General features: G+C 28.8%; 3 protein-coding genes across 3 annotated transcripts; 2 read left to right on the top strand and 1 right to left on the bottom strand.

Annotated features, from left to right (window-relative positions):
- The first annotated feature begins 9,556 nt into the window (after positions 1–9,556).
- On the top strand, positions 9,557–73,565 carry LOC129965740 (uncharacterized). The gene is made up of 12 exons (XM_056079877.1): positions 9,557–9,766; positions 37,643–37,734; positions 39,655–39,764; positions 44,776–44,901; positions 60,310–60,832; positions 62,380–62,517; positions 64,285–64,429; positions 66,013–66,203; positions 68,401–68,592; positions 70,097–70,172; positions 71,928–71,980; positions 73,394–73,565. Exons 1-12 carry the CDS (start codon positions 9,646–9,648, stop codon positions 73,505–73,507), a joined length of 1,881 nt encoding a protein of 626 aa, XP_055935852.1. The 5' UTR covers positions 9,557–9,645; the 3' UTR covers positions 73,508–73,565.
- Positions 73,566–85,304: 11,739 nt separating this feature from the next.
- Positions 85,305–87,249, top strand: LOC129965559 (uncharacterized). Its single transcript, XM_056079554.1, has 2 exons — positions 85,305–85,521; positions 86,504–87,249. Exon 2 carries the CDS (start codon positions 86,515–86,517, stop codon positions 87,127–87,129), a length of 615 nt encoding a protein of 204 aa, XP_055935529.1. The 5' UTR covers positions 85,305–85,521; positions 86,504–86,514; the 3' UTR covers positions 87,130–87,249.
- Positions 87,250–91,121: 3,872 nt separating this feature from the next.
- On the bottom strand, positions 91,122–118,373 carry LOC129965558 (catenin beta-like). The gene is made up of 17 exons (XM_056079553.1): positions 118,243–118,373; positions 116,737–116,833; positions 113,930–114,054; positions 112,089–112,194; positions 111,032–111,222; positions 110,102–110,406; positions 107,685–107,886; positions 106,407–106,551; positions 105,309–105,412; positions 103,048–103,254; positions 101,026–101,157; positions 100,723–100,845; positions 99,072–99,236; positions 98,379–98,529; positions 97,593–97,714; positions 95,511–95,610; positions 91,122–91,387 (listed from the first exon to the last, which is right to left on the bottom strand). Exons 2-17 carry the CDS (start codon positions 116,780–116,782, stop codon positions 91,194–91,196), a joined length of 2,418 nt encoding a protein of 805 aa, XP_055935528.1. The 5' UTR covers positions 116,783–116,833; positions 118,243–118,373; the 3' UTR covers positions 91,122–91,193.
- Between the last annotated feature and the right edge of the window lie 378 nt (positions 118,374–118,751).

Raw genomic sequence — 118,751 nt, 5'->3', positions numbered from 1 at the left:
TTGGAAACACTGGCTAATTATGCGCTTTTAACTAAAAGTATGGTGAAGCGGCTCTTGGACAGATTCAGCTACATGAGATGGGACTCTGTCTAGAATAAATATTGTTGAATTTAGGTATTATCTTTCTTGCACAGTATTTTCTAGAATTTTACTGTAACTTATGTCTGTTATTGGTAATATGAAATAATCATATTGGTATATGATTTTCGGAAAAAGAGGGAAAAAAATGGGGCAATAATAAAATTAGAAGTCGTACCACACGAAACTGTAATAAATAATTTCCAAAAACAGTATGCGTGTTAGATGGGATTCATATCCTACAATTAAGTGTTTTGACTTTGTCGCAATAAAGTGAATTGCGCTTCATCAGTCCATCCTTGAATCCTTGCTTCGTTATCATCAGTTTTGGAAAGAATGAAATTGACAAAATAAATTCTTTGTTGTGGATTTCTGGTTTACAAGTGATGCAACATTTTAATTTTATACAAATAATGTTGTAAAATGTAGCTCAAGAACGTTTCCCATATTATGTTGATAAGGTCTTTGCTACACTTCTAGCTCTTATATGTCGCTGATTCACTACCTTGAAGCAATTGGTTCCTTAATTTCTTTCACAGCTTCCTGATTCACAGTGCTTCATCCTTAAGTTTCAGGAAGTACCTTAAATCTCATATAGCATCAAATTTATTAATCATTTTCCTCAAGCAATTCACAGACACCTGTTCTTTTCTCAAACGGCAATATAATTTTGGAGTCACAGTACTTTTTTATTTATTTATTTATTTTGTAAAAATATTTTACTAAGAGAGCACAATCCTTATTTGGCAAAATCACAGCTATATTTTAAAGATATTCGTATTAATTTGGTAACCAATTTTTTTTAAAAATTGAAGTGATAGGAATTTTAGTATAGTTAATAAATTAAAAAGACTTTGGCAAGCTACAATGCCACCTATTGGGAGAAAAATGATCAATTTTTTTTTTTTTGGGGGGGGGGTTGTATGTGTACAATTCATTTCCTTATGCTGCAAATATCACAAATACCTATTTTCTACAACATTCTCCAAATAGTCTTACTTCTAAAGTCTTTCAAACATTTGCATTTTAACTATATCCAGCCTACATATTCTATCATTTAAAACTTAAAATATGAATGGAATTTGCGTGTTCAATTAGAAAACATTAGTTTTAACTTTTATCATTAAGTTTTTACTACTGTATTTCAACCAACAAATATACAAAAAAAAAAGATTTAATTTAATGATTAAATTATTAATAATTGCAAACTCATAATGGATTATTAAAAAAAATGATCATGGAATTAAATTTTTTTTTTTCAATTACTAGTTAATTGCCTTGACAATTCAGATTAAAATTTTTCTTTTCAGAAATTTTTCTCAGTGCTTTTTCCAGTTGGCAATTTTGTAGGGAAATTCCCAGGGGTGTTTGTGCTCCGGGGAAACCCCGGAATTCAGGGGATTTTGAACTTCGATACCCGGAAATTCCGGGGATCGTCGTTGAAATGGAAGTAGGAATAATAATGAATTATTTATTTTGATCTGGGTAATTTTGTTTGCTTTGAAAGCAGAAAACGCAAGGTCAGTGTGTGTGGTGAAAACGTTTCCTTTCTTTCTCCAAAGGCAGTGATAATGCGTGAAAAGGGGGAAAAAACTTCTTTTTTGTTCTTTTCTTATTGCGAGTTATGACTCATTCCCCCGGTTCTCGGACATTCTCTTCTGGATTCTTTTCGGCAAGTAGGCGCGGCAGAAAAAAAAAGGGAGAGACTTCGTTCGACCAGATGTGCGATCACGTGACCTGGGTTCAAAGGTCTTAATTTTGCAAAAAAAGTAATTCATTGAACTTTTATAATTAGGTCATTCAATACTTCATAATTGTAATTTTTCATTTCTCCCCCCCCCCTTCTCAAAACTCCAAAATGTCGGTAGTAAGTCCGTAAAAGTTTCAAGGGATTTTTTGGGGTCCCACAAACACCCCTGAATTCCCCAAAATGGAAATATTAAAATGAGAGTTCGGATAGTGTCAATATCTATAATATCACTATCAAATCACAAACATCATCAAAATGCGCAATCGATTCAAAATTTGCAGTAGCATTGCGCTTATCACATATGCTAGATTATGAATAATTAATTTCATTGACGTAACCTATATTTTAAAATCCATTTCATAGTGATTGTTTGGTTGGAAATTTCATGATGAAAGTATAGAAATTCTCATCTAGACTTTTATCAATTTATCTAAAAGAAAATGAATTGCATATTTCAAAGTCATGTAAGATGCAGAATATTTCACTGTCGCGTGCAATGTTAACACTGACAGAAATATGGTTGATTCTGCAAAAATTTCTCAAAGTGTAAAATACTTAAAATTATTTAAAACCCATCTTTTTTATTTACATTTTTTTTTAATTCTGAATATAAAATATATTTTATTTTTCTCAAATTAGACGAAACTCTTTATTTATTTTATATTATTCTAAAGATTATTCTCATATACATCATTTTCTGCTTTCCTTTCTTCAATTCACTCAAAGTCTCATGTTTAAACTTATTTAAGTTAATTTTTCTCTAAAAATAATGATTTAGTTTTATCAATAATAGAGTGCATTTTCTTGATATCACTGACAAACTTAACTGCTTCTGTCATCTAAATTTAATTGCATGCTCTGTTGTGACCTTTCCGTTCATTTTCTTTTAAGAATCACAGTGAATACCAAAATTAAATTTGCGAAACTCATTTTATGTGTATCTTGATCATGAATTGAAGCCGTTTATTCAAAATTAAAAACAAGACAATCATATTAAAGATAAATCTATTATAGTTATCTATCGAAGAGTTAAACAAGACAAATATTTTATTAGGATGGAGGAGGAAGAAACAGAAGGATAACAGATTGGCTGGTTGCCAATCTGTTATTATTTGCAACATGCGAGATTCGAAAAGAGTAACCTTAACTAAATAAATAACTTAGCTTTGCGCACTGATCGAGCGTTACATCGTAGAGGTAAATAGTATTAGCGTTATCGAATACTATTTAAATCTACAATGTATTGATGGTTGTGAGAAGGAGGGGAGGATTATAATTGTTTGGAGTAACAGTTTTAGGAGACTCTACGAAAAGAAACAATGGTGCATTTATTTAATTATTTTTTTTCAAAAAATTAATATGGTAGCAGGTTGAAAATGTGAAAATATTCTAGACACCACTTATCTTTGCAATATCACTGATAATAAAAGTGAAGGAGGAAAAATTAGGCACAAGGCACACCCCCCCTTCCCACGTTCAGATTTAGTTAGCCTAAGAGTTGGTGTCTAGAAAATTTCAGTAGATAAAAATTGCACCAACCAAGTATGAAGAAAAAAATGAAATAACAATAAATATACAGGGTGATCGGTCAAGTTCATTTCAGTCTTTTAATTTCAAAACCCCGTCTCATTTATGTCAGGAAAGTAATGTGTACCTACAGTAAATTGACTATGCTGAATTCAATGGAACATGTTACAGTACTCCTAGCGACAAAACAAGGAAGTTACAAGAAAAAAAAAATTAGCGGAGATGTTTAAAATTAAAATTATGCATTTTCCGTGACTTGAAAAAAAGTTATCCTAAATTCATACAGTTTTTCCGATTTAAACAATAACGAAACGAAATTTAAACGAAGAAAATAAACAAAAATAATAATAATAAAAAGGGATCAAATGTATATGAAAATTATATATATATATATATATAATATCCATGATTATATATATATATATATATATATAATCATGAATATAAAAATTGATTAATCGTTATACCCGTGATCCGTTCTTCGCTATTTAGATCAGTACAGTAGAGTGCTTAATCTAAGTAATGAAAAACGGATTTCTCGCATCGAAGTACGCAGAAAATTCGCTGGTTCTAGTGATCAACAGTTTGCTTGTAGTGAGCAATTTCACTGTCCAAGCGGTTTGGCATCAAGGCTTTGTAAGGATCAATCAAGAAGATGACGATTCATTAAAAAGTCAGCAAACCTTTGTGGTGGTAACATCATAAGCCAGGTAACAACTTCCGGACACGAGTGTACACTTTTGTCTAGTGGCTTTGTTACGCGGCTACGAACCCTAACGTTGCAAATTCGAATCTCAACTTTCACATTGGTGACCCTGGTTCTGAACAACCGCATCCTTCATTCAACTGTCGTGGCTCCATCTACCGGCAACAACCACTCACACGCGCTCGCCGTCGCCCGCGATAACACTTAGCGCGATAACAACGTTCGTCGCTCGCCATAACGCTTGGCGCGATAATCACGTTCGTCGCTCGTCATAACTGGCGCAATAAACTCTACCGACTCACTGGTGGGGGACTGTTGTGGTGGTAACATCATAAGCCAGATAACAACTTCCGGACACGAGTGTACACTTTTGTCTAGTGGCTTTGTTACGCGGCTACGAACCCTAACGTTGCAAGTTCGAATCTCAAACTTGCACACCTTTTCAGATTATCAGACTGTTTCATCGTTGATGTAAATTGAGAAGCAACTAAGAAAGAACAATTTGTCACGTACAGATGAATTGAAAAGATGACGGCATGTAACATGAGGACAATAACGACGAAGATGAAGCAGAAGAGAAGCCAACAAACATCAACTAGTAAAACTCTGCAAGCCATTTGACTCTTAAGAAGATCAGTTCGATACGGCGTTGAATCTTTTGCTGAACCTTATTCATTTAAAAGGCCTATCCAACGAATTCATGATAACTCCTTCACTTTCGATAAGTTGAAGAATGAAATACGTATGAATATTTTTTTTGCCCTGTATATTATATCGATTTTTCTGTTTATTATTAAAATGAATGGCGTTGTTTTTTTCTGACGTCCTATTTCTGCAGTGTTGTATTATTTTTTGGTTGTACTGATCATTCAGATGTAGTAATTGCTTTGGTCTGGATCTATATACAAGCGGCGTTCAGTTTAATAGTATAAAAGAAATTTAGGGAAATAAATATCTAATAATATGGTTTGGGTTTAAGAAACATTAAAATGACAGAATCTCAATAAAATGAATTGTATGTTAATTATTATATTATCATTTTTCAACTATATCTCATTGACAGATTATTTAAGAACTTCTACATGAATTTTTGACGGATAATGACTTCTTTTTGTAACTGAAAATTATTCTAAAAATAATAAGAAGAAGATATTAAAAATCTTCTAATTAAATCGTTGAAAATTGAGTTACCCATTAAAAAAAAAAACCTTATCCAAAGACTTAAATTTTTAAAAAATATATTTAGAGCAATTTATTTATTTTGTGTTGCTTCGAATCACCTAAAAATAAACTATTACCCGTACCCATCATCTGTGAAAGTATTTTATTTGCAAAGGAAGACTTTCCCCTGAAAAAGTAAACATCGCAGGACATTGTTTAAAGTTTCCAAAAATGTGTTCTCAGAATAGCGCTAAGCCAAAGAAATATTTTGAAAAGTTTCCATTTCATCCAAGATTCTAAATATTTGAACCAACTTTTTTTGTTAAGGTTTAATTATTTATAATGCTTCCTTTTATTTTTTTCAAGCTGTAAAGACATTTTCCTGAATTTCAACACATCCTTTAATCTAAAATTACATGAAAACCCTCCATCCATCAAATATTTATTTTTATTTTTACCATTTTTTGTAAAAAGGTTCAGTGCAAATATTTTTCTGTTTTAACTGTGTTTGAAACAAAATTGGAGTGAAAAAATAAATTATAGCCGGCAGATTCTTTCTGCCTTATGAATTACGTTATCCAGACATACACTGTTATGTTTTAATAGCATGATAATATTTATAGGTTTTCGTATTAATTTCCATAATTAAATCATTCAAAACATCTTGTAGAACACTTATAGTTAAGCATTTGATGCTTGAAAAAACTTTACATTTTTAATTAGAAATTAATCGAAGCTTTGCCATTTTAAAATTAAAAAAAAAAAATTAGCTTTTCAATTTCATCAAATTTATTTTGGAATGATTTTTTTCTCCATTTTTAATAATTATGTTATAACAAAACTTTTCATTGTTTTAGTTATAGGAATCATACACATGAGCGTTATATTGATAGTAATTATATTTTTTATGTGTTCTTGATCGCTTTTTTTATAATTAACAGTAAATTTTTAAAATAATATAAAGATAATGAGACCAAGATCTAAATATTATCATGCTTCCATATACATTAAAATTCTTTTAATTAAAAAATTTCCTAACTTCTCTTATTCCGTTTGAGAATATAAATCTGATTAAATTAAAATAATATTTAATTGAGTTTCTAATATTTGTAATAAAACAATAGCGAATGTTCGAGCACTTCTTGTGATTAACTTAAAAAGTAATTTTTAAATCTGAATTCATTAAATTTATTTAATAACTTGTTAACTCACCTGTATTCATCATTGTCGAAACGTATTTAACTCAATCAATCAAGCGAACACTAATAATCTTATAACTTTAGCTAAAAAATTTTGGTGAGATTATTTTAAGGGAAAATATAATACATCAATCTAATAATTCAAAACGATATATAATTGTTATTGAGAAATATTTTGTGCAAGATTATCTTATATTAATTCAATAAAATAATTCATTAACATCTAATTAACTATCATAAATTAAAATAATTATTTTTTATAAATAAACTTTTCTTCGCTGGTGTTCATAAGATTAAACAATGCATAACCACACCTGTGTGCAAAGGACGAAAAAATAACTCTACGTTTGGATGCTGTCTACACTTACTTGTTATTAATGAGGACTAGGAGAAAAATTATTTTACACTGAAGGGGTTTATGCTGATAGAAACATTCATTGATTTGTCAAAAAATGGTAGCGAATCTTGTTCGAAATAGAGTGTTTGTATCGAAAGACACGAAATATATTTGGTCATCTAAAGCTTAGCTGCAGTTTTTCTTTTCTTATGTTTGAGTTAATTTATTACTATATGATTCTACTGCAATTTATTTTGCAATTTTATTTGAATTTTTCTTTCAAAATAGTGGTGTCCGATATGTTATTTGAAAGTACTATTAACAACCTTCTTGGTATTTTTTAGAATTAATTCAATTAAAAAACATCAATTTAATTTCAATTTACTTTTATTGCTTTCTCGGTATATTTCTGTCTCTAATCTCTTGTCTAGTTTGTAATTTGAATTTGAATTAAAAAAGACAAAACTGTGTAATTTAATATAGTAACTCCAATTCAAATTCGATTTTAAAAAAGCTTTGTTTCAAATAAGTTTAAGTACATGTCTTAAATACATGCAAGTTTAAGTACATGTCTTAAATACATGCAAGTTTAAGTACATAATTTTAATGTCTTGAACCAGCGAGAACGTTCTCCCCCAAAATTTTCTTTTATACTTTCTACCGAAAGTCTTAACCTCCTCTCCATACATAAAATTATGGGCCTTGGGTAAGGTTGCGAATGCCTTGCGTGGCATTGGTGAACAATAGTGATGAAATACTGATCTTTGACGTAGATTGAACATTTTTATTGAATTTATCAAGTGATCCTTGGCGATTTTTTTGGCGATTAATCCCTGGCATTTAGCATTGGATGCTCAAAAATAGAATTTGGATTTTATAAAAGTTGTTTCCAAATGATTGAAACTAACATTTGACAAAAAGAACTACAATTAAAGTCTCAAAATCGCATGCTAAACTTCATATATTTAAGTCATTGTGCTTTTAAATTATCGCGTTTAAATGCGAAAGTACAAGCAGACAGAAAATTAGTCCTCGATGTATTTGACTCTAAATTTGACACATATCTAAATATTAGATGTTAAACTAAATTTTATCTATCTAGTTCTCTTTGCTTTTGTAGTTATCGTGTTAAATCAAATTTGGACAACGGGACAGACACACTTCCACTGAATCGATTTCGCTTAAAACGTGATAAAAATCTGCAAATTTGTTATCATTTACAAAATTGTATTAATTTTTTCAAAATTTTATTTATTTTTTTCATAGATAAATAGATAAATATAAGGCCAAAAATATATCTTTCGAGCTCAGGAAGGTCTAAAACGTGGAGATTCGTCAAAATCTCGAGTTCGAATTTTTTGACGATTACTATACTTCGTACACGAGAAAATAAAAATGTTTAAAAGAAAAAAAGAATGCTGATAAAAAAGGGAAAACCAGTGGGTGTAGTTTCCCGAAAACTTTCTCGAATACTTTATAATCTACTTGTCACGCCAGAGAATGCCTTACATTGCTCTGGCGTACAATAGTTACGAAATATTAAACTTTTACTCAACTCAGCGAATTTATATTTTAGGCATATTTTTCTCAACCGATTGAAACAAAAAAAGACACAAAACTGCACTTGTAGTCACAAAATCCACTACCAAATTCTTATATTTAAGTCACTGCGTTTTTAATTATTACGTTTGCATGTTTCTGAACGTACCGATCAACAAACAGTCACCTCGTAGTAGGATATGGCTCAAAATTTGACAGCTGTCTACACTATCGATGTTAAATCTGTATATCGAATTTTATTACCTAGCTCTCTTTGTTTTGCAGTTATCGTGTTAACTTACGTTCGAACGATCGGACAGATGGACTTTTTCTTAACCCTTTCTAGGGCCGTAGGAAGTATGCTTCCCACCAAATTTATCAATCTTCGTATGAATTTATGTAGGTTGGCATAAGTTCTGACAAATTTTTTTAGAAAGACAGAAACTTAGATGCTTTAGTTCTTTATCTCACACAAAATGATGTGTCTTGATTTGATACTTAATTATTGATTAACCAAATTAATTAATTAATGAAATTAAATTTATCTAATAAGCTAAATGAATCCCTTTTCTTATTCTAATTTCAAAATATTTTAACATAATAGGACTAGAAAAAAATGGCCCTTTAAAGGGTTAACTGATTTTACTCAAAATTTGATAGAAATCGGCAAATTTGATGTAAGAACCAAATTTTGACAGTATACCACATTTCAATCGTCTAGGTCAAAGCGTTTTTGAGTTATCTTTGTCACAAACTGACCGACATTTTCTAATAATGCGTTTTTCAAAATCAGGGAGATCTAAAATATGTAGATTCATCAAAATCTCGTGTTGGAATTATTATTATTATTATTATTTTTGAGATTACTATACTTTCTCTATACTACGTATACGAGAAAATAAAAAAAATGTTTGACTAATAAGAATCAATACAGATATTCTAATCCGAATTTATCAAAAAAATTTGCTTTCAATAAATTTACTATATTTATCTTTAAAAAATAGAAAACTTTTCGCATTACTGTTGCATTCAAAGTACTAAGTTGCCTTTGTCTTTCAAATGTAATCTTTATTCCACTTGCGTCTGTCTCTTTTGCGAATTGAAATGCAAAGAAAAAATCGGCATTTTTCGCCGAACGCTGTTTCGAAATGATAACATTTCTGTTGTTAATTTTAACGAAATTCCTCTTTTTGTGAGAAGCGCACTTGCAACCGCTTCTTTGGGCGAATTGTCAGAAAAAAGTTGGCCGTAACAGCTGTTGTTTTTTGGGGGTTGTGTTCCGCGAGAGGGCGTCGTCCGCGGACTGCGAGGGGGTTGACTCCTGGAAGTCGGCAGTGTCTTGAAGAGGATGGAGATGAACGGAGATGTCGACCGTCCGGAGCTTTTGGCCGAAACGAGCTTCGACGTTCTGCTCTACATTTATGACCTGTCCAAAGAACTTGCCAAATCCTTCAAGAAGATTCTAAAAGGTACTTGAAACTGATTTCCCGCCTATTCTGAAGTTTATCAATCGCACTTGACAAGTTTTGGACTTCATAAAAGAAATTTCTTCTAAAATAGAATATTTTTCATTAGTAGTTGGATATCTCATAAACTTTTTAAAAAGTTTATTATATTTTCTAAGATTTCATAGGTTTAGTTTTGGATGGAGTTACAGGGAAGTAAAACTGCCGATGACAATCATTTTTGTTTTTTACCATATTAATGTGTAATGGGATTTTCTAAATTAAAGATTTTGACACCACAGTGATAATATGATCTAGAATCTGTCAACATTGAAACAGTGACACTTTTTACTAATAGGTTAGAAATAAGGGATTTAGTAAAATCAACTTGTTATAAAAGATTTCCTACTATTATATTTCTTTTTTAGTCATATTTCTTTAATGTCTTTTGTTCTTTTGTACCAGCATATTTGGTATTTGTTCTTCCATAAATGATATCATGGAATTCTTTTCCAGCAGAATTGATATCTCGAGCGAAGAAAAAAAAATGAAAAGTTTTGATAAATAATATGCTTGATACATCCAATTGAATAAATATTTTACAAAAAAAATTTTTTAATGAAAATTCAATTGAAATATCAGGAATAAAAGCATTTATTTTTCATTATCATTAATTATAATGATTAATAAAAAAGACAATTCTTTAAAAATAAATATGGTTCCAGATTAAATATAAATAAAATAATATTACTAGAGACAAGAACTTTCGCGTAATTTTACAATTTTTAAAATGTTTTCCTAAAACTAATAATTATATCCAACACTTTTTTAAATATCAGCTTAAAAAGAGTTATCGGAAAACTAGCACAGCATATTAATAATTAACATTTGTTATTTTTATTTATTGCTCTAAAATTTTTAATTTTCTTGATAATAATTATCAAATTAGTTCATTTTTTATTTGAAATTTGTCCTTTATCTCAAAATTTGTTTCTGTATGATTGTATTCTATCTTAGATACTGTTTGAATCGCTCATCTTCACGTTAATTTTGTTCCTTTTTTTAAACTTTCTTTCATGTAAAATATTCTTTGTTGTCAAAACGTAAGTGTATTAAAATGTTTCTTTTGAGATCTAATTATTTTATGCATATTACAATTCATATAACTAATTAATCGAATACATCTTAAGAAAGTGTTTTGTGCTAATATGATGATTTTTGGTGTTTTTTAAAGGAAAAATACATCAAATGAGTGAATCAGTTTGAAAATCTATGACGGGATTCCTTTAGATAGAATATGCAATGTATTAGAACTTTTGTGAGACAGGAGCAAATCCTTACTAAAAGTCGCAAGAATATAAATGCGAGTGATTCGATTAAGATTTCTGATATTAAGAAACGCAAACAGTTAACGTTTATCTGAACTTATAACTTTCTAATTTCCCGAACTCGACAACAACTCGAACATAAAATATGGAATGAAAAGTAAATGAGCGAAAATTTTCACTATTAATAAGCAAAAATAATTTAATACAATTACCTTAATTCAAAATATTTTATGTTAATTTATCTCATTAAACAAAATTTCTAATTATAGATAATCTAATAAACGTAGTATTGAATTTGTTTAATACTAAGTAACAAATTGTCAAATATTAAGCAAATTTTTTATTTCTATTTAAATTTTGATATGTATATTTTAATTACATTCCTGTATATGCTCTTTGAGTTTAAAAACGGGTTTTAGAAACATTTTAAGAAGATTCGAAGTTTTCATCTGAAATATTATATCTTGATAATATTCTTGGCTTCAATCGTCTCTCTTTATTTTATTTTTGCTCTTAATTAAACAACGACAACAAATATATAAAATATATATTTGATATGCCCCGGACATGGGTCAATAAATGAACGTTTTAAAAATAATAAATGAACATTTTATAAATGAACGTTTATCCTTAAAAAAGTTATACGCCAAATTGGATAACTTTACATCCATAATATGCTCTACTAAGATTGAAAGATATACTTTGAAAGATTTTTTTTCCATAATGAATGCTTTAATTTATATGAATGCCAAATAATATGTAAGCTTATTAACTTTTACATAATATGCTACTTTTTTACTTTACATACTTTTAACATTGTATGTTAAAAGTGCGAAACGTTTTCCCTTAATTTGGGGCATATGGGAAATATTGACCAAACGTAATTTTTTTTTTTTAATTTCAGCGTTTAAATCAGGTATCGCTTTATTATTGTTACCATTGTTTACAATGTTATTGGAATGTTTAAATAAATGGTTAGCTAAAAATGGATTTGATAATTTATGCAAAAATGACTTATTGTAAATGGTTATAACTTTATTCTTCAGTGATTTGTTATTAAATAATACACAATTCATTTTATCCAAATCTCCATGAAATAATATTACAGTTACATATTTGTATTAGTGTTTCGAAAAAGTTTATTCTATACTTCACGATTATTTTTAAAATGCTGTGAAGAAATTTTAAAATCAATCAAATAATTTTGTAAAATTTTCTGAAAAAGAATTTAAAAGTTTATAATTTATATAAATAAGTTTTCGCCATATCTTTGCTTCAGCTCTACTAAAATATTCTGTTTAAAAAATGGCAGACATTCTTCATATAATTTTAAGGCTACAAAAGTTTAGAAATGTTATTCAAATGCCAATAAATAATAATTATCAGATAACAGTTATTATTTATTAACAGTATTTTTAGAGAAACGGAGATTCTCAAAAAAAATAAAATCTAGATCTATAATCAATTTCAGGTTTGAATGTATTGCAAATTTCACTAATAGTAAATATTTATAATCATAAACTTTAGATTCGATTTTATAACTTATTTATTTAAGGAATGCGGCGTTACCGACTTTAAAAATAATTAATCTCATTCAATGGTCTATGAATTTTTCATTTTCTTTAATCATCGTTTTCCAACGATTTATTTAAAATATAATTTGTTGTTACAAATTATAAATCGTTTGCAACATATGTTTTTCAGTTTTATTCCTCAACAGAGATTAATTAAATTGATCCAAATGAATACAAGAAATGATAGAAAAAAAGAGTTCATAATTTAATCCTTTAAGCTTTAATTAATTATGTTTATTTTTAATTAAAATTAATAAATTATAAAATTAATTAATCTGACTAAGGAAGCATTTTTCACCAACATAAAAAATAATAAGTTAATAATTTTATTAATTACTTATTCATATATTTAAAATTAATTGGAAGAAAAGCAAAACGATAGTTACGCAGATAGGACTCATTATGCAGCTTAAAGTTAAGATTACGATTAATTTTTAAGAAATTTTATTTTTTCAAATTCTTAGCCTAATGCTGCAGAATTTATGTAATTATTTTCATGAGTATTTTATTCATTTTTTTTTAAATTCATGAATAATTATAAAATTTATTAAAATGTTCCAAAGCATCAAAACATTTCATGCACGCGGAAGAAATTTAATTAAAATGACTACCATACATCATATTTTTTAACACGTTTTTGGAATCTGAGACTATTAGTACATTTTTTTTTTGCTTTCTGCACAATATAATGCGAAATTTTTTGCGAAAAATAAAATTTAAAAATATTGTTGCGTTCAATAAATATGACATTTTAAATTAAAAGAATTCTGCGAATATGTTTGTACAGGTGAAAACAACTCTAAAATATACATTTTGAAATATAGTTGTTCCGCAAAAAATTATTGAAAAAATTCTGATGTTCCAGTTTTCCAAAGTGAAAAATTGCATTGTAAGGAAGGAGTTCATTGAACAACAAAATACTGTTGACTTAATTTTTCATAAGAGATTCTGCACACTTAACACTGTTTGAAAAATTGAAATCGAAATACCTGAAATGGTAATTGATTCTCGGCTATAAAAACAAATAAATATTCTCTTTATACACAAATATAAAGTTATCAGAACATACAAAATTTTTAAAAACAATTTGCGAAAATAATTTGATGTGTCTGGAGTATTTTAAATCTTGATTAGTCAGTTTATTTTGCGGTTTTGTTGAGAACAGCCATTGCAGTAAAAATGGATAATTATAGCTCCATAATATCAGTTAAACATTATTTTTTGAGCAAAAAGTAAATAAATAAAAATTGAAATCAAGCAGGCAAATAAAAAAAAGCATGAGATTTTTTTCCACTCATCATCAACTTTTATTTTCACATACAGATGTGTGTGTGTGTGTGTGTGTGTGTGTGTGTGTGTGTGTGTGAGAGAGAGAGAGAGAGAGAGAGAGAGAGAGAGAGAGAGAGTTGATATGCAAACAAATATTTCGCATGGACTTCAATAAAAATTTTATATAAAATTTTCTAAATTTCCTCTGACAAATTATCATTGATCCTTTTTTTTTTTTTTTTTTTCAAAATTTGATAATTTGATATTTTCTAGCGATTTCTCCAAAACCTTTAAGCAAAAATATTATTTTATTTTTACATCATTCTAAAATGCTCTCTTATTTCCTGATATAATTCCCACTTAATTTAATTAACTCCATAAACACTCTGGAAAATTATTTCTTTTACATTTCCCACGCTCACAGCAATGAGATAAAAATCTCTAATGCTTACAGCATTCTTTTAAAGATACTTAAGATTCCCTTGCCTACATCGATACGTGGCAAAGAAATATGCATCAGAATCTTATAGTAAAATCACTGAAGGGACATATTTCTGTCTCTTTTGCTCGTGTATCGCAATGTAGATCGCTTTATCTTGGTACAAATTATGAACCCCGTGGTAAAATAAATTGATATTAAAATTTTAAAGTCTCTCCTTTTCGTCAGTTCTATAACAAAGTTTATTTTCCACCGATTTCCATTAAAATCTATGAGTTAATCACTTATTGCATGAATTTTAACCATAACTCAGTAACTCAGTTGAGTGAGTTAAGTGGTTAATTATAGTTATGATAATGCAATTATATTTACAAGAAGGATTCATTACGCATCATAAATAAACAGAGTGACTAAATATGCATACGAAGTTTTCCTCGGAAATGAGGAGAATCAGGAACTTCAATAATAAAAAAGTAATTTACTCATAGTTTAGAAACTCCAATAACTAAATTAATTAAAATGTATGAAATTAAACATGCATTTTAATTAATAAAGTTATTAAATATAAAGTAATCTTTGCATTAAATGTACATGTGCAATTTAATTAATAAAGTTATATTCCTCCTTACAAAGTAATCTTTGTATTCATAGGGCCGTTTTATTTATTTGCATAGAATAATTTATAAAATAACTGTATCTTCTTTGAAAATAATTGACAGTTTTAATATAAGAACAGAATGTCAAATTTTATCTATTCAGATTTTTAAATTTTAGAGTTAATCAAATTTATATGCACGCAGGCTTACAGACAGACATAGTTCAAGGAATTATTTTTTCAGGTAATGGAGAGCCTAACGTAAAGATTCATCGAAACCTGGAAGGCAAATTTTTTTTTTAATTTTTCTGTATTTCATACATGAGAAAGTAATAGATGTATAAAATAAATTCTTTTATGTAGGTTTACTTGCTCTCTGTAAATTAAAACAGAAAAATCACCACAGGATAATTTCAGTTTCTCCATTTTTACAAGGGAAATAAATTGAAATTTTCTCAAAAAGTAAGAAATATACAGAATCTTATTTCATTCTAATCGAAGCAAAACGAACTTCAGTGTAAGCCACTACGAAGCAGCCCCAACGGTTAACAACAGAACCCCACACATAATCGAAAAGCTCAACGAGAGACAATAAATGAATACCTTCATTTTAAAGATAAAGAAATAAAGATAGATCTTTTGGATTATCACATAGTAAAATAATCCCTTTGGGAAGATTTACTTTGGCTATGCAAGAGATCTTCAGTTCCATTGACAATATACTTTAAAAGTGAAGATTTCACCATATATAGTAGGTAAATAGTCCTTTTTTTAAATGCTGTTGACGAAACATGACTAATCCTGTTTAAAGGAGACAACTGCAGAGGTAATTTCTTTAACGGAAGATTTGGCAATCACATGATTTATATTGATTTTCCCTATTAATTATCCATTTACCGATCATTATTGAATACAATGCGTTTTTTACTTTCTCGTACATTTAGTTTAGAGAAGGTATAGTAATTGACAAAAAATTCGAACTCGAAATTTTGATGAATCTGCATGTTTTAGACGTCTCTGAATTCGAAAAAAACATTTGTAGAAAACAAAGATAACTCAAAACGATTTGAACAAGACGGTTGAAATTTGGTATTCGATCTTCACAACAAATTTGCAGATTTATATCAAACCTTGATTAAAATTCGTTTAGATGAAATCTATTTGCCGAGCTGTTCGAATATAAGTCAGCGTATCACTACAAAACGAAGACATATAGACAGATAAAATTCAATACATATATTTAATATAGACGCTTATCACAATTTTAGCGAAATGCAGTTAAAGGCTTGACTGTCTGTCTGTAAGGCTGTACTTTCAGAAACACGTAAACGCGATAATTAAAAATGCAATGATTTAAGTATATGAAATTTTTGTATGGGATTTTACGACTACAAGTACAGTTTTGCGTCAAATTATTTTTCAATCGGTTGGAAAAAACGTGTCTAAATCACAACTTCCATTTTTGGATACTATAAAGGAATGCCAGAGATTAATCGTCAAATAACTCGCCAAGAATGACACAATAGATTCAGTTAAAAATGCTAAATTCACGTCAAAAGTTAATGCTTCGTAACCATTGTACGCCAATGCTAGATAGGACGCTCTCTGACATGATCAGTTTATTAGAGAATATGCGAGTAAGTTTTGGGGTGGTCATTCTCGCTAGTTAATATATGGAATTCTACATGAAAGCGTATATTGTTTAAGATGTGAAAACAAATCTGTCATGCTGTAATCGGCACCAAAAAATTCAGTTATATCGTCTTTAAAATTTGGAAAATTGAGATAAATGGCGTTGGTTCTTGAACGATAAAATACAATCTTGTCAATGTTTCACATAGCAGCCATTTTGATCTTAACAGGGGATTATTAGTAATTTAATGAAGAAAATCAGTCTTAAAAGAAGTGTTGATTTCTTATCTTTACAAAGAGTACTTTCTTTAATTTTTTTTAAACTTTTCTAAAGGTACCTCAATGCTGACTTTCGCAGGCTATTTCAAGAGCTATTGTTTGTGTTGGCTTCTTGGATTTGTTTTGTTATTTATCCTGTTCCTTTTCTTCTACCTTAGAACTGTTCCTTTTTTCTATTCCCTCTACTTTTTTCCAACAAAAGAGAAAAATCTTTTTTTTTATTCCCTTAAGGTTTTACAACAGAAAGAAGACTTAATACTTAATTTCGGTTCTAATTGGATGATTTTAAAGGGCAACCATGGATTATATGTATATATATATATATATACCATGGATATATATATATATATATTATTATATATATATATAATAATATTATATATATATATATATATATATATATATATATATATATATATATATATATATATATATATATATATATATATATATATATCAAAACTATTGAAAACTTCCGGCGGGAAAATATCCAAACTCCGGATATCAGTAATGAATATTTCAAATAATTTTATCAACAAAATCTTTTTAATCGATAAAAGTTTCACAACAACATTCCACAAAATTATTATTTATTTTTGGGTTTTCAACACTCCAAAAAATATTGCTTAAATATGCTATCTATTTTTTTTGTTTGTTTCTTTTACAGACAAACTGGCTAAGAACTGGACCCAATAAGCGAAAATGAATTTTCAACATTTAAATTTCTTGACAGCATTTAATGCTGTTTCCATCTCTCGGTGCTATCTAAAATAGCTGTTATTCTGAAAAAGAACAGAAAAATTAAGACAATATTATTCATTGCTGTTATTATTACGCTACAAAAGAATTTTCTATTACAAACAAAAAATATTTTGAGGACGCTTATAGGATAAATTTTTTAATTGGGATACAATTAATTGCTTATAAAAATGTTTTTCTTTTTTGTAATAAAGACAGTAAGAAACTCATTATTTTTAAAAATTCACTACAAATAAATTGCAGAACTTTTACGTTGTTCCCTTTTTCGAAATTTGTTTTTGCTTTAGTTCTTAATACAATTGGAGGTAAGGTTTCGGTATCCGGGCCGGAGAGCTCCCGATTCGAAATTCGATTCCATTAAAGATTCACCGTGTGTGCGCTCACGCTAAACTTGGCATCGTGGGTAACACTCTCCTTTTGATGTAATGTGAAAGTTTGGAGACGGGGATACCAGCTGAGACAGTATCCTAATTATCTGGGTGAGATTCATCCCAAGCCAGACCTCGTACTGATTCCGAATGGGACATTAATATAACTAAAATTACTTAATTACTTTCAATCCCAATACCTCAACCTTTTTTATCAATTACAACAACTTTCAATTTTGTAAATTGCGATATATAAGAAATACTCAATATTAAAATAACTTTTAATGTTTTTTTCTTATTTCTCTATTTTTATAGATAGTCATTCATTTTTTTTCCATCAATGTAAATGTTTCCTTACTGCAAAGTTTTCTTGTTTTTGTTAAACTAATTAGCTTTTGCTAACAGTTTTATTATTTATTAGAACGAGAGAAGACGTCCCAAAAGAAGTAGGACAGCCTCGATTTTTAACATTTTTTTCACAATGAGAAAAAGTTTCTTTTCTTATCGTTTTTACTTTCTAATATTCGTAAGAAGTATACAAAATGAAAGCATTATAATCATCAAAAATCATGAAGATATTTTACTAAATCCCCACGTTTCAGAGCTCTCTGAATTTAAAAAACACATTTTTGGAGTGATCTCTGGGCCCGATAACACAAAGACCTTTTAAGCTAGAAAGATGAAATCTGGCACGTGGCCTTTAAACTATGTTTGTAAATTTCTATCAAATATTGAACTAGATCCATTCAAAGAAAGTCTGTAAATATGGCTTGTGAGTACAAGCAAACAAGATAATTGTAAAATGTAAAAAAAAGTTAGATGGATAAAAGTTGGAACACAGTTTTAGCATCCAAATTATACATCCATATCAAATTTCCAACTAATTCCCTCAAAAGATTGAATATCTGTTAGTCTGAGCGTTAATATGCGTTTAAATGCGACAACTCAACAATTTAATGACAAGAGGAAATGGAATTCGTTACGTGATCTTGTTTCTAAAATTTAGTTTGATGTTACGTTTGGTTTCTATCGAGTAAAAACGGGTGCCCGAAATACATACTCCTTTTTTTTCATTATAATGCGAATTATAAAACGCTCATGAGTGAGAGTGAAAACATGAACACTTGTATTATTCAAGGCTTTGTTCAAGATCTATAATTTTTATGACTGGAGAAGGGAAATAGCATCTTCATAACTGAGTTTCGGGGGGGGGGATCACTTCCGCAAGTTTATAGTAGTACAAACAGTTACAAATTCAAAAAAAAAAATCATGCATTGTTACAATGTTGCGTTATTTCTCAACACATCTGCCTGAATGAAAGCATGTAGAGTGTGTATCGCTGCAGATGATAAATCGTTTGAACACTCATTTTAAATACTTCGACAGTTTGTTGATGACACTACATCCCAACAGCAGAACTTTGTATATTCCATGCTGCGCACGACTTGTAATGTAACTGAAATACGAAGATACATTGTAACTGTATTGCTGTGCTATGCTATTAAGAATTCTATTAAACTTTTCAGTTATTTCCTTATTACTTTTATTCCATTAAAGCTGTGTTGTATATGCCTTTATCTTTTATTTAATTCATTCTGACAAAGTGGTCTCCCTTTATGGTGACTACTTGCAAAAATGGCTTCCTTCCGTATCCACGGTCCACCTTTAAAATTCGCCAAACGGCTTTGAATCGCGCATTCTGTGCATGAAAACATTAACTGGATTTATTATTTTATTTTTAAATTATTATACTGGAATTATTATTTTTTTTAAATGTTGAAGAACTCTGAATTTTTTTAAGACTCAAAATGTAGAAGTTCCCATAATTTGACAAAGAAAAAAGTTTTTTTTTTTTTTTTTTTTTTTTTTTTTTTTTTTTTTGCTCTTTTTTTCTGTTTATATTTATTTATTTTGTGATTTAGGGGGGGGGGCGATCGAAATTATTACAATAAACCTGAGCGATGTTTAGATGTGGAAAAGGAATAGAAAAAATTATAAACCAAAGTAAATATTGTCTTAAAAAATAATTTGTTTAAAAAAATGCTTATTTTCTATTTTTCTAGATTTTCTAAGAAATAAAAAAATTCTATGTCCTAAATAACTCAGCTTAGACCAGCTTTTTATATTTTGTTTTCGAACTGAAAAAAAAAATTATTATTAATTATATCACTCTCTACAGATCTCTACAAATTATTTAAGTGTGTGTGCGTGTGTGTGTGTGTGTGTGTGTGTGCGCGCTCGCGAGCGCTATATAGGGTAAATTTATCAAATTACTTTATGTCAAAAGACAAAGTGCAGAAATGGTGACGGGTGAATATTTCCTATCAATGAAGGGGCGTGCTTCCTTGTTCCATGGTCAGTGATGGTCATTAGAACTCAACTATAGTACCCATTTATGTTGTCGTGGCGTCAGGTCATCCCGATTACTTCAGAGGAATGAACCGGAGTAATCGACTATGATTATAAAATTCGGGACAGATAGATGTTAAAAAATGATAATGTAAAACTCAAAGTGATTTTTTTTTTAAATTCTAATAAAAATTTTATATGCAAAAATTTGTTTTTTAGACTTATTTTCCGAAAATATTATAGTACAAACTTGACATTTACACCATTAAAGTTTTTTTAAATGTCTCTTTAATAGTGTCAATGTCATTATCATGCAATTTTTCTTGAATTTTGAAAATTTCCTAAAAATACTTTTCGTATAGTTAACACCAATAGTTTGCAATGAAATTCAAACCACTCTCATTTAACCAAATATTTAACAGCGTATTTCATCTATTTTTGAAAATTAAGGAAGAAAGCTTTTGTTAATTACCTGCACAGTTTATATCAGAAGAAGAAATTACTTTGCGACGAAAGACAAAGTGCAATTTGAAATAGATTACTCATATACTTAAGTTTTTAATGGCAATTTAATGTCATCGCTCTTAGATAGAAATTAGATATATTCATGCACATAATAAGAAGAGCAGATGTAAAGGTACTAAATAACATGGTTTTAATGTCTGTCGCAGTTTGATGATTGTTGAGGAAAGCATAAATTTCTAGTTATGCATTAGAAATTTTATTGAAAGGGAACATAGGGAATATTCAAGATGTATCAGCTGATCGCCATTGACGACTAATAATTAAATAAATTATTGTTTAAAAAATATGGTATACTCTTTAAAATTTAGTTACCAACCAGTTCTTAATCCCAAACTTTATATCTATCACCACAATTATAAAAAACAAAGTATGTGTGTCAGAAGTTTTGCAAGCCGTTTGATACAGAGATACAAATTGTGTCATCCTTTTTTGAGGGGTAAGAATGTGCACTTTGAGGTATTTTTAAAATTTTAATTAGATGCTTCAAATGTTTAGTTAATTTAAAAAAAATGAGCAAAATTTTTCGGTGATAATTTATGAAAATATAATTACACAAAAATTATTTTCACAATTATCTTAAAATTTATAAATATTAGTATTTTAATCATATCAATTCAATTGATGCACAATTTTTTTGAGAATTTTTGAAGTTTTTTTTTTTTTTAAATATTGCAAAGCAATTTTTGCAACAATACTTTTAATTGTTGCAATGAAATTTAAACTATTGTTATTATTTTTACAAATATCTAACCGCTTATTTTTTCTTTGTTAAAGCTAAATAAATGAAGTTTTTTTATATTTTTATATTTTTTTCCATTGTCATAATGATTTTTCTAATGTTATTTCTTTCTATTTTTCTTTTAGTATACTAGGAAATAAATTCAGTATGATGAAGTGTTTAACTAATTAAATTATTTAAAGTTAGAATCTGTAATGCATAAGAAATAAGAATTGAAGTAACAGAACTGCGTAAGACAAAGTGCACCTAAATAAATCTTAGATTATTCAGACAGTTACGATTTTGAGATGTGAATTGACTCCATTGAGAAAATTCATGCATACATCGATTAGAACAAGTGAACGATAACTTAAGCAATTTAATGTTCAAATTTCTAAACTAAATTTGAAGTTTTGAAATATTTTGACAAAGAACTTACAAATATCATGACCTGCGTACAAGGATTAACTGAAATCAAACTTAACCCTTTCTAGGGCCGTGGGAAGTATGCTTCCCACCAAATTTATCAATATTGGTATGAAATTACATAGGTTGGCATATGTTCTGACAATTTTTTTTACAAAGACAGAAACTTAGATACTTCAGTTCTTTATCTTACACAAAATGATGTGTCTTGATTTGTTACTTAATTATTAATTAATCAAATTAAATTTATCTAATAAGTTAAATGAATCATTTTTCTTATTCTAATTTCAAGCCTAAAAATATTTTAACATAATATGACTAGTAAAAAATGTCCCTTTAAAGGGTTAATGAATATTCCAGGCGAGCCGATGATCTCCAAAGGCAGCTAGTTATGTATAAAATGCTATAGCCTTTTTAAAAGCGTAGTGACAATTCAATTATATAATTTTGATTATACATAATCTCGTACTATTTTAATGTCACTGCATAGTAACGAAATAACCAGGGTAATTGTAATTTCTAATTTTAGTCACCTCTTGAGTTGTTCCCCAAAATATTTAGAACGACTCAGTGAATATTAGAACATCTTTTGGAACGTTTAAGTTCCAAAAATTTACTTCACTTTTATTTTCAGATATACGAAGCATACAAACAGAAAGGACTTTACTTATCAAAAAATTCACATTCGAGATTGTGGCGAATCTCCAACCTGAGTCGAAAAAGAAAATAAAAAAAAAATAAAAAAAATTCCTGCTTCTTTCCTTTCTATCAGTGAATATGGTAATGCAAAGACGCCTTGAGCCAAATTTATAGATTTTTATTAAATTTTTAAAGAAATCCATTCACAGATTGTGTGCTTCTCTCTCCAAGTGCAAGTAAACATGATAGCTACAAAACATAAAGTACTAAATAAATAAATTTGATAAACGCTTTAAACACCTTAAGTTAGATCTGTATCCTTAACACCTTAAGTGCAACACCATAAACACCTTAAGTGTAGATCTGTATTCACCTTAAGTGTAGATTTAAGCCAAATCCATTAACAGTTGATTGTCTGTCGGTCTGTGCTACTGCGTGCATGTAAACGTGATCATTCAAAAAACGTAACGACTTAGATAAATGAAGTTTAGTACACAGTTGAATTAAATCCATCAAGAGGTTAACCGTGTTTCTATCTGTATATTCACATGCATACAAATAACAGATCGCTATAATTCAAATATGCAACTACTTTACATAAAAAAAATAAAGATGATTTTGTATTTGATGTAAAATTTGAGTTTTGCATCGAATTTTGACTTTGAACGGTGCACCAAAAAGCATAATCGATTTTATCGCGAGACTTACAAAAAAAAAAAAAAAAAAAAATACTGTAAACTCGATTTTATTCATTTTATTACGCTAAAGGCTAATGCTACGTTTACGCTATGAAATGCTCATATACGAAATAAAAATCTGAATGCACATTTACAGCCTTTCTCAAGGTCCAAATTTTTTTATGCAAAGTATAGGAGAGTAACACCTTTATTAAGAAATATGTGGAGATGTTTAGGAGAGACCATTTCCGTTGGTTATATAATATATTTTCCAAAGATATTAAACAAAAATGAAGTTTCCAATCTCCTTTTCCATGCCTTTGTTTACAAATGCAGAAACCTAGTTTAAAATTCAGAAACGTATCGTGGACTAATTCATATATCACGAGCAGCGACTTCACCCCTGCTTATTGAATTTAGTACAGTTTATAAAACCGGCCGCCAAAACAAAAATATTGGCACCCTTAACTGCTCCATTTCCAATGCAACCAGGTTTCAACGTCTGGACTTCGGCCAGTCATTTTGAAAAGTCAGACGAGTCCTTTTATTTACGTGAGTTTTGGGGTGCGAATTTGGCAATATCTCAAGAAACTACTCATGACAAGGGATTGTCACATGGAAAAAATGTTTTCACGTTATAAGATGAATTGCTTTCTCGCCTAGAAGTACAAAATTAATCTAAGAAATTTAAAAGGAATACGAAATATAATCGATATTGTTCGACAATTCATGATTACTTAATCATTTATTCTAGCGATACTTAGTCTTTTAATGTTTGCAGTCAGAATAAATTTTATCAGCGCCTCATTTTCCATGATTTTAATTGAAATTTTTCCAACCTGCCAAAAATGTTTTGGAATTTTGTGTAGTTAAATCAAAATACTTGTTGTGGTATTAGTATGTATTTGCCTATTATTTTTCAAGAGTGGCATTTCTTTTGTAATCCTTATATAACAAAATATTTTTTAAAAAAGCCAACATTCTTTTTCTTAACCATTCTTTGACCTCTTTGAAATTTTTTTTTATCATAGTATGATTTTCAAGCAGATGAAGTGAGATAATATTTAGATTAATCAAATTTTGTACTTCCTTTTCAAAAACCATATAGGATCAGTTAGAGTAAAAATAAACGAATTTTGCAGACTGCAAATTTTTTCGATTTCAAATGATCGCATTAAACGGGAAATAGACGTATAATTCATTTAAGTACATAATCATGTTCTGGAATGCATAATCTTTTTTACTAAACAATCACTTTTTAAAATTAATAAATAATCAGTTTCAGTTACAGCAACGCTTCTAATTACTCCAGTATACTTCTAATTAACTAAGAAACTATGGAGTAGTTGGAAGCGCATATTTTGGTTTCTGATTGCAGTGATGAACTGATTTGAGGAGAATATATTTGAAAAGATTGGAAATACTGCTTATTGTATCAGGGTTTATTTTGACGTCCATTTCCAGCTACCTCAAATACTATTTTTCAATTTAAAAAATATACTCTTTTTTATGGAATATCATATATAAACTATCAATTTGGAGTAATTTATAATCATTATATACCCAATTTTGTTTATAAAATTCGGTAAATAAATCTTCACAAGAACAAAAAACAAAATGACTTACGATTATGAGATGCAAAAAGAAATATTTAAGGCTGACTAGTAGAAGAAAAAATACTGCTACCAGTCTTTACAAGTACAGTACAGTTCCGAGTATCTGGCCTAATATGGCGGAAGTACAGGCCGATAACAAAAAAGCTGGATAAGTCAAAGTTCTATGAATTCATTTTTTTGCCCACTAATACCAGGAGACAAAGTTTTTATACCAAAACTTACTGTTATAATAAATATTTTCTCACTTCTTATTGAGTATTAAGCCCTTCATTTATCTTAAGCCACGTAGAATGTGAACGGAGCCGCGGCCCGGTGAATCATAGAAGCAGTTGCCGGTAATGTTTCGAGTTAAAATAGAAGGCACTGTATGGTAGTTTATATACTGCACTGCAAAAATTTATTTGAGAAAAAGTAAGTTAAAGGATATAAATTATTCACAATTTAACATTTCTGTACATTTCACCGTGGTATACTTAAAAAAACATTAATCATACCCCTAAAAAATTTACGAATACTATACGTACTGTATAGTTATAATCAGGAAAGCGGCAACAACTGAAGTTCGTTGCACACTGACGAAACAATGAGCATATATAAAAATGCTGCTCTTTTCTTATCACAACATGTATTATGCACACGACACGTAAGAGGTCGTAGCAGATGCCTGCTTCCAATGCCTTCCTCAATTAATTATGATAAAGAAAACTAGGTCGGATAGTACAGAAGCTGGATAGTCGCGAACCTGATACTCGGGAGTTGTACTGCAGTTCAATTTCATGGTAGAAAGGGGAGCCTCCACTCCAAGTAGAATGCACAATTGACTATTTAGCTCATCTCCCTTTGACATCTATGCTACCTAAAAAAATTCTTTCTTTCTACTTTTCTAGATTTAAAATAACTCTCTATTATGTAATAAATTATTTTAAATATATGAAAAAATACAGATTTTTTTATTACATTAAAAAACTTTCTCTAATTACTCCACGATATAAAATATCAGAGGTAACTGCAAACACTAATTTACCTCTGATGAGAAAATTTATAAATGACAGCTGAATTCTTTTCATAACCGTTAGATCCTAAAGATCCAGGAAATATATAACTTAGCAAATAACCAATGTAGGGAATAAATAATAACATTTAGGAAAGATTTAGTTTTACTTTTTTTAAAATAAGGTTTATAGTTAATTTGAAGAATATAATAGTTACAACTAACGTTAAAAAATAATACTAGGAAAAGTGAGAAGGGTTTTTTTTTGTTTTGTTTTCTTCTAAAGAGTTTTAAAGTAAGCATATGTAAGCATCCTAGTTCCCTAACACTTCACTGGTGTGAACAGTAGTCACCGTTCCCAACTGCACTGTGCTCCTAATTACTCTTCCTGCCGCTATTTGAAAGTATTCAAATTAAAATTAAAAAACATTTAATTTTCAGAACAATAATCTTCAAATTTTTTAAATATATATTTTCAAATTCGTTTGCTAATAATTATTGATTTTTTTAAAATCTTTAGCTGCCTGAACTCATTAGTCATTGGTTTTGTCGAATTCTGTATTTGTGTTTGCGGTAATTTTAAAAAAAGTTTTATGAGTTATTTTTGACGATTTTGTTTAAAATTAAAATAAAATTAAGATTATTTTTATTTATTAGAAACTGAAGAAAGCTCTCTCAAATGTGATCAGAAATTATATATTGTGCTATTTTTGTCACAATATCTTTTGACTTAAAATTGTTTATGTAAGTATTAAATCAAAATTTATGGTAGCTTGGGAGGAGAAAAAAGTGTGAAATTTGCATGTCTAGGGTCCCTACTTAGTTTAAATAAGCCCTGACTGAATGAACGATTCTGATATCACCAGATACTGACCAATGTCTTGTACAACAAAATATTAAATGGAAACAAATGGTAAATCACAATGTTTTCAGTTATCACCGGTCCAAACGAGATGAACTGATGAAAGAAAAGAGACAGGAAAATTGCAAAGGTTATATCCATTCAATAGACATAATCTTAGATAAGGAGTTTCCAAAAGCTAAAGCGTTAAAAAGAATCGCATATAAGAAATAAAGATGCCCCTTCTATGTATTAAATTGTTAAAAAATAGCTAGAATTGTCATAAAAAGAGAAGTGAAAAGAGATACAATTAATATGGCTATCATTCTAGAGAAAGGAATTTATGAATAATTGATGAAAAACCCTGCATTCGTCAAATGAGAAGAAAGATTTTAAAATTATCATTGGATGACTTGCAAAAAAAGGCAAATTTGGCTTCTAAAATTTGGTAATGCGGGAAGATGTCTACTAGTGCAAAAGTAGAAGAGATCTCAAATTTCTAAAAAAAAATTAAAAGAAAGGCTGTTCTCAGCTGATTTCTTTAAAAAAAATGCATGCCAAAGTATATTTAAATGTCAAAAAATAAGAAAGACATTTCTTGGCATAAACTCATGATAAGCTAATAAACATAATAATATGGGAGTCAATGCCAGTAAGAATAAGAAATGCATAATATTTCTTGCCAAACATTCTGAGAATACGAGAAGTTTTATTAAAGAAAATCATAATTAAAGAAGGACTGCTCTTCATATATATAGATCGAATAGAAGAGTTTGAGTTACATCGATTCTTTTCAATACTTATTGTTTGAAATGTGTACTCCAAGCATTGAAGAATAATTCTTAAATAAAAAAATATTCCCAATGAAAACATTCTTGCTTTCGAATAAAGCACTAGGACAAAAAAAATATGTTGTTAGAATTATTTGTTAGGAGATTTTTCCTGGTGTGCAGTTAATTTTCTACAACTAAAGCCTCTTAGTTGATTCAATAATAGATCCAAATGTTGCTGCTGATTTGATTTTAAGAAAATGTATTATTTACGCTGTTTCATAGTGTTTTGAAATATGCCGGTCTTCGAAGTATAATAATATACAAAACGCTTTAGGAAAATATACATCCTTGGAGATCATGCTGATTCAAAAGACATTGTCAGATATTACGCAAGAATGATATTCTATTTGATGGAAGTTGCATCCATCTCGTTTTCAGTACGATGAGGAGAAATCCCTGGAAATAATAGCAATATAAAAATATTGAATAGGACTGAATAAAGAAAACATTGAAAACCGCACTGGGGATCTCAAAATAAGTTAATAACGAATAATAATTTTAATAACATTTTAATTAAAGAAAGTCAAGAAATTCAGCGTTTTCTCCACAAAAAAAAACCGGTGACGGAAGAGCGCAAATGTCAACCTTCGTCATTAATAAATTTCTTAAGAAGTGAGAGAATTTTAAAACAATACTCTTAGAAGAACACTCAAACCAGATTTAAGTTACTGAACTCGGGAATCTGATAAATTAAAATGCTTTTAATCACTCTTGCGAGAAATTTTGGCGAAGAGAAGAAAAAAAGGCCCTTGATAAGTGTGATGATTCTTTCACACCCCACAAATAAAGAAAAACAAATTTGATATTAAAAATCCACGACTGTATAAACATGTATTGCCATGAAACATTGTGAGAAAATATAAAATATTCATATATTTGAGATTCCCCAGAGACATTTATTGAAATCAAATTAACTCATCTATAGAAAATCTTTTGATTCACATATTAATCTTTTGATTAACATCGTCTTTGAAAGTGGTTAAATACATTAATCGATTTTCCAATGTATTTTTGATAAAACTTTTTTTTTATAACCGCTATCATCATCGAGTGAAGTGAACTTTCTCATCATTATAAACCAAATTCGTCAAGCTAAGATGGATACAAAAATTCGAAGGTTATTCTAGCTCATTCTTTAAAAGTAAATCGTGATAACATAAATTTATTTTTGAGAGTGCAATATAAAAAAGAAAGCTTAATAACACTGATATGAATGTTTACACTTGGAGTTTCATTTTAATTGATATCAGATTTAATATAAACTATTCGTATCTCTTATTCGCAAATACACTGAAGACGCCACTGAAAAGCGATCATTTTGACAGGTTGCAATGCATTTACTGTTAAGGTGAATCTTTTTTTCGCAGAGGGTCTTTTTAAAACTGAATCAGAGTGAATATCAGTCATTCGCACTTATAAATAACTAAATGTCCCTAAATACTTAAAAACACGAAAGCAACGTCATCTGCAAATTTTTCAGAGTTTCCAAAACTGAAAAAAAAAATTATTTTCTAAATGTCATTTATTTATTTTGATGCCATTGGTAATATGACAAATTTAAATGCATTAAATGTTTCACAGCATGACGGCGTCGTGTTATCCAATACACTGCACTGTTCTCACGCAGCTTTGGCAAAGAGTTTGGTCTATTAACACAAAAGAATGGGGCTAAGTCGCAGGGATTAAATAAGGAGTCTATGTAAGAAAGCATTTACATCGCTATGAAGATGTTAATTCGACTTTGCAATAGATTTTTAACATTTCGCCTGCATGAAAATACGTAGCATCCGCATAAAAAGAAACTAGATGGATGCGTTATTGACAGTTGCGTCTACTTTTTCCGCATAACGTTTTCAGTCAGCTGTCATTTCAAAACTGCATCGAATTCTCTATCAATGACATATTTAGATGGCAAAAGATCAGTGCTCCTTTCACGCCGTGCCAAGAGAGAGGTCGACCTCATTTGAACCTCCCCATCGCGACAGCGAATTGTTTTGAAGTGTATTTTCTCGATCTGCTGAAAGTAAATCAGGATAATTTAAATATAGAACCAGAAACTAGACCGAAATTTCAAAGCTTCATTGTACAACAGCAATTTTAAGGATGCGGAACAGGAAATTCCTTTTTTTTTTTTTTTAATACTGTCTCATCCCACGCATTCTTCCAATATCAGATAAAATCTTGAAAATCGTCATTGGTAAATGACCTGCTGAATGCTGTCTTTAGAGAGAGTGGAATCTTAATTTATCTCGAATGTGTTCTCTAAACATTTGAAAAGTTATTTTTGATGATGCCAAAGATAATTACCCAAAACACGAAATGATGGGGATCAATGGAAATATTGAAGCCATTGAACCTTTTGAATAGTCAGTCGTTACTGTCTCTTAACTGTCGGGAATTTTTCATTATCTAATTTGATAAGGTCCTCTATTTTGGGAATGAGCTGATCAACTGATTCAATTAAGAATCCATGGAACACTTGAGATACCTTTAGATTATATTTAATTCTTATGTCGAATTAAAGCAATCGCTTTAATTCGATACAGTTCATTTCAGTCACATTACTTAACATGATTTCATTACAGTTTGTAAGTTTTAGCAGCGATTGTTTGAAGCCCGTAAAATGCTAGGGCACTTCGATTAGGTGTACAAGAACTTCCTTTGCTGCTTGAGTTAACTGTTTTTTTACTGCTTTATTTTCTTCCTGTATAATAAGTTATGATTGAGTATTTTCATTTTATATTGCATTGTAAACCTTAACTAATATATTTAGCATCTTTTCTTTTCCCATTCTTAAGTATTCTCAAAAGGAATCTTACCTTAATTATATAGACGTTTTTCTGGAATGTAAAGCATAACTAAATGATTTATCAGTTAATAAATAAGTTCAAAGATATGCTACTAAAACCTTGATCTCTAAGACAAGACAGCATTCAATATGAAATACGCTCTGATGTCTAACCACCTAGTAGAATTTTCAAACCATGCTTTCTATCATTTGAATTTATAAAATGGAACCATAAACTGACTACTCCTGATCCACTCTTGGCATTGAGAAAAAGTAAATGACCTCGAACGTTGCGATAGCATTGGCCGAAACTATAGTTGAGTCTCAAGTCATTATACGCCACCGTAAGAGGGACATCCCAACATTGGTATGGGGTAAACCCTACAATGTCATTATATCCACCAGGGTGGTAAGAACCAACCAGCGCCTTAGAAGCTGCTTATTCTCAAATTCAAGCTGCCTCCTCCCTGGTGAGACTAGAACGGAACATAAATAATACATATGCATACGACAATAATCTTTTCGATTTGTACTGCTACAACCAACAATATTACATTTTTTTATTCAAAAAGTTTGTACAAATTATAAAAAATGCACCCTAGCACAAAGAATATGTTAGAGACAGACGTACACATACAATGCATTATAATGCAAAAAATAAGTACATATTTAGATGGCATGCGCTGTTATTTTAGATAGATTCATAGTTGGAAGCTTATATATTGCAAGGATTTTCATGATACCACTGCCATAAACTTTTCTGCAAATCTTCTTTGAGCAATATTCTTAAAAATCATTATCTGTTCGAAATTTTGTAGATGTGTGTTTGTGCGTAACTTATCATAAGCAACTATTGTATTAAAAGTTTTTTGATAAACATCACTCCTTAAAATTATATATCAATAACCTTACATACAGATATAAACATTGCAATTTATATTTATATTCTGTTGCATTCAGGCGGTTCATCGAAGGTGAGATGGCCTATATGGTAATCTTAACAACGAGATTGTCAGATTGCAGGCGCGAGACGCGCAAGATCTGTCATATACCATACATATAGCATATTTATGTTATCCTAAGACAGAAAGGAATGAACCATTCGCTTTCCGCTTTGTTAACAAATGTTTTCTTTTTGTTATGTATGAGGTTAAATAAATTTATTCTTTTAAAACTTATTTAATTTAATATTAGTACTAAACAGTTAATATTAGGCACTCATGACCTTACCAAAGATCCACAATTTTTATGTAAGAGGGCGGAAAGTAACTGCTTTATAAGGAAATAAATGTGAATATTTTGAGAAGAACATTCCTACTGGTTTAATCAGTAATTAAACTTTTATTACCAAAAAATTTTTTATAAATATTCTACTAAGATTAGTATTAGAAATATTTGTACATTGTATTTCAATAAATATTTCGGCAATCACAGATATATTTGCTTGTGAATTATTTCCTTCTTAGCATAGATTTAGCCATATAATTAGAATTCCATCTATACTATTCTCCTTAATTATATATATACAAGATGAAAACTTCTTGTGATAGTAATAGAGAGATTTTAGAATGTTACGACAAATTAGAAGGTAGATTTATTATATCCAGATAAATTATTTAGAATAGGAGCATATAGAAAGAGACAATATAAATGTTTAATAGGAAGGAAGATAATATATACTATTAAAGATATCAATTACCAAATATTTTTTTAAAGAGAATGTACTTTAATCGTCAAAAAAATTCGAACTCAAAATTTTGATGAATCTACAATTTTAGATCTTCTTGAATACGAAAATAAGGTTTTTGGAATTAACGCCTGTCTGTCTGTGAATATGATAAATCAAAGACGCTTTGAGGTAGATGGATGTAATATGGTATCTGGTCTTTACAACAAATGTGTAGATTTCTATCAAATTTTGAAAGAAATACATTCGCTGGAAATCTATCAGTCCGATTGTCCATATATGTATCCCTGTTTATACGACTTAGATCTGTGGTAACGAGGTGACTGGCTGTAATTAAAAAAAAAAAGATTATTCAAGAATGAAACATATATTTTTAGCTTTAGAAATGCGTCACACAGTTAAATTTTATCCACTTGTCAGAATATGTGTTAACACGACAGCTCCAAAGCGAAGAAAGCTAAATAAATAAAAATTGATACACTAATTTAATATCTAAAATGTAAATAAATACCAATTTTGGAACCAAATCCGGCAAAAGGTTGACCATCTGTCTGTATGAACTTTCACAGGCATGCAAATACGAAAACTATAAAAAGCATTAACTTAAAGGCATGTGATTTTATTACGACAATTGTGACTCTGTATCAAATTTTATTTCCAATAGATCGGAAAAAAGAAATCTGATATGCATATTCAATGTTTGTGTGCTTGTGTACTTCCAGGAATTTATCGCCAAAGATTACAAACAAATAGGCCGTGTCGTATCTATTATTCGCCAGTAGCATACGGTTTATAATACAGAACTACATTTGTTAATGAGTAAATTAAAATGTTTTGAGAAGATCACTCGGCTGGGTTTCATTTAAAAAGCATGACAAAAAAAAGTCTTAGAAGGGTTCATTATAGAAGGAAAGAGATTAGTTTCAAAGCTAGGAAAACTAAATAAAATTGAAAACGAACGACCTAAATTCTTTGAGGTAAAACTTTCACTCACAGAATGAGGTCAAGTTCTCTCTCTCTCCCATCATTTTAGAGACGTAACGACAGGGAAAAATTACCTCTTTATCTACTGCTGGAAAGCTAGCATCCCAGATTTCACTGGGATTTTTTTTTTTTTTTTGTCACGTGTTTCATCGCTGATTGTCGTATCTAAAATGTTTCCTTTGTTCCTTTAACTTTCTTGTCTACAAAGTATACACAAAGACGACATTGTAATCGGAAAAATTTTCGGTCTCAGAATTTTGAAAATAATCTTTATATTTAAGAGCTGTTTATATATTTTTAAATGGAAATTTTGGGTGCAGCTATTTAAAAACTAAACAAATTTTTGTGTACGCAAAAGCTTTCGAAGATATTATCGCGTAAGGAGAATTTTTATGCCCCTCTAAAATCCAAAATATATATATATATATATATATATATATATATATATATCTTTTGGTAAAAATTATCACAATTCAATAAAAATTTCAAATTATCTTTTTTTTAATAAAAAAAAGAATTTTTTCTTTTAACCTAAGAATTTTTTAAAAAAAATCTTTTTTAAAAAGGAGAAAAGAATTTTTCTTTACTAGAATCTATTAATTTAATTATCATCCAAATTTTTACTCTAGTTTCCAAAAAAAAAAATTATTCCTAAATAGTTAAGGGTCAAATTTACAAATATTATTTTAAAGTTCACTTTAAATAAAAAAAAAGATATATAATTTTTAAATATTAGGTTTTTTTATTGGATTTAATGACTTTATTTACATGTGAGATGTAAATCCGTTTAATGGAAATGCTATAGGCATTTGTTTATTCTCATACGTTATCATGGCTATTATCTATTCATTTAAAATAAATATTAAACCAAAGAATCAGTGCTCCAGTCTGAAATCAGAGCATCGATTTCGTCTATTCTTATTTTTTATAAAAGTTCATGGCTCCTAGATATGCCATTTATGATCGCTTTACCAGCACTGAACTATATTTTTGAACAAAATAAAAGTTTGGCTGAGCCTCCATTTCAACACCTGGACCAATTTCATCAATTTTATCAGCTAATTAATTTTGACATTTTGCATTCTCTGATAAATATTTTTTAAATAATTTCAGTAGAGTTGTAGAATTATCAAACAAAAAAGGTTAGAAAAAACTAAATGGTCATTTTAATTGTTTTTAAGGGTTTATTGTGGCAAAAATACTGTCATAAATGTGATCACTGAATGGATATTTTCTAAGAAAAATTAAACATGGACTTTACCTTTTCGCAATTAAAATTTAATGCAAAAATTTATTATTAACCGATTTGCCGTTTATAATATTTCCTTTTGGTATATTTCATATAAGAGAAAGTAAAAACATGTTAAACGAGCATGAATAAAATTAAAATTGATGATAAAATTCGAAGTAGAATATAATTTAAAACAGTACTTCTTAAAATTCAAATCAAAATGATTAATTCTATTTTATCGATAGAAATCTATATATATCAAATTAAGCGTCCATTTGTTTGTTTGAACTTTATACAATTCCATATTTCTTGAGGGAATCGAACGAAATTTGACATATATATTCCTTAGCATTTGTTAGGATTTACTGTATGTATTATGAAAAAATTGTCATGCCTTCCCTCCACCCAAAAAAAGGGGATGAAATGGGGATCGAATAATTTTGTAATCTCACCACTACTTCAAAAGTATTGTACAAAAATCATCGTTTGAATCATCTTAAGTTTTTAAAAAGTAAGTTTTTTAGAGGCATAAATTTTATTTCTAAGCGATTTCTTCTCTAATTTTAATCAATTAATTTGAACACAATTTATAACAATTCCTTTTTTTTGTTGTTGAAATATTTAAATTACATATATGTGCCAACATGAAATGTCGATTATCTGAAATCCTTAATATTAATTCATTATTATTCTAATTAGGATTGAGGGGTTTAAAACACTTTAAGAAGTTGAATATAAGAATTCGAAAACTGTATGACTTAAAATTATAGATAATTGGCTTTTTCTTACAGACACAATAATTAAACGCAGGCTAAGTCTTGAATACGTACAGCTAATATACGTATAAATAAATAAAGTGCCATCCTTAAAAAAATAGATAACTACAATTTTAATTCTTGATTTTTCCTCCCTTTTACTTTTAAATTGTATATTGAAAAATTTTGAGACTGAAAGAATATTTATGTCAATTTTTAGTGTTTCAGTTTGCAAAGTGAAGAGTTTAGAGATATGGAAAGATGTATATTTATATATTATTTTTTCACCCTTACATTAAATAAACTGCGATTGCACATTTTCCAAAGATTTGATTTTTATAAATAGTAATCTTGGATTTAAGCCTGCTAATGAAATATCTACGGCAGGAATCAAATATCTACTTATATTACATTCTGCATCAGCACTACAAAAATGAAACCATAATTTTCATGAAAGACATTTGACATTCATTCGTTAAAATTGAATATGAATATGTTCCAAATTCTTCAAAAAATATTGTTAAATGGAGCAGTTTAAATTAATATAAAAAAGTTAGAACTCAAGACGAAGTAACGTTAGCTTATTGGGCAATAATATTAATTTCTTACAAAAAAACACATTCTTTGTTTGTTGTATTATACATCTTGGCACAGAGATAATATTTCCTTATATCTCTTAAACTGTCAACCGTCGTTACCAATGTTCGGCTTGAACGAGGATCCCCCTCCCCTTCTGAATGAGCCTCTTCCTCTCTTCCACCCCTCGCCGCATCCCGGCCTCGACTGAAATAGCTGTCCTCATATTTTCAAAAAGTTGGTGTTGGGGACCTGCCAAAACTTTTGCACCAAAATATCGTCCGCAGGAAAGAAAAAGGGAGAAAAACTGCCTGGAACTTCGCTGGAATGGGAAAACACATCCAGGCTACCAATTGTTACCCTCTTGTCCAAAAAATTCAATTTATCATAATTAATCATAGGTCGTTAACACTCAGTCAGTCAGGAAGTTATGCAGACTATTATCAATTGCATCAGTAAGCAATTGATCTGTTGTCTATTACGATCTGCTATGACCTACTAAGATAGATACAAAAAAGAACTATATCTTGCAACCTAAGACACAGAGGAGGGTTGGGGTGAAAAATTTCCCAAAATAGCTAGCTCGCTTAGGTTAGCGACCCCGGGAGCTAAATATCCCGTCAACAAACTTCATCGACGCCGGCATCTCTTCTGATATCATGAATGCTCTTGAAACTGGAGAGTAATTTCTAACTTTCAAGGACGACCTTCCTTTCAGGTAAATTGTGAGTCCTTTGTTTCAAGAGCTTCATCCAGAAGCGGTCCTTCTTTGACAACGTTTCAAAATAAAAAGAGAAGATTCGATTACATTTTCCCATTGTTTTATTATCTTTAATAAAAATACGGTAATAATTAAAATATTATTGATTTTTTTTTCAGTTTTCTACACTGGCCCTTCCATTATTTAATCAGTATAACATTAAACCAAGAAATTTAATTGCAGTTTTAATGTAAAAAATAGAAATATATTATGTTACAAAAATTAAAACTAAAAGCAAACGGTAATTTCAAGCAACAAAAAACAAAACAAAAAAAACTGTCATCGCGTAATTCATTTTATCACATTTCTTTTCTTTATTGTTAATTATTGGTAATTTAGTAACACTCATCTCAAAAATAATATTATATTTTTTCCTTTCAAAGATGGTAGTACACTTTAACCTTTTTTCTTTTTTTAAAAAACTTTTTTATATATGCAGTACACAAAGAGAAAGTAATGTAATCATCTGTTCTTGAATTTTAGACATTCCTGAGTTAGAAAATACAGATTGTAGACATATTATCTGTACATAAGAGCCATAGTTCAACATGAAAAAGGTTACTTTTTTATTTCACTTGATTCTTCACAGTAACATTGCAGATTTATGTACGATTCGGACAAAATCGAACAACGAGAAATCTACATGGCTGTCCTTCTATATGCACTTGAACTTAATAAACCAAACAAGCAATATGTAAAAAAAAATAAAATTTGATATATATTTTGCCAAATAAAAAAGTGTTGCATGGCATTGATCCAATCCGTTTTACTGTCTGTTCATCCATTTAGTATCTATATGAACACGATAACTCAAAAACACAATAAGCAAGAGCAATATATTTAGTAAGCCTCGTAGGTATTATATTATTTGCAACGAATTCATGACCTAATTGACAAAATAATAGTTAAACTTACATGAAAATTTGGACATAAATATCATCACAAAATTGCATTAAATATAAAAGGAAAACAATGCGTTTTTGTTGTTTCTTTGACTATAAGCAATTGAATTTAACTTTAGACGTATTTTTAGACAAATGAAACATTTTATTTTTTATCGGGTGAGAATACGATTTTGTTTTGATTTGAGGTTTTTGAAGCCTCAAAATGCAACGGCAGAAAATTGGCTATTTATCGCTTTTGAGGTATCAATGTTTCGCATTTAAGGTTATTTAATAACTTATTTTATAAAAGAATTATTTTTATTGGATGTATTTAATATCTCACCATATGTTGACAAGAACTTTTCATATCTTTTAGGCAAACCGCTACCAGGGATTTGGCATACGGGATTGGTGGCTTACGGCCGCGAATACTATTTTGCATCCACTGGTATAGAAAGCTGTAGACCGGTAAGATCTCTTTTTTTTATTTGCATTGAAAATTAATTATTGATTTTGAATATAACAGCCATGAATCGATCTGATCCTGAACTAAATATTGGGCCCTGCACATCCAATACTTCCCCCATTATCTCTCTCTGCCTTCATGATGCAACCCCTTTAGTACGGAGGGCCGCAATGGCCTGGTGGTATCTAGACTTCGGAATCGAAAGGTTTCAGGTTCGAGACCCGATTCCGTTGAAGAAACATTTTGTAAGTGGGTCTGATGTAAGTTAAAACGGGCTCCCGCTTTTGTGGGGCAAAAGTTAGGAGAGAGAGGGATGCCAGCTCAGTTATGGTCTTTGTCATCTGATCTTGGTTCAAAATTACGAGGTCCGTCTCGAAATAGCTCTTGTTTTGGTTTAAAAAAGGACGCTAATATAACAGAACCGAATTTGAATCCCTTTACCAAGTTTCAGTAATTTCTTCCGTCCCTCTGTTAATGTTTATTCTGTTCACTGAAGAATGTCTCACTTTATGTAGTTCCAACATATATCATACATAAAAATAATGTAAAATTATAATTTAGTTCAAGATCTACCCGATTTTTCAAAGTTAAAAACAAGATGTTTTTGTAAATATTTTTCTTATTTTATTCCTAAATCTCATGGGACCTAGAAAATTCGGGGGACTTAAAGGGAGAGTCAAGGGCATCAACAATAGATAATTCAGTAATGACAACTAATGGTATAAATTTATGCAAGAAGATTTATCTCAAATTTTAAACTTCGCTTCTGATTAAATACTCCAAATTAAGATGTGGTCTGACTAGCCAGTTATAAAGCTTTTATTCTGTGTTTTTGCTCAGTAAAATTATTTTTCATTTAAATAAAATAGTATGAATTATATAATTTTAATTATAACATACAATTTAAAATACTAAAAGAAAATTCGAAGAGATGACATTCAGTTGCATTCAAAGACAAAAAAGAAAATACTGAAATTTTAGTCAAATAGTATTTCCATGAATTATTGAAGCAATCCCTAGTTTTGGTTTAAAGTTTCAATTTTCACTCATGATTCTATCTTGAACTACGATCTCGAACGTCATTCTCTATATATAGCAGATACTGTATCTAAACTATATAAATTGTATAAAAAGAGAACTCCTGTGAATTCTTCTGTACATAAAAGTAAGTGCGGGGTTTTTTTTTTTTTTTTTTTTGCAGTTTTTGAAAAAAAAAATTAAAAAAATGCATCACGGCACACACAGAGAACCGAATATAAGTTATGAAATAAAAAGGAACAGCGGAAACCAAATAGAATGTAGGTATGAATTTGTATACGATGGAAATATCACAATGCATATAGAGAAACATATGCACTGTGGCTACGTTCATTCCAAAAGAATATTGCTCGTAGAAGTGAAGACGTGCATGCTGATAAGCAATTAAATTTCCTGCTATAGTAATTGAACTTGAATAAATCATTTCCTATAAATGTCGTTGTGTACTGAAATCTACAGGAATCAGATTTGCTGATCATGGAGGCCACCCAACCAGACCACTTTGTTGAATTACAATTTTGCATCGATTGCAATTAAAATTATTTTCTGTGAACCGGAAGTGATATTATTTTGCTTTTTTCGCTAACTGGACGTCATAGATTAAATTCATCAAATAGTTTTTTATTATTCAAGATTCTCTTTTGGCGCAATTTCTGATATCTTGATGGAATATCCTATATAAATACATCAAAAAGCGTATGATTTGTACATCAATTTTCCCTCTTTTTATTTATTTATTTTCGCCTTCCATCCACTCTTCTCAAAGGAGTTGCAACATATTTTGAGATTCACATTGATTGTATAACTTCCCGTTCTGAACGCAGTCTTATGTGCCTCGGTGCATTATTTTCTTTCCGCACTGATCCTTTATCGGTTTATTTCAGGGAGAGACTATTCTCGGAGAACCCGATCAAATTCTGACTCTTGGAAAAACTGAACTGCCTTATAGTGTTTTCCTAGAATACATATTTGCTCTTGGAGAGAGTACATATAGGTAAGTCAGATTGCAGAAACATTTATTTATATAATATTATGGATAGTTGCTCACATATTCAATCCAATAACGGAGTAAAAAAAATAGCGCCATTTTTTTTTATTGAATTGAATATGTGGACAACCATCCATGTTGGTGACCTGGACGTGGTGTTGATGAAAGCAAGATCACCCCAATATAATGTTGTGACATATGTTGGAGTATCATCGATTTGTCGTATAAGCTAATGGCAAATTGCATAAGGTAATGGTTATTCTAGCAAAATATCATAACGCAAATAATGTTGATTTTTAAATACTCAATTTTTCTTTCTTTTAAGCATTATTTTATTATAACAAATAGAATAATTCAAAATTCAGACTACAAAACGTTAGGAAAAGTAAATAATCTAGAAACAAATCAGAATCACTGAAGAATGTATGACTAGAAACGCCACCTGTATCAGCTGGAGAATATTTGTAAAGAAATAAAAGTATCAATAAGGAATGAAAATTCCTTATTTGTCCTGGGTCGTACATACACAACTACTCCCAAAGTTCCCATCCTTAACAGCTATGCACACTTCACAATGACGTCGCGTGGGGTTTTAAATATTATTGAAGATATCCAGCATTTTTCCACATATGAAGCACAATTCAAGATCCTTGATAAGAAGCCAGAATATATGTCATCTCAGCATTCGCTTTTTGTGCTAACTTCCCCAGACATTGTTGGAAATTTAAATTACAAACTTCTAAACCCAACTACATAATTGTTAAACAGTGCCATCGGGTAATGAATTTCGGCCATTATTATTTTTTATTATTATTAAACAACGGAGAATGAAGCAAAATAACAATGTTTATGGTTAAGCAACACGCTCCGGAAATAACGAAGAATCTGATATAAATAAGTAAAAAATAGGAAAAGGGCAGGTTAACATACAACACATAGTGAAAAAGTCTTAAGTGAATGTCTTACTAATAAAGATATTAAAAGTCATTCAATGATGATACCATATATCATTCCTACAAAAACATCATGATCTTCATTATTCGTGCGGATTATATTTTGGCACCAAATCAAAAAATTTCCTATACTATGTTTGGTGAAATGATGTTTCTTATAGGGCAGGTAATAACGTAGTGGTCTGGATTACCTTTATCTGCATAGGTGCATCAATCATAACAATATAACCCAAACTTGTGGGGATATATCACCTACGTCTTTTGCTCAACTGATTAAATATTAAATTAAAAGAAGCTTCATTTACATTTACATGAGGTCCGAATAGGAATTAGACTTTTCGTCTACGAAAAGTTCCATCTATCCAAGCTAATTTCGAGGGAACATTTCTTGAGATTTTTTTAAAGATAGGATTTAGGAAGATCGATTTTGATATTCATAACATTCGCAGGCGCGGAACAACCTGGCTGGTAGAGCGCTGGATACACGTCTCTTAGGTTGCGAGTTCGAACCCTGCCGGCCGAAGATTCCCCGCGTGCTTGGTGGCTGAAGCGCGTATTAATCTGTCGTGGTCACAAAGTCCTCCATGTCGAGAGTACTGGATCAGGGGTGATAGTTCTCCGATTCATGTCTAAATTACGAACTGCGGAGAGTGAATGAAGCCCGCCCCGCAAAAAGGTTTGTGATGTGTGTGTGTAGCTAAGTCGTTCTCTTGGCCCTAGATGGCGCTACCCTGAAAACAAGAGACACTTCCCCACCGGCTTAAAATCGCTGTCTTCGTAACAGCGGGCTTGTTCATGACAAGTGCCATAAGAATCAACAACATAACACTCTCATGATTATCCTGTCAAGCAAACTAATAAGCAGCCTTCTTCTCTTGTACTCCCGAGAGCCTTTTAACCCAAAAGAAGAGAACTTCAATTATTTAGGAGCTCTAGACATAAAAAAAATGTCTTGAGTAATAGGCGAACCTGTTGGAGGATTACAAGAACTAGGATTTCGGCCATGCATTCCTATGTAATTTTGATTTCGGCCATGAATTCCTCTGTAGTTTATATGTTGAATTTTAAACACCTATATAAGGGCTTTTTTTAAACAATAGGTGGTACTTCTTAATGAGAAGATAGAACAATATTGGAATCGTTAAAGCTTAAACAAGACATTCTGTCATGGAGTTAGACATACGTAGTTAAAATATCCAGTCAAGACTAAACTTCATCAAAATTTACGTAAATAACTTTTTTATTTAAATATATATTTGTTTATCATTATTTCATGCTTCCGTTTTTTAATTTGCATTCAAACTTTGTGCTTGTAAAAAAAAGTTCACAATGGAAATTACACTGAGAAAAATGTTGGCTTCTGAGAAGGGAAAGCGAGTAGAAAAAATTTCCCAAATATAAAATTGTTGATTTTTAATTATTACTAAGGGGTTTTATTTTTGAAATGAGATGATTGAATTAAAATCCATAATGGCTTATTTATTTTTTCAATTCTACTTTCATTGATCTTATTAATTAGTAATTTTCAGTCCTTAAAAATGACACATATCACTGTGAAGGTACAATAGGGAGACAATTTTAAAATTATTTGATTAAAGCTTTGTGTGATTGTTTTTTTAAAGTTTTATATATCTTTATTGAATGCAATTAGTAGTTTGAAGTATTTTAAAATTTTGCCTTGGAGATTAATATTTCTTTTTTTTTCTAGTTTATTCCGTCAATCATTTACGTTAAAAAAAACCTTTTAAATATTATTTTGTATGATACAGAAAAGAATTTGAAATTTTATGCTGCGTCTTCATTAATTGATAAAAAATCAAGTAAAGTATAACCCTTGATAAAAGGTTTTGCAAGGGGTAAAAGATATATCTTCAGTTGTATCTTCATTAAGATTGAAATGCATAGAACATGCTTTTCAAAATGTTTATTTATCCTTAAATGTATCTTCTCATTTCTTCTTTGAAGAATTTGGCATTTTTGCGCGCTTCGCTCATTCAGCAGCTAACTTTTTTGAGCTCAACTTCTATTTATATTTTTTCAAAGAAAATTGTTTCCCCCCCCCCTTTTTCGTTTCAGTTTTAAACTCCCTCATTTTGAAACTCAGAGTGTGAATAAAGACTTCTGAAATAAAGATTGCCAAAACATCCAAAAAGCATGTGACTGAAGCATATTATTGCATTTTCTGTTGGTTTTAAGTTTTTGTTTTGCTAGTTTCGACACACGTTCTTAAACAATACATTAACTGAAAGTACGCAGTTCTAAAGAATGAAGAGTTTTTCGGAGAAAAACTGATATTTTAGGAAGCAAACTAAAATTTCCTAATAAAATCTAGGAATCAGACGTATTTTGGAAATTCTCGAGTTTTATTAAATTGAACACATTCTCCTGTTCAGAAAAACACGTTTTGTTTAGTTACAAAATTAAATATTTCAGATATGATGGTTCGATTACCAGGATTAGAATAACATCACTTTTGAATCTACATCAGAACAATTTTGAGTTGGAGGTCTACATTTTGAAGTGCTTTCAGATAACAAGATGTATACCAGAACTTCGAACTTCTAGGCCAAACCAACAATCAAATAATACAAGAACAAGACGAATATAACAACAATATGAGTGTTAGTTGGACTCTGCTTCATATAAATTCGACTTCAAAATATGAGAATCAGAAGTTTCGAAATTTGCTTGAGATGAAATTATAAATTATGTTTAAGTTCTAAAAGTATTGAACTTATCGTCGTATTATATAATAAAAAAAAGAACAAACTTCAATAGCGACTAAGCGTCGGAGTTAAATGCCATGTGACTACAAGGTATATTTCCATAAGGTATTTTCTATATGGTTTAAGTACGTCTCTGTTAACCTTCGTATAGCTTTAAAATAAAGTTACTAGAGCAAATTCAGCTGGTTAGTTCATGTTTACCAGAATTTAATTCAGTATATTTACCCCGTATTCGAATTTTCAAAAAATGTTATGATTGGTCCTGATTGGACTTTTGTTTTAAATACAGTAGACTTCGTTTGTAGTGATCAAAGATGTAACGATAAATCAGTTGTACTGAGTAAAGTAGCGAAGAATGGGTCTCCTGTATCAAAATACATAGAAAATCCTCCGATTCTAATGGTTAATAATTTGCTGATAATAATCAATTTCAATGTCCAGGCGGCACGGTATGAATGCTTTATTAGAACCAATCAAAAAAGAAACCTGATTCATTAAAAAGTTTGCATATTTTTCAGAAAACCAAACTGAATGAACTAATAAATAAATATTGTATTACAATATTCTTCGCTTGTAGTGGTCACGGATATAACGATCAATCGATCGTTAACCGTAAAACCGATAAACGAATCTCTCGAATCAAAGTACATAGCGAAAGGTACATGCTTGTAAGGATCAGTTTCGATGCCTTTTTTGGCATGAAAGTTTCGTATGAACCAATCAAGAAGATGATCTTGATTCACTGAAAAGTCATCAGACCTTTCCAACCTGGTTTATAGTTGACATAAATTGAGAGACAACTACAGATGGAACAATTTGTCATATACGAATGAATCGAAGAGATGGCAATATATAGCATGAGGATAATGACAATGAAGAGGATCAAGAAAAACCACCGTCAACCCGCGAAACTCTGCAAGCCCTTTGATCCTTAAAAAAATTCAGTCCAATACCGTGCTGAATCTTTTATTAGTCATTATTCCTATGAAAAATGTATCCAATGAATATGTGATACATCAATAGTTTCGATAACTTTTTATGTTTAAAAAATTAAATATGTATGAATATTTTTCAATACTGTACATTGCATCAATTTTTTCCATTTCAAATTGTAATTAATGAATAGTACGAATTATGACGTGTGGTCTTTTTTATGACGTCCTTGTATTCTTACAGAATTGTATTATTTTATAGGGATTTCGGTAGTACTGATCATTGGGATGTAAAGATTATTTTGTCTTGGACAAAAAGTGATCTGATGTATAAGCCCTCATTGGTCATCAATTTTGAGATATAATTCTGGTAATAAAAATGTATAATTTTTTATTCTTTCTGCAGACCTGGCTCCTATCACCTACTAGAGCACAACTGTAACTGTTTCAGTCAAGAAGTGTGCCAATTCCTCACAGGAGGCCCCATACCAGCAGAAATAAGAGAGTTGCCACAAGAAATTTCTGCGAACAAGTGAGTAATTATTGGTTTTCGTTTACACATCTTTTCTGTTCAGGACAGGAACTTCAGCACACACCCCTCAACTTTCATTGAAACTTTTTGTCATTATTTCTGCATATCTCTTTCCTCACAGAAAAGGTTGGCGATATTATGAAAACTCATAAGAAAAGGAAAAAAACTTTTGTTTGGGACATCCTGTATTCATGAGTTTGGAGCGAAAACCTATTGTCCTGTCACAAAATGTCAACCCAAACTGAAAATTTAGAAAAGAAAGAACTAAACTCTGGATTACTTTCCTAGCAGCTTAAACAGCGAGTGAAAAAAATTCATTAGCGTGTTTGACAATTTGTTGTAGAAAAGAGAGAAAAGATATGTCTCTACTTCTCTATTGGGTCTGTGAAATTAACAATATATTTCTCATTATAGAAAAAATTCGCAAATAGACTTTCTTTATTTTTTTCTTATTTCATCTAAACTTTTTTAAAGAATTTGAAAATCAAATATAATAGACTGCATTGTAAGTCAAACAAGCCAAATTGTTTCATTTGCATAAAAGGTCAGCTTGGCACCATTTTTTTTTCTCTCTAAACATTCTTTTTAAGACAGTAAAACCCTAAGTATTCTCTTCATGATACATAGTTGATAGTAAATTTTAGGACTAGTTTAAACTAACGTTCAAACCCACTACTGACTCTATTAGTAGCACAGTTGTATTACACTCAGATGCCTTATTTTCATCGCTTTTTTTTATCATTTCATTTATAAATTTGTTCAACATAAAAACACTGTCTCTTTACTACATGTTAATCAACCTTTTTATTTCTTTTGTTGTAAATAGTTTTTTTTAGAAAAGATAAAAGATTATTTTCTTTAAAAATCAACAAATATACCTCGTAATATAATACAATTTTATATAAATCCTTCAATTAGAGAGAAATGGATTAAACAGGTATCAGAATCTAATCTTTACAATTGTTCAAAGGCATAACAATTGGTATTAAAAGAGAGAATTTTATTTATTATAAATATTAAAATGCATTTATATATTTTTTTATTATATTTATTATGAATATTAAATATAATAAAAAATTATTTTTATTTATTATAAATGTTAAATGCATGAGACCTTGGCTTTTTTTTGCAGTGCTACTGAAATTTAAAATAAATAATCATTACGTCCCAAATATATTCAGAAATCGACGCCGAGAACATATTTGTAAGAAAATGATTTCTCGTTATGAGGGAGAACTTATATAAATTCTTTCAGTGTTGCCAGAATTTTTCAAACATTTTTATTTCACTTGAATTGTTTCACGTGTTTGTAAAGATGGAAATTTAAAATTGATTTTTTTTCTCTTACTTTTTAATGTGCTAGAGGTTTGAAAATTTTTCCATCTCCGAATTGTCAATGAAAAGTACTTACTTTTAATATTTTCTGAATCTAATTATCAATCAATAATTAATTAAATTAAAATACGCTTCCGTATCAAAGACGGCATCTGGTAACGAATTTGAGAAATAATTGACTTCAACATTAAAAAATAAATAAAAATTGAAAACTCCTACCACTTTAAAACTTTTCAATTAAATTTACTTGATTTTTAAGCGGAATAAAGGATTGAAATCAAGAAATATACCTGACAATCCGCGACGTCTGCCCACTTTATCTGTCCACTTATGATGATATTAATTATGATATGGAACAAGAAATGTTCATTAAAATAAAATGGCTAAATACTATGCATATCGAAAATGGGAATTGAAAATTTTGTAGAAGATAATTTTTAAAAGAAAGTCTAATTAATCCTTTTTAAACTTTAATATGAACAGTTTAACTAACGAATTAATTCTTAAAGTACAAAATTGGGAAACCTGAAGTATTTTTTTTCTATTCGAGATAAAGAATCTAAAACTGAACCAAGACAAAGAACTAAAATCCATGGCGTTTGAAATTGAGCTAAATCTCAGCTTTGTAATTCTTTTTCATAACTTAATTTTTACATCAATAAAAACAAACAAACAATTAATCTCTTTTCTTAAATTCGTTCAGATGTGTGAGTAAGCTTACGATAACTTTCTCTATGATGGGCTAGATTTAGCATATAAAAGAACGCAATGGATGGTTATTATGATACATCCTATTTTGCTCTAGATTATTTGGATACTAGTACCGAATTCTAAAAGTACAGAATGAGATTTTGTATCAATGCACTTCGTAAAATACATCACATCAAAAGAGAAACTAGAAGAGAAAACAACAATGTTGAGAAAAATTTTGATAATATATGCTTTTCATTCATTTATAAAATTTAATAAAAAATAAAAACAAATAAAGTCTGATTTTTTGTTTATTTTCACAAATTTTTCTGTTTATTTTCACAAATTGCAAAACATTTTTATTAAATTTTAATTACACGCATTTATTTTAGTTCTATTTATTACTACTTAGAAGTTGATGTAATATCTGTTTCTGATTTTTTTTTTACACTTTTATTTCAATTTCTCAAAAATACTTAGGAGTCATGGCAGTTTGAAATTTAAAATATGGTAGATGACTCTGACACAAATTTTTGTTTTGTTTATTGTTAGAGATTCTCATATTAATTAACAGAAATATTATCAATTAAACAAATGAAATTTCCTCTAATCAAATAAATATTTTAAATTAAATTATTATATTAATTTTAATTTCTCTTCTCAATAATCATTATTTTCTAAAATGATTCAGCACTTTTTGATACTCCTGCACATGTGGATATTCAAAAATTAAGTTGAATTTCAGTTTAGAGTGATATTTAATTTTAGGTATAATCTTAAAGAACAAAAAGGAATAGTGACGCGGTATTTCGACGAAAAGAACTTTCGATTACTTCAAAACTTTCGAATGTTTCCAAACCTGAGAATAGAAATTCACTCCGGCAACTGACAAAAGAAAAGACGCGGTTACTGCGTAGGAGTCCTATTCACACCCACTTTCGAAATTTTCTGGAGCCTGCCAACACAAGTACGTTGAACAGTAAACAAAGAAAATGGCAGAAGATAAATTTTAAGTAGAATATTATAGGATACTTTATCAATGCCATGGCATCTACCCACTCCATTGACTAGTATTGAAACTATTTTCTTACTCGTAAATGCATTTGCAAAATTCAGAACGTATAACTTGGTGTTTTAGAATAAATACCAGTATACAATAATAGCCAGTTAAATTCGGGGCAAGCGTTCAAGCAAGTTTTATATAAAAAAATGAACAAAAGTTTGTATCATTTTTAATTTCTTGCTACAAAGCAAACAAATAACTGGTATAACTGGTATAATAATGGTATAACTGGTATAATAAACAATAACTGGTTATAATAAACTGGTCAAGCCAGAGAACAAACGCCTTGCGTGATATTAGAATATAATAGTTACGAAATATCAACTTTTGGCGGGAATTTAGCATTATTACTGAATCTATCGTGTGATTCTTGGCGAGTTTGTTTTATTTTTGCGAATAATCCCTAGCATGCGGTTAATAATATCCGAAGATCGAATTTGTACTTTAGACACGTTTTCCTCAATCAATTGAAACAAAGATTTGCCACAAAATTGCACTTGTCACAAAATCCCATATCTAATTTGATATATTTAAGTCATTGCGTGTTTGAGTTACAGCGTTAACATGTTTCTGAAAAAACAGACTAATAAACAGTCATTTTGTTGTTGGTTTTGTCTCAAACTTTGGCAGAGACTACCTTGTAGATGTTAAATCTATGTACCAAATTTAATTAAACTCTCTTTCTTTATTTTGTAGTTATCGTGTATTTGAACAATCAGACAAATAGACTCCTATGAATGAATTTTATTCAAAATTTGATGGAATTCTACAAATTCGATGCAAAAACCGTATACCAAATTTTAACCGTATAGCTCAAATTTTTTTTAGTTGCCTTTATCACAGACAAAAAGACAGATGAACATTTGTCAAAAATGTGTTTTTCGTACTCAGGGAGATCTAAAATGCGAAGATTCGTCGAAATCTCTTCTAATTTTTTGATTCTTTTAAACTTTTTCTGTACTACGTGTACGAAGAAAGTAAAAAGTATAATCATCATAAAATGAGTCCATATCCTTTATGAATTTCAATGTTTTAAACTTATCTGATTATAAATTTTAAAAAAACACTCACTGACTATATGATCACGCATTGAATATGATACATACAAAGAGAAATCATAGTAATGGTTGAAAATTTTGCCCTCTATATTTTGACAAACCTTCATGTTTCACTTTCCTGTTTTCTTCTTTGTGCGTTTATGAACACGCTAGTTCATGAACACAAAAAATACAGTAGATGAAGTTTAGCATGCGATTTCTCGATCAAAATTATACCATTGCATAAAATTTTGGAATAAATTATAGTTATCTTTCCTGAACTCCAACATTAACACCATTCTTAACATCAACTTTAATTCATATTGAATTTATAACGGCTTCATTCACGGTTTTCTTATTCATATTGCCAATCATATCCAAGAAAAACTTGTGCAATCGCGTTTGCATTGCGAGTTTGTAATTCATCTAGTGAAAAAGCAAATAAATATATTGTTTGTTAATCGTTGTGGTTAGAATCAAAAACTCATAGAGAAATCTATACTTATAATAAAGATAAATGCGTGTGTGTATGTGTGTGTGTGTTTATTTTAGTCCGATTGAGATATAACTACCAAATTAGGCTCATATATATTTTGGAGAGTAAAAAATCCTCTTAGAGAGATTCTTTTAATTCCAATGATAATTTTAATCAATTAATAATAAATTAAGTTTTGCCGTTTATTCGTAATAACTTCAGAAAATATTAGTGCATAAAAATTAATTTTACATATCTGCAAAATTTAAATTTAATGATATAAAAATTAGTTTGAAAATACCAATTTAATAATCGTGTACATTTTCTCTAAATTTTGGCAATTTTCAAAAACATTTTTTAGTTAATTTCAAAAAAAAAAAAAAAAAAAAAAAAAAAGATAATATTATTGCCTTGAAATTTAAAACATTTTCCTTGTTTCATCTAATATTTAATCGAGCTGATTTTATCCTTTGTTGAAAGCTAAAGATATCTTCCCAGTGAACTGGGCGTCCCGGGTTCGAATCCAGGTTCGGGCATGATTGTTCTTCGTCTGTGTTCTATCTGTGAGGTGTGTGAATGTGCCACCCTGTAAAAAGGGGTTGTACAAGCGAATGTGCGAGTTTCATCTTCATATGAGCTAAAGTCAGACTTCTGCCCTCGAGTGCTCAGGGGTCTTTACCCTCAGAAGCTACTGCACCCCCTTTCCGTGATAACGCGGGCACGACATCATCATCATCATCAAGCTAAAGATGAAGGATTTTGTTTAATAATCGGTGGAGTTTATAAATATGAATTAAAAAAAAGTAAAGTTACAAATCTATGAAATTTAGAAGATAGATGAATCGGACATATACATTTTTCATAATGTTATGATGCCATGAAGCTGGTATTTATTAGAAACGTATATAAACAAAACTTAAGTACGGTAATTAAGATAACACAGCTTTAAAGTCATACAATTTGACGAAGCCATGGCCATGAAATGATATCTTGAGCGATTTAAAGGAAATTAAACATAACCAATATTCCCTGAAGAACCAGCTATTCGTCATATGGGTCTAGTATGAAATCTTTCTGTATGTGTTTTATGATAAGTTAAGTTGACAGCTTACAGAAAACTGCGAGTGCCACTGGTGAATTGTATCACACGTATTTTTATCTGCTACTATCTGTTTGTAAAAAGAACTATACTAAAATACACAGAATCTAGATTATTTTGTTTAAATCTAAATTATATTGAAATAGATATTTTATTTCTAAATACATCAAGCTTACAGTTAGAAATATTTAAATGAAAGTAATCATACATTGACGTTATTGATTATTTCAGAGATCATATGAAAACAGTCTCAATAGACTAATGAATGAATCAGTACCATAAAGACAGAGGATGGGAACAAGGAGTATCTGAGCGCTAAAATTTCGTGTGTTTATCGTCCTTTTTTAACCCAAATATGAGAGAGCGAAAAAAAAAAAAAAAAAACGCCATCTGAGCAATATGGATATTTTAACAGATGAGACAGCATTTGTATCCCACGAACAGCTATATAGACAAGATATACACAGCTCCACTTTCATTCAAAATACTTAATCTAAACGAATGGAAGAAAAATAAAATGGAAACTACAAAACATTGCGTCATTTAAGTTACTTCCTTTTATTTGTGCTACAGTATGCTTCACTTTAGATCATCGTAGTACATTGATTATAACTACATTTTTAAAAAGTCCAATTCATCGCAACTCGCACGAATTTTTATATATTTATCTCTTATTTTAGAAAAATCGATTAATTTAATACACAGTTAAAGTAAGTATAGTTTTAAAAGTGATTAGAGATGTTTTTCTCATCTGTTTTTTTTTTTAAATCTATTTTAAAGATAATTATTCTAGAGCTTAAAGAATTTATTTTCCAAAAATAAAAATTAAATTCTATCATGTATCTTCGATAAATAATCAAAACTTTAAATTGTGATCAAAGTAAACTTTTTACATGTTCAAGACAGTACTGACATCAAGACATCCGTGAGATGATATTAGAATATCAAAATAACGTCATTTTTCTGTGAATATAGATGTTTTAACTTCGCTTAAAAACATAAAATTTGAGGAAAATAAGATTTTTGCCGAATAAATATTAATATGATAAAAAATTTCGAGAAGTAATTAATGTTTTAAATGATGCAAACATATTAGTGGCTGAAATTTAAATTACTATCAAATTAAATCCTGTAGTGAAATAAATATTAGTTTTATAAAATTATTGTAAATATTGGACTGAATCTAACAATTGGCATTTTTGCTTTTTAATTAAATTTAATTTAATTTTGCTCAAATCAATTCATTTGATTTCTTTTAAGTACTTCATGTTATTTTTCCCTGCTGTTTTTATAAAAGGAATTTTAGCGTGCTTTTACAATTATTCATTTTATTATTCTGTTTTATTTTTAACTTCCAACTCTTCCTCTGATTGATAGACAAAAAATTAAAAGCCTACTTCACCTCTACTTTTCCTTTTTCTTTTATTCTGTCTTTAATAAATCATTTCATGAAAGTTTTAGAAAAAAAAAGCTTAGAATAGTTAAATCAACTTTTATAAAGAATTGAAAAAGCTTTTAAAAAGTTTTTTAAGACGTTTTGAAACGGGTCTTTTCTTTTTCTTTCTTCTTTTTCTATATATTTCTCAAAATGGAAGTCCATCTTCGGCAAATGAAATGGGATAGCACATATACGAAAAGAATACATAAAGAAATTCCTTTCCTGTTAAAAATAGAAAACTGGTAGAAGTTATACTTTTGTTCTTTTTAAACAGGAAAAAATGTTTTAGAATTTTTATTTTAATTCTTTCCATCTCTGAAGATGGTTATTTCTATCACTGAGTTATCTTTCTTTAACAACCGCAAGAAACTTCTACCGAAATATTCTGAAGAGCAGTACTATTACAACACGATCTGAATGTTACTTTTTCGAACGCTGTATGGTTCAGTTGACAAATGCTTGCGCAAATTCTGTTAGCAAACGGATACGATCTTCAGAGACTTTGTCCATTACTCAGATAGCAAAAATGAAACGTTTCCTTTGAATCGTAATAATGACGAAGACGTACTTTGGGGTTGGAGAAACTAGTCAGCAGGCAGATAGTGGATGTCGAGACACATGCCTCGGTGAAGAACCCTTTCTTCAGCAGACGAGGGAGATGAGTTCATCGTATTTCTCCAGAACAAAATTGGGAAGGAAAATCTATTTCAGGACGGTGCGTTAGTTTGGATTGCTGCACCCCGTATGTGCAGCGGACGCCTGCCTCTACTATTTGCGTGCAGTTCTCCGCGGATGTAGAGGTGAGTACGAATGTTCTTTGTCTCTCGGTGCCTGTGCTAAGATCATTCATTATTATGCAGAATCCACGTTCATTAAGTAGCCGTTCATTCACCGAAAAATCAAGTTCCGTTCCAAAAAAGATAACGGGACCGAAATGTTAGTTTCTTTTATGCTATAAGTTGAGCAATAAGAGACCTATTATATAATCTAGACAATGAACCTCGATCAACCAAAAACAGAGAAATGTGTGGTAATTATCCTTGATGTTGTAAAATATTTGATAATCATCAAAAATCGCTTTTTGCCAATAAATTTCGATATTTAAGAGAAAAATATACGGCGGCAAAGCGTAACTTTAGATTATTGTAAAATGCATTTTAGTATGAAATTTTTATGCTCAATAATTTATCGGCTCTGTCTTTTATTTTTACCGATTTATTCTTTTTTAAATGAAATTAGAGTTATTTTTAATTATTATTTGAATGGAATGCCTGCGTGTAACTCCATATGCTTTTCCAATAAACCGATTTTTTTAATTTAAATCAAATGCTATAGAAGCTCAATTCTACAGTTTTAAGGAATAACAAAGACAGGATTCTTAATAATAATAATAATAATAATAATCCATTTGGGTTTGCTCATTTGATAATAATAATAACGGATTTTAAATTATTTGACTAAAAAAATAAGACATCATCACATTCTAATATATTTATTATACAAAAATTAAATAAACTAATTTATGTGTGTTAAGCAAATCATGTTTCTTTTTTTAGTGGAACTGCATCCTGGACATTTAATAGATGAATCATGGTACATTTATGTTTGATACCATTACGTTATAATGATCTAAGTAAATGGTGAAAGACGTTTTAAAATATATTTTAGGTTTAAGTAACATACATCGCTGGACTGAATTCATATTTATTAAATATACTTTTTTTTACTATTTTGTAAAAAAAAAAAAAAAGAAATATTTTTATTAATTTTCTTGGATTTTCAATTATGATACAAGAAATGCCTTTATTATTTAAGATTGACAAAACAAACATTGACATGTTTAACATTCACAAACTCAGTCATTAGATAAAAAGAAAGAACCGATCAGAAGTTCCCGGTTATGAAATATGGTTGTTATACAGTTTACGCTTAAGAAACTGTCACTTACTTTAATCAGAGCTATTCCTCTTATGTGAAAAAAATATTGTGGCATTTAAAAAAGTATTTGAATATATTTCAGATTGTGATGCAGATATACATCAGAACTATGATAGTGCAATATTGCATATGTGAAAAATAGATTTAAAGGCAAAGTTGAAAAAGAAAAAAAACGATGATAATTCTATTTAATATTCATAGAAGATGACTACTGTTTTCTCATCGAATAAATTCTATAAATAAAAAAAATGTTTCTATACTTCAAAAATATATATTATTGCATATTATAATTAGTTAAATTAGGTGTATTTTAAAAGAATAAATAATTTTCTTGTAGACTGTATATTTTTTCATTCATTTTTGCATATCCCATAACATGCTAAATAAATGCAATAAACATGCAAATTTAAAGCAATTCAAAACATTTTGATGATGTAATGAACAAAACATAATTAATACGACATAATTAATGTGTGCCTGTGTGTATGCGGCACTTTACAGGATAGACCGTTTGGTTTAGAGTTACCGAATTCCGCACAAATATACTTTGGAAGATGGAAATGTACATCTCGAAGCGATTTCTTTTAAATTTTAATTATAACAATTAGAAATTATATGGAATTTTGACATTTTTCTATAACTTCCGAAAATAAAACAACACTAAAACTATTTTGTCATTTTAAATTTTACTTTTTTAATTATATCAATTTTTTTATAATTTTCATAATTTTAAAAAATTATTTATTGTTTCATTTTTAAAAATAGATGATACTGGTGTCTTAAAATCCCAATAGTTTTCATATATCATCAAATATTTAAGTGCATGATTTTGTTTCATTGTTGAATGCTAAAGAAGCAGAATTCTGCACAATTTATATATAGATATCTGCACAATTTATAAGGGAATAATAAAGTATAATAAAGCGAAAGTTAGAAGATAAATGAATGTGATTATATTTATAAATCTCTATGGTATCATGGGACTGCACTCCATTAGGAGGGTTCATATACACATTGAATAAAACAAATGTAAAATCATTAAAATAATACACTGTAATACCGATTATACTTTTATGCTTATATTGAAAGAATCGCAATCATCAAATATCTAAAAATTCTTCTAGCAATCCTATTTATTTTATTATTTATTTTGTCTGCCATCTTGATGTTTAACGTCAGCGATTAATCATTGTTGGTATTTTTGGTAATGTGAAGAGGCATTTCAAAGTAGATTTAATTGAATTAAATACAAGCAATTTTCTCGGTAAATCAACTGGCCGACAAAGACGACTATTTTCTAATACATCCTAAACAGATTTGTGTTTCCAATATAACTAGGATTCTAAAAACGTAAAATTGTTGGATCGTTTTATTTTTTTTCCCCTAAATCTTACTTGCATTGTTAATTATGCTAACTATTTTATAATTTCTATTATAATAATTCAGTTGAAAGCTCCCCAAAAATATTTGAATATAAGATTAATGATTTTATATTGATTAGTTTTTAATTTGGTGAATGCTTTTATAAGAATATGAATGTTTATATGAATGCTTTTAGTTTGTGATTCATATATTATTAAATTTTCAAGGGTTTTTTTTCTCCTGTTTTACTCTTATAATAATTACTTTCATTTTCATAACTAATGAAAATATGATTAATTTTTTCGACTAGCGTCATATTACATCCAAGGTTTTGTTTCTACATGAAATCATTGCCATATTATCGTCCAATAATCCATTTGAAGTTTTGTACTTATAATGTAATAGAAGTACTGTTGTCACTTTCCAGCTGTATATTTCACTTTACGGCGGATTTACAAATTTTCAGTTAGGCATGCACGCATGATAATCAGCTTCGGACTAATATAAAGTACAAATCAAAATGTACATTGCTTCAATGTAACTTTCAGCTTCCTTCTTCTACTTACAATTTTATTGCTATTTTCTTTTTACATTTTATTATTCCAACATCTATTTAAAGACTAAATTTAATACAAAGTTTAAAGAAAAAAATTTGTATAAATTCTTTCTTGAATTGTATACATTTCATTCCATATCATTAGCATATTATATGCCTCTAGGAACTAGTTTTTAACATATTGATGTTTGATATTTTTAGACTATCTACAAATTGCAACATATATAATACAAAAGTCGTTGAAAACGCTCTACAGGGCAAACCTTATTACCGATAACGGGAATTGGGAGTAAGATAATTTTAAAAAGATAATTTTTACAAATCACAAAAAAAGATAATTTTTACAAATTTTAGTTATATTTTTAATTTTTAAAAATCAAACGAAATGTTCACTTTTTTCCTCAGTAACTTCAAGGCATGAAATCGTGCAAATTAAATCTTTATATTGCTTTAAAATTCAAAAAATTAGCCTTTTGGTTATATCAGTTTCATTTTCGTGCACTTTTTTTTCCAAATTTTGATTTTTAAAAATTTAATATTAACTGTAATATAACTATTATATTCACTATATTTTTACTAAAATACTTGAACATGTCTAGCTACTGTTTTCATACACATTTTAAAATTGCGATTATATAAAAATTTTCTAATTTTACAATTACAAAGAACAATTTTAATTATATGTATGCGTTTTAATGCTGTATAATTAAGAATAAATTTTTAAAAATAGAGTAAGGATAAAGGAATCGGGCATAAAGCCCTTAGATTGGACTAGCGATTCGAATCGCTTTTGAATTTTTTACTTCGTTTTTCCTGGAAGTTCGAATATGTATTGAGATTCAAAGACCCCACCAAGATTCTGCATTTTCCATTATTATTCCTTTTATTTTCTAATTTTCACTTTGAGTTCATTCTTATGTGTAAACATAATATGATTTTAAAAACGATATTATGCCAAAAATATTCTTTAAAAAATTATGATTTTGGGAGTATCTAGTAATATCGAGTCTTGTTTCTGATACAATAACTCTCCAACTCCTGAAGACAACCGAAATCTGAGGACAGTTGTATGAGGAGGTTTGTTGGCAAATGGTTCCATGAAATGAATTCTATCGTCTTCATGACATTTATCTTCAGAATTGGAGAGGAAAAGCCACAATAGTCAACAATTGAGTAATACAGTCCTCAGTTTAGCTAAAACAGATACCATCTTACTTTAAACTGTTGCACTAACGTAGATGAACGGAGAACACAAAATAAGTAAGACACAGACGCTTTTACAGCGCAAAACACCTTCTGCTACTGTAACAAAATCAGTCTGAAACATTTCACTATCATAACGAACAGTAGATACAGATGTATTTCTCTTCATAATCCATCATCGCTCTGCACTCGTATAAAATTTACCTGACCGGGTTAGTATTCAGAGGATATTTGAGATTATGGTTTCCTCCGATATGATATTAGTACAAAATAAAATCTTTTATAAAAGCTTTTCATAATTAAGTAGTTACATCCCATGGTTTCACATATCATTCTAAAAATTTCTGCCATATTTCTAAATATTTTTAATACACTTCTATAAGCAGTAGTTTCTGAAAAATTCCACAGTCTGATTCCTTTGCATAGAATTTGATATCTTTATATTAGGGAAAAAATTGTTTAAAATCATAATTTGAATATTTATAAATAGGCTTGAGCTGTTATTAGAATAAATGATTAAGAATCAAAATGTCCTGGTTTTCGACTTCCTGCTCTGTTTTGACACCCTACTCTTCCCTTCAGTGATTAGAAATTTCTGGACTGAAATTCACTTCATGATAAGACAAGAGAAGTTTCCGAGATGGTATTGTCATATGGCTTTGTGATTTTCAGCAATAAATTTCAATTCAATCGTTTCGAAGATCAGCACTCGATCAGGAATTTTACATGTTGATGAACATGGTAAATAACTATATAATCGAAAAATGTAGTTCATACGAACTCATACTGGTGAAAAATAATGTAAAATTTATTCAACTAATTCAAATTTTTAATAAAGATTTTATTTAGCTTTACTGTTAAACAAATTAACCCTTGTTATATTTCAGATTCTATGAATACATGCTTATAATAGAATTTCCCCCTTTTTTTCCCCCTATGCTTGTGCTTTGTAGACAGGTGATGAAAGAGTCTATGAATTCGAAATTCGATTTTATCACATATTCGTTGCTTAAGAGATTCAAACATCCTTCTGGTGTAAGAGGGGGGAGAGTTCGGAGAACAGAGTATTGTTTCACACGATATCTTCTTCATTTCACCGCGATGCAGGATGATTAAATCCATCGAAAATAATATTTGCATACTTCATAAATAAGATATTGATCTATTCAAAACTTTATTAAAAATATGTTATTTCATCTGAAGTTATGTGCTTTCAAGTTCAGGCTATTTAAGAAAAACGTCACTTTTTAAAAATACGTGGCTAAAAAAAATTGACTATTTTTAGTACAGATTTCATTACTTTGAACAGCTTTTAAATCACAAACTTCACACCCTAGTAGACACCGCAGTTATCAAGCTTCCGAGCCAAACTAACATGAAGAGTTAGTTTGGATCGGAAATGGCAATGATTTGATTATCAGTTCCAGTGCACTCTCTATCTCCGTTGATAAACATATATGCCTTGAAATAAAGCAATAGAATAAGACAATATTTATAGGGAAAAGCAGTTGATTCAACTGTCAGAATTCTTGCTTTTAAAGGCCGCGCCAACAGATTAGGAGAACAAATGGCATTTTTGCTCCTTCAAGAATTATGAAGGTGAAAGTGACGACACCTTAAAATAGAACCCGATTGTTTCAATTTCGGAAACAATATGTTACCCGTAACCATAAAGCTCTAGAAGCTGAAATATTTTTTTTCAGTTAGGAATGAGAGGAATTTCTTGCTTACTCATCGTAAAGACTTTTTCTACCCGCGCTAAGTGCTAAAGACGCTAGTTAAGGCTGAAATTCAAAATTTATCATTATTAACACTTTACTTTTATCTACTCAGTTTGCAAAGAATTTTACAGTTGTTATTGTGTTTATATGAAAATTCTTTACTGCACTCTGCTAAATCGAGTACCTATGCATATTCACTATATTTAATTGATTGTTCCCTGCCGATTGAAATGAGTATCTAGACATTCTGATTAAAACAGCAGAAATATAGTTTTGTAATGACAGAGTGAGAGGGGGGCTTTTAAAGATCCCGGTGAGCCAGTCATAGAAAGCGCCATGGATATAAAATGTATGCACTTTTTTGGTTCAAATATGATGAGGAGGTGTAAAAACGATGCGACATCCATTGCTGAGCCACTAATGATGGCCACTGTATAGCTAAACCACAAATATCAACTTGAGGTGAAAATTTTATGATACTTAGACGTTACTTACTTAGCTACGCCGCGGTATAGATGAGGATGATATAGAATGCAATGTTCTAATTGCAGGGGAAGAGTTAAATTTATAAATGCAAATTCATACATGACATTATATTGGCATTATATCAAGCAACATATAAAATGGGGAATGTTAAGAAATACAAAAATTCAGTATGTTTTTTTTTTTTAAAAAAAAATCCCTGAAAAGCATTTAAACACTACTTTAACCAATCTTTTTGACATTACCAAATCAAAATAAAAGCATCAAATTATTAATATAAAATAATAGAAAAGCAGACGAAATACAGGATCTTAAATATTTACTATATATTAGTTTATTTAATACGTAAAAGAAACATTCTGAAGTTCTTATACTAAATAAAAATCCCCAAAAGTTACTTAAAAGTAACAAAATTACAACTTCACGAAAGATTATTATAATCAAATAGTTCCCTGAAGATAAACCCAGAAGCCTTGATCATTTCTTTCAGCATTAATAGATTGTTTTTATTGACAGTTAAACATTTAAACAATGCGATTTTATTTTGTCTTTTATTCTACTCAAATGAAGGTTTCTGATGAAAATACAATGACAAAATGTTGTATATTGAATTGACACTATTTATTATGTTACCAAATTAAAAATAAAATTTAATATTTTTAAAAAGTTTTTAGAGGCGTCATTTTTTTATAGAAAATAAAAATATTTTAGTCCAGATGTTTACCAGCTTATTGGTTGAGAAAGCAGAATTGGCTTTAACCAAAGCAAATTGAACGATAAATTTAATAGAGGAGGGGCGGAAAATATTAAATCTTGAACGCCAGGTAATCTCAAAGATTTTGTAGTAATTTCGTCACGTTCTAATATTCTTATATTTCTTTTTATTTCATGTCGCTGTAACAATGACTCCTGTATGACCAGTAAAGGGAAAAACCGTTAATGATTCACAGACCATTACACTTCTATTTATGGTTCACTGGATCTGATTCCTTTTTATATCTCTTTTAGGACCCTCAGTAACGCCCTCAAAGAATATTTCAACAAGCTGAGCCTCAGGGCCGAAGGTTCTCGAGGAATCAGCTTTGGAAACTCCGAACGGGTGGCCGAGGAGCAACGCAACGGGCACGACCCCGCACCGAAGCCTCAGCAGAACGGAACAAGGAGGAAAAAATCGTCTGCCGGAGTGAACGGCCATTCAAAATCTAAAGAATCGTCTACAGAACAGAGGCAAAAGGAACCGCCACAGCTAATTGAACAACCCCAACAGAAACCCAAAGAGCAGCCACAACCTGTGGAACAACCTCAACAAAAACCTAAAGACAAATCTCCACCCACTGAACAACAGCAACCTCAGCAGATAATCGAGGAAGCACAGAACTCTCAAGAACAAGCAGCAGCAGCAGCAGCATCTGCTCCTCCCCCTGTCCCTCAGAAACCACAACCACAAAAGCAGAACCAGCCCGAACAAACAAATATCATGAGTAACGGTACTGGAGCTGCAGAACCCACTGAACCTCTGGGTCTCCCACAGGTAGGGACAAAATCGATATACTATTTCAATGGTGATTAATGTCTTATTTATCACAGTATCATTTTGTCGTTGGGTATTATGTAGAGTGGTGAAAGTAAGGGAGAAACAGATAAAAACACTTATAGAATCTTTTTATCGAATAAATGTCGTCATTTACAAGAAATGAAGATACCCTATTGTGACAGGAAATATTCACATATATCCGGCACGTGTTTGCCATATTTTATAATATAAGTTCGCAAAATTAGACAATTGGGACATCATTTCAGTGTTTCGGACACAAAAGATTCGCTTGACTCTCAGACAATCCAAGTGAAATTTTCGACCAGTGTAACTCATGTTTTGACATGAGGTGAATGCTTCATTATTTAGAAGTAATAAAATTACTCTATTCAGAAAAAAAGCAGTGAGGTGGATTCAGCACATTTCATTTTTATGATTTCAACCAGACTGAGTGTACATTAAGAAAATGTTTTGAACCTGTACTATCGTCTCCTAGTTAACTCGTCTTCAAACACTACTTCAATCCTCTGATCTGTTTGTCTATTATAAGGCAGATGAGGAATTGACGTAAGAGGAAATTTTATTTATAAAGTTAAAGGCATCGTTTTTCATACATTTTAATACATTTCTATGTATTTCATTTTAGTACCATGTACCTGTTCTGTGATACTATAATAGCTAAATTAATTGAAATTATATATTATATTAATGGGGGTTTTTTTATTCACCTGATAGATATCTAAAATGAAATAATTTGTACATATTTCAACATCGTATGCTATAAGCAGGATCAGGAGATATTAATGACAAAAAAGATAGTATGCATTGCTTATTAGTGTCAATTTACAAAAGTAAGACAATTAATAATAGAATAAGTTTAATAAAAATAATTTTATAAGCATTTTTATTAGTACATTAAAATACCATTTTTTAAATTTTCTAATTCTGATTTTTTCAATTAGTTATTTTTTTTATTACAAGCATTATGGTACCTCTTAATTGTATTTTTCTCTCAAATTAATTATTACTCATGTGGAGTCAAATAAAATTAAATTATTTACAGATAATTAAGTTTCGAAAATATTGAAATTATATATTATATTAAGAACCATATGCGAACAAAATTTCGAAAATCTAGCGCATCAAAGGAGAGTGAAAAATAATTATAAAATTCCATTTTTTCAACTACAAAACAAATGACTTCATATTGCAAGTGTGAACTGATATTATTAGAGAAGACATTCATGGATAAGTGCATCAATAATACTTAAAAATATCAAATATATGGAACTAGAACTTTCTAATGTTCATTTAAAAAACGTTAATCCCAAAAAATAAAATTATCATATAATTGAAACTTGCAATATTTACAAAAAAAAAAAAAAAAAAAAAAAAAAACTAATCTTCGAATTTATTGAAGCTTATTCCTATTTAGTAGATCTTGAACTCACGCATCTCCGACCAATCCTTTATCAGATCACTAAGGTTTCTTAATGACTCGGTCATACCAAAGATGCAGTTTTTTACTGAATATTTTTTTGCAGGAAGCGAGCAATGGAGTTGAGGCTAGCAATGGAGCTGCTCGTGTCCACTTGGACGATGAGGAAGATGGACAGACGAATTTCACGCCTAGAAGGGCAAGGAGGTACGAAGACCCACCTGTGCTCTTCCCAAATGTCGACGTAAGTGACAATTCAATCTAGATATCTGTGAAGTAGCAATATATGTTATTGAGTATGTCGGAACCCAATTCTTCATGAATAGTTTAAGTCAATGATTCTCGTCTTTTTAACATTGGAGATCTAATTTATTCCAATACGACTTTTGCTTAACTTTCGAACGGGATGAGGAATTGTATAAGTTATAGAAGTTCTCATACCATTCGAAAGAATTTTGTTGAATTTTGCACCACCTTCTTCTGATGAATCTTTAAGTTAAAAAAAATTATTTCAAGATATCTTTTAAATTTCTTGAGCTATATTTAAAGACGTCATTCATTTTTTGTACGAACATAATGCATCGTTTTGAAGCTTTATTTTTTTTATCTCTCTTTTTTCCGCGTGACATTTTCAGAATGTTTTGCATTCTTTTCTCGTGCTTTCACAATCCCTTCGTTTACTTTGTGCTCTAAAAGATTCTTAATTCTAATTCTTTTGAAAATTCTTGATTCCTAAGTTTCCTAAGTCTTCTAAAGATTCCTAATTCCTAAATCGCCTAATTCTTCTGAAAAGATGAAGTATATTCTTTTAGTTGTTGAATCACTTGACTACTTTAAATGGTTATTCCCGAGGTAAATCAATTGAAATGATAATAATAAATTTATAAATGAAATAAATTTCATTTATTCCTTGGGCTAAACTACTGAAAACCGTTGCACTAAATTTCCTCCATATATGGGATGTGATTTTACTTCATCTGTAGCGATTTGTTGCCACAATTCAATTGAACAATTGACGTCTCCAATACATGCTTAAACCAAGTAATATTTGTGCAATGAAGATAATATTTATTAATTTAAATTGGAAGTAAATATGTGTCAGATCAATTAAATAAAATAAAGAAATGACTGGAAATGTCGATCGACAGAACAACTAAGCAATTAATTTATTTATATGAAAATCAGAAAAGAAATTTCATTATTTGCTTCTGAACTTGCGTCAAAAAATATTTTTAATTATTAAGTTTTTTATATATTTCTTCGTCTAATTTCATTTTCATTTTTTAAATTGATAATCTTTTTAGAGTCATATATTTTCAGTAAATTGCATGATGTGTGCTGTAAAATATGGCATGTTTCTTACAAACACTCTATAGAATATATCGTTGTCCATAGTGCTATTGGTTCTATGTTCTCTAAATCTGGCTTTCAGTTACATCTTGCTTTTTTGGCATTTTATTAGATAAGAAAACGTTCTGCTGTCCTAGATAAGAAAGAGTTTTGAAAATTTTCATTAGATTTTTAATTAATTAAAAGGAAAATGGAATTTTTATTTTTTTTCACAATAACTTTGAAACGTATTATTTTACAGAAAACAATTTTACACCGATTTAAAATACAAAAATTAGTCTTACAGTTTATCCAAATCTCATTTCCATGAATTTTTAAAAATGTTTAATGAATTATTAAAAATCAAATATAAATGAATTTGTAACTATGGTTTTTATTGCTGTAATGAAATTCAAACTAATTTTACTATTCCATCTTGCACTTTTGCAAATGTTTCAAGTTTTAATTTTTTTTAAAAATGCTTCTTTTTCATAGATTCCAAAATAGAATGTCGTATTAATTTCTGTTATCATGGAAATCTTTTAAGCGCGTGTTCTTTGATGCTTGATGTAAAAATAATACCACATCGAAGGCAATGACCGACTCAATCAAGTCTAAATTTTAACATTCTGTGATCTTTCATACTAGAGGCTCGAAATTTAGGCGGATTTTTTTTTCCCAGGGTCCTGAATTGCTGAGACGCATCATGGAACTAGTAGAGGGGAAACTGACCCCAGAAGAAAACAAGGACCTCAACGAATTCATGGAATATCTCACCACAGATGGAGGAGCCTGGGCCCTAGGTTCCTCGCACCTGGAGGCTATCGGTAAGCCTTTTTCCTTCTCTCAAACTATAGGAGTCATACGTATCTGAGGAAATATATGATAGACAAAATTCATATTTACATCCTACTAGATCTGTTTCTAACCATAACTTGCAAATTAAGGATTCATTGTCTTCAATAAAAAAATAATATTAACCATCCTGCAAGGCGGGTCGATAGTTTCTTGAAAAAAATTCAGGTATTATGCGAATTGTGTCATAAAAAAAAGAACTCCTATTTAGAAAACGGAATTAGTTTTTTTTTAAAAGGTGCAAACTTTAGATGAATATCTTTATTAAAATATTTTCCACCCAAAATATATCATATAATTGTGTATTTGGTAATGTTTTCATCCCCGTCAGTACCACGCAGAAGATATTTTCTTTACAAACAAGATATCTTCAGTCTCTAACAGCATATTTTGACTTCTTGAAATCTGTTTTTTTTTAATGTATTATTTTAGATGGCGTGAGTTTTGTCGAGTTGTATCGATGCATGCAATATATCGAGAGGAATAGACGTATAGATATTTCGTAATATAGTGTGAATTCCTTTCCTAAACTGTCATCCTTTCCACGGAAGAATATTTATTGAAAATAGCAAGAAAAATATAACTTCAACTGCATTGTGGAAGCGATTCATGTTTATTTGAAATCTGGTATGTTTTTTGCATTTAGTGTTTATAAAAGATACAAGATAGATAGTGGAAGATTATTCATTTTACTATTAACTTTTTTTTAATTGCACAGAACTAAGCCGTATAAACAGGGTTTATTACAATGAGCTCTACTATTGCATGCTCAGTTATGTTTGTCTTGTGGCTGACATTTCTCGTAAATTGACTCCATTAGATTCTACAGCTAAAGCTGGTTATTTCGAAAGTCAATTGATTGAATGACTGTCAATAAATGTATATTAATTTCATACTAGTTATCTTTCATCCGGAATTAACAAAGTGTAAATTCTTTATTAGTGGCAAGTTCAGATAGTAAAGGGAAAGATAGAAGGATTTCAGATAGAAAGGATTATTATCAAATGGTAGATTTTTCTTTCACGGTTTAAAGTATCTAGATACTGCTATGAGATAAGAAACCATCTCCGAAATACTCATTTTTGTGATAAAATTGTTACACAAAATTTTGCAAAAAATTTGATTTTGCATTGCTGCGAAAATTATTGTATTTTACATAGCCTGTTGACCCACAGATTGGAGTTGGTTCAATTTTTCAAAGCAAATTATATTCATTGTACAATTTTGATCCCAAACTCTAGATAGTGGTACTTGGTTACCGATTATGTACAATTACACGTGTTCCGAATCTTCCAATAATATGACACAGCACTACTTTTCTGTAAAAAAATATAAAAATTGTAGCAGTTGTATTGAAACATTGTGTCCTACTAACACATTTTTACACAAGCCTATTTGAAGAATACCCAATAACCCAAATGCTTTATGAAAATATTTGATATAGTAGTTTTACTTGACACGAATGTTACATTATGCAGAGCGAATTAATGATTATTAGAAGAATGCCTTCTCTCTAAGGAGTTTAAGGAATTCCTTTCTTTTTCTTTTGTTCCAGGTCGTCTCCTGAACGACCGCAACCTGCATCCTGAGATTCCCATTCTCACTCTCAAGATGTTTCAGGCGGCAGCTCTCAAAGAAGACATCATTCTGTTGCTGCACCAGGACAGGGAGAGGCATCATCTCATGACTTATTTCTATAAGATTGAAACCCTCTCGCCTGAAGAACAGACAGAAGTTTGCGCCTTGGTGAGTAACAACTTGGTGAGAAATTCCGATTCTGCAAACCTAGAGTTCTGTTAACTGAACTCAAAGCTAACAAAGACCACATCACAATGAATGATACAATGTGAAATTGCGCGTGCCTTAATACTTATATTAAGGCTAAAAGAATACGACAACATTGATGAGAAAATAAAAAAAATGATTTCCCTCTTTTTTTATATATAAGTTACGGCTTTTCACTGCTGGTGGAAATAAAAGTACAATAGAACAGATAAATCAATTTTTTTACAGTATAATTAGACCTACAAGCGGATTGATGTCAATGGAAAACGTATTTAAATCCTGATATATTATTAAGGTTCGAACGGTCTCGTGGACTCAATGGACGGCACAAAGATTTATTTATAATAGTTATTTACAAATATTTATAGTTCTTGCTTTTAGAAATATTAAGTATAAGTAATACAGATTTTAATAGACTACAACAACAACTCACAAACTTATACATATAGCATGAGAAGAATTAAATACTTTATGCGGAAATTCGGCTCAGATTCTCATACAAGTTTCCTCATGCAGCAACAACATTGCATCATCGTTGCGTCAGCCAAACAACGAATACTTTCGCGTCAACCTTTCCCAGTTACAACTTACTTAAGTTCAATAACAATTTCAATACTTTCTTTCTGTATATTAACTTTAGAATAATAATAAAAAGCCTTGTTCTTGTATGCAAAGAGAAAGCATTGTAAGCGTCAATGAAATTGACCTCGAGATATTATTCCTCGAGACGGCACTCCATCTTTTAGTCCAAAATTCTAGTATTTCTGAAATTTATCTGTAGTATCTGTTTCTGAAAAAGACAACTCAAAAATGAAAATTGAACGAAATTCTTTATGTAATCCTTACACTGAAAAAATGCATCGCTATCAATTTTTATAAGAAATCCATCGAAGCTAAGCATATCTGTCCCCTCGTCAATGTGCACATAGGTGATTTCAGAAATACAGACTGGCTTGGCAGATAAAATCGGTACATAATTTTATCAATTATTCTATATTTATAACTGTTCCATTTTTTTACAGTATAATTAGACCTACAAGCGGATTGATGTCAATGGAAAACGTATTTAAATCCTGATATATTATTAAGGTTCGAACGGTCTCGTGGACTCAATGGACGGCACAAAGATTTATTTATAATAGTTATTTACAAATATTTATAGTTCTTGCTTTTAGAAATATTAAGTATAAGTAATACAGATTTTAATAGACTACAACAACAACTCACAAACTTATACATATAGCATGAGAAGAATTAAATACTTTATGCGGAAATTCGGCTCAGATTCTCATACAAGTTTCCTCATGCAGCAACAACATTGCATCATCGTTGCGTCAGCCAAACAACGAATACTTTCGCGTCAACCTTTCCCAGTTACAACTTACTTAAGTTCAATAACAATTTCAATACTTTCTTTCTGTATATTAACTTTAGAATAATAATAAAAAGCCTTGTTCTTGTATGCAAAGAGAAAGCATTGTAAGCGTCAATGAAATTGACCTCGAGATATTATTCCTCGAGACGGCACTCCATCTTTTAGTCCAAAATTCTAGTATTTCTGAAATTTATCTGTAGTATCTGTTTCTGAAAAAGACAACTCAAAAATGAAAATTGAACGAAATTCTTTATGTAATCCTTACACTGAAAAAATGCATCGCTATCAATTTTTATAAGAAATCCATCGAAGCTAAGCATATCTGTCCCCTCGTCAATGTGCACATAGTTGATTTCAGAAATACAGACTGGCTTGGCAGATAAAATCGGTACATAATTTTATCAATTATTCTATATTTATAACTGTTCCATATTGCATGAAAGCGATAAATAAAAAACCAGACAAACTAGATAAATGAAATTTTGTGCATGTTTTTGGCATGGCAATTGTATAACTGTACAAAATTCTGGATCTAATCGATCAAAGGGTAGGGGTCTAAAATCCGCATTTGATTATTTTTACTGAAACTAAACTACTGTGACGAAACTAAACATTAAACATACCATATTTCGTAAGTAGAAAAGAAAATGTATCCACTGAAGGACAGAGAACACACCCACTGGCTCTTTCAACTATTCGAAAATCGTTCATTTCATTCATTCTTTAATTAAAGTGAATTTAATCAAGATATTTAGAAGTTACTCATCGTTTCTTTACTGGCAGATGTGCAACCTGTGCTCAAACGGAAGCAGTTTTGATTGGCTGACATACATCTCGGAATGGGAGGAAGACGGAAAACCATGCAACAATTGCAAGGTGACAGTGCGAGTGGCCGTGCATGGACTGTTGGCCGACCACCCTGATACCAAGGTCAGAGGTTGTGCCCTGGTGTATAACCTCGCTCTCAAAAAAGAGGTGAGAATTCTTCATTCTATTTCTTCAGGAATTACATTTAGCCAAAAACACACAATGAAGCCTGAGTGTAAATAAGTCGTACTTAAATAATATTACCGTTAAATATTAATGAAGAATTGAATGTAGTCTTGGTCTTAAAGAACACATGTACAACGTCCAACTTATTTATTTATTTTCCAATAATATTTTTAGAAGTTATTGCGGTAAAACGCCGAAACTCAGCTTAATTTCTAATTAAATAAAATTTCAAAAAAATTGCTAAGGGGTTATACATTTTTGCTCTCCAAAATATACAAATGCCAAATTTGGTAGCTATAGGTCAAACAGTTTATTTTCTAAAGTGCCAAAACACACACAAACATTCATCTTTATTATTAGTATAGATGGATATAGATTTGCGTTGAGCAATCAGTACGTTGACTATCCCATGACAAAACCATCAAGAGGTTATTTTTCGAAAAAGGTTTTAAAAATATAGATATATCTCTGAAAAGAAATTTTAAAATTAATAGTTAAGCTTGGTTTTCTTAAAAAATTATAATGAAATATTTTTAAATTAAATATATGCAAAAAAAAAAACTCAATAAATTCAAGGCAGGGAAATTTTGACATTGTAAAATCTAAAATAACGATAAATTTATTAAAAAGTTAAAAGTAAAATATTAAGATAAATTTTATTTTTTATAATATAATTTATTAGGTTTATTGCGGTACAGATTAGTATATATAATAATAATTGTGATTATAATCTTTCATTTTAATCAAGGGTCATAAAATTGATCATTTCAGGGAAATCTAATCACAATTATTAGCTTGTTATCGTCATTATATTGTTTAAATATTGCTTTGTTTTAACAACATCGTACATTTTCAAGCTATTTTTATACTTAAAAATGCAATTTTTTTTCACAAGATTTGAGAACATTTGCTTATAAATTATAAGATCTTCACTTATGCCTTTACAGAATTAAAAGTTCAAATTCAAATTTATAACTACATTTTTTTAAAAAAAATCTTCTTTCCCATTGACTTCCTTACGAATAAGAAAGTAACATCTTACAAAATTCTCAACAAAAATTGTTGCATCAAATTAAAAAATTTTAGAAATGATTTTGAAAATTAACTATTCCAAATAATGACATGGGCAAATTCGTGAGTTTGTGTTGTTTAAGAATACATTTTTATAGATTAGTAAAAATACACGCACCATTTCTGATAATTTAGGTATAGCTTTTGGCTTAGTGTCTTTCGCCAAGTAAATTTGACTTTAAAAAATGGATAAAAATAGGTTTATAATAAGAAAATCGTCCAATTTCGCATAAATGCAATTTCGGCATAGATCAAAGTTTTTAAATACTTCTTGATGTGTTATGTTGTCAGAAAAATGGATCGCATTTCATGAATTTGGATATTTTCTTTCCGTTTAAAATGTCTTATATAATATTTAAATATTAACAGTTTATTTTTCTGCATCCAAGTAATCGATTATTTCCACCCCCGCCAGCTTTTCGATGATGTTGCCAGTGAACTTGCTATGGCTGTCCTTCAGTTCCTACAAACCCCACCGGCGGAAGAAATGTGTAAGTAATATTATGTTAAATAATCTTCATTTATTAATGAAGAACATCTCCTCACATTCTAAATAATCATTCCTTCTAATGCAATAATTGTATTAGAAGGAATGATAATGATAAAAAAAAAACAATGAATGACACAAGACCATTAAAAACAATGGTCTTGTGTCATTCAGAATAACGAACAATAAATGAATGACAAAAACATTCAAGAAAAAGTGGACATCTTTTATCTTAAAATTCTTAACATTACTTGCATTCTTCAAATCGAAGTTCCGATGTGAATTCAAATGTGCGATATCATGCCAGCTGTAAATATTACTTGTAGACTTGCATTATTAATGATTCCTTATTATTATAAATACCATTTGTAGTTGACTTATTAAATGATAGCATTTGAATAAAGTTTTGTCATAGGAATAATTTATCCTTCTTCAATCATATATTTTTGGAACTTTTTGAATCATTCGTATCAACTTATTCTGAAATGAATAACCCCAAAGTTGGATATTATTATAACAATTTACTTTTTTTATGTTATACTCTAAAGTGGGTACTTTAAGATCTAATTATCCGATATAAGTACTAATTAATGTGTATGCAAAATGATACTGATACTTCTCCCACATAAATTTATCAGTAGAGAGTCTTACATTTACCAGAGAACCAGAGAAATATCTAACATTTATAGTTTATATAATAATCTATACAATTTTTTTTACATTGCATTTCAAGAGCTTCCTTTTTAAAACAAAAGATTTCAAAATATTTTAGTCATTTTTTTAAAAAACAGTGTCAGGGATTTTCTGAAAACATTTGCCTTTTCTAACGTGTAATATAAATATTATTATTTGCATGCAATTTGCAAAGAGAACATTGTTCGCAAAATGTACTATTAAGAGGTTTTGCAATGTAGTGCATGACATTTGCTTAAAGCATAAATAATATGAAATCTGCTTTAAGTAAATTGATTGCTTTTACACCCAAAAAATAAATATCTTTCGAAGCAATTATAGTGATAAATTATAAAGTTCTGAAAATATAAGCTATAATAAAAGATTGTCAGAGAGGAAATTGTTTGAGAACCAATTGCTATTCTTATTGCAAAATTCATGTGAGTGACTTAAAATCATATTGGAAACTTTAATTGTTGTTGAAACAATCAAAATTCTGTCCTCATGATTAAAAAAAAACACGGTTTGTTTTACACTGAAAGAAAAGCAAATTCATTGCAATTATCTGAAATTATTGAATTCGTGAAGGATGCCAATGCCGAAGTAGAATGCTCACAAAAACAAAGTAATTCTAAGTAACTGAATAGGCTATTTCTGCTGAGAGTAACCAACAATAGTTTATGAATTGCAAAAACCTAAACCACTCTGTATACTTAAATTATTTCATACCATGATTTCTCTAACGAAGAATCAGAAAGAATAATATTTTGGACTTTTTTAATATTTTATATAAAAGAAAATTTTTTCAATTGCATTGAAAAAAAATTTCGAAGATTAGTGTAATGTATAACTGGTAAATGTAGTATAAGAAATATTTTTATAGCCTTTGAAGAAATAAAAGCTTAAAAACTCTTGAAAAATAATTTGGATTGAGAAAGAAATAGCAAATATTTTTTTTTACATAGAAACATTATTAATCATGGAATATTTCCAAATTTTTCTATATCCTGCTTCATCAGTTTGCAAAATATGTACTAAGCAAATAATCAAACTTTATATCTTCTTTTTATTCTTCAATTCTTTCCAGTGTTCCAGAGCCTGACTGCCTTGTATCGATTTATGTGTATTAGTTATAATGAAGTAAGTAAATTCTTAAAATTTTACCTTGATAGTATTTTTAGATTAAAAGTATTGTGGTTTAGATTTAGATTTAAGATTTAGGTGATTTTAGATTTAAAAGTATTTGTGGTATTATAACAAACATAGCGGCACATACCTAACGCATATTACTCCTACAAAATCAATGTAGTACTTCTGTACTTTCTTCTTCTGCAAAAACGATGAATTTCGAATTCCAAAGCAGAGTTTTAATATCGTAAAAATAATATATTAATAATTATACATCGTAAAAATAATCATTTTTGATTCAAAACAGCCAGGCTTCAGATCCTCTTTTTATAAATTTATTTTTTAAATGCTCACTTGTTATATTTATTAATAATGATTAATATGAAACAACCAAGAACAAAATTTTTATAAGCAAATGAGAACAAAACCATAATTTCTTTCAACTAACCGCTTTTAGTGACCAGATATTTCATTTAATTTCAGTGAAATTTCTCATACATGACTTGATGTTCAAAAATCTCTTTAAGCATCAAATTGTTACAGTCATTACTGCCGTTTATTTAAATAGCTATATGCCTTTTGCATTAATTGTGTACATAAATCTTCATAATGGAATCATGACCACTGATATCATAATTCCAATTAAACTGCATGTATCAAATAATTTATCTTTAAGCTGTATATATTTTACGGTAGTGTGACATTACTTTCTTATTCCTCAAATAAATTGTACAAAAAAAAAGTAAAACCTTTCTTTTTCAGTTTTAATAACAAAAGAAAAGCACGCAATATTAAGTTTTGATGGAAAAATGAAAACGATTTAAATTTCATTGCAACAATGAAACGTCACGTATAAAATTATCCAAAAAAACTTTTAAAAAATTGTCAATACCGAAGAAAAATTGCATAATTTAATTGGTGCTATTAAAGAAAAGTAAAAATAAAGTTCTTCGAGTTTAAAAATGGTGCAGTAATTTTTTTTCACAATATATTTTTGAAATTTAGAACAGGAAATGCTCAAAATGTTGCTTAATTCTAAATTAAAATACTCATAAAAATTTCAAAAAAAATTCTTTTGAGTTGCCCATTTTTACCCCTTAAAATTTATTGATGCTCCATTTTGTAGTTCTAGATCATAAGGTCGGGCTTGTAGAGCGCCTATAGACAAACACACACGCACTTACATATTCTTTTTTACTACTAGTAAGCTTTTCCGTCCAAACACGTCATTTTTAACTCCCTGCCGTCATTAGGAAATCTTATATTTCCTTTGGCAGAGGAACTGCTATAAGCCAAACAAATACCAACACTTGATAGAGAATAGAATATGTAAAAATCATATAAAGATTGTTTTATAATTAAAAGCAAGTCACTCCTCTTCCAATTCATTATCATGATACCTTGGTGTCTTTTTTTCCCCCTCAGATCCCTGCACTCATGAAGATGATGGGTCCGGACGTGGAGGCCTTCCGAGGCGTGTCTGCCAGAATCGAACCCGTCGTCGAAGAAATTCAGATGAAGCTAAGAGTCGCCCGCTAATAAATTTTTCTCTCTTTTTACTGTATTTTTCAATAAATCTTATTTATAAAATCAAGAATTTCTCATTCTTATTCTAGAATGAAAGTAGTGTCAGTGATCTTAAAAGGATACTACTCACATTACAATTAACAATGAATTTAGAAATTAGCACAAAAAATAAAAATAACATTTTTTTCTTTCAATATGGAAGAGTCTAAGAAGAGTCAAAGAAATGCAATATTTCAATATATATATATATATATATATTCTTTCGATGTTAATTATACTATGCGTTTTAAAAATTCTATAATGAGTTATAAATTTAATACAAATGTATAAATTTGATACAAAGAGCATATACAAAATTTCTTCCAACCAACTCGGTGTATTTTTATAACATATATAGATACTTTAATAGGCACGGAAACAATTTCAGAATTAGCTTTTTTTAAATTTTTTTAAACTAAGATTTAAAAGATTGAGATAAATTTAATTATATTAATATAAGATTTTGAAGCAATACGTGAGCCTAAAACATTGAGATTTTACAAAATATCGAAAAAATTTTATTATATCTTCTCTATGTACAAGAGAAATTTTAATGATTTTTTTTTAATTATTCCCACTCTTCAAGGTATACATATGCCAAATTTTGTAGCTATAGGTCAAACAGTCTGGTTTCCAGAATGCCAAAACAGACACATGCACACGCACATTCATCTTTATTATTAGTATAAACCAACTAGAATATATCAAATTTGCGTAGACCAACAAGTGCGCAATATTCAACTCAGCAGTGGCAAAATCAACGGTTAAATAAAAAAAAAATACATTACAGTAAAAATACATTAAAATATATTCACAGTATCACATATAAGTCAGAGCAGGTGAAATCATACATCATTTACACTCTATGATAATACATCTGATAAGAGTAATCGTGCAATTTATATTAATGATGTAGAAGTGAGTATTTTTTACTCACCTGTCGTTCCCACTGCATTGAGAGATAATTTAAGTCCTCTGTCAATATGGCAGGAATTATTTTGACTCTAAAATGAGTAATCATTTTTTGTAAAATATGTTTCATGAACCACTATTTCTTAAACTACGGATAGGGATCCTAAGTGAAAGTATTCGCATTGCCTTTTTCTTGCAGATTCTTCAATATTTCGTCACAAAATTCAATAAGAAATTCACGTCGTCTCAAGACATTTCTCTTAAATTTGTATATTAATTATTTTCCTTTATATTCAAAGATTTTCTTTATCGTGTAAACAATTCAATTTAAACAATTCAGTTCAACAATTTCTGTAAGACTCCAAACGATTTTTTAAACAAATGTATATGAATTTTTACTATAAATATTAGTTTAATTAAAATTCTTTTTTTCACAATAGTGAATGTTATTTGTTACACAAATAAATTTTCTTTGTTCCATATCATTTTTCATGGATTAAAAGCGACTGGTGATCCAACATTTAGTAATTCGAGAAGTTTTATTTTTTTGTTTTATTGTATTAAATTCTGATGCTGTTAGCTGTTGCTGTAACACAAAACTTTATTTTTCTGTTTTTAAACTGTCGCGTACACGATTTAATTTAAACAATTCAACTTAACAATTTCTTGAAAAACGAAAACGATAATTTAAATAAATTCTTTCAGAACTCTTTTTTTTAAATATTAGTTTTATTTAAAATTCTTTTCTTACAACTGTGAGCGTTATTTTGTCACACAAGCAAATTTGTTTGGTTCAACATCAATTTTACGGATTAAAAGAATCTGATGTTCCAGCAATTTTGTAAGTAGATAAGTTTTATTTATAGTGTTTTGTTAATACTAAATGCTGATGCAACACAAACAATTTTTTAAAGCATTTTACTTTTTAAATATTATTATTCTAATTACAATTTTATTCTACATTGCCATTCGCAATCTGCATAAAGTTACCGAAACAAAAATTATATATGATTTGTTGAGAATACATTATTTCTCTTTCAATCAACATAGTTGAGATAAAAGGAAAAAAATAATTAATATCAAATGAATACTTGCAATTGCAATAAAATACATGAATACTGTTTTCAAAATATTTGTAATCATTCAATCAAAAATTAACATACAACATGAAATGCTGCAATCTTGATAATGTGCTAGAAAAGTAATTCTTATCCCACTATATGCTATTTTAAATTTTGAATCATCCGTCTTCCCATTTCTATTCCTACTTGACAATGTTTTATTTTCCTTTATTACTTTCTCGCATAGGTAGAAATATTTACAGAGAAAATATAGTAATCGTTAAAAAATTCGAACTCAAGATTTCGACGAATCTTCTGGTTTTAAACCTCCCTGAATTCGAAAAACACATTTTTGGAAAATGTCCTTCTGTCTGTGTGACAAAGATAATTCAAAAACGCTTTGAGCCAGGAGGTTGAAATTTGGTACACGGTCTTTACATCAAATTTGTAGGTTACCATCAAATTTTGAATCAAATCCTTTCTGAAGAAGTCCGTCTGTCTACTTGTTCCAATATAAATTATCACGATAACTACAAAACGAAAAGAACTAGATAAATAATATTCAGTACACAGATTTAACATCTATAATAAAGACACTTGTCACGTTTTGAATCAAATCCGACAAAAGGTTGATTGTCTCTCGTTCTGAGTTTTCAGCAACATGAAAAAGCCATAGTTCAAAAACGCAGCGACTTAAATATATCAAATTTGGTATAGATTCTGTGACTACAAGTGCAGTTTTGTGTCAAATCTTTGTTTCAATTGGTTGAGAAAAACGTGTCTAAAGCACAAATTCGCTTTTCGGATACTATTAACAATATTCTAAGAATTAATCGTTAAAAAACTCACTAAGGATAACACGACAGATTCAGTAAAGATGCTAAATTCCCGCCAAAAGTTAGTATTTCTTCACTATTATACGTCAATGCCATGCAAGACATTCTCTGGCATGACAAGCTCTGACATAATAAGTTTATTAGAGACTATGCAGAAAGTTTTGGATAGACAACTCACACTGGTTTGTTATATTTCTAGAATCAGCTTCATCTAAGGCTAACAAATAAGCTTGCTTCGATCGATATAGGATAACATTAATGTTCTTTCCTTCCATTCGTACTGTATAATACTTGTCATTTTTGCCAATCATAGGAAAAGATCCTTCATAAGAGAATTCTAATATCTTCTTGACATCGTTCACTCTGACAAACACATGTGAACAGGGATCTAAATTCTTACAGAAAAGTAATTTCTGTTTTCTTTTGCAATAGCTTTTAATTAGTTACGATTTTTTTCATTTCTTTTCGCTGTTTGTCAGAGAAAATATTTAATTAAAGAAAGTTAAATAATATTTATTTAAAGAATTCTCCTGTTAATTTCAGGGATTTACCATAAACCATTTTTGCATTGGAGCAGTTGGTATTATCACATAAAGATGTGCGAATACCAAGGAGTGTAGTTGACAAAATTTCACACCATTTGATTGAATTATAAGCTATAACAGCTGCTTTTAATGTTCTGTGTCATCTTCCAATTTTTTTCTGTTGCCTTATGAATGGTGTGATGCTGTTAATTTTTTTTTTTTTTAATTCCACAAATAATACTTAAAACTTCTTGAAAGTTCTGATCTGAATTGATTTCCTCTGTTTGCGATCACTTTTTATGGAATCCCAAAACAACAAATCAAATTTACATAAAATGGTTTTGTGATTGTTTCTATGATAATGTTTTCAATCGGTATAATTGCTATCCAGCAAGTGAAACAATCAAAGTAAATTAAGCAATATTTATTATTAGTTTGGTCCACTTATATCCATATAATCTTGCTAAATCTTTCATTAGGTTTATCAATTAATCGAATTCGGAATACTAGTGCCGAATAATTTGACTTTTCTGGCAACTAATGCAATTAACCCATTCCTAAAATCTATTTTAATATTCTTTTACATGAATCTTGTTTTTCTAATTATTTGATGCCAAGATAGGTTCGAATCGTAAATCGGATAATGGATATTGTTTAAAATTGACATTTTTACTACTACTTAGTAATTTTTTGAGTTCTTCATTAGTTATTTGTTCATCTGCAATTTTATCATAATCATTCTCCGAAACTGATTCAATTCTAAACATGGATTTGCAACTATATTAATTTTCCCGATTATGTATTTCATATTTATCGAAAATTGAGAAATATACCGAAAATGTCTTAATTATCTGAGAAGTGAGTAATCAGTTTTCTGTTTAAACGCAAATATAATTGGCTGGTGATCTGTGAATATCGTAAATTCACATTCTTCTAGAATACGTTTAAATTGTTTCATGGAAAAAATAGATACTTAATAATTTCCGATCATACGTGCTATAAACCTTTGAGTGTCATTTAACTTTTTGAAATAAAATGCTATTGGTTTCCAGTCTCTTCATATTTCTATAGAACAAATTCAATTGCGAAATTAGAAAGTCCAGATATACTATAAAACAATGGTAGATCAGGCTGAAGAAAATTTAATAAAGAACAGTGGCTAAATCTTAGCATTTTTCAAAGAATTTCTTTGCTTCTTCTGTACTTAGAATCTTCCTTCGATCGTTTTTTCTTGCACCTTGTAAATATTCATTTAAGGAAGGTTGGATATGAACTGCATCTTTCAAGTATCATCAGTAAAAGTTAAACATTTCTTTAAATTTACGAAGTTCGTGAATAATCTCAGGAAGTTTATAATTTGTTATGGCTTTTTCTGAAAGAGGCGTTGAATTATTAGATAATATCAAATATCCCAAAGGTTCTAATTGTTCACAGTTTACCATTCGGGTTATGAAGTCTCCAACTTCTGCTTTTGTCTTTTAGTACTATGACTTCTATTTGATCTAATGATGGAAATGAATCTTTTCAATCCGCTATTCAATTATTTTTTTCTGTTTTAAATAACTTTACAAAAACATTTCTTTTAAACATTCTTAAAGTAGATTTATACTCAGCCAGTTTTAAGATTCCAGTAAGATCAAGCATAGGAAGATTGCTGCGCATGCTGTGAAAGAGAGGGCAATAGCAAGTTCTTGTTTCGACGAGACAAGCATTTGCTACTGCACAGTTTCCACACATATGTGGTCTTGTTGGATGGATTGTAGCTGGCTGAATGTAAACCTTACTTTATTCTAATAATATTTTTATTTTATTGTTGCCATTCGTCATCTACATAAAGTAGTTGAAACAAATATTTTAATAGAGATTACAATAGATAGTATTGTAATCTATACAATTGCAATTTGTAGTAATTACAATACAGTATTCTTCGCCGATTCACAGATGAATGCGCATATCCGCTGAGAGCTGTTTTACTCCTTCGTTGATTTGGAAAGCAATAAAAAAAATTTATATAAAATAAATTCTAATACCATCATTTATAGGACAGTTCCTGATTTTATCATTTCTCGTTTTCACTTTCTTTTTTCTTTTCTTCTTTTTTTAAGCTTGATTTTAGTTTTGATTAATAGTTTATATAGTTTCTGTTTTAAATCAATGCTATGTTTTTTTTTCTCGTTTTGTTAGCCTTATTTTATGTAATTGGATTTCTATTTTGCTAACATTTACCGTGTTACGGTCAAGTCCGTGTGGCTCCTGTTAGCTAACCCTGTGACTGCTTGAGCGGCGTGCGGCTGACAGTAGCGATCCCTAGAGATTGAACTAATGACTTGCGCTGGACGCATATATGCGCCCATAGCAGTCAAAGAGCTAAATAAATAATAAAAAAAAAATTGGAAGCAAATTGTAATTATGTTTTTACACTGTTTATAATCAGCAACTCATTTTTACTCAACTCATAACTTCCTCAAATGTTGTAGTTATTGGAAACTTAAAATAAGCCCCGAGAAATGCTCTCTTGCTGACCTATCAAAAAAGAAATTGCAATCGACTCCTCAAATTACATATGCTGGCTTCCCTCTCCCTTGGAAACAATGTATTAAATACTTAAGCATCGATTTTTCCAAAACAAACCAAAATAGCATTATATTAAAAAATATATTCGAACTAAAGCACTTATAAAAATTAATGCTTTAAAATCTATTGCATATAAAACTTACAGCCCTAGAACAACGGATCTTATAAACATAACCAATAATAGCATCCTAAGTCTATTTTATTACAGAAGATCAATTACCAATAAATTCTCCGAAACTCAGTACAAAGCTTGCAATTCGATACAAATTATAGCCCTTAGTACTTGGACTGCCTAAATGGGTCCCAAATATTGTTTTAATGAAAATCGCTGGTCAGGAAATGCTCTCGGAAAAAATTAAAAAATTAGCTGTGCAATTCTTTTTTAGGCAACTTTCCAATGGCACTCATTCACTTATTTACCATCACAATTCTAATCCTTACATCAAATTAGTAAAAAAAGACGAAGTTCTAATTGAAAATTTGTTTGCTAACCTGAATGCTTCTATAAATCATATTATAGCTCTGCCAGACCCCATCGTTTCCCGAAAATATTTTGTAAAATTCATATCTTAAATTTGAGTTTTCAAAATAAAGCTCTTCCTAGTTATATAACCAAGATTCTCTTTGAAGAAACTGTATGCAAACAATTTCAAGATTATTATATTATCGCTACGGATGCATCCAAATCTCATTCTTTCACTTCTATTGCGGGTATCTCTAATGAGCAAACATTTGTCTATAGAATTCATCCCATCAATTCAATATTTGCAGTGGAAGCCTTGACACTTTGTCAAGCTCAGGATAAATTTTCAGTTACAGGAAAAAAAAATCTGTTTTTTTTCCTGTAAATGAAGGGACGAATAATAGACAGTTATTCGCCCTTCAAGCTTTAAAATGATTTAAATCAAATCTCCAAATGTCATTCACAGATTAGCTGGCAAAATTCAAGCCCGGAGAAAATTAAATCAGAATATATGCTAGGTGTGGTATTTATCCATTGGAATGAAAAGGCGGTCGTGCTGGCAAAAATGGTCACGGAGTCTGTTAAAGCTGCCTAAGAAAAAACACCGTTTTCTTTCGCTTTTTATATTAAAATAGAAAAACGATATCCCACCGGTAAAAAATTCAAACTTTGTTTATTCCATCTTGGGACTGATCTACAAGTTGCCATCTACAAAATGAGACAGCAAAAAATATTTCTTAAATAACGTTGCCATTCTAAAATAAACAAATAAATAAAATAAAATATTAATACATTTTCAACATCCTCCCACCTTTTGATTATAAATAATAATCAAAATATAATACTATTAGTTAAACACAGTTAAGAGATTCAATAAATGGCAACGTTTTACAAATTTTCAATTAATATTTAAATATAAAAATGAAAAATTAATGTGAAAATGTCCAATCAAAAACAAAATAAATCACAAGTTCAGTCTCTCTGGCAATTTAATTCTTCTTCCGGCTCTACTAAATTTCATCTCGTTGCCAGAAGTACTGTCAGAAGTTTTGGTGATGTCATTTGACTTATTCAAATCATCTGGTGTCATCGAAGTGGAGAAGTCATCAGAGGATGTTAACTCTAATGGATATATTCTTTGAATTGGTCGCAGGAAATTCTGCTGTGAAGTTTGCACTCGAACAAGTCGTACATGTCCATCTTTACCTGGTATGATTTCTGTGATACGACCTAAAGGCCAGACAAGTCTCTTTTTTCTAAGGAATGTAACAGCAGCATATGCATCTTTGCTTCCATCAACAAACGTATGAATAGTGCAGTTGCTTATATCTTTTGAAGATGCTTGAACACACCTAGGAATCTGTATGTCAGACAAATGCTTAAGTTCTTGAAACCACTGTAGAAATTCTTTACGAAGCTCACCAGTTACTTCTTCATCCCAACTTGTACCTAATGTCCATGCCTTTTGTAGCATTATTTTCGGACAGAGCATCACTGGTGCAGTGAATCCAAAAGGATCAAATACTTTATGTACTGTAGATAACATACTCCTTTTAGTTACTTTTTCCACATTAATGCCATCCAGCCATTTCATGTTAATTTTCAAAGTGTCTAATTTCTTATTCCAAATAAGACCTAATACCTGAGTTTCTTCCTTTGAATTAGTTTCACAGTCGCCAGACCATTCCCATTCTCTAAGATCAAAACCACCTTTTGCCATCAAGGTTTTAGAATTGTCAATGAATCTATCTAATTGGTCTTTACTGTCGACACTAGTAACGACATTATCAATGTAGAAACTCTCCAAAAGTCTTTTCTTCAAAGATTTTTCAAATCCTTCACATTTTTGAATATGGTACTCAATTAGTGAAGCTAAAAGAAAAGGGCTACATTTTACCCCAAAAACAACTCTTGTGTGACGAAAAACTCTCAATTTCTTTTCTTCTCTATTTTCCCACCACAAAAACCGAAGGAAGTCTCTATCCTCTTTACGAATACTAATTTGCAGAAAAGCTTTCCTGATGTCAGCTATAACGCCAAGCTGTCCCTCTCTGAATCGAAGAAGAATATTTGGAATAAGCTCAATGAGATTAGGACCACATTCCAAGCACTGATTCAAAGATGGATAATTTGCTAATCTCGCTGAAGCGTCAAACACCGGACGAATTGGAGTAGTGCTGTTGCTTAGTTTTATCACTGCACGGTGAGGTAAATAATTACCATAAGAGTTCATTTCGTTGGTAGGAACTTCCTCGATTATGTCTTCATCTAACCAATTTAGAAGAATATTTTCATATTTCTCATACATATTCATAGCTATAAGTTTTGAGGTAGTGTAGTCGAGCCTTTTCCTCGCCAAATCCAAGTTGTCGGGCAAAGGTGACTTATCATCAGACCATGGTAAACAAACCTCATATCGACCATCTTTATTAATTGTTACCGTTTCTAGAAAATGCTCCTTGGTCCGAAGATCAATCTCGTTCTTAGATTTTTTCTCAACAGGATCATTGATTCCGATTGAATCTAATTTCCATAAATTTGTGATTTCAGCTTCATTTACAAATAAGGACAGCACTGTTAAAGCCAGGTTTTCTTCCGAAGATTCTTCCTGTGGTACCTTACCCATTAAGGTCCATCCTAAGAAAGTTTCTACAGCGACAAGACCTGAAGATAAGACTTTTCTTTTGCCAGTTAACATTTTCCCCATAACGTCAGCTCCAATTAGAATATCAATGCCTTCACAAGTATCGCTAATATCAGTTAGATTAATCTGATTTTCCTCTAATTCTTTTATCCAGGGACCTTTAAAAACCGGTCTAATATTGTCACAAATGATAGATTGATCCAGAACTTCAAAATTACAGCCGAAATCTCCAATCAAATTTCTCAATTTTACTTTATAACAATTATGTTTAAATTCATTAGTGATAACGCCACCAAAAAGAGAATGTACCAATTTTTCACATCGAACGGGTGTATAATTCATTTCTTCAGCTACACTTTTCAAAATGTAAGATTTGTGTGATGCAGAATCAAAAAGTAACCTCACAATTTTCTGTTTATTATCCGATACCACTTTAGCTTTGAGAGTTTGAAGAAATATCTTAGGGCTGTGTTTATTAAAATTAGCCATATTAACATCTAGTGCGGGTTTATCTTCTTTTCCCTCTACAGACATCTTTTGCGAATCAAGCACATCACACATTATAGGAAAATGTTTTTTAGAACATATCAGGCATTTTAAAACTGCTCGGCATCTTTTAACTGCGTGAAATGGCGATAAACATGCAAAGCAGCATCGTTTTTCCTTGACTATTTTTTGTCTTTCCGATAGAGTCATTTTTTGAGCCGTAAAGCAATCTGAACTTGAATGTTTACCACCGCAAAAAACGCAAGATTTCTTTACATATTTATCTGCAGCAGTCGTTAACAAACCTATAGCTGTAGGTACTTTATTTCTCAAATTCTCCGAGCTATATTGTTTCTTTTTCAAAGGTCTGTATTCTTGGCCCTTTCCTAAACCGAAACCGGCTACAGCCAAACATATTCTTTCTTCTCCTTCAACTTCCGTTTTCAAAAATTGCATCAAATTATCCAATTTTCCTTTCGCGTCAGAGTTAATACTGGAAATATTACTACGATTCCAAGCCTTTAAAAATTCAGCTGGGAAACACGATTCAACCATAGGATACAAAATGGATGCACATTTATCTGTGGTTACACCTAATGTTTCTAATGCTCGTAAATATGATTCAAGCTTATCATACAAAGAAGTTAATGAAAATGTTTCTTTTGTTTGCACAGAAATAATTAATTTTAATAATTCTCTCACATATACTTCCACTAAAATATCTTCTCTACCAAAACGCGATTTTAAACAATCAATAGCCTTTTGATAGTTGGCGCCAGTTGGCGGAAAACTTTCAACAACCTCTCTAGCACGAGAACCAGAAATTGTTGCTTGAACTAGGTACTGAAATTTGTCTTCTGGTGCGATATCCTCATCTTTATGTATTTGCTCAAATTGACTCCAAAATGGGAGCCAATCTTTAATATCGTCGCCAAATTGTCTAAATTCTAATCTAGGCAGTGTAAACTTTCTCTTATAATTATTTAAATCAGCAGTAGAATTAGCAGAAAATGACTGACCTCTATTTTGAGATTGTATTCTTGCCAATTCTATTTCTTTTTCAATTTCAAGCTGCAATCTTCTATCTTCCTTTTCAGCTTCAAGCTGCAATCTTCTATCTTCCTTTTCAGCTTCAAGCTGCAATCTTCTATCTTCCTTTTCAGCTTCAAGCTGCAATCTTCTATCTTCCTTTTCAGCTTCAAGCTGCAATCTTTTATCTTCTTTTTCGGTTTCTTCTTTTAATTTCCTTTCCGAAATAACATTACTTAAAAGTTCTTGAACGAATTCTGGATCATTCTTATATTCACAACTTTTTAAAATAAGATCTTTTAATCCAACTATCGTAATATTTTCTGATACGTCTTCTCCAATTTCAGACGCAACGTATTTCAGATCTTTTTTAAAACCTTTTATTGCTTGAAACATCTTGATTTATTTTGTTTCGAGAAAGTCCTGTCGCGGACGCCAAAAAATGTTAAAGCTGCCTAAGAAAAAACACCGTTTTCTTTCGCTTTTTATATTAAAATAGAAAAACGATATCCCACCGGTAAAAAATTCAAACTTTGTTTATTCCATCTTGGGACTGATCTACAAGTTGCCATCTACAAAATGAGACAGCAAAAAATATTTCTTAAATAACGTTGCCATTCTAAAATAAACAAATAAATAAAATAAAATATTAATACATTTTCAACAGAGTCGCACCCATAGCTGGAGTGGATTGCTTCAGAAGATTTAATTACTCATTATCAAGGAAACCTCACTACAAAAAACGAATCACATTTTTAAAAACAGCAAATATTAAGAATCTATTGGCGATGTTCACACCATATTTTCCCTTAGCCATGGCTCAAAAGTAAAAGAGAAGATATCATAACTGCAAGTCTTTTAACCCGAGTGATTATAACTCCAGCTCTGTTGAATAGATTTGGTCTACACAATTATCCTCACTGCCAAGTTTGTAATCATGAAAATAACATTGAACATATCATCTTGTTCTGTTCCAAATACTCAATTCATAGGCCAAATCTTTTTTGCAAAACTTAATATTGATCTTCATTCTTGTTCCTCATTTAAAACGTTTATTCAAAAAGCTGTTTCTAACAAGCAGTATCTTCGGATCCTTCTCCAATCTCTGAAGTTTTTTTAACATCTATTAAATGCACTCTTTTGGCACTAGGGAATAACGGCCTTTGTTGCCAAAAATCCCATTTCAATCAATCAATCAAATTTACAACTTCAAATATTTATTTTGCAAAATAGGAGTACAACGGCCTTTGCTATTCTACATCTCACAACTTGTCTCTCAAATGAACAAATTTACAAATCTATTTTACATTAGCATTTCCTTTTATTCTTCCCTTTCTGCGAAAATTTGGAGATAGACATATTAATATTTTCTTTTAAATTTAATCAATCACTTTTTAAAAATAAATCGATATATCTAAAATTATTCCTGATAGAGAATTATAAAACTAGATTTTACAGGTAAGATGAAAATTTTATCAGTTGTTTTTAATCAGTTAATTATAGAATTAAAAATTTCTCGCTTCATTATTTTATTTTTTAATTTCCCTTTCTTTAAAATTTTTATTTCTTTTCTTAGCATACTAACAACACAAAATTATTGCTCTCTTATTATATCTGAAAGCAAAAATTTTGATTGAAATCTAATTTAATATGCCTCTTCATCTCGTTAAGGATGCCAGCAATGTCAAGTCGCCAAAGTAAGAAATCAAGATGGCTGACAATCACTTTTCAGTATCTATTCAACCATCTTGACTGACTACTTCGCCTTATTGGCATCCTTGGCGAGATGAAGCAGCACTCTAAATTAGATTTCAATCAACAATTTTAATTCAATATGTTTTTGAAATAACAGATTCTAATAATTTTATATATAAGAAAAAGATGTGGTTGCTAAAGTTGATTTTGTGTGTGTGTGTGTGTGTGTGTGTATATATATATATATAATTTCTTACTAAATATAGAATTCCTGCAATTTTACTGCAACTTTAAAAAACGTTTGTGAAATCTCGTATAAAATATTAGAATCTGTTATCCAAAATAGTGGACTTTAGGTAAGTTTTTTTTAATGGTTGATTCGCGATAAACTGCAACCTGTTCTAAAGTCTTATTCTATCATCATTTTTCAACCTAACATCCTATGTACTATTCACAAAACGGAACTTATTAATTAATGGTAAAGGATTGGCGATTCGTCGGCGATACTTTCGTTGGCGGGAAAAAATATATATATACAATTTTATTTCAGCGAACTTTGTATAACAACGCAAAAAAGATGCTTGTTTTCTTCTCGTAAGTTAGAAGCGCGCTCACGCGCTCTCATAAACTTGCAAGAGCGATTTGGTTTAACATTTGCCAAATGTTGGCTCTTTCACCTTAAAGCACCCACAAAGCATTTATTTCATATTGTATTTTTAATCTATTGCATAAAATTTCTTTTTAGGAAAAGTAATCATGGGAAGTATTCGAAAACGCAAGCATTCTTCAGCCGCTTCTGCTAACAGAGCAGCATCTTCAGTGCTTACAGTCACAAATGCTAACATGCAGAAGAAATCCAGGAAACATTCTCGTTGCTCTGACTTTGTGAATAATGTCACAAAGGAAGAATCATCAGCCACTGCACAAGATGCTAGCAAAGGTGAAAAGGATCATCTTCCAAGCACAGACATTCCAACAGAATATAAGTGCTCTATTTGTCTGGATACAACTCTCCGAAAAAAAATGAAGCGTCTTCCGTGCTCTCATATATTCCATCGATCATGTATCAACAAATGGTTGAAAAATCACAGAAGATGTCCTCTTTGCCGCGTAGCGATCACATATCCGAGAAACAAAAGATCAACTACCAATAGAAGACCTACAACAAATAGAAGGTACTACAGCGAAACAACCAACAGAAGGCGCACTGTGAATAGAAGGCCTTCTGCAAATAGGAGGCCTTTTTATAGCAGGCACCCTGCTCAGGTCCCTTTAAGTAATCGATTGCAGCCTGGAATGAGCAATGACTTCTTGCTTAATGTGTTTTTTGATCTTTGCTATCGTTTCCGCAATTGTCTTAGGTTTATATAAATAATGACACCATTATCTATCACTCATGAAAGAGACAAAGACTGTATACTGACTTCAATTTTTTAAAAATTATTATCATTTGTTTGTTTAAGACTGAAAATAAATATTGTTTAAGATGTTTTTTTAAGACGTAAATTTGTTTAAGACTGAAAAATTTCTCAAAGAAAACATGTTTAAGAATTTCGAGAGTTTGCTAACATTTGTTTGGTTACCAAAACTTTAATGTCAACTGAGATCTCTAAATTTTCAGCATTTTGGTGGCAACATTCATTTGCATCTCTTTTTTTTTTTTTTTTTTTTTTTTTTAAGATTGCTGTCTTGGGGATAATTACCAAATTTTTGGGTTTTGTTTCTGAAGCTAAGGATGTTTGTTGACCCATTCTTCAGGGGAAAGGTGAAATAATGCAATACTTCTCTTTCATAATATATAAGCCTAAAAAGCTATTTCATTTTTTAATTTAGTATTGAACTGGATGCAACTGTGCCCTTATCCTCTCTCTCTCTCTTTCAACAGTTGAAGGATGCTAATAAAAAAAACACTTCAAATGAATAAGAAAATCAGTGCTTTTTATATATATAAAATATATTTATAAAATGCAAATGTGCTTGTATTATGTGTATAGTGCTTTATATAAATATTAGCTAAATACATTTTATGAATGCATGAATCGGAGAATTATATTTTACAGTAAGCTCTGATGGCTATATATATTGACAAAGCAGAAAACTTATTTAAAAACTGATTTTATTATTACTTTGAAAACAGTTTCAGATAACACAAGCAATATACCTGATATTGCCAAGGATAAAAATACTTTCATGCCTAATATCTGTAATGTAAAAATTGCTTTTACAAAAATATTATAATACATAAAATCCTCGTATCATCTGCAACTTCTCTTACAATTAACATTAGTAAAGAACTAATCAATAAAATACAAAAAATAATACAGAAATTTGTTGTTGTTTTTAATCAATAGTAACATTCTCTTTTGAATAAGCAAATTAGTAAAATAATTTTATAACAATAATAGTAATAAATGCTAGATAACTCAAAAATAATATTTATAATCAAAAAAATTATATAAATAAAATCAATGAACAAAATGCTTAATAATAAAAGGAATAAAAATAAAAAAATTCTCAAGCTAAAAATAAGACAAATTCTTAATTGAAAAATATTACAACTGAAAGAGTGCTTTAACAAATTTATTATTTTGAAAAGAAATAAGAATAACCTATTTAATTAAACGTCAGAAAATCTTATTTACAATCTTGTTGTTGAACCCTTGACCTTGTCTCCAATATGATAATCCAAAAACGGAAAGTAGTTCTAGTATTTCCTATTGCTGGTTTACTAACTAATGATTTACCTTGTTATTCATCTACTATTTTGGCAATTTGACATCTTTAGAAATATGAAAAAGCACATTAAAGTAGAATTCAACCAGCTTTCCTTATGCTTGCTTGTTTTTTTTTTTTTTTTTGCACTTAAATATTTGAGCAAAATTTGAAATACTTATAATAGATATTTTTAGCTAAGATTAGTTGCATCATATAACATAAAAACAGTTGTTTAAAGAACCTGGTGTTAAAGGTGTAATCAAAGTAGTGAAAACATTTTATATTAATATGAAACGATACCGTTAGCCCAGCATGCCCATAAATTAACTATATATAATTTTTTATGCAAAAAATTCATTAATATACGTTATTATAATGCACAGAATTTTTCTTAAGTTTCCTTAGTATGATACATTCTCAATTAAAATAAACTTGATAACTCAAGAAACTTAAAATTATGTTGATTTTCAAAAAATCAGACTGCCAAAAGCGATTTTTTAAAAACCATAGAAAACTCATAAGTTATCAATAATCTCCAAGGAATTAAACATTGTAAACAGCAACTTAAAAATGCATTTACAGACTGAAATATGATCGGTTATTTTGAACAAATAAATTTAAATCTTTCCCGAACATTAAAAATAGATAGTCATGTTTTGAATAAATTTTTAATTAATATGAAACAAAATAATTTTCATGTCAAAGATACATTTTTTTATTAGCAATGTTATAAAAAAATCTTATTTAAATATCTTTTTCCTTGCTTTGGCTATTTTAAATTCAGCTTACTAAAAAAATGTTGGATGTTACCATGTTATTTGCTAGCACAATCCTGCACACATGCAATGGAAGATTTTTATTAATAAAAATTACTTAACTGTCAAGAAAGTTCCCTTTGTTTCGTAATATTTTTTTTAAACTATTCAACAGTTTTTATTTATTCAATCATTTCAAAACTATAGAACACTGAAAAAAATTTACATTTCAGTTTATTTACATAAATTTAGAAAGTAGAAGATTCTAACAATAAAGTATTCATTGATAGCACTACTTATATTCAGTAGCCAATTACAATGAATTTTGATTATTTTCTTTGCTAAAATTGATATTAGTCAACAAAAAGTCTACAGAACTAAAACCCCAAGAAAAAATCTTAAATAAATTGCAACATATATTTATATTGGTATTATTTGACACTGTAGATATATGAGCAATTTTAGTTACATTCACAAATTTTTCCTTGATAAAATCAATCCACCTCAAAATCAAGTTTTTGTGTTAAATGCATCTATTCTTTTCGTTTTAAATTTTATATCCTTTGATATTTCATATTAAGCTAGACTGCTTACTTCTGCAGTACAACATAATATGCATACATAGAATCGATAACAATGGTTCTTTTTAAAATGAGCTTTCATACTATAAGCAAATAATAACATCTCAATGCCAAAATATTTAAAGCAATGTTAAATTTCATGTATTTACTTATGTGCCATTTTTTGACACAATATCAAAATATAATAATTTCAATGTGATGGAAAAACAAGTTCAATGGATTCAATCTTCATGGATTATTATCAATGAATAATGTACGATAGATATCATGTGGCCTCATATTATGAAATTTCATAATACAATCAAGTATTTTAGTTCCTTTTAAAAGAATTATCCAAATTTTAGTACAGATCTATGATTTGCAAGAAAGCACTACTTGCTGTATTTCACCCATTTAATTTATTTGTTACATATACATTCACTTATATTCTGACAGACAGAAAGAGACATACAGCAACATAATTTTTAAAACCATGGTTTTGGAACTTTGTTATTCTTCAGAATCAAAAATGCTATTTTTTTTTAAGGTTAAACTATTATATTATTATTATGCGAAAATGTATTTATTGTGAAATATTTTTATTTATTACAAATCATGACAGTGCCGTCCATATTGTTTAAAAATACTGTTGAATAGTCAAATGAGCATACTGAAATAGAGAAGGCCAATTATTCTTGACAAAGTGCCAATAACTATCTTTAGATTTTCTAATCCATAGAATTTGTACTTTTTACAAATTTATTCTTTTTGTCACCCAATGTTCTTAGAAATTGATGCAACTCAACTATTGGCTTTAGACAGCTCTCTAATCAGAAACATACCATTGTGACAGATTAAATAAATATTTTCTCTTCTATTAGTTGGAACTTCAGTTCATTTCTAACATGAAAAGATCAGTATCTCATTAAAAAATAACTACTATATTCAAGACATCTTTTTATATTTCACATCTACTGAAAAATTAACAGATATAGATATACTCATATATAAATACATTCATTAACAAATTCAATCATTAGTAAAATCAAAAGCTAATATTAGCTAACGTGATTGTAATAATAACAATTAAATGACGAATAATATTAACTACATAGAAAAATAGTAGCAACATTCAATTCCATGTGATCTCCATAACAGCAATTTCGAGCAACTTAGATAAATAAAAACACATTTTTAAAATGCACTTTTATTACTATCACATATTTTCTATACTATCATCTGTCTACTTTTAATAAATTCTACCTTTCAGTTTTTCCAGAGCAGATAAAAAGCACACTTTTATTTTCTAGTGTTTAAAAATGAAGACAAGAAATTTTAAAATATACTCCTTTATTAATGATTTCAAATGCATAAAAATAAGGCAAGTCATCTCACTGACATTTCATCAGTTGAAGGGGCTGGAGTTGAACCAGTCTTGAGAGGCATCTCCTTCATTCAAAGAAGGGGAGAGAAGGATGGGTTGCAGAGCATCAAAAGCAGAGTCAAAGTTGAGATCTGGGGGAATATCCAAATCCATCTTGATGTTCAAGTCTTCTGGCTCTTGAATGCTGGAGTTTTGTATGGGTTGAAGATCAAAAGCTGAAAAATCATTTAAAAATAAAGATTGGGTTGTTTTTTTGTTTTTTTCACTCTTCTAAATAAAAAATGAGATAAGCATTATGGTATTTTTTTAGACTACCTGCATGATTATAATTTTTGAAACAGAATAGTAATAGCATTTTACTAACAGCTGATATTTTCAATACAATATATGTGGCCATAAGTAGATTTTAGATCACTAGGTTTAAGGAAGCTAAGTTTACAATACTGGCTCATTTTAAAATTTTTGAAAAGAATACATTAGGGGCAAACTTTGCTTTTTAGAACTATAGTAATAACTCTGCAAATCCATACTTCTCAATCATATAAAAAGCAAGAAATTTTATTCCAAGAGATTTACTGTACATAATAACAGAATATCAGAGGAATTAGATCTCAAACATCTAATACTGCTGAAATTCTTCACTGCCATCACTTATAAACTCTTTAAAAATTATAAAAAATGCATTTTTTAAATATACATTCATTAATCATTACATCTGTAAAACTTACATTCAATTTCATATAAAAATAAACATTAAAAAATTTTCAAACTTCATAATTTAGCTCAAATATTTAAATCCTAAAAATGGATTAATCCTAGTAAATAATGATAACCAATAATATGTAATAGTAGTTGGTATGACTAATTTAAGTTTGAAACATTGAAAATTTTTAAGGCATACTAGAAAACATTCTTTAAATAGGAAATCAATAATAATCATTAAACCAAAGGGGTTTCAGTTTCAAATATTTGCTTGATCATTGACAAATGTAATTACAATTTGCAAAATGAAATAAACAATAAAACATTTTTATCTCTCTTTATATTATACTAGCCGCCTTTGGCGACCAGCCGGTTAACCAGTATTACCGCTCGCTACAATTTTCAATCAAATATTTTAAGTAACTTGTCTCTTAATAGCTTCTCAAACAAAACATTTTTAATCTTCAAATTTTGATAGTCATACCAAATTTATACTGTTGTTTAGATCGTTTCGTTCAATTTACTATATATATTTTGCTAATTTGTTGTCATTTCCGGTAAAACTTCAACTTTAATTTAAAGTGGAAATGCTGAAATTGCAATTAATGTAAAGATATTTTTTAATGAAACCAAGCGTTTTATTTTATTTATCATTTTTGTTGTTATTTATTTATTATTATTATTGAATATGAGTATTGAAAACAGAATCGCTCGGTATTTAAGTCTTATGTGAACTACAAAATATTTTTCATAATTTGCGTAATATCTCAAAGAAAAATTCAACAAAAATTTCTCAGGTTCAGCATAAAATTCAGTTTTTAGTTTTGCTTTCAAAAGGATTGAAATGAAATCAATAATAATATTTTGTTCCGGCCTATAAATATATTTCAAAAATTATGAAGTCTAAATTTTATGCAGTAAGGTATCATATTCTGAGAAATATTCTGAACACACCAAATTTTAAATAAATGAATGATTCTATTTTCCATGATCAACTAAGACTGATTTATGAAGTTTTGAATGTTAAAAATTAAGAAAAACTCAACATTTTCATAATCTTAGGTCAATTAATCTTGAGAAACCTGCGCGCTGATTGGCGTATTTTCTTTGAAACGATCAATGGAAAATCTAAAATTATCCTTTTTTTATTAAATAGTAATATTAAAATTTTCATAAATCAGTCAGTTGAAGTGATTGATTTTGTTGACTGGAAATGAATTCTTTATTTAAAATATTAGTGTTTCAAGAACATTTTGTTAAACGTGATTTCCACAGCAGAAGCTTTATGTAAAATCAAAAATTCGTTATATATTAGAGTATTTAGTGGATCAAGTTACATAAAATATAATCATTTTCCATTTAGACCATTTTAGAAGATCTGAGTCTATTACTAAAGGTTTACAAATTAGCAGTGTGGCCCTGGTTTGAATGGATATCCTGTTCATATTAAACAAAACTTGCCTTAAAATAAAACTGATTTATTGGATTAATAATACAGATAATGTAAAAGATCATAAAATAATTTTTCTTGAATTTATTTTTTAGAAAAAAATAATATTTTATATTTGTTTCGTTTCCTACAGACACCTGACGAAAATCATATTTTTGCAGATTTCATTTTCAAAAAGACTTAATTTATTTTTAAATGGAGCTTTAATCGATGTGATGGCAACACTTTGAAAAAAGTTAATTTTTTCCCATGAATGCAAAACGTGCTCGTGCAGCTTAAATTTTATTTTTATTTTGTATGAAAGAAATTGTTGAAAAATATAGTTAAATTATTTATTTAAAAATTCATTAAAAATAGAAATTTAATTTTAAGGTTAAAACATTGGTATCATTTAAAAGATAAATTTTTGATCTTTAACTTGATGTAAAAATCCTTTTTGTGCGGTAATATTTTCGGAAGTTATAGCAGAAACACGCTAACATTTCGCTTATTTTTTAAATAAATAAAATTTTAATTAAAAATTCGAAAAAATAACCCCGAGGTGCACATTTCCGGCCTCCAAGGCATACACGTACCAAATTTCGTAGCTGTTGGTCGAACGGTCTGGCCTGTAGAGCGCCAACACACACACACACATTGAGCTTTATTATAAGTATAGATTATATATATATAAGCACTAACATACATAGCACAAAATTAGTTCTTGTTAAAAGAGTCAACTATAGTCAATCTTTGTCAAATAGTAACAAATATGTACAAATGTTTCAGACTGTTTTATTGCACATTTTTATAATTGCATTTAATTTAACAATTCACTTAAATAGTTTATGGAGCTGCAAAATATTATTAGAATTGCTAGAGGGAGAGTTCACCATATCATAAAAAATTCCAAATCAAGATCCCAGAAATAGGTATCAAACCAAAAGTTGGATCGAGATAAAAAATAAGCTTAATCGTAGAAGATAAGATAATCACTATGATTGACCTATATAAACTGATAATCATACCTTAAAAAAAAAATGGTTTCTGCATTATCTTTAATCTCAAAAATTATCAGTTTTATTTCCATACAATTTTTTCTTTATTTTTACTTTTTTTTTAAATTTAAATCAATACATGATCTGTTAATATTTTTTTAATTTTAAGGTGAAATTCACACTCATTCATCAAAATATTCAATTGTGTACCTTTGTCAATATTAAAAATAAGATTAAAAAATTGCTTTCTTTGGACTTTAATACTAAAATATGATTTTCACTTCCACCTTTATTTTGCAATATATACACTTTCCAATTTGAACCATTTCACAGCAATTTGTAAGAGACCGATTCAATTAAATCTCTATATATTAAATAACAATGAAATTTTAAAAAATACATTCCATATAAATCATTTAACAGCCTAATAAATATCAATCTATTTAAACAAAATTGAATTCTGGTTTGTTCATTTAAACCTTGTACCATTCTATATTCCTAGAGGAATTCGTTAGAAATTTGCTCACATGTTCCTTAGGAAGGGAAAAAAAAAAAAAGATTAAAAATTACTCCCACTATTAAAAAGTTTCAGTCTCTCAAAAGGAGATAAAGCAAGAGTAAAAGGATTTTTTTTTTCCATCCCCACTTCACATCATAATTGCACAAAAAATATTTTTAAACAATTTTAAAATTCTAAAAATGAGCCTTTCAGTGAGAGTAACTCCATTTTCCAGCACCTATTTCTTTAATTTTACTTATTTTCCAATATTAATTTAAATATGGTTTATTATTCCTTATTTTGCTGAAATATTAAATCCATTTCATTATTTATTCACATATATTAATACTTTTGCCGGTATTTAAGAGAAATTATTTTCTTCAGACATTTTATTTTTCTCATATATATAACAAATTAATTATAACATTTTTCAAGAATGAAAGAACTAAAATGTTGAGCATAATACTCATTTTCAATCATATAATTGCTCAATAGTTTAGATGAGCAGCAATGAAAATTTCCAACTAAAAGACTAATTTTTCCAAAACTTTATGCAAATTTCAAAGAGAAAATAACAGTGAATAATTATAAAGAATGCTTTCAATTCTTATAAATTGCAGGCAGTATAATCCGGTAACTCATATACACATATTTTAGCACTGCAACCATATACTAAAAATCATCCTAATTAAAATACATATTTAACAAACCTTGATTAGTAGCAGGTCTTGATCCAGAGGGGCAATTAAAGGAACCTTGGCTTTCCTGGTAACCGGATTCTGGGGTTACACTTGGAGAAGAGCTTTTAAGCTGAAATTAGTACGTACAAAATACAGATTAATCAATTTGTTCTAGATTAGAAAGACAGGCTAATAAATTAAAAGAAAAAAGGAAAGAAATTTGTAAAACAGCATATGGAAATTTTTAATTTAAGTGCAATCAATATGAAAAATTCAAATATCACTTTTTTCCAAATAGAGAAAACAATTAATATCATTAATTGTGAATTTTGAACATACATAACTAGGTTTAATCCTTCAGATAAATTTATCATTAGAGAAAATGGATATGAAAGCAAAAATACTCTTAATTGATGAGTTAGAATCATTTGACATATTTACACATCTAGTGGAAAGGTTTCTAACTACAATGAATTGTAATCCATTACTTCGATTCCCCAAACAGAGTACTATTTAAACAGCAAAATAGAGTTACATAAAAGAAACAATGACAGATAAATAAATAAAAACATTTTAAAAATTTGATGTCTTGTTTACATTTTCAAACTGTTGTCCTTGAACACTCGAAGATATCCAAAATGTTTTTCACAAAAAAAGAAGAAAAAAAAGATCTTGTTAAATTCTGTACTTGAATAAAATTCTCATCTTCAAATTTAAAGATTTTTGCATGTGTTCAATCAATGTAATATTTATTGTAAATAATCACAGCTCTAAAGTTTCAACAGACTAAAATTATAATTTCTATATATACCAAATAAAATAGCACAATGCAAAAAGAAAAAAAAAAGTATTTAATTTTGTAATATCTAAAATATAGTTTAAATGTTAACATAAGTCATTAACACTACTACAAAATAAATGAAAATGTTTTTGGCATTTCAATTGCAAGGACTTGGAAACAATATTTAAAAAAAAATTTGCAATACAGAATGTTTTATATTGTCGAACTCAGCTGTTAACAAAGGTCAAATAAACAAAGTCTAAGTTCATACAAACTATAAAAATAAAAATAAAATTACAGAAATATAGTTCTGAATAAAGAAACAAAAACATAGTATAAAAAAAGGAACGGGCAAAAATAATTCCTAACATTTGGCAACTCTTTTTGGCTCCCATTTTTCTCATTTTGAGAGATATCATGTATGCACTGATTATTTTCAAAACTAATTTATCGCAGTGAACCTGGATCTGAAAGGAGACTTATTTCTTTTCATAAATGAAATAATTACTCGCAGTGAGAAACATTCCAAATATGAACAGTGTTGGATCTTGATCAACTAAATTTGCATTATGGTAAGGTTTTGATTCTTATCTGTGGAGAAAAATTCGAGAAAACTAAAAACATTTTCTTCCAAGATTTGCAATCTTTAAACCTTATTTCAAATTGAATTCTAAAGTTTGAAATTTTTCCATTTATTTCTGATATGATGCAATTTTCTTGATATGCTTATATTACATGTTTGAAAGTGATTTAAATTTAAATTTTTCAATTGCTTCTTCTAAAGATTATGATATAAATTGTTATGATTGCTAGGCTACAAAGATATATTGGTCGGCCACATGTAACATGAGTTTAACCATCTTAAAAGACTTCAACACTGTGAGATCAATCAGTGTGCAAACTTTTAACTGTGAATAATATATAAATCAAATTCCATTTGAATGGGTATCACTGGGGATCTATAATATGGGACTCAAAAGATCTGGTGAGAAAAACTATACTTTCATTTAGAAACTATGCAAGATGCATATTACTGAAATTACAAATAAATAAGAGTAGTAAAAAAATATATATTATTTTTATCTTCAGAACAAATTAATTTCCACAAAAAAATCTATGACAAATCCAAATACAATTATTGAATACTGTCTTTCAATGGGCACTGCTCATTAATTGATCCCTCACTGTATAATAAAAACTAATGCATTTTTATATAGCATCTATATGCTTTAAAAGAACTCATTTTCAAAGAAATATTGGTTATTAAAAATATATATATAAAAAAAATGTTGAGAACTACAATGTTTTGAAGCTCGGAACAATCTACTTACCAATTCCTGCCATGGGACAGAATCATCCTTTCCCATTATCTTATTCATGTCTGTAGACAAAAATTGATATTGCTGTGGCTTCAAAGTAAACAACTGAATCAGCAGAGATGCAGATTGTGAAGCTGTAAAAAAATTAGAGACCTTCAGAAACTGATTATAACTGGGAGAAAAGTGATTAATAACTCCATGAATGATCAGGGAAAATTGTTGATCTAATATTCTAATAAGGGAAGGCATTTTTTTTATCAATATCCTTCTAGAAAGAAATCTGTGAGTTTTCTCTTATTATCTAATCTGAAAGTCAATGAAAGAGTAAACTTCCAATTAGAAGCTGGAATGGCTTGGAAGCAAAATTGGAATCAAGATCTCAAAACTATTTGACTAAGATCTTCCAACATGACACTAAAGTCTCCCAAGATTCAGTTGACATGACTAAGGCCTGTCAAGATTCAGTAGCTGTACCTCCCTTCACCCCATTTCCAATAATAATTAAAAATATAAACTAGATAAATAAATTTTTTTAATGTAATCCTTCCACCAAAATAATATATTTGAATCAATTTTAAATTGAATCTACTAATAGAAACAGATTCAAGTTCCGTTAACATAAAGATATTAAAGAAGAATTAGTTCATCTAATTGTAAGAAATAGGTAAATAATTTTTTTTACTGTTTTATATCTATAATTTTAAAGGTTTCCAGTAAAGTCACTCTAAATTATAAGATCAAATTTTTATTCCTTCATGAATAGAATAAAAAATATTTATTCTATTTATGAAGTCCTACCCAATCCTTCATTTTTGGAGCGCAAGGAGGTGCAAAGAGATGGAACGGCTCCTGCAGATTCAACTATCAAAATGCCACCTGGATCCGAAGCAATCTCGCAGAAGAGACCAGCAACAATACATTGAATATTTTCATTTTCTTTGTATAAAATCTATAAGTAAGAAGTAAGAGTTAAGCAAACGAACTAATAAATTTTACTCTTAATTCAAACATTCAGGATATAGCCCATCACCAATATTCTGCTATAAATACATGAGAGATCTTTATATATTGCTTCCTTTTTTTTTTTTTTTCTTTTTTTTTTTTTTTAATTACCAATCTGCAAAATTTGCAAGTAGTCATGCATGCAAAATTGCAAATAAATATGAATGGAAGAATAATTACAGAAATTAATATGTAAACAACAATTTTAAAAGTGTAAATTTCCTCTTAACTGAAAATTTAACTAACAACCTATCTAGAAAATACATCATTTAAGTATGTTGCATCAGTTAGAAAATCCATCATTTATCATTTAAGTAAAAAAAATGCATAGAAAAATAATAATTTAATTAAAATAGAAGAAATCATTTTCTTCTAGTCTTACTTCCATTTTCTCTAAATGACATACTTCAATAGTAACATTTATTTTGTAAAAATGTTAAAATTCATAATAAAAGAATAAATATGCATACCAATAAAGTAATTTTTTACCTGAACCAAAGTGTTCATAATATTGAGGTCCTTTACAAGTGCTCTGCAGTTGACATTCCGAGAAAGATTAAGTAATGCACTCAGGGTACCTTCAACAATATCCTCCATTTTGACCCCTCCAACTATAGTAGGTTGTGTTTCATAGTATGTCAGACCACCACGGTTCTAAAAAATAAAGGAACTATAGTGTAATTACCAATCAGGAGAAAATCTTCCTTCTCCTTTCTACAAAAATTTATCCCCCCCCCAAAAAAAATCCTTGATTCTACAAAGCTTATTATATGCATAAAATAAAGAAAGTGTTAAATTAAAATTATTTCTGGACAATAATTTAATAACCAACTGCAGTAACAAATGCTTTGTTAGAAAAATGCAAAGTATCTTCAGAAAACACTTATTACAAAACTGCTTATTAAATATCGTATAAGGGGGGGGGGGTATTTCTAGGTATTTCAAGTTATTATATTTAATTACACAGAAAAAACATTTACTCTGAATAGTACAAATCTTTTATTTATCACTCAAGCATTTCTGCGAAAATGGATAGTAAACTACTATGCAAATAAGCCTCTCATAAGGTAAGAAATAAACTAAGCTTTAACTAATAAAGAATGAGAAAAAAATTATTTTAATATGATTATCTTAAATTTTCATTAAACGTAAATCTGATTAAAATATAAATATCGGCTAATAATAAAGATGAATATGTGTATGTTAGCACTATAAAACAGGCCTTTTTACCTAGAGATACCAAACTTGGCACATATATATTGTGGAAGATGGAAATGTATATATCAAAGGAGATTTTTTATATCAGTCGTTTTAAAATAATTAAAAATTATTTGATATTAATTGAAAATTGTGTCCATTGTAACTTCCAAAAATATTACAATACAAAAATAATTTTGATGTCCGCTTAAAAGTAAAAAAATTATTATTTCAATTACACTTTTTAGATATTTTTTTTTACAACATTATAATATTATTGAAAAGGAACTCAAATCATCTTCATCCTCAAATCATCATCATTACTACCAATATTTTATACTAGCTTTTTTTCTCTTTATGTATGATCACGATAGGAAGATTCAGCTCAATTTTTCCATTTTGATTAAGTTTCAGTATAAAAAATCCTTTTAGTAAAAATTTTACAAACAAACAAACAATGGTGAAAAATCTGTAAAATATGTCCATTTCTAAAACTGCCGCTTTTTTCTTTAATATAACTGGGTGCATACAAATATAGATAAAAAATTTGGGAAACGTATAGCACAATGAACAGAAATGTGTAAAATTTCTAAAACAGTATGAGTTACATGTCTAACAAAAATTGAAATTTAAAAAAAATTTTGCTAAGAAAATCATTAAAACTATCTTCTACAATATATTTAATTAAAAATTTTAGCAACCATCAATCCTGACAAATCAATTTTTTGCAAGAAATGACTATATATATTAAATATATAAATTAAATAAATATTAAGGCATATAAAATTAAAGTATTTTCAACCTTGCAATTTATTTACTGGTCTCTTATGATTTCACCCATATTTATGGAAAACTCAATTTAAATTACAAGTTCTTCAATACAATATTCTAAATTAATATTTGTTCTAGAGAGAAATAGCTAACAACAAAAAGAGAGACACACTTTTAAAACATCTTGGTAAACAGAATGGAGCATATTCCTCAAGATATGGACGGTGCCGAGTGCTCGCAGGGGCTCATGATTATTAGGACAGAGAGCCAGATTCCTCACAAGTCCAATGACAGCCTGAAAGAAATTGAAGATTTTCAGATATCTGTAAATTAACTAATTGAAAGCTGATATTAAACATGTAAGAATTCAGTTTTTAAAATTTTGGGAAAAAGGCTTTTATACCAGAGTTATTACTATAACTATTTGTGAAAACACTTGGAAATAAACATTATTAAATTTCAGAAAATTACAAACCTTGATCAGAGGCCAACTACTAGGAGGGTGTAGAAGTTTTACAATTGCCTGTAATCCAGAATGCAAGCGAACAGCGTTTTGAGCTGTTTCTGCTTCAGGATGACGACATGTCAAATGGCGAAGAGTACAGATCTGTTGGGATAAAAAAAAATAATAATTATTATTGCAATCAGATATTTAAAAATGCAATAATTAAAGTAATTTCACATGCAAATTCAATATAAGCATTACTTATTGAAAATTTAACATATTTTTTAAAGATTCATTGCTTAATCAACGCAATTAAATTTCAATTTTTATTAACTGAATTATCTCAGTTATATACGTTTTGTATAAAGAAATACACTTTTGAAGCAAACAAACTAGTATGTTTGGATTTCAAATATTCTTATGCCAGAAGTGTGTGTTTTTATTTCTTGAAATATATAATAAAATGTAAAAAATTATGGATTTATTTTCAAACTGATAATTAAAAAAATGAAATCTAAAATTTGGTCACAAGGGGAATAAGAAAATGGGCTTATTATTTTACAACTTAAAATTAAAGGAATGAATTACACCTAATTGTAGTGTATTTCTTTAATTAGGTGTATTTCTTTTAATGAAATACACCTAAAATGCACCATTTTTAATTTCTATATTATTTTTTATATACTTGACAGTAATTATTTTTTAAAGCACAAGCTTATTTACACACACACTTATATTTATATATATGCATAATCTTAGTTTTCCTTGATGCAAAATAATTTACAATATACTTTGATAACTTATTATTGATATTTATTATGTTACCACCACAACAATAAATTGCAAGCATTTAAGGTTTTTATTTTAGAAAAACTTATGAATATGAATATTTCTTTTTACTTTGTCAAATCAGAAGTTACTGTTGAAACTTTTTCTTTACTATTTAAAAATTCTTTTCTTTTATATGAATAAAGAAAAGAATTTTTAAATAGTAATGATACAGAACACTGTTTATATAAAACAATTAATATTTTATACAGTAATATATAGTAATTTATAATAATAATAAAGATGAATATGCATGTGTTGGCATTTTACAGGCAAAACTGTTTGACTGACAGTTACCAAATTTTGCACGTGTATACCTTGGAAGTTAGGAATTTGCACCTCAGAGCAATTTTTTTGAAATTTTAATTAAATATTAAGTTGAATTTTGTCATTTTTCTGTGATAACTTCAAAAATATTACTGCACAAAATTGAATATTGGGCAGTACTATTTCTACATGCCATTTGAAATATTGTGGATTTTTTTTTTTTTTTTTTGTTTTTTCAAAAATACATTAAATTGTTCCCTGAATTCAAACCATTTTCATTGTTTCATCGACTTTCTGATGGTATGATGTTTTTTTTTTTCATTATTGAAAACAAAAGAACAAGTTTCTGTTTAATATTTATGTAGTTTATAAGGTATCAATAAAAATGAAATTACAATATCACGAACTTTAGAAGTTAGATGTAAAGGATAGTTAAGTTATGTAACTGGTATTCATTAGAGATTCATGTAAATAAAAAGAACATATGTAAGAGATAATAAAAATAACACTGCTTTAAAAACTGATAATTTGACAGAATCATGGACGTGAAATTATGTCTACATGATTTAAAGAAAATTTAATATAACTGATATTTCCAGTAAACTAGCCGGTCACCAAAGATGAATAGTTGTAAATAAAAAGAAAAGTCCACTCTATTGTGACCAAAACTGATAGAGTTATGAAAATTTGATTAATATTATCTTATAAAATAACGTGTTTTTTTAAATCAAATTTCATGTTACAAATCTATAGATCATCTCAAAGAAAATTTGCCAATCAGCATCTAGAGTTTCTCAAAACTGATCAGACTAAGTTTACAAAAATGTTAATGGTTCTAAAATTGCTTAAAATTTATTAAAATAAATTAAACATTTCAAATTTTAAATATTTCTAAAGTTTTAATGAATTAATTTCTAGCTTTAAATATTATTTAAAACTTGAAAGAAATGAGCTTACAGCCGGTTCTATGATTTCTTCTTCACTTCCAGCTTCTAAAATGGCATTCACCAATGCACTAATACCCTTTGCTTGGCAGACAATCACTTTATTGTAATCATTATTGCAAGTCATGTTAGAGAGAATGCCAGCAGTACAGGTGACAATGTTCTTGTCACTGCTTCCTAAGAGTTGGACCAATCTTTGCAAAAGTGATGCAACATTACCCTAAGGAATCAATCAATCATTTAATATCAAACAATAGTAAAAGAATTAAAAATATAAAAAATATGCGAGAAAAAATAAAAATTCATTTCAGTGTAACGATGGGGAGGAGGTATTTTTTTAACATGGTCATTATCAGATTTAAAATATGACAATCATAGCCAACTCCAGACAAAGTTATAGATCACTGTATTTTCATAAAAAAAATTTATGTCTAAGTGTAATAGAAAAAAAAAACTATAATAAAAACTACTTTTATTTTAAACCAAGAGATTTAGAATGCTGAATTTGGATTACTGAAGTTAAAGGCTAAATTCAATGTAAATACTTCAAATTTTTTTTTTATGCATTGGTATCATATTCAAGACTATACTGCTCACGAAAATTATGAGATATCATACAGTAGTAATAAAATAAAAATCTATTAATTTTGCAAAAAAAAAAAACTATTTAATTATGCACAAGAAAAATATCTGACAAATCAAACATTCATTGCCTTCCAATAACACTTGAATTGGAAATTGCCCTGGAACAAGAGTGGCAGAGGAACCCCCTTAGAATAATTGTATCATCCAATTTTGTCCAGTTCCTATTGATATCAATGTATTTTCATAGTCTCGAGTTTCATAAATCTACACTTTACTGAAGAGTCAATGCATGGTATTGTCATTCAGTTTGACATACAAAAAATCATTCATACCAATATATCATTTGCTAAACAATCACAGTCTTATCTGCATTATAGAACAATTTCCTTTGTTCTTAAATTTCCTTTTTTTGTTGTTGTTGTTGTTGCTATTTTTGGTATACAAAAAAAAATCAAATGCTTTTTTTTCTTCTCATATACAGTGTACAGTATTTCATATGCAGTGTACCTAATTGGATATAATGATAAAATAGCAGAACTAAAATTATCAGCATCATTGAGAGCATAAACAGCACTTTAATTTCACTCAAATGGAGCCTCACCTACCTTGAATTTTGTGGTTTACATTTTATGCAGAAAACGCATATCCTATCTCAGATAATCAAAATGAAACAAATTTTAATATTGTAAATGTTTAATTAACTTCTCCATTTTTTCTGATAAATAAAATAGAAAACTAAACAATAGATATTTATAACCATTGATATTTTTGATATATTTTTCAAAACATGAAAAGTCAAATTGATGACTAAAATAACTTTGATAGATCAATTATTCAACAGAATTTTAATCTCTCGCTGACAATATTGTTTATTTTTTAAATATATAATGTTCTTATAACCAAAGGACATTTAAAGATTATTCAAACATAAAAAAATAATTCTTATAAATTGCAGGAAGACAATTGTCATAGTCATAATTTTTTCTCATATCATGAATGAATAGATGACAATTTACATTTTTTTGTTGGTACATTGTCTACAAAATATTTTTTTAATAAAATATATTTTATGAGTAGTTTTTCAAAACATTCTATGTTTTCAAATATTTCTTCTTATCTATAATAAATCTGATAATATTTTAAAGATTTTTTTAAAATTCAAATATAGCTAAATAATTATATATCGATTTATAAAATGTGTATATTTAGATAATATACAAATTAATAATTAAGTATTAATTCATAAAAATGACATATTGTAAATGTAATTAAATTTATTACATACAGTATTTATAAAAACTGAATGTACTGAAATGATGAATAAATTACTTGAAATGAATAAAATTTTGCATTCCTGCTTTTGTTTGAGTAAGAAAAACAATTTTCCATTTATTCTTTTTTTTAAATGTATAAAATAAATTTTTCCTAATAGCAAGGACGTCATAATTTGTTTTCCCATAAGTTTGACCTTAAATATTGTATAAGTCGCATATTTCCTTCCCAGATCTATTTCAGTTATTATGTATAACAAAAATTAAACAGTCAATAATCCAATTAAGATTTTATATATATCATGAAGACTGTCAAATAAGGACATTTGAACATAATTATTTTGCACTAATTTATAGAAAATGCAAAAAAAAAAAAAAGGAGAAGAAACATCTAGCATGAACTGATGAATTATATTACCTGTTTAGTTGCAGCATCAGATAAATTTCGCAGAGTCCACAAACAATTAATTACTAGTTTTTGACTTGGATTATTGAGGTGCTTTGCTAATGCTTGCATACCACCTGAAATTGAAATCAATGTTCATATTAGTACAAGTCTTACTAAAAATAACATTCAGACTTTTTCATTAATAAGTGCAAAAGTGGAGTGGATAAAACAGCCAACTACTATATATTCTATAACTGAAAAATGATTGTGATAAAGGTATTGTTAGAATTCCAAAATTTCCATTTTCTTAATTTGGAATTTTGAGATTTTTGAGCATAGGCTCATCTTAAGATTATAAATAAATATGTTATTCAAAGATTAGCTACAAGTAAGAATTTTAATATTGTGAAATATATTATTAAGAAATATTACTCATCTCAAACAATAATCTAAGTAAATTTTTTGAATCAGAAAATTCCTCTCAAGACCCTTCTCTTAAAAGATAATTTGATAAAGATTTAGAAAGTTTAAAAAATAAGTAATTTCTTTTTCTGTTAACAATTCATCATCATTACTGCCAATGATTATGTATAAGTTCCAATAATTTAATAATAAAAAAAGCCAAAATATTTCGAGGATCAGATTGAAATGTTGACTGATTACCTGAAAAAAGATCCCCAGGTTGCCTTAAAAAAAGATGGTTACAAACTTTAGCATGCGATAGTACTCAACAAAATATTTTCATCACATAGAATGCATGGTCTGAGTGGAATGCAAAAACACTAATATGATTAGTAAGATTCATCAAAAATTAAAAATAATTTAAATAGTTACAGAAAAACAGAGAAGAAAATTATAATTATTGTTAGCACATAAGTGCTCCTTGATGAAGGAGGTAAAAACCTAATTAATTAAACAAACAGAAACAAAACAAGCTATGAAAACAAAAAGGTAAGAAATTCTACCAAATAAATTCCATTCTTTTTTTTTTTTTTCTTTTTTTTTTTTTTATTGTTAATTGTTCAAAAATATGTGTCTAAATATGTGTGCATATATATGTGTGTGTCTACACAAAACTGTTTTGGATTTTAAAATCATCCGATTCATCCAATATTCAGCCATATTTACCAGCTGCAATAATAGCACGCTTGTTACTTGAGCAAACAGAGAGAACTTTTAAAACCCTTGAAGTAGTCCACAGGAGAGTTTTGCAGCTGTAAGTCCCCATGATACGGACCAGCTCAGCAGGTCCATCGCTGGAAAGGATTACAAGCTAGAAGAAAAAAAAATTAGCACCATATAATAAAATATAGAGTGAAGAGGAAGAAAATGAATTTGTAGTAGGAAAAAGATTTTTTTTAAAATCAGGACAATACAAATGAAAAAAATTTTTTACATTTAAAGGATGTTTATTAAACAAAAAGCCAAGGATTGGTTCAAGACAATGATGTAGTGCCCAATATCACTTGTACTTGAATCAAACAGAGCAATGTGAAAGAGTGTGGAAGCATAAAATGAGGAACAATATATGGAAATATTGACTTCATTGCAACAAAAAGTCATGTCCTAAAGCCCTACATAACTTTATACTAGTACTGTTCTCCATTACAATGTTCGTTCGCATATGACCAATTCAAAAGGTATCTATTTAGTCACCACCCATCAGATGTTTCTACTTTGTGATTCTGTAGTGTTTAACAAATTAACAAAGTTTTGAAAGAATAAAAATTCTGATTGAACCTCTCATGTAGAAGAGGGAGCTCAAACTTTTCAGGAAAAAAAAAAGAGAAAAAATTAGTTTCACAAAATCTCTATTGTCCAGTTGGCATCTAGTTGGGACAAATGTCTGAATTATGGAAAAAGATGAAGAATTTCACTGAATTACAATGAAACTTTTACTGCACCTCTTTATTATAAAGGCAAATAGCATTGATAAATTTTAGTAAACACATACTTGGTGTTTTAGGCCGTTCTATAAACATTCACTATATCATTTTAAAAATCTGCCATAAAGTAAAATTTTTAGTCAAAAAGTGATCAATGAATTGAAATTTGTCTGTAATGCATATCAAATTGCTAAAAGTACTTCATTTGTCAATTCTATCAAGCACCCCTTTGAAAAAATAAGTTTATAAAGAATATATCTATATAAATATCCAAAAACAATGAATTATATATTCAGAAATGTCTTACAAAAAACATATTGTAGTAAAATGATAAAATACTTAATATTTCAAATAACATATTTCAAATATGGTGTAATATAAGGACAGGTGTAATATAAGGACCAAATTCAATAACAAAATACACACGTACAAATGTAAAATAAAAACTTGTTTACAAAAGTAAAAACTAATCTATATTTATTATTCAAATTTTAAATCTTTGAAAAAGAACATTGCTTGCCTTGTTCTCTTGATTGCGGTATGCAAGTATCTGCAAGCAATCAGTAACAACAGAGAGGAAATTCTCATTATTATGCTTCAAAAGCATCACCATTTTCTGCAATCCACCAGCTTTGCAAACAGCTGCTTTAGAACCTTCTTGGTTCAGAAGGAGATTGTGAAGTGTAGTAACAGCATAAAATAAGACAGATTCCACAGGAGCACTAAAAGTAGGAAATTAAAACAGAACAATGAGAACAGAACAATGCAATGAAAGAACAATAAATGAAAAGATAATAGTCAGAAATATTAATATTTGGAATTAGTTCATATATATTATAGAGCCTTTCTGAAGCAACGTCAGAGCCATTTTAAATTACTGCCAGATGATTAAGACAAATATATAATGATCTTAAAATCATGGGACAAACTTCAAAATAGGTCGGGAATATAGATACAAGCCAATTTTACAATAGAAAATGAGATGGCAAATTCATGGCAAACGCAAAAGACAGTCATCCATAGAGGATCTCTTTTAGTAAATTACAGTATGATTATAAAGACTTTACTAATATCTGGGACCTGTATTCATGCATGATGCCACTTAGAACATACATGAGAAATTTGTGGAACAAAATAAAATGCTTTGCTTCTTAATCCTTATTGGATGTATTCGCTTTTTTTTTTTTTTAATCTAGGGTAGGAATTTATCAAATTAAATAGACAGTTTTTATGTATTATAGTGATTATAGTCTTTCACTAACAAGATAACATCTCAATAAAATTAAGGGTATTGCCACTTAAAATTTTATCATTGTGACTATAATTAGAGATTAAAACTCCTGTGTTTACATTACTTTAAACTACCTGCATATACAATTTCATTCTATTACCTGGAACTGTATGATCATTGATGGAGTTTCTTCATGGTCATCCTACATTTCACTGACAATGAACCAAAGGTAATGGTAGCACTTTGAGTGTAAGACCACATGTTCATTATAAAAAATTACTTGTTTTAGGTATTAAATCTATTTTAAAATTTGTACCATCATTTTTAAAACACCTTGCATAAGTTATCTCCAAAATTCTAATCCACATCCATGCAAGAATGTTGGATTCTTAGCATTGAAAGACAAAAGAAACACTTCTTATTCTCAAGTAAAATGATATAGATAGAAGAAAAGGCTTTTTACAATTTAAAGAAAAAAACTTAAAGGGGAAAAAACATAAAAAATACTAGATTAAATTAATGCTTCACTTGGATTCCTAGAATTTCATACTTTATTTCAGTTTTCAATTCAGTTCTCTATTATTTCTTTAAAACACAACAGCAATCACATAAACATCACATTTTTATATTAATAGAAATAAAATAAGATTCCTCTAATAAAATTTCCAGGTAAAAATGAATACATATACATAAATGAATATTTTTAAGTGCATTACTTAAAAATTACATTCTACAAAATTCATTGAAAATAAAATGTTAAGAAATTCAATGCAGCAAAATATTCTTAAAAAAAATACTGGTGATTAAAAAAAAATCTATAAAAAGAATTATAACTTACTCTTTCAATTGTTATGTTGCAAAGAATATAATAAAATCTTTAAATTTATATAATAAAATTATGAAATCTTCAAATTTACATCTAAAATCACTACTTTGTTTCATCTTTTTAACTAAAAATAGCTTTTTCTTCTTTCCAAAATTGATTTTATTTAATACAATTATTTTGTATATATATATATGTCGGATAAAAGAACTTTTATCAGACATCTGTTTTCACAGCATTATTAGACAAATGCCATACATTATTTCTAATTGCTTTAATTTCTAGTCCATTCATATTTAGTGTCTTGACTTATTTTAGTCCTTAGATAAATATGTAATTCAAAGTAAATTCATTAATTAACAAAAATTCATTTCAAAAACCAAGACAAAAGACTTCATTTAAATGAGTATGCTATTTATAAAATAATAATAAAAAAACAATTTAGAGACTTGATTACTTTGAATTTAAGAATGATACTGGGCCAACATCCCAATCCAGAAACTTTAATAAATTTGATGGAAGTGTATACCACACTCCCATACAATGGATATCTGGCAGATCAAGAGTTGAATTTGTGATACCATAAATCACAAAGTTAAGAAGTGGCGAAGGCACCTTTGCCTCAAAACATACAAAGATAACTAAAAGCAATGTTCCCGTTTTTTTTATTTGATTTTTAAGAAAATTGTATTGGCATCATCAGATATGCATGCAAATAGCCTTAAATTGGATTTTATGTACATTACTTACAGAAGATGCTTGAATAAACAAAATTTAAAATGAAAAATATTGAATATCCTTACACCACATAAACATATTACAAATAAGTAAACAAAATAACAACAAAAGGAACAAAAAAGAAACAAAATAAAAATCATCATGCCTCAATAACTTAACCAAAGCTGGAATTCCATTTGATTGGTAAATACTCAAAAGACCTGGTTGGTATTGGGACAAGCTGTGCAAGATTCCTGCAGTACATTTTGTAGTTTCCAGATCACTGGAAGAATTTAAGACATCCACTAATGAAGCCACCATTTGTGGAGTGTTCAACACTATTTCTTGAGCACCATCTTTTTCTAGAAACTGTTGAACCATTTTCACTGTCTGACTTACAATGACATGGTCACTATCTTTCAGTAGCTTAACTAATGCAATGGTGTTTTTGGAGGTTACATCAATGTCATCCTATAAAGCAAAATTAAAGAGCTTAAAATGTATTATTTAAATCTAAGTTACAAAACAGAAAAAAAATATTGATTCATTTATTCACCATATTTAAATAAAAAACACAAATAATAATAATAATAGACGATACAAATGGTTTCTCCAAAACTTTCTCCCATACTCTCAACTAAAGGTCTTATATCCCTGCATAAAATTATTAGCCTTGGGTAAGGCTATAAATGTCTTGCTTAACACCAGCAAACAATAGTAATGCAATATAGATATTTGCATGAATCTGGTATTTTTACTGAATCTATCTTGTATTTTCAGTACATTTTTTCTGACATAATGAAATCAAAACTTAACCAAAAAGTCACAAATTTATATACCAAAGTATATTGATTTTATTGTATTTATAAGTTATGAGATTAAGATAAATTCAGGATGTTAAGAAAAATTTCAGAACATCAAGAGAAAGGTCCTATTTATAAAGTATTAAGCAGAAACTTCTTCAATGAAGGTAAATTTTCAATTTCTTTTTTAAAATATTTTAATTTCTAAAAAAAAAATCATTTCTCTCTGTAACACACAAATTTTAAGGTGATATATATAACTTCTGCTTTTATCAACATGCAAAAGGAATTACCTGACCATTTAAGCAGTTAGAAAATGCAAACTTGAACATTTGAGAAGGCCCTGGTGGTACTTGTTGAGTAGTGGTAGTTTGAGCTGGACCAAACTGAGTTGGTGGGATATCATTTCCTTCCTTTGGCAGTTGAGGTAAAGCCTGCATACATTGGGATGATGTCTGATCTAGATCTGGTTTCATGTCTACATCTTTTAATATAATAGAATGTAATAAAACAAAATGTAAGATCTCTTGCAGAAACAATATTTTTTAAGGAATAATTCAAACAAAGTCTTTGACGACAACTACAAAACTTTTCTGCTCTAAAAAAATTGAAGTGTATGAATTTTATAAATAGCAAAGTTAGTTCTTTCTCAGTGCTTACAGCATATACAACAACCACATTAAGGTTAAGAATTAATGGTAATAAACGCAATAATTCTTTTCAGGTATATTTATCATTCATACAAAAAGACACTTTATTATAAGCAAATTTAAATAATAAGGAGTGAAATAATTCAATTTCAATGTGAAAAATAAATTAGTTGGCCATCAATTAAGCATTAAGAAAAGCACACTGCACATATAAAGGATTTCTATTTGCTTGATAACAGCCAAATTATGTTTCAATTGTATGAAGCACAATGACCTTGCATAGCAAAATTGGTCAAAAACTATATATTCTGCAGCAGAAGATTAAGATTGGCTTGTGCAACTTTGATGATCCTACTAACATAAAAGTGGTATTTTATAACAATATTTATATGCAGTGAACAAAGTTGTCTAGCTATTCGAATTGTCTATTTAATCTATTTGACACAGAAAAATTTATAGAAAATCAATGTTGCTTAAAATGAAATAAAAAATGGTAGATTATTTTTATCTGTCCATGACATAACAGCAATCTGTTTGTCCAAAGAACATTTGTTCTTTGAATCAGTATTCAATAAATTAATACTTTAATTCCTACTATGCATCATGTTATAAAATTATTTCAATAAACAAGAAATTCAACATACTAAAAAGTTGCAAAAAAAAAAAATAATAATAATACTATGGGAAAATTTGATATTACCATAAATTTGTTCTTGATTAAAACCTTGATCGAAAGCTGGTTGGCCCCAGTCGTAAACCGTTTGATTCGAATCAAAATTCTCCTTGCCACATAGAGAAGGAGGACGCTGTTAATTAAAAAAAAAAGAAACAAATTAATTAAACTGACCAAATTAAAGTTTTATTAACATACAAACACACATGGATATTATAAACAGCATTAAAGTTAAGAAATAAAAACATTAGATCACTTCATGCAAGAATGCTTTATTCTTTTAAATTTAATATCACAATGACAAATATAAGTATAATTTTAGAACTGCTCTGATTTCACGAATATATAAGAAAAAAAAAGTAGTAAATTATGCATAGTGAGATTAAATTTTAAAAAGAGAGAATAGTTATGTAACATTAGGAGAATATTTCAAGCAAATCTACACACTAACATAAGTTATACAAATAATGAAGAAAAAGCAAAATATAAAAAAAAGGGATTCCATTTTAAATCTCCACAAATTTTAAAATGGAACCCTCTTTTTTCCTAAGGACTTATAAAAACAAATGAATCATTTATTAGATATTAGGGGGGGGGGAATCCAACTTTCAGCTTTATTACTTTATGAAAAGGACAAACAATGATAATGGATTCTACCTAAACTGTGCAAAAATAAGAATTTTTAATTTTCAAGCATAATGTTACATGAGAAAATCAGATAGTTTAACAAATTTCTAACTAAATTTTCTTAATTTATATTAGTTTGTAATATACATCACTAATTTAATAATTTTTATAATTATGCAAACCAATGGCAGTTTTCCTTTAAATAAATAGGAGAAATCGAGAATAAATCCCATTAACAGATGAAACTACAGCCTTATAATTCCTCAATACAGCAATTTTGTAAATAATTTGTATAAAGATTTCACTATTCTAATCAATCAAATGAATAAAGAATCATTTGGAAATTCTAGTATTTAAAAAGTTAATGTTGATGAAAATAGAATCCTACATTACATAGATGTTAAACTATAACATACTCTATATACCTAGAGAAAATTTTAACCCTCAATACAGCTGAAAAGGTATTGTTCTTTTTACATATTAAGCTTGAAAGTAAATAATCTACATATATATTTATCTTTCTTTCTAAAGCCTAATGTTGAATATATTCTGAAGAGTTTAAATATTCAAGAGAATATTAAAAGATATGGTTTAAACATTTTAAAATTCAATTCTCTAACTTTAGTTATTCAATCACAATAACTGACAACCTAAGAGATAAAATACTAATTAGCATATACAAAAATTGAAAATATAAAAAAGACAAGTGAAATCTAAATTTCAGACAACCATGTGCAAATATATACTTTGGTCATGAAATACAAATTTTTAAAAAATGCCTTTGTCATAAAATAATGATCATCAAAATTACTGAAATGAGATTTATTAATGAACCTTATCTATCATCAAATAATACTGAAGCATCAGCTTAAAATCTTCTTTCAAAAAACTTCTTTCAACTTTCAGTTCAAAAAGTACATATAAACCTAATTAAATGCATGCAGTAAAAAACAACCATAAATAAAGTTCTTAATTTTATGCTCAATATACAAATAATTTTTTAAAATTTGTTTATTGTAGGAAATCCTTTTAATTTCCCTTTTTAACATTTATTTCAAATCGATAGTCTCTTATAGCATAAAACATTCAATTCTCTTTATTTTAATTTGTTATTCATTAGTATGTTAGTAAATTTAAACCTAATGATTTTTTTTTTCATTACATAAAAACATTGCAAGCAATCAAACTAAATATAAGATTTTAAAATTCAAATACTAATAACAACATTAGTTCATACATACACGAGTTGATGTGCCAGAATTGAATCCAGAATCACTCATGTAAGTATTTTGTTGCCACATCATTACTTCTTGCTGTGAATTTGAATAAGGCACTTCAGGAAGGTTACAGTAGTTCTCATTTGATGCTAAAAAAAAGGCACAAATATCTTTTATATAAAATTTATTCAAATAAACAAAACAAAAATCTGTTTCTGTAAACTAAAATTAATATAGAAATTAGATATTATATAAGTCAAAGCTCTCAAAAATGAAAATTAAGTAAAAAATTAATCTTTCCATTTGTCAATTAATTTATATCATAATTTTTTTAAATTCAAACTAACCATAATTTATTACTTTTCATAAACATTAATCATTTAAAGCATTTGTATAAATAAAATGCAACTCTTTATCAATTACTTCTTATAAATTTAAAGATACCATATTCATAAAAAATTATTTCATACTTTCATAAAATTTTAAATGAATGTTATCAAGTTAAATGAAAACTTGTAATAAAAATTTAATAAAACTACAAAACAGAATAAAAATTTTGAGTAAATAAAATATAATTGGCTACCCAAAATATAATACACAGGTTAATAATAAACTGCATTAGATAATAAAATCTTGACAAATGTTTATAATATATGTGGGGTTTTTTTATTGTTGTTGTTGTTGTTTCTTTGTTTGTTAAATAATTAGGAATATTATTTTTTAAATATATTCTTTATTTCTGTTCTTCATAGAGACTTACCCTACAAAAAGATCGACTTGAAAGCATTTCTTTTGAAGAGTGAATTTCATACGATACAATAGCTGAACATTGGACAATTCAAGATGCAACTATTAAACCCTCAGGTGTCAGAAAAATTAAAAATCCACATAACTCAGAAATTAAACAGTATTTAAGTAGTTGGGGGAAAAACTATTTTAATTTATATATTTATAAACATAAAAACTCTCTGTAATTTAAATCTTTTGGAAGTTATATCTTTCCAATTTTGAAAACATCCAAATCTAATCAAATAAATGGAAAGCCTAGACTAATGTATTGAAAAGGAATATATTTCAAACATATATTAGAGTTATTAAGTAAAAAAAGGGAGACTATTACAAAAATAATGCATAAAAATTTGAGAACATCTTTTTTTAAAAAAAAATGGAAGCTTTTAGACAATAAACAGAAAATTTTAAAAACTGAAAATTTAAATAAGAATATATTTCGAACTGGATAGCTTTAATACAATAGATAGCTATTATACTATTATACTTAGTTAATAAATAATGTTTTAAATATGAATATTTTTTTGAAAAAATATTTTAAAATATATAGAAAAAAATAATTCTTCCATTATTTCATACACTAAAAAGATGAATAAACGTCTGACATCATTTGTCATCCCTTCATTTAAAATCTATGATGCATTTCAAGAAAAATGTTTAAGAATTTTTTGTATTCTCATTCTATTCATTAACAATTCATTTTTGAGGAATTAAAATTTGAAAAGCCAAACAACACACAAAGAATAGCATGTTAAAGAAAGAAATTTGTAAGTCGGTAATAAAAGAAATACATATTAGGTAAGTATATTTTTTTTAAAAATTGTTTTAATATATCTTAAACAATTTCAAATTACTATAATAACATTTGACAGATATATTACTTTGATATGAGGATTAGTTTTTAAATTCCATTTTATTAAAATATTGTTTCATGGAGTAAAAAATGTTCTCATTAAAAAGGTCAAAATTTTTATATTTTGAAACTAAATCTAAAATTATTACATATATCTCAAAAACAGATAATAATACTGTACTTAAAAATCAATGAAGGATTTTAAAGTGTGTGTATACAATATAATATATTAATTCATTGTCCTGAAAATTCAGGAGGGAAAAGTGCTGTTTAACTAATGATAGGATAAGTCAACAATGCATCTTTTGAAACAGACTGTATATATGAATATTAATAACTTTCCAGGATATAAAGAATAAGAAAGTCTTCTTTAAAACAATAATCTTCCTTTTAGCCAAGTGTCTGAACCGGACATAAAATAGCAAAATTCATAGGTACATTGATCTGAAACTTTAGTCCTTTATCTGATCTCACAATTATAAATATTTAATGAAAAATTGGTATATTGGCAACTAGGTATTATGTGGACAAATGCTAAAATAACCAGACATTTTAAAAGTAGAACTTTTACATAAAAAAGGCTAGAGTTTAAAGCGATTTTGAAATAGATTTAGTTGTTTTTTTTAAATTTAAATAATTAAAAAATTTAAATAATTTTATTACTATTGAATGCTTTAATTAATTTCATTCATGCAGTTTCAACATGCCATTTCCTCTATATTTACACAAATATTATGTAATTTCAGACAATTACTTAATGCAAGATAAACTGTAATTTTTTTTATTATAAGTTTTGCAAGTATAGTATTATGCACTAAGATTTGAAATAAAATTACTATATTTGCAAATAAATAAAATTACTATATTTATAAAATTATAGTTTAATACATATAAATAGATAAATAAGTATTCAGCCAATATTAAAATAACTTTAAACTTATCTGCTAATGTAATTATAAATATATCTACTTGTTTCTTTATCATGTACAAGTTTAAATTAAGCAATCCCTAATTCATTTGTCAATCGTATTTTTTTAAAATTTTGACAAAAAAATGTATATAAATATTTGAAATTCAAATCATAAACCTGCCTATTCTTCATCAGATTTAGAAAGCCTTTTTTAAACTAGCATGTTCATAAACTTTTTTAAAGAAGAGAAAATTCAATAAAACTGGTAGTAATACTTACATGGACTTGTAACCATGTGTGAGGATGGCTGCATCTGGTAACTCATGACTGATTTCTAAGTCACGGTCACTCAGCAAGCGTTGTCTAGTTTTAAAAACTACAATATACATAAAATTAAAACAGAAAGAAAACTATTTAAATCAAAGTATATTATTATATGTTAAAATAAATTTGGAAGCTACTCAAAAGTCAAAATCAATAGATTTTCATAATTTCAATCGAGAACACTAAAAACTTAGTACACAATCTGAAAGTGAGGCTGGGAAATGGATAAATAGCAAGAGACTTATAAAAACTCTAAAAAAAATAATAATAATAAAATTAAATCAATACTTTAAAATAAATAAAAAATATTCAAAAGAATTAGTCATTAAATTCCTTCTGTCATTAAATTAAAAAAAAATTAATAAATATATTTTATCACATTATTCTGAAAAATTTTAACATCTATAATGATCCCAAGAAAGAAAGTTATTTAACCTTAAAGCTAATAAAGAGTTAATTTTAAAAATAATATAGAAAATAAGCTTTTTAAAAAATAAAATAATGTCTTATTTCTCTATGCATGGTAACAATGATTCAAGAAAATCAAATATACCACTTAAACTAGACTGAACAAAACACAAAAATGAGTTGCTTAAACTGCAATGAAATGTTTCAATGAATAACTCTTGATTCAATGTAGTATTGAATAAAGATAATTATACCCTATATCCAGAATCCCTGTATCCACTTAAATCCAGAATTGAATAGAATTACTACTATCTTTAGCATGTATTCGAACTAATTTTGTTATTTCTTCTTTGAAAATTTGAAATTAATATGTTAAAAAAACTAGTTAAATAATAAATAAAGCTAGTGTGTAGCTAGTTAAATTTATTTTCAAAACTTAAATAGTTAGATTATAACAACCAAATCAGAATTTAAAATTTCCATCGAAATGAAAAAAAAGGCAAAATATAATCTAAAGAAACTAAATTCGCCTCGATACTTATTGATAAGAAAGGAACAAGAAAAATTCTTCTGAAAGCCCATATTGTATTCCTCTAGAAAAAAAAGTATTCGGAGAAGTATATAATTTTAGCTACATTCCAATTATGATAGATAATAAAGAAGTCGTATTAATGTAATGTATAATTTCTTTTTCATTAAAGTAACTTTAATAAATGATGTGTATGATGAATATTATCATAATTGAGGTACTCAAACATGACAAAGAAAAGAAAAATGCGTTACAAATTATAATACCTAATACGCAATTAACATAAAAGATTTTTTAAATTACACCTCAATGGACCAGAAAACAACTTTTTATTTCATTATATTCTGTAATACCAGTTTAATTTATCTTTCAATTTTGACATATTGTTTAGGAATTTCGACTCAAAAATTGCAACATCTTTTTTGTAAATGAACATATTTTTATGAATTATATCTATACAGGAAACATTCATGAAGTTTACAGCTCAAAATTATTAGATTAAGTCCAAAAATTTTAAAACTTACTCAACAAAATAAAGTTTTAAAACCACCGCGATTAAAAACTTTACAACAATTTTATCAACAACGCATTTTATTTCAGCTCAGTTCTTTTCGCAATATATAGGAGTAGAATTTTTGTCCTGACTCCAAATTAATCTTAATAATTAGAGCTCCGTTACTTTAAATAACTTTAAAACATATTTTATTTCAAAATAATCCTTATTACAGATCTTTACAACCATACACAATTTATATATTTCGAATAACAAAACGGAATATCTTTTCGCTGCTGTATCAAAAACACAAAATAAATAAATAAATAAAGATATTAAGTTCCGTATAAGTTCACACCACAACAATGGCGTTCAGTGCAGAAGTATTTTTTACCCCAAGCAAGTGAAAAGATTTCACAATTTTTATAGATGATTTTGAAAAGTTTCTTATTTTTATAAATCATTCTTATTTTTCTTTTCAATAAGTAAATTTAGAATACTCAAACAACAAACTGTATTTCGATATTTTTTATTTTGGAA

Source organism: Argiope bruennichi, chromosome 4, assembly GCF_947563725.1.
Source record: "Argiope bruennichi chromosome 4, qqArgBrue1.1, whole genome shotgun sequence".
Classification (NCBI taxonomy): domain Eukaryota; kingdom Metazoa; phylum Arthropoda; class Arachnida; order Araneae; family Araneidae; genus Argiope; species Argiope bruennichi.
Note: the sequence above shows the minus strand (reverse complement) of the source record. Positions and strands in the feature narration are given on the sequence as shown.

What these genes read in the sequence shown, in the direction of transcription:
- LOC129965740 (XM_056079877.1), top strand. Translation starts at nt 9,646, where the DNA reads ATGGAGATGAACGGAGATGTCGACCGTCCGGAGCTTTTGGCCGAAACG. An exon ending in TGCTCTTCCCAAATGTCGAC is followed by an intron (nt 62,518 to 64,284) that starts GTAAGTGACAAT and finishes TTTTTTTCCCAG; the next exon opens with GGTCCTGAATTGCTGAGACG. An exon ending in ACCTCGCTCTCAAAAAAGAG is followed by an intron (nt 68,593 to 70,096) that starts GTGAGAATTCTT and finishes CACCCCCGCCAG; the next exon opens with CTTTTCGATGATGTTGCCAG.
- LOC129965559 (XM_056079554.1), top strand. Translation starts at nt 86,515, where the DNA reads ATGGGAAGTATTCGAAAACGCAAGCATTCTTCAGCCGCTTCTGCTAAC.
- LOC129965558 (XM_056079553.1), bottom strand. Translation starts at nt 116,782, where the DNA reads ATGAGTTACCAGATGCAGCCATCCTCACACATGGTTACAAGTCCAT. An exon ending in GCGTGCTATTATTGCAGCTG is followed by an intron (nt 105,413 to 106,406) that starts GTAAATATGGCT and finishes TTTCAATTTCAG; the next exon opens with GTGGTATGCAAGCATTAGCA. An exon ending in CTCCAAAAATGAAGGATTGG is followed by an intron (nt 97,715 to 98,378) that starts GTAGGACTTCAT and finishes ATTTTTTTACAG; the next exon opens with CTTCACAATCTGCATCTCTG.